At 41.0% G+C, this 122,388-nt stretch overlaps 1 protein-coding gene across 3 annotated transcripts; it reads left to right on the forward strand.

The window, feature by feature from the left end:
* Positions 1-10,592: 10,592 nt before the first annotated feature.
* LOC136865887 (low choriolytic enzyme) lies at positions 10,593-75,134 on the forward strand. Of its 3 annotated transcripts, none has more exons than XM_067142446.2 (6): positions 10,593-10,920; positions 41,294-41,419; positions 58,701-58,855; positions 59,598-59,742; positions 61,549-61,673; positions 74,996-75,134. In XM_067142446.2, exons 2-6 carry the CDS (start codon positions 41,392-41,394, stop codon positions 75,125-75,127), a joined length of 585 nt encoding a protein of 194 aa, XP_066998547.2. In that variant the 5' UTR covers positions 10,593-10,920; positions 41,294-41,391; the 3' UTR covers positions 75,128-75,134. The 3 variants fall into 3 exon arrangements, with proteins under 3 accessions (XP_066998547.2, XP_068082441.1, XP_068082443.1); XM_068226340.1 differs by lacking the exon at positions 10,593-10,920 and adding an exon at positions 33,593-33,740; XM_068226342.1 differs by lacking the exon at positions 10,593-10,920 and adding an exon at positions 33,598-33,730.
* The last annotated feature ends 47,254 nt before the right edge of the window (positions 75,135-122,388 follow it).

The following is a 122,388-nucleotide window of genomic DNA, read 5'->3' on the forward strand; positions in this document are numbered from 1 at the left end:
GAACCCATCAATTGGCCCGCCAGATCTCCAATGGATATTACGGAAGACTGGATTCGGAGAAGTGATTTTCTTTTGTTAGTTGCTTTACGTCGCACCAACACAGAGAGGTCTTATGGCGACAATCGGACAAGAAAGGCCTAGGAATGGTAAGAAAGTGGTCGTGGCCTTAATTAAGGTTCAACCCCCGCAATGCCTGGTGTGAACTTGGGAAACAACGGAAAACCATCTTCAGGGCTGCTGACATTGGGGTTCGAAGCCCCAATCTCCCGGATGCGAGCTCACAGCTGTGCGCTCCTAACCGCATGGCCAACTCGCCGGGTACGGAGAAGTGAAGTCTGCAGAATAGTCCAGGGAGGTCACTTGAACAATTGCTACGTGTTTCACATTGGTATGTCAGATGTTACACCATTTCTGCAGCGTATTGTGTTGGGAGTTCAGTTCTCAATCGATGTAGTATTTTGAGTCTCGATAGTTCGATATTCTCATAAATCCGAGCAGAAAAATTGAAGTACCGGTAACAAAAATTATAAATCTAGAGTTTCAGTTCGCGATTGCCTTGTACGTGGCGCAAGCTGAACACAACACACTGAAGACGTGCATGTTAAAACGCTAGATATTGACCTTGAATACAGCATGGCAGTTCTTCATTCTACACTGTACTGGTATGGGTACATTGCGTGTGTGTGTCTGTTGATGTGCATGTTTGATGTTTATACACAAAACCTGTTTGTCACACTTTGTGCTCTAGTGCTAACCACAATACGAAGATACACCTGACTCATCGCAAAGAGACCTGGTTCCGGTCTTACACATACTATCCTGTAGTAAACTACTGCGAGCGATGTAGGCACGGGTGAAGTACATTTCATCTTGTTTCCTCCTACACCACGCATATTTTACTATTTTCTTCCCTGCCTTTCAGCTCCTAATGACTTGTTAATAATAATACCGGTAATGTTATTTGCTTTACGTCCCACTAACTACTCTTACTGTTTCTGGAGGCGCTGAGGTGCTGTAATTTAGTCCCGCAGGAGTTCTTTTTACGCGCCAGTAAATCTACCGACACGAGGCTGACTTATTTGAGCATCTTCGAATACCATCGGACTGAGCCAAGATCGAGCCTGCCAAGTTGGGGTCAGAAGGCCAGCGCCTCAACCGTCTGAGCCACCCTGCCCGGCAGCAAAACATATTATTATTATTATTATTATTATTATTATTATTATTATTATTATTATTATTATTATTATTATTATTATTATTATTATTATTAATATTATTACCGGGCGAGTTGGCCGTGCGGTTAGAGACGCATGGCTGAGAGCTTGCATCCCGGAGATAATGGGTTCGAATCCCACTGTCGGCAGCCCTGAAGATGGTTATCCGTGGTTTCCCATTTTCACACCAGGCAAATGCTAGGGCTGTACCTTAATTAAGGCCACGGCCGCCTCCTTTCAACTCCTAGGCCTTTGCTATCCCATCGTCCTATAAGACCTATCTGTATCGGTGCGTCGCACCGACACAGATAGGTTTTATGGCGACAGATATAACTAAGGACTAGGATCGGGAAGGAAGCAACCGTGGTCTTAATTAAGGTACAGCCCTAGCATTTGCCTGGTGTGAACATGAAAAACCACGGAAAATCATCTTTAAAGCTGCCGACAGAGGGATTCGAAGCCAGTACATCCCGAATATTGGATACTGTTCGAAATTTAGCGACTGCTACTATCAAGCTCGGTGATGATATAAGAGTGGATTTCTGCAGCTGGTTAATTGATCAAGCACTCAATCCAGAATTTCTGTCAAATGTATTAGTGACACATGAGGCAATTTTTATAGAAGGAGTGTTTAATATTTAGTATACCAAGGCAACCTCTAGCACCGGCTCTCAATTAATATCTGGATGGATGCAGTGGGAAGTCTGTCTCTTTGACCAATCGTCTTTTTATTAGCGTTATTTTGCTTTACGTCCCACATACTATCTATACCGTTTTCTGAGACGCTGAGGTGACGAAATTTCATATCGCAGGAGTTCATTTACGTGCCAGTATTTCTACGACACGAGACTGACGTATGTGTGCCCCATCAAATATCATCAGACTGAGCCAAGATTGAACCTGCCAAGTTGGAGGTCGGAAGATAAGGACCTCAACGGTCTCAGACACTCAGACCGGTACCAATCACATTACTTGCATAAATTTGATCGGTGTAGCTTTCCTTATGGTGACGATGGGACGGGAAAGGGTTAGTATCGGAAAGGAAGCGATCGTGGCATTCATGACGTTACAGCCCCAGCATTTGCCTGGTGTGAACATGGAAAACCACGGTAAACCACCTTTAGGGCTGCCGACAGAGGGGTTGGAACAAACTATATCCCACTCATGAGCTGTGGAATAACCCATTCAATAGGACAAGGCTGTTTCCAGCACCGGTTCTAATTAATATCAGGATGGGTGTAGTTGGAGGTCGGTTACATCTTTTTATTAATGTTATCTTGCTCCTGTACAGTAGATACAGTACGTTACTGGAGCTTTCAGAGGACGTGTTGCTTCGACTACGCCGAACCACGTGGATTTTACACGATGGTGCAGACATTTCCTCAACGGTAGACAGGACGATGTGGAACTATCAATTGGCCAGCCCTCATTCCAGTGGATTGTTATGCCTGGGGGGACATGAGAAACAAAGTATACCGAACTGAGGTAACCACTTCGGATGACCTCCGTGAACGTATGTTTAAGCACCAGAGGATATTCTGAACCACAGTGGTGTCTTGGCTCGAATGACAAGTTGCATTACGTCGCACTGACACAGATAGGTATTATAGCGATGACGGGGCAGGTAAGGGTTAGGAGTGGGAAGGAAGCAACCATGGCCTTAATTAAGGTACAGCCCCAGCATTTGCCTCGTGTGAAAATGGGAAACCACGGAAAACCATCTTCAGGGCTACCGACAGTGGGGTACGAACCCACTATCTCCCGAATACTGGATAGTGGTAGCACTTAAGTGACTGCAGTTATCGAGCTCGGTGTACCAGTAAATATACCGACACGAGGCTGACGTATTTGAGCACCTTCAAATACCACTGCACGGGGCCAGGTTCGAACATGCGAAGTTGGAGTCAAAAGGCTGGCACCTCAACCGTTTTAGCCACTCAACCAGGCAGGAAGCACGAAATGTAGGTACGTTTAATTTACTTAGTTGTATAATATGTCCATTTTTCGTTTGAAACAAAACGTTCGATGTGCTTCGATAATTCAATTCTGATTCTACTCATATGGATATCCTATGCCATGCACTTGTTCGTTGGCGCAAGGAACTGTCTTCCTTCTTCTACCTTTACGCAATGCACAACGGGGATCGTACCGCATTTCACGTCCCGGCGTGCGTATCCCAACCAATAATTATATCACACGCTCGTACAGGTCGCGCACCGATACAGGTTTTCAGGTCATTTCCATACTCACTAGACCACAGGGCTGACGACCACAGATATCCCTATCCCCTAAAGGACGTAACAGCAAATGAACCAGTATTAACGCTGAGAATTCAATACATCTCCAGGGTCCGAAACCGATAACTAGTGTTGTCTGAAACCCCTGAGACGAAAACTAAATACTAACAACAACAAACCAGTCTGGCGGTAATGTAACGTAACATGTTGTAGACTGGTAGTCTTCAGCTGTTACCGTAGGTCAGTTGCTCGTAAACATAAAACCAGTTTGGCAAGTATATTACGTAACATGTCGTGGCATTGAATAGGGAGCGCTCAGCTGTCACAGTAGTAGATTTGCTCTTAAACATAAACAGAACAGAAACCAGTTTGGCAGGGATGGCGCGTGACTTCCCTGTTATCAAAGGAAAGCTATTCATTCTCAAGAACAGGGCATACTACCTATTCTAAAAACTTCGTACCCCTTTGCTCTCGAAAATAACTTCCGAGGATTACTAAAAGTTTGATGTATAGTGGTTCGTCACATCGTTCTCTATTGCTACAATAAATATCTGCACGTATACACCTAACACCTGTATATATACAGGGTGTTAGGTGTATACGTGCAGATATTAAGCTAGTCGGCTAAGAAAAATACATCTCATAATATATGCTATGTACTTTTTACCTTGTCCTATTAGTTTGCCCATAACTGAGCCAAATATTTCAGGACCTAATGTGTTTTGAACGGCCGTAGCAGGATACGCCGGTGATGTCATTCTGTCCACGCGTAGCGGAAGTACAGTAGCCGAGTATAGAGCTTGTTGAACCTGTTTCTTATCGCAGGCCAACACATGTTGTTGTGCACTTCCCCTGAAGGCTTGGCAAGTAGAAGAGGATGACTCACGTGCCAGGTCACTTGCTGTACTCGAAAACCGGTGTAGGGTACTCTGTGTGAAAAGTACACAGAATCCTTACAGTGACGTCGAAGATCCGTACAAGCACACGCGTGCGAATCAAGTGTTGTGTATTTGTGTGCGATTTTTTAACGTCAATGGCATTACTCAGTGATCCAAGCTGACAAAATGAAAGGAAATGGTTAATAAGTAAATGAAATATGGGCGCAACATTTCTGTGCTGTTATTGCGACAGTCTACGATGAATTTCTGACAATAGACAATGCGGGTTGTCGATGCTTATTCATAAACTTTTTAGGTCATTGAAAGGACGGTGGACACTGAAAGAAAAGGCTATAAGTATTCAGTGAAATTGTTATTAATGAGACAAATTTCAAAAACCGTACTTGCATCCATCGTGAACATTGCTCGAAGGAAAAAGACCTACTGTGGAATTGCCGCCGGGCATTTCTAATAGAAGGCTTATTCTTCTTTTTCCTAATCTGTTTACCCTCCAGGGTTGGTTTTTCATGGGACTCAGCAAGGGATCCCACCTCTACCGCCTCAAGGGTAGTGTCCTGGAGCGTGAGACATTGGATCGGGGATACAACTGGGGAGAATGACCAGTACCTCACCCAGGCGGCCTCACCTGCTATGCTGAACAGGGGCCTTGCGGGGGTATGGGAAGATTGGAAAGGATAGACAAGGAAGAGGGAAGGAAGCGGCCGTGGCCTTAAGTTAGGTACCATCCCGGCATTTGCCTGGAGAAGGGGGCAACTACGGGAAACAACTTTCAGGATGGCTGAGGTGGGAATCGGACCACCTCTACTCATTTCACCTCCCGAGGCTAAGTGGACCCCGTTCCAGCCCTCGTACCACTTTTCAAATTTCTTGTCAGAGCTGGAAATCGAACCCGAGCTTCGGGGGTGGCAGCTAATCACACTAACCACTGCACCACAGAGGCGGACGGAAGGCTTATTACTGAACAGCAAGTACCGATAGGTAAAATGATGACTGTAATGGACCCGTTTGATTAGAACTTCCGTAAAAATAATATTACTACTACTACTACTACTACTACTACTACTACTACTACTACTACTAATAATAATATCTTTACGTTCCACTAACTAATTTTCACGGTTTTCGGAGACGCTAAAATGCCAGAATTTTTTTATCGCAGTATCTTTTAATGCAAATAAATCTACAGACACGAGACTGACGTATTTGAGCACCTTCAAATACCACCGGAATGAGCCAAGACCAAGCCTCCCAAGTTGGGTTCAGAAGGCCAGCACTTTACGCAGTGCTGCACCAATCATCTTGCCGGGCTGAGTGGCTCAGACGGTTGAGGCACTGGCCTTCTGAGTCCAGACTTGAGAAGGTGCTCAAATACGTCAGCCGTGTGTCAGTAGATTTACTGGTACGTGAAGAACTCCTATGGTACTAAATTCCTGCAAATCCGCGTCTCCGAAAACCGTGAAAAGTAGTTAGTGGGACGTAAAGCCAATGGCATTATTATCATCATCTTACCTGCACAGTTCATAGGGGTATCTTACCTGGAGTTCCTCATAGGTACGTTATTAGAGCTTTCAGAGGACGCTCCGTTTCGACTACGCCGAAACATGTGGTTTTTACACGATGGTCCACCACCTGATATAAGCCGCTTACTGCGTGATCATTTGGATCAGTCCTTTGGTCTTTGGCGAATAGTACTACATGGACCCATCAAATGGCCCGCCAGATCTCCAATGGATATTACGGAAGACTGGATTCGGAGAAGTGATTTTCTTTTGTTAGTTGCTTTACGTCCCACCAACACAGAGAGGTCTTATGGCGACAATCGGACAAGAAAGGCCTAGGAATGGTAAGAAAGTGGTCGTGGCCTTAATGAAGGTTCAACCCCCGCAATGCCTGGTGTGAACTTGGGAAACCACGGAAAACCATCTTCACGGCTGCCGACATTGGGGTTCGAAGCCCCAATCTCCCGGATGCGAGCTCACAGCTGTGCGCTCCTAACCGCATGGCCAACTCGCCGGGTACGGAGAAGTGAAGCCTGCAGAGTAGTCCAGGGAGGTCACTTGAACAATTGCTACGTGTTTCACATTGGTATGTCAGATGATACACCATTTCTGCAGCGTATTGAGTTGGGAATTCAGTTCTCAATCGATGTAGTCTTTTGAGTCTCGATAGTTCGATATTCTCATAAATCCGAGCAGAAAAATTGAAGTACCGGTAACAAAAATTATAAATCTAGAGTGTCAGTTCGCGATTGCCTTGTACGTGGCGCAAGCTGAACACAACACACGGAAGACTTGCTTGTTAAAACGCTAGATATTGACCTTGAACACAGCATGGCAGTTCTTCATTCTACACTGTACTGGTTTGGGTACATTGCGTGTGTGTGTCTGTTGCTGTGCATGTTTGATGTTTATACACAAAACCTGTTTGTCACACTTTGTCCTCTAGTGCTAACCACAAAACGAAGATACACCTGACTCATCGCAAAGAGACCTGGTTCTTGTCTTACGCATACTATCCTGTAGTAAACTACTGCGAGCGATGTAGGCACGGGTGAAGTACATTTCATTTTGTTTCCTCGTACACCACGCATATTTTACTATTTTCTTCCCTGCCTTTCAGCTCCTAATGACCTGATAATAATAATACCGGTAATGTTATTTGCTTTACGTCCCACTAACTACTCTTACTGTTTCTGGAGGCGCTGAGGTGCTGTAATTTAGAATCGCAGGAGTTCTTTTTACGCGCCAGTAAATCTACCGACATGAGGCTGACTTATTTGAGCATCTTCGAATACCATCGGACTGAGCCAAGATCGAGCCTGCCAAGTTGGGGTCAGAAGGCCAGCGCCTCAACCGTCTGAGCCACTCTGCCCGGCAGCAAAAAATATTATTATTATTATTATTATTATTATTATTATTATTATTATTATTATTATTATTATTATTACCGTGCGAGTTGGCCGTGCGGTTAGAGAAGCATGGCTGAGAGCTTGCATCCCGGAGACGATGGGTTCGAATCCCACTGTCGGCAGCCCAGAAGATGGTTTTCCGTGGTTTTTCATGTTCACACCAGGCAAATGCTAGGGCTGTACCTTAATTAAGGCCACGGCCGCCTCCTTCCAACTCCTAGGCCTTTGCTATCCCATCGTCCTATAAGACCTATCTGTATCGGTGCGTCGCACCGACACAGATAGGTTTTATGGCGACAGATATAACTAAGGACTAGGATCGGGAAGGAAGCAACCGTGGTCTTAATTAAGGTACAGCCCAGCATTTGCTTGGTGTGAACATGAAAAACCACGGAAAATCATCTTTAAAGCTGCCGACAGAGGGATTCGAAGCCAGTACATCCCGAATATTGGATACTGTTCGAACTTTAGCGACTGCTACTATCAAGCTCGGTGATGATTTAAGATTGGATTTCTGCCGCTGGTTAATTGATCAAGCACTCAATCCAGAATTTCTGTCAAGTGTATTAGTGACACATGAGGCAATTTTTATAGAAGGAGTGTTTAATATTTAGTATACCAAGGCAACCTCTAGCACCGGCTCTCAATTAATATCTGGATGGATGCAGTGGGAAGTTTGTCTCTTTGACCAATCGTCTTTTTATTAGCGTTATTTTGCTTTACGTCCCACATACTATTTATACCGTTTTCTGAGACGCTGAGGTGACGAAATTTCATATCGCAGGAGTTCATTTACGTGCCAGTATTTCTACGACACGAGACTGACGTATGTGTGCCCCATCAAATATCATCAGACTGAGCCAAGATTGAACCTGCCAAGTTGGAGGTCGGAAGATAAGGACCTCAACGGTCTCAGACACTCAGACCGGTACTAATCACCTTACTTGCATAAATTTGATCGGTGTAGCTTTCCTTATGGTGACGATGGGACGGGAAAGGAAGTGATCGTGGCATTCATGACGTTACAGCCCCAGCATTTGCCTGGTGTGAACATGGAAAACCACGGTAAACCACCTTTAGGGCTGCCGACAGAGGGGTTGGAACCCACTATATTCCACTCATGAGCTGTGGAATATCCCCATTCAATAGGACAAGGCAGTTTCCAGCACCGGTTCTAATTAATATCAGGATGGGTGTAGTTGGAGGTCGGTTACATCTTTTTATTAATGTTATCTTGCTCCTGTACAGTAGATACAGTACGTTACTGGAGCTTTCAGAGGACGTGTCGCTTCGACTGCGCCGAACCACGTGGATTTTACACGATGGTGCAGACATTTCCTCAACGGTAGACAGGACGATGTGGAACTATCAATTGGCCAGCCCTTATTCCAGTGGATTGTTATACCTGGGGGGACATGAGAAACAAAGTATACCGAACTGAGGTAACCACTTCGGATGACCTCCGTGAACGTATGTTTAAGCACCAGAGGATATTCTGAACCACAGTGGTGTCTTGGCTCGAATGACAAGTTGCTTTACGTCGCACCGACACAGATAGGTATTATAGCGATGACGGGGCAGGTAAGGGTTAGGGGTGGGAAGGAAGCAACCATAGCCTTAATTAAGGTACAGCCCCAGCATTTGCCTCGTGTGAAAATGGGAAACCACGGAAAACTATCTTCAGGGCTACCGACAGTGGGGTACGAACCCACTATCTCCCGAATACTGGATACTGGTAGCACTTAAGCGACTGCAGCTATCGAGCTCGGTGTACCAGTAAATATACCGACACGAGGCTGACGTATTTGAGCACCTTCAAATACCACTGCACGGGGCCAGGTTCGAACATGCGAAGTTGGAGTCAAAAGGCTGGCACCTCAACCGTTTTAGCCACTCAACCAGGCAGGAAGCACGAAATGTAGGTACGTTTAATTTACTTAGTTGTATAATATGTCCATTTTTCGTTTGAAACAAAACGTTCGATGTGCTTCGATAATTCAATTCTGATTCTACTCATATGGATATCCTATGCCATGCATTTGTTCGTTGGCGCAAGGAACTGTCTTCCTTCTTCTACCTTTACGCAATGCACAACGGGGATCGTACCGCATTTCACGTCCCGGCGTGCGTATCCCAACCAATAATTATATCACACGCTCGTACAGGTCGCGCACCGACACAGGTTTTCAGGTCATTTCCATACTCACTAGATCACAGGGCTGACGACCACAGATATCCCTATCCCCTAAAGGACGTAACAGCAAATGAACCAGTATTAACGCTGAGAATTCAATACATCTCCAGGGTCCGAAACCGATAATTAGTGTTGTCTGAAACCCCTAAGACGAAAACTAAATACTAACAACAACAAACCAGTCTGGCGATAATGTAACGTAACATGTTGTAGACTGGTAGCCTTCAGCTGTTACCGTAGGTCAGTTGCTCGTAAACATAAAACCAGTTTGGCAAGTATATTACGTAACATCTCGTGGCATTGAATAGGGAGCGCTCAGCTGTCACAGCTCTTAAACATAAACAGAACAGAAACCAGTTTGGCAGGGATGGCGCGTGACTTGCCTGTTATCAAAGGAAAGCTATTCATTCACAAGAACAAGGCATACTACCTATTCTAAAAACATCGTACCCCTTTGCTCTCGAAAATAACTTCCGAGGATTACTAAAAGTTTGATATATAGTGGTTCGTCACATCGTTCTCTATTGCTACAATAAATATCTGCACGTATACACCTAACAACCTGTATATATATTTATATATATATATTAACAGCTGACAAATCCAAACCAGATTCGTAGCATAAATCCTACATAAATCAGTTAAGTGTCAACACTGGGCACTAACATTATATATCGGACATCCGAACAAATAAATCTAAAGTAAATAAAAAGAAGAAATAGAAAAAAACGAAAGTTCATTGAACTTGAACACGCGCGGCTAAACAGTAATGATCAATCGCCACGTGGTCACGTGGTTGACTTTCTTGACAGGGTTCGTTCTGTCTCATACCAAACAGTTCGTCAGTTGACCACACGATGCTGAGAAAATCCCATTCCAGCTCTCAGTCCAAAAATAAAATTCTTGGAGGAGCCGAAAATCGAACGCAAGGCCATTATGCCATACATTCTAAACCCCTGAGAGTATAATCCGCACGCAGGGTAATCATCTTCAGCGTTAGGACTCGAACCACAAACCACCGAGCGTTACAGCTCCCATCTTGGTGTGTGAAGCCCCGTGATACGAAGGCAAGTGGTAGATGCGTGTTGAAATAACAACAAGTGATTACGTTCAAACAGACAGCAGTGTATTGCTTTACTCAGCAACTTGGGTGTTGTCGATGTGCTCACTCGCTCGTGGGGCGGGATAAAGAAATGCTGAGCTGTTATTTTTCTACTGACACTCACTTTAAATGACTTTCTTATATCGCGATATTCGTAGACTCAAATAAAATGAGTGTTAGAAAATGTGCAAACGAAGAATGTGTATTAAAACTTTTTTGGATGGCAGAAAAGTTACAGAACTACTGTCTGGTAGAATTAGACGTAGCAAGACGTAGGGAGTGAATATCAATAAGTTCAAAAAACAGCACGCTGCAAAACGTACATATGGAAGACATGATTTTCATGAAAAAATCGTCAGTTTTGTGGTAAGTTTTAGTGTTTATCTTTGTAATGGTAGTCTTTAGATTCTTAGCTGTTTCAGAACAAACATTTCTAAGCATTCAAGGTGTTAATATCTCGAACTGTTTTGGACGTGAAAAGTCATTAAAAATAATATGTTTTTGTTACTTCTTTGAATAGAATACCTATGGTTTCTTGAATCCGAATATATATATAATTTTTGCAAAAAAAATATTTTAACAGGTTATTTAAACATGGCGACACCAGTGGCCCACCTCAGCTGTCAGCTAACATTAGGCCCACATTTCTGAAAATGACAATTTATATTTTAGGTACACTTTTCTCAGAAACAGTAAGAGTTAGAGCAATCGAATTCAGTATAATTCTTAATTGCCTATAAGATACAAGAAAAATTAACGAAATATGGCTGTATACGCTATTTTCCCATACAAAATTAGTATAGCTCTAGCTCCAAATATCTGAGTAAAAATACTTTTTGAAAGCCCATTTTAATAGATTAACATACTTTTTTGAATACACTTGTAAGTTTTCATTGTGAGTACTAGTGTTATTTTGTTCAACGTTACGGACATAAAGGAAAATTGATGTAAAATGAGTTCAGATCTCTTCCTAAGGTTTAACTATAATGCCTAAAAGAGTAATAGACAAAGCAACTGTAATGATAATTTTTAAATGCATCTATAAAATCAATTTGGATTTTAAAAAAACCCGAATAATTTGACCTCATTTTTCAGACGATCAGGAACTTGAAGATGGGAGTATTCTATTCTACTAGTGTTGTTAATTAGCGCAAAAATTATTCCTGGAATAATAATAATAATAATAATAATAATGATAATAATAATAATAATAATAATAATAATAATAATAATAATAATAATAATAATAATAATAATAATAATAATAATAATAATGTGGTCTCAGCGACCGTGTGAAGGTATAGTTGGGGACAAAACATGATGACCTCGCCTCACACCACTATCCTCCAGCGGCAGCCCGGTGTCTGTTAGGGGCTAATAGGATTTACTACGTCTGCCGTAGTCAGAGTTGCCTGTCCGGCTCCATGGCTAAATGCTTAGCGTGCTGGCCTTTGGCCACAGGGGTCCCGGGTTCGATTCCCGGCAGGGTTGGGAATTTTAACCATAATTGGTTAATTTCGCTGGCACGGGGGCTGGGTGTAGGCCTATGTGTTGTCTTCATCATCATTTCATCCTCATCACGATGCGCAGGTCGCCTACGGGAGTCAAATCAAAAGACCTGCATCTGGCCAGCCGAACTTGTCCTCGGACACTCCCGGCACTAAAAGCCATACGCCATTTCAGAGTTGCCAAATCGTCTACCTCCTTAACACCAAACGAGCCAGAGCAGGAATAAAACCATTTTATGGAATCTATTTGTCATTTCGATGTAAACTGAATTATTATTATTATTATTATTATTATTATTATTATTATTATTATTATTATTATTATTATTATTATTATTATTATTATTATTATTATTATTATTATTATTATTATTATTATGGCTCGGGAATTTAGACATGAAAAAATAATATTAATATAGCATTATGGCGATCTAAAGTAGGTTATGAGGTAACGAAGAGAGACCCCTGAATACTAAAACGCAGACTTAAACGACTCATAAAACTGGACTAGTTCAGTGCTAGTCCACCGGGCTAGTAACCCTAAGTCGGGAGGTGCCGTGGGTTCAAATCCCAGCGGTTGTTCTTGAAATTATTTCTGTAGTTTTCCATTTCACGTAAATGCCTGAACATTATAAGGCTGAAATGGCCACAATAATAATAATAATAATAATAATAATAATAATAATAATAATAATAATAATAACATAATTTCCTGCTGTTGTTGCTATTATCATATAATTGTTAACAGAATTAATGTTCAAATTACCCAATTTTATCCCACCAATAGACTGCACAGTTTGTAATGTAAACCATTTTGAAAAGTGAAAATGATAATGTATTCAAACTGAATGAAGAGACAACTGCATTATTATGAACTATTCATAATTAGTATAATTATTGGCTCCTCCGTGGCCCAGACGGTAGCCTCTGACGGTTAAGGGAAATCAATACACTTTAAGGAGTGAACTCCCACTTTAGAGTGTTATGCAAACCACAAAATGTTTCAAATAGGTTGGATTATTGTTATTTATTTACTTTTATTTTCATAAGTATTTCTAAAATGGAAACATACATTTAATTTGACGTGTAGGTCCCCAGAAAAACGAATTATTATTATTATTATTATTATTATTATTATTATTATTATTATTATTATTATTAACAAATATATCGCAATTGGGAACAGGTGGCATTAGTGTGATAATAAAGTAACACTCAAAAAATACTCAAAAACTGTTCGACAAAGCAGGTCCCGAGTGAAATCGTCTATTTGATCAAATTTAAATTTCTGCTTCCGAACTTTCTTCTTAGTGGGGGTTACATAGATGTTGACATCACTGATTTTAACTATTTTTTCACCGTAGTAACACAGATTCCTGTCACTTCCGATACTAAATTATTGAAATTTCTACCAATTATAACACCGCCATTTCCTAAAACACCTCGTAAGAAATTTTTAATGTTCCTCACAAAATCACGATTTGTTTTCGTAATGTAACACCTCTGCCAATCACATTTTTGTCACTTTTAATTGGAGTTCTTGGTGAGGAAGGAGAAGAAGAAGAAGGTCCAGGCAGCTGATTTAATTCCGCTTCGTTACACTGTGATTTGTGATTTACCCATGGCCGGAAGAATACCGACATATTATTGCTCTTGCGCTAAACTGATAAGTTATAAATATTAAAAATATCTGTTATTTCATATCTTACTATTAGTAATGCTCACTAGGTCACTGCACTGCACTCGGCATGAATAAAGAGTCAAGACCGAAGAGAGTGATTTGGCAACCTCTCCATACCAAGCAAGGATCACATGGAGCTCATTAACTCAGCAGGGTGCAGGGTAGATTTACAGCTGGCTTCCAACTCGCTTCCAAGAACTGAGGTCGTCATGTTTTGTCCCCAACTATACTTCAATTTGACGCCATCTGGCTGCCTGCTCATCAATTTCCACTTTACTGTAGGCCTACTAGTTGGCAGAGTAAAACGGAGTTCTCTTGGGTGTCTGTGGCTGAGTTTGAATGCATTTCGTCAGCTGAGGAATACGAACTCTAAAGGGATTCACATCAGTGTTAAGGCACCACCTCTGCGCTAATTTCACATAGATTTTTGGACGAACAAACTTCACTTCCATCTGAAGACTTCCTTACGTCTTTTCCGTTACAACAATACATTTTATTTTAAGGCAAATATTTGTTTTATGATATTTTTCGTAATTCCTGGAAACCTCACTAGTTTGGGTAAGAATGAAATGTTAATTTTTCTTTGCTGAAATGACTATTATAATTCGGCTGTCTAAAATATCTTGCATGTAACGCGTCTGAAAAATACTGTATGTATTACGCGTTCGAGGACTATCATCACTTCACGCGCCTAAACACTCACCTTTCTGTCTTTGTTACCCAACTAGCTATTAGACATGGTTTATGAGAAGTAAATGGAACCATTTTTGCGGCAAAAGGGCAGATAAGAACAAAATATGTTCCTCCCATCTGCCATCTAACGGGTTTGCGAAGAGAAACTGAAAATCGACGATATCGACTGGTGAGGTAGATCGATGCATTGAGTCCCACGTCATCTTCAGACCAATTCTGGTTAATGCTGGTGAAGGCTCATTAGACAAGTGAATTAATTCGTGAAAAGTCCATATAATACACATGTTCTCTCAAATATTTTATTATTCCCTATCAACTACTCGTATACCACAGGAAAGGCGTACCTCAGTCTGGGAACTATTTACAGTATGTAACCGATATGCATTGCCAATATAACAAAGAAAGATGAGATCTGGTTTTAAACTTAGGTTCAATATATTCACAGTGACATGAATTTCCATTGTTCCAGTATTTATAATGTCTGACTCATTAAGTCATCAGCCCTGAGGCTGGTTGCATCCTTAAACAACACGTTCAACTGTTATACAGTTATAGGGAAACCGAAAAAACTAATAGGAGCGCCATAGCGAGGCGTACTAGGCCAAATGAGGAGTGAAATAGTACCGGATGAGTTGGCCGTGCGGTCAGGGGCACGCTGCTGAGAGCTTGCATCCGGGATATAGTGTGTTCGAATCCCACTGTCGGCAGCCCTGAAGATTGTTTTCCGTGGTTTCCCATTTTCACACCGGGCAAATGCTAGGATTGTACCTTAACTAAGGCCACGGCCGCTTCCTTCCAACTCCTAGGCCTTCCCTATCCCATCGTCGCCATAAGACCTATCTGTGTCGGTGCGACGTAAAGCCACTAGCAAGAAGAGTGAAGTAGTCTGTCACTGTTTTCCTCGCTCAGCCAGAGAGGAGCATTGGAGCACGACTTGTCCTCAGCGTAACACCTTTCATAGAATCCAAACGCACCAGACGAGCTCTGAATGTAAGCATGACTCTTACCTCAGTAACTTTCATACCATAAATGAGGTTTAGACTTCTGAGGAACTAGGCCCACATTTTGTTCTTTGTCAAGGGACAGATGCAAACTAGTATATCGATCAAGAAATATCGACAGGCCGGTATAAGAGATATAGAGGGTATCCTTGAAAAAAATGCCAATATTTGCAGGTAAGGCAGCACGCAACAAACGAAGGATCAAGAGGTCCTATGAACATTGTTCGCAAACCCAATATTTTTGGAGTTAAGATCCTCTACCTCTATCATCACTGATCACGATATTTCAATAATTTATGTAGGGTCGTATGTAATAAAAGACGGAAATACGTTCCTACCTAAACATTGATCGTAAACCTACTAGCATGTTTTATCTTGTGTCTTACCGTATCATGATGGGGGCACCGGTCCATTTTCACCATAGTGTTAGGCGACCCTAAACACCATGAGCAATTGGTTGATCGGAGAGGGCCATACCTTGGCCTGCCCGTTTGCCTGACCTTAACCCATTAGATTTTTGACTTCGGAGCGTGTAAAGTCCATGGTGTATTCGATTCCGACCAATGAAGTAAATACATGCCTGTGATGCAATCCGGCTACAGCTAGGGCTGTTTCAACGAATGCGTGATTCCATGCGACGTAAGGTGGAAGGCTACATTGCAATGGATGGCGGTCACATGCTGTGAGAGTAGATGAAAGTCATAGTGATCATTGATGGGAGTAGCAGTGGACCGTAAACCCGAAGATATTGAGTTTGCGATCAATGTTTATAGAACCTCTTTTCCTTCGTTTGTTACGTGTTGCCTCCTTGTAAATATTGGAACATTTTTCAAGGACACCTGTATAATTTATATTTATAACATTGAATAAATTGAAAATGCCGCTCATAGGGTCAGTTGGTGAATGTATTTCAGTCGGATTGACAGGCTTATGTGCATGTAATAACAACTTCTGGCTCGGTGAGGAAAAGCAACGGGAAACTACCTCACTCATCATTTCCCCTGTAACCCTCTTCAGTGATGCCTAGGCAATCTATGACAGCAGAAGGTGGAGTTGTAGAAGATCCAACCAGCCTTCGGGCTGAGTACTCAGCATTCATGTAAAGCATCATGAGAGTTAGTACATTATTTTAACAATGATGAAACGAATTCGTGAAACACTTTCATCTATCTAAGGTTCAATAATTTAGTTAATACAATGTACAGATTTTTTTATTGGTATTTATCGTCAGTCAAGTAGTTGACATCATCTATGAACGAACCGATATTATTCATGAATCAGTTTCTTTTTATAAGTTGTTGTACGTCGCACCGACACACATAGGTCTTATGGCGACGATGGGACAGGAAAGGACTAGGAGTGGGAAGGAAGCGGCCGTGGCCTTAATTAAGGTACACACCGAGCTCGATAGCTGCAGTCGCTTAAGTGCGGCCAGTATCCAGTATTCGGCAGATAGTGGGTTCGATCCCCACTGTCGGCAGCCCTGAAGTTGGTTTTCAGTGCTTTCCCATTTTCACACCAGGCAAATGCGGGGTCTGTACCTTAATTAAGGCCACGGCCGCTTCCTGCCCACTCCTGGCCTTTTCCTGCCCCATCGTCGCCATAAGACCTATCTGTGTCGGTGCGACGTAAAGCAACTTGGAAGAAAATAAATAAAAAATAAGGTACAGCCCCAGCATTTGCTTGGTGTAAAAATGGGAAACCACGGAAAACCAGTTTCAGGGCTGCCGACAGTGGGGTTTGAACCCACTATCTCCCGAATACCGAATACTGGCCGCACTTAAGCGACTGCAGCTATCGAGCTCGGTCATGAGTAAGTCAATATGTATTTATTCGCCCAAATGTCACAGCGTAGCCATCTGGTAAGTATCTAAGTAACTGAGTTTACATGCACTGGAAAATGTCTATGATGGTATACTTTTATGTTGGTAGAAGTTGGGTGCATTACGTAAATACGGAGTCGTAAAGTTCCAGTTTCCATCATTTTTAGAAGAACGTAAATATATGAATGTCGACACAGTATGAAATGAACAGGTAGACAAAGTTTCACACCCCACTAACTACTTCTCGCAGACGCCGAGATGCCGGAAATTTTGTCCTACTGGAGTTTCTTTCCGTGCCGGTAAATCTACCTACACGAAATTGGCATACTTCAGCCCATTCGGATACCACGGGAATGAGCCGGAATAGAACCCGTCATCTAGGAGACATAGAACATCGCCTGAGCACGGTAAATAAACAAAGTAGTGATTTTCACTGATTACCACATACTTCCCAAAATAACTGAGTCATAAAGACGTGGTGCGTTTGTGACATTGCCTTGATCTTCGCTGAACTATTTTATCTATGTATGACGTTATTGACCTACACACAGACTTTAATTATAGCTGTACGATTCATATGTCTCAGACGATTCCTCGCACGCGTCTTGTTTATCGATCCTACTATTCTTTCATTTCTTAGCTCTCTTGAACAAGAACATCAGCGGTACTTAATATTGCACACGTCGCTACGAGACAAAATCGATATTTTAATAAGCTGAGCTATGTATGCAGAGTCAAGTGAACACGCCGTATGCCTTACTCAATCTCTACAGTATGTATACGTATAGTAATATTGAGTTCGTGTCCGCCTCTGTGGTGTAGTTGTTAGCGTGATTAGCTGCCACACCCAGAGGTCCGGGTTCGATTCCTGGCCCTGCCACGAAATTTAAAAAGCGGTACGAGGGCTGGAACGGGGTCCACTCAGCCTCGGGAGGTCAACTGAGTAGAGGTGGGTTCGATTCCCACCTCAGCCATCTTCGAAGTGGTTTTTCGTGGTTTCCCACTTCTCCTCCAGGCAAATGGTACCTAACTTCAGGCCACGGCCGCTTCCTTCCCTCTTCCTTACCTGTCCCATCCAATCTTCCCATCCCTCCACAAGGCCCCTGTTCAGCATAGCATGTGCGGCCGCCTGGGCGAGGTACTGGTCATTCTCCCCAGTTGTATCCCCCGACCCAAAAGTCTGAAGCTCCAGGACACTGCCCTTGAGGCGGTAAAAGTGGGATCCCTCACTGTGTCCGAGGGAAAAACCGACCCTGGAAGGTAAACAGATTAAGAAGAATAATAATATTGAGTTCGTGAAACATAACAATTGTTTTAATATAATTTTTTACTAACCTGGTTTTGTTCATTGGCCATGACTCGGAATCATAAATACCTTAAATTAAAATGCTTCTTTCTTTCTCACTGAAATAATAAAGCCGGACTGGGTGGCTCGGACGGTAGAACTCTGGCCTTCTGAGCCCAAGTTGGCAGGTTCGATCCTAGCTCGGTCCGGTGGTATTTGAAGATGCTCAAATACGTCAGACTCTTATCCACAGATTTTATGAATGAGAGCTCTACTTCTTCTTTATCTATTTACCCTCCGGGTTCGGTTTTTTCCTCGAACTGAGCGAGAGATCCCACCTGTATCACTTCAAGGACAGTGTTCTGGAGCTTCAGACTCTGGGTCGGGTGATACAACAGGGGAGGATGACCAGTACCTCGCCCAGGCGGCCTCATCTGCTATGCTGAACAGGGGCCTTGCGCGAGGGGGGGGGGAGGAGATTGGAAGGGATAGACAAGGAAAAGGGAAGGAAGCGGCCGTGGCCTTAAGTTAGGTACCATCCCGGCATTTGCCTGGATTAGAAGTGGGTAACCACGGAAAACCACTTGAGGATGGCTGAGGTGGGAATCGAACCCACCTCTACTCAGTGGACCTCCCGAGGCTGAGTGGACCCCGTTCCAGCCCTCGTACCACTTTTCAAATTTCGTGGCAGAGCCGAGAATCGAACCCGGATCTCCGGGTGTGGCAGCTAATTACACTCACCACTACACCACAGAGGCGGACGAATGAAAGCTCACAGCTACATAAACAATAGCTCATAAATTCGTCCAGCGATGTTTGCAGTTACTACTAACTGAATTTCGTACGAGGGAAGTGAATTCGTAAATCAAATAATCCGTACATAGCTCTGTTTTCAGGCCGCTTTGGAACAAAATTCTGGCACCTCGGCGTCTCCGAAAGCTGTAAAACAATTTAGTAATATTATCTCAGATATGCTAAAGGCGGCCAAATTTCCATTCTTCTGCAGCAAATTCGGTCTGAAAATAGACCGATGTAAGGATTATTTGATCATCGTTGGTAACAATGAAGATAGTTTTCCTTAAATTTTATTTCAGTAATCAGGGAAATGCCGGGGCTGTGCCTCAATTAAGGCCACGACCACTTCCTAAAAATCCTGGCCCTCTCTGTTCCATGTTCAATGGACATGTTAAATTGATTTGAAATGTTAAAGCAAGCACGCTTTTAGTTTTAAATGACAGTTTATATCGTGATTATAGATCCGTGTGCTTACCATTTCCTCTTATTTATGGCGGTAATCCATCATTAGTCACTTCCTTTTTTGAAAGAAACTTAAGAAACTACGGGGAGACGTAGCGAAAAGTTACCGCACTATGCAGGGACGTCGGGGGAACAGATTGCCCGCAATCCACTGCTAGAGTCACCGGTAAGAAGCAGCAGCAGCAGCGGTAAGAAGCAGCAGCAGCTGGGCGAGCAGGCGTTCATTTTCATTACAAACAAACAAACAAACAAACAAACAAAAATAAGGCTCAACAGCCCTGAAGGGCCACGGCCTACAGCCTACCAAGCTACTGCTGCTCAGCCCGAAGGCTTACAGATTACGAGGTGTCCTGTGGTCAGCACGACGAATCCTCTCGGTCCTTATTCTTGGCTTTCTAGACAGGGGCCGCCATCTCAACGTTAGTTAGATCCTCAAATGTAATCACGTAGGCTGAGTGGACCTTGAACCTGCCATCATATCCAGGTAAAAATCCGTGACCTGGCCGGGAATTGAACCCGTGACCTCCGGGTAAGAGGCAGGCACGCTACCCCTACACTGCGAGGCCCGCTCATTTTCATTACGGTAGGCCAAAATTATCAGTCAATGTAGATCTTTCCTTTCATCAAAGCAGCTGTTGAAAATGATATACATCGTTCTCAATACAAACGTTCCATCGACGTAAAAAATTCTGAATCACTCGTTGTATCTTTGCCTCTACAGTACAATTTCACGCATCAGTCGTCTGACTTCGTTCTCCAGGAATTCAAGAGTAAGAGGACTGTTATTGTACATTTTATGTTTTAACGTTCTCCACAAATAAAAATCACACACAGGGGAACGAGACATCCAAAGTCCACGACATGCTTCGCTCACCATCCCATTGATACCATACCACTCACCATTCTGATAGCTATCACAAATAGCGTTCAACAAGTGTAGGAACACAACAATAATAACGTGTGCTCAACAAGAATTCCACTGATAAACTAAACATTCATTCCGTACGCTTACCGCCAACCATGCTCGTTGCGGTGCCTGACTGCACATTCCATCGCCATCACTCGGAAGCAAAGTATTTCCCCAGTCCACCTGCGTGGCAACAACGTTCAATACATCAGCAACTTTTTACTGCCTCTCCCTGAACAGCCCACCGAGGACCTTAGAATACTAAGATAGCTGTTGCCCATCCAGATGGCCAGCAGATGTTGGAGTGCTACACAGTCAACATGACGACATCCTCAGACGTATTGTTTGGTTTCTGTAGCCGTGTCCACTGCTTCTCAAATCAGACTGTTCCACAGTTGGTCTCATGGGACTGAGTAAACCTCGTTCCAGTTGGCACTTCAGATTTAAAGTTCTTGGATTGGCCAGAAATCGAACCTGGGACCTACAGGTGAAAAGCAGGCAGTATACTCTTATATTACGGGGCTGGCAATTCTTCACACCCAGTTTTCTAATATCTTGGGTTACTCCGTTTTCCCATGTCAGATCCTTAAAGCGATTGCTATTTCGTGGTAATTTAACCTACCGAACTGTTTCTACTTCAGATTTCGTAACATTTCCTTTTACAAGTTGGGTTTGTTAGCCTCATGCTCACCCCACTACCAGGAGATAGCTTCGTCCTCGGACCTCCAGATACTCGTCCTCACTCATCTCCATAAGTTTAGTAGCGTAGAGCTTTTTCGGTGATTGTCAGAAGCATCTACTCCACACTAAGACTGAATAACTCCCACTATTTAGCCAGACTTGTTACCGGTACCGAGTTGAGCTGGCTTGCTCCTTCGATTGCTGGTGGTATCACGACTCAATGCAACATTTAACCGGTGTATGTATGTTGAGCGCCAGCGCGAAAGCCGGTTAAATCTCCACAGTTCAATAATCATCTATCATAAAATGTCTTTGCGTTCTTGGAGAGATTGGTTAATTGATTGATTCATGATTTATTTATCCTGGTAAGGATAACAGACGAAGTATCAGGTAAGACAGGTCGAAAACATATCCTGATGTTTTTATGATACAATCATTGTGTAAGAAGATCACGTGGGGAAAATCAGGCTCCAGATTTAACCACAAGCTCCGAGGTCATGTGGCGAATCTCTCATATAGATCAATAGGAGGTAGCGCGAGTATTCTACATGTACATGTTGGTTGGAGTGGACAACCCTGACGCCCCATGTGATAAGCAGAACCGCACGCGCTGGTAAGGTGTGGGGTGTTTCACTGCATACAGAAATAACATAATAGTTGATGCTTGTTTTAAAGAAAGCAAGACAGTGATATGAGTTCCTCGGAGAACGAAGTTTTAAATCCTACTAATGTAGCGAAGTTTGTAATGAGTTATTTCTGCGAAAGGGGCTATTGTTTTCCGGAGAAATTAGCTAGAAAGAAAAGGAAATGGGGCAATATCTGATTTATTTGATGGAAAATAATCGTAGGGGAGTGCAACTTATTGAGGAGGTTTCTCTTGGTGTATACAGTGGAGACAGTGAAAGCGACTCAAGTGATTCCGCTCGTCAAAATCTTCTGCCGACCACAAGTGAAGTTCCGGGTCCGAGTTCGAAACAAGAATGTGACTCCCCAGAATCTAGTCATTTTACGAGTCCGTCGCCATGCAAATCGTCCAGTTCTAGTTATGTACCTATTCCCGTATAAAGTGTGCGAGAAAACATCAGTATGGAGTATAAGAGGAAGGCTGTAAAATTCTGGCTTAACGAAGGTGGTAAAACGCAAATATCAATTTAACTTTAGTTTAGTGTAGTCGGAGTGATATCTTTACTTGTGGAAGAAACCAAACCAAACCTCTTGGCGCAACAGTCCCAAAGGGCCATAGCCTACCAAGCGACCGCTGCTCGGCCCGAAGGCCTGTAGATTATGGGGTGCCGTGTGGTCAGTACGACGAATCCTCTCGGCCGTTATTTTTGGCTCTCTAGACCGTACTTGTGGAAGAATCAGTTGGAAAATACGGGTATGTCGGCAAGTCCAATTGAACATTAAAAGAAAGCCTCTATTCCCCCTTCCAGGAGGCAAGAAGGGGGAGGCGAAATGTAAGCGTTGAAGATTTACGACTGTGGGCTTTTGAAATTGCACATGAACTATCTATTGGAAGTTATATCTTCGCCTCTCATGCCTGGATCAGCCGTTTCAAGAAACAACACAGATTTGGGAGTAGGAAAATCACAAAATTTGTATCCCGTTCGCATATTCATGACGAAATTCTAAAGCAGGGCCTCCGAGGGTGCATGCGCCAGTGCATTGCACGGCGCAAGGTGCAGGAGACGACTTCACTAGCTTGACCTGAGTGCAAACCCTCACTCCACCGTCTCATCCGATCGGCTTGTCTCCGCCTTCTTCACCTTCCCCGCTTTTCCTGTCACTGCGAAATGTTTATGTGCGGTGAGCGGAGACACTCTGTTGTATGGGGCGTTACCGGTATTAAAAATGCTTCTTTCAATTTGGTTTGAGCAATGTATCTTCCCTAGCTCTTCTTTTTCTTTTCTTTTGCAATTATACCAGTAATGTCTGGAACAAGAGATCAGAAATTATGAGAGCGTCCTTAAAATTACAATCAGAAATACTCGCACGCAATCTAGTTTTCGTACCAGTCAAAACAGGAGAAAAAACAATTTTCACATATGCATTTGGAACCAAACATACCGTACAGATAATCTTAGCTGCTTCTCGGTGCAGCTTAGGAAGATCTTCCTTCGACAAATTCTCGTACAATTCCAGTAGATAGATAGAACTTTTTGATGATCACGTAATTATTGTCCCACAGGTTAAGCATTTGGCTTTAATCGTCACGACTGAGAAAGAAATACGGAAGTTCCCAGTTCGATTGAAATGGAATTTCGGAAGTCTCTGCTTTCTTCGAAACAGGTCGCTCCATTATTATGTTGTTGTCTTGCGCTTATCTATTTCACTGATAAACAAGTCGTCTATCACCTCAGCACACTACACCATCCGAGTCAAGCCGAGTTGAGCCGAGTTGGACCGATGCACGGTGCACGGAGCTTCTGCGCCTCGGTTTGCACGCGTGGGAATTTGGGGCGTTTGAGAGGCCCGGTTCTAAAGAATAAGGCTACAGAAGAATTTCTGGTGAGGGCTCAAGAGCGATTTATCCATACACCCCGTCCTTTATTTACAATACTTATCAAAGCGGGTTCGAGCGCGGAATACGATCGGAAAAGGCTCTATCGTTTTTAGGTGAGAAACACACACGCGCGCGCGCACCCACCCACACAACAGTCAAATCGGTTAGTTCATTCATACACTGATACACCATACGGCCAACAGTATGGACGGTTCTTTGTTCACAAAATTATTTATTGTACTGCAGGAATCAACCGGAACCTTCGGACCTCTGGTTTCAACAAAAATGTTTAAAGCAGATATCGTCATTGTCACTGCCACAAAATCAGGAATACTAGGAAAAACAGAACTGAAAATATGGTTTAGAGAAGCCCTTTTCCCGTTATCTGAAGACAACTGTGCCCTATTTTTGATTCTTGGACCACATATAGTGATACAACTTATCTTGATCACATCCCTCCACGCAAAACAATAGAACTGCTTCAGATTCCTCCAGGTACCACGGGCATAATTTAACCGTTAGACAAATTCTTCTTCCGGCAGTGGAAAGCTTTCTACCGCCGATTAACAGAAATTCTAACTTCTCTTAATGTTAAAGTTGAGGTTTGTCACTGCCTTAAACTGCAGTCTTTTATACATCTTCAGTTATCATCTCCACGATTTCGGGATATGATAAAATATTCATGTTTACAACGAATTACACAAGAGAGCGAAGTCCCGAGTTCATAGGGCTCGCTAAGAAAGATACGTGTGAAGAACAGTGCGTCAATGAAGTTCTAGACATAATATAGGCATAAATGGTAACAATGGTAAGAATGTTCTAATTCGTTGTGCTCCGTGAACAAAAAACTTGTTATCATCATGTAATTTATACCAGTCATTTCTTCTAAATTTTTCAGTGACAGACAAGTGGGTGAAACAATATAGCTGTATGCATATGCGTCCCGCCACACCAGAATTCCGAGCTGGCTCAGGGATGCCCAGATGCGCCTCCCGTCATGCTTGCGTATCAGAATTCGAGGTACGATTTCGGTGCCTTGCAGTTAAATCTGGAGGCCGATTCTCCGCACACTATCCTCTTAGGACGTATTCACCAACTTCAGTTAAATTTGATGGCCCGCATCTCTTGGCCAGAGAGAGGGCGTAACCCTTTAGGGTGGGGAATGAAAGCATTTGATGATGAAATTTGCTGTTATCTTAGATTTCCAAAACTCAGATAATGCCATTTTCTCGGATAACGCTCACTTCTGTATTCACCACGGAATATAGGCTATTATCTCGGTTCACGAAAACTAAGTTTTCGTTTCATTCTGAATTAGAAACTTAGATTTTCATACCGGTCCGTCTGTGTGGTGTAGTGGTTAGTGTGATTAGCTGCCACCCCCGGAGGCCCGGGTTCGATTCCCGGCTCTGCCACGAAATTTGAAAAGTGGTACGAGGGCTGGAACGGGGTACACTCAGCCTCGGGAGATCAACTGAGTAGAGGGGGGTTCGATTCCCTCCTCAGCCATCCTGGAAGTGGTTTTCCGTGGTTTCCCACTTCTCCTCCAGGCAAATGCCGGGATGGTACCTAACTTAAGGCCACGGCCGCTTACTTCCCTCTTCCTTGTTTATCCCTTTCCAATCTTCCCATCCCTCGACAAGACCCCTGTTCAGAATAGCAGGTGAGGCCTCCTGGGCGAGATAATGATCATTCTCCCCAGTTGTATCCCCCGACCCAAAGTCTCACGCTCCAGGACACTGACCTTGAGATGTGGGATCCCTCGTGGAGTCCGAGGAAAAAACAACCCTGGAGGGTAAACAGATTAAGAAGAAGAAATTTTCTTACCGACGCACGGAAAACAAATGACTACGTGAGTTCATCACTATCGAAATTTAAACAAGTTTTTGACTGCATTCGGGGTTTGCAAATAATTTATCATAAATTATGTCTGCTATTGAGGAGAAGCGAAGAAAGAAGCCTAATATGACTTTCCAAAAGAATGAATTGTTATTATATTTGGTGGCAGAAAGTATTAACATCATAAGAAAACAAATAATAGCATACACATAGTATATTTCACTAAAAATAAGGCAGCATTCGTTAATTCTTCATTTAAAAATTCATGCAGTCGTGTACCGTACAAGATATAAGCTATAAACGAGAATTCATCTTAGACCTACATATGTGTTGGGAATTCCAGGTTATGTTCGATTATGGATAACACTAACAGTGTAGAAGCTTTAGATAACCTAAAGTGTGTCCCATTCCATAGCTACAGTAAATGGTTAGTGTACTGGCCTTTGGTCGGGAGGGTCCCGGGGTCGATTCCCGGCCCGGTCGAGGATTTTAACCTCAATTGGTTAATTCCAATGGCTCGGGAGCTGGGTGTGTGTGACGTATTTAGCATTCGAAATCATCCTAGGTAGGGTCCTCAACTTCACAGACTTGCAAGTCGCCTAATAGGCCGTCTACGAGAAAAAAACCCGCACCAGGCCTCTCCGGAGGCCATACCCCATTATTATTATTATCATCATCTAAAGTGTGTTTCAAAATCAGTGTCACCATAGTCCTCAAAGTATGTAGCGCGTTCTTTTTATCCACCTAGGGCGTTTTGTTGCATAATTTTGGTTATATCCTTCGTCGCTGAGAGTTTCTCTTTCACTTAAATATGCCAGCCGTCTACGAGCTGCCATCTTGAAAGAATATTATCTTAGATTTCCTGTTTTACCGGACCACCTTTCTGCGATAAAATTTTAAACCGAGATAACGCCCATTATTCGAGATAATGTTGTTGGTGAATACAAATGTAACTGTTGCCTCGATTTTCCTAGCTTTAAACCAAGATAAAAGCTTTTACTCACATTGGTGAATACGAGTCTTACAGTACAACGATTGTGTCAACAAAAAATTCAGAATAGGTTTCGACCTATCTTACCTGTTACTTTCCTTGTGAGAATAATTATGGTACTAATGCTTGTTTGTTTCCAAGACATGCAGGCAAAAATCTACTTCCATGGCCACAGTGGAATGCTTTCCTGTCGGGAAATGGGATATGTAGACGTATTCAATTGTTGTATTATTGTCTTCATTCGTGAGTTTATACAGTCACAACTAGATACGAGGATTATAGGCACTAAAAACAGTTTAAAATAGGCAGGCATATAGGCTCTTAAATCATCCAAAATAGGCATGTAAATAGGCACTAACCTATAAAATAGGCAAAAATAGGCATGAAAAATACTTGTAATTGAATAAAACACACAATTACTATAAAAGGGATTTACAACAAGCAACTTTTCAATGTTTTCCGGTAACAATCTTGTTCTCCTGTCGGGCAGAATGCTTTGTAGTGAGAGAAAGATCTCTCAACATCACAGGAAGTGATTGGACAAAACTTCAAATAAGCCATTTCATCTGGTTTTAGTTCATCTGCTTCATCTACCTCACCTCGTAACACCCTGGCTACTTTTACCGTCGCTTTCCATCATGGATTCTGCTGCAGGAACCTTATGGAAGTTTTTGCTGACAGCAGCTACCTTCACAGAGGTTCGGTCAAAACTTCTGACTTCTTCCGCAACCCTAAATGACTCCACCAGGGGAAAGCCCCTCTTCTCCAACTCGGTGATTGCTCCCGACAGCTTGTTGTTGAAGTGCGAAGATGCTCCAGATTATGCAGGGGGATATTAGCTCCCACCATTGCAGTGCACAGGTCTATAGAAAATTGTTGTTGGTCGCTGTTCACAGTGGACTGGTAGAAAAGCTGCGATGACAACGCTTTCTGTACTCGTGTCAAATGCATCGCAGTATTTCTGTGTTGATCTATATGGTATCTTTTCACATTTGATCTGAAAAATAATAAAATTGACTTAAATTACAATGTTCCTATATCTCAAATTTCTACAGCTGGGCTAATTGGCAATAATGATTAGTATAAACATGCATTTGTTTCATAAAAAAAGAGAAAGACTATTAGAGGTGATGTTTCTAGAATTACAAAAGAACAAGAGAATTCGTAATTTACATGGAAATATATCCTCAAAACTGTTCAGTTAAAATCTGGCAGTTTCCTGTCGAGTTCGCCGGGTGAAAAAAATTATAAAAATGACGTGAAACAATACCTGAGTAGCGTAGAGGAGAGATCCTTCCTATATGCTTACCAGAGACTCACCAAGCTGCCCCTAGCAGTATTCTTACTTATACAGACGAATTAAAACGGAGGCACTACAAATCTCAGATTTGTGAACATTTTATATGTTGCTATTCGCCGGCTTTGGTCAGCCGGGTCAGCTGTCATGAAGACTATTTTCTGTTGGTTGCAATAGATCCTGCATCACATGTACCTACAAGGCTGCCACCCTCGTTGAAAATTAGAAAACCGCGTGATTTGAAATTGTCGTGGAATGCGCCCATAACCTTACTTTTGTTACAATTTAGCAAGACTCTAGATGGGATGCTAGAACTTACGCACCCCAGACTCACTTTGGTTGCCCCCTCAGCGCAACGGTTACTAACCGAACCTCACCTATTCCGACCAACGGTCTATTCACTGGTCTGGTCTTGTAAAGATAGTCTTTGCAGCCTTGTAAAACACGCTGTGACATCGCCCAAGCCGCGCCATCTTGTATGTCTATCCTCTGTGACATCGTCCTAGCTGCACCACATTGAATCTTCAACCTATATTTCGCGAAGGCTTAGCGGGAGCGTAATAGAGTTCACTAGAACCTACAAATAGCGCTGATGAAATTTACTCACAATTTTTTACATTTCCGTTGTAGTCCGCTTCTGTGGTGTAGTAGTTAGCGTGATTAGCCGCCACCCACGGAGGGCAGGGTTCGATTCCTTGTTCTGCCACGAAATTTGAAAAGTGGCATGAGGGATGGAACGGGGTCCAGTCAGACTTAGGAGGTCAACTGAGTAGAGGTGGGTACGATTCCCTCCTCAGCCATCCTCGAAGTGGTTTTCTGTGGTTTCCCAATTCTCCTCCGGGAAAATGCCTTGATGGTACCTAACAGGACGCAGCCATTTCCTTCTCTCTTCTTTGCCTGTCCCTTCCAATCTTCCCATGCCTTTACAAGGCCCCTGTTCAGCACAGAAGGTGAACCTGTCTCGGTGAGGTACTAGTCCTCCTCCCCAGTTGTAACCCCCGACCCAAAGTCTCACGCTCCAGGACACTGCCCTTAAGACGGTAGAGATGGGATCCTTCGCTGAGTCCGAGGGGAAAACCTACCCCGGAGGGTAAACAGATTAAGAAAGGAAGAAAGAAAGAAAGCAAGAAAATATTTCAGTTGTAAATCTCCATTTTCACAGGAAATGAATCAGAGTTCAAAATACTGATTTTTAATTTTCATCTACTCTGTAACAAGAGACCACCGGCGTTCTAACTCCTCGTTCAGTAATTAAATAATTATTTACAGTTTAGCAATATAAATTATTGAAAGTTCACGACTAATACAGCATTGCAACAAAACAACTTTCCCCAATACGTAAATTAATAGGCCTGTAAAATGCTACAATCAAATGCGATCGTAGTTCAGTCACAATAAAAAAAAAAAAAAAGAAAAAAAAAAAAAAAACAAGAAGGAACAAACGAACTTATCTCCTTATAGCAAGCTTGGTAGAAGACTACCTTTCCATCCGTAGTGAAACTGGGATCCCCTGTGATCTACCGCTTCAGCCAGTAGGACGACGATTTTTCTTTGTAGTTACAATTTTTTTATACGTCGCGCCGACACAGATAGGTCTTATGGTGACGATGGGATGGGAAAGGCCTAGGAGTGGGAAGGAAGGGACCGTGGCCTTAATTAAGGTACAGCCCCAGCACTTGCCTAGTGTGAAACTGGGAAATCACTGAAAACCATCTTCAGGGCTGCCGACAGTGGGGCTCGAACCCTCTATCTCCCGGATGCAAGTTCACAGCTGCGCGCCCCTAAGCGCACAGCCAACTTGCTCGGTGATTTATCTTTGGGCATTGCCACAGACACACTTCTTCTTCACAATAAATCATAACACGTTCTGAAGATAAGGCGTACGCGTACAAGAGTTCAGATCGAGAAGGAGGTATAAGGGATATGGGTTGTGCAACGTAGTTCGACGTTGATTGGTTCTCGCATATGTCTTGGAAGGTTGGAGGGGTTGGAGGCTTCGAGGTCGAACTGTTCCTTGTTTGTCCTGATGGAAATGTTGCGAGAACTATTTCTGGTGACTTCCGAGAATTCCCATTTTTGTGTTGGGGTAAACAGATCTTGAGAAATTAGAAGACAATACTGTCGAGCACATCAGTTACATTATAATGCACTGGAAAAAATCGGCTTCTTTAAAATAGATTCAAAAGGCATCAAATAGGCAATTATACTCCAAAGGCACAAACCCCTGAAATAGGCATTTATAGGCACAATAAAACCAACGAAATCTAGCTTAAAGGACCCTAAAACGGATTTATATCTCAAAAGCCTACGTTTCTGAACACAGGAATAAATTAGGCAAATAGGCAAATTCCCGTCTCTAGTCATAACAATTCCAACATCGCTATTGAAAATGCCACATACATCATGTGTGAAACACCCGACGGCGTAAATAAATTGACACAGTCCACAACGGAAGAAGGGATAAATAATAATCTAAGTACTCAGTTTATGTCTGCGGTCGGTACTTAATGTGTTGTATGTAAATTAAAGTGGTGGTGATTGTTGTTTTAAGAGGAAGAAAAGAAAGACGTCCGACTTTTCGAAGAATGGAGGTATTGGTGAAAGAAAGGGAAGGAACATGAAGGGCGTGGAAATGAAAGGCCTCGCAAACCTGATACCGTCGGGATAGAAGAGAGGTCGGATAGAAGAGATGAAAGTGAGGCGTATGACACAAGTAACAGGAAGCAATGCTAACCTCAGCTAGGAGACCCATGGCCGCCAACCCACGCTCCCAAGTTGTGAGCTCCGAAGGGTAACTGAATTACACCCGCAAAATTAAAAACATTTTGACAGATGTTGCTGTAGGGAGAAGCATTGCACGGTGTTGCCACATTCCTGCATTCCTTTCTCCTTCCCTTCGCTTCGATTGTTCAAACCGCTGTGTGTTGTTATACGTCATAGAAAAACTCAGAAGTGAGAGATTTGACAACTCCAAGCAACACGAGCCGGGCAGCAGGCTTATCTCCATGGCAACCGCAGTGGATCCGCCCTCGTTTCCATGGTAACCATACCCCCTACTCCCTTCTCCTCACCGAGGCAGGCAGTAAACGGAGCTCTCTCTAAGAACTGTCATAACGCATCTTTCAATATAGTAATACATATATAAACAAGACGGGTATTGAGGTGTCTTTTCCTTACCTAACTAGAGTTGTCGTTACATATTAGTCTGTTGCCATTTCTTGATGCATGCGGTATTTTTGCATCTGTCTCTTGGCACAGGCCACAATAAAATGTTGCTTCCACCGAAGTCCCAGTCTCATCTATGGCTGTGACAGTAGGGCCTATGCACACTGCTGAGCACAACTAGAACGTCTCAAAAGTGATCCTCATGGGGTCAGTCGTGCTCAGTGAGGAAAGCAATAAGAAACTACATAGTTCCTCATCCTGCCTAGTATGTCTCATTTTGGCACCACCATCGATTTTTGCGGTTTCTCTATAACTTGACAACATTTGGTTGTGCTATTTGAAGATCCAACCACCCTTCTCACCATTCGTCACAGAGCAGGGATTGGTTGCGTAGGGAATGGTGTTACTATCGTCACTTAAATCTCACCTTAGATAGAGACCAGAGATGGTTTAAATAATAAGCAGCCCCGTGGTCTCCTCGCGAAAAATTAAAAATACTATATATCTAGCCTAATGTCATTCTGCATGGAAAATGATCAGCACGATTCTGCAGAATCAGTCGAAATAGGTTTGTTAATTTTGTTAATTTTTTACGTAGAGGAATGAATCGTCAGTTGATTGCATCTAGCAGCAGTTTATTGCATTGAGTGTAACACGCCACAGTGGTAAACAAATGCTTGCTCTTGGCCTCTCTCGGAACACGCTCACCAGAAATGACCTGCACCGAATTATTTAAAAATAATTACAGCAATGAAAACTGATGTCCGCCTCTGTGGTGTAGTAGTTAGTGTGATTAGCTGCCACTCCCGGAGGCCCGGGTTCAATTCCCGGCTCTGCCACGAAATTTGAAAAGTGGTACGAGGGCTGGAACGGCGTTCATTCAGCCTCGGGAGGTCAATTGAGTAGAAAGGGGGGGGGGGGGGTTCGATTCCCTCCTCAGCCATCCTGGAAGTGGTTTTCCGTGGTTTCCCACTTCTCCTCCAGGCAAATGCCGGGATGGTACCCAACTTAAGACTACGTCCACTTCCTTCCCTCTTCCTTGTCTGTCCCTTCCAAAATTTCCATCCCCCACCAAGGCCCCTGTCCAGCATTGCAGGTGAGGTCGCCTGGGCGAGGTACTAGCCATCCTTTCCAGTTGTATCCCCGACCAAGAGTCTGAAGCTCCAGGACACTCCATTGATGCGGTAGAGGTGGGATCCCTCGGTGAGTACGAGGGAAAAACCGACCCTAGAGGGTAAACAGATGAAGAAGTAGAAGAAGAATGAAAAATAAAAAATATCATGTTAGTTACAAAATGATACTTTCTTGCTGTGTAGTGCACCTGATATAATGTCATCCTCAAATTTTGAAAAAAACATTTTACTTTTGTCACACATTTATTCGACAACAGTGTGTAAGGAGAATAATAAAATTTTTAAAGTAACGATCAGTGAACTCAGTTTCGAACGATCTCTCTTTGCATGAAGTTAATAATAGGCTTGTCAGTTGTACGGTTTGATATTTTTCAAACTTTATTTGTACAGTTATTGATTTATTTTTCTTTGTACATTTGTCTGTGTTGTAACCGAATAATTATAACCGAGACTTCGGTATCGATTACAGAGTATAATTCTGAAGTTACTAAAAAATTAAACCAATTAAAGTTAAACACGAACATCTAAGTGGTGCATGGTTGGCAGTTCGCCAGCTTAGGCGTTAAACCACGGAGGCAGTCAAATAATACCTATTATACATTATTTAATACTAATTAATAATTTTAATGTTATTTTTAACGTCCCACTAACTACTTTTGATGGGTTTTCGGAGACGTCGAGGTGCTGGAATTTTGTCCCGCAGGAGTTCTTTTACGTGCCAGTAAATCTACCGACACGAGGCTGACGTATTTGAGCACCTTCAAATACCACTGGACTGAGCCAGGATCGAACCTGCCAAGTTGGGGTCAGAAGGCCAGCGCCTCAACCGTCTGAGCCACTCAGTCCGGCCTTATTTAATACTAATCTTACAATAACGAACACCACCTTTGTTCATATTAGTTGTAGGGGCCGATGACCTTCGATGGTAGGCCCCTTTTTAACAACAAGCATCATCATCATCATATTAGTTGACAATACATTGCATAACTTCTATCTGCTGTAATTATATTTGTATTAAGGTATTCATGGATTTTACATTTTATTTGAGGGGGCCCGAATTTTTATTTTGGCAGGCGGCCCGTATCACATTCGTTACACTGCTGATTGATGGGGATAAAAATAAGTTCTATGATTTTCTGCTCACATTTTCGTGGTGGTGGCAATGTTATGTGTCAAGGATGAGAAATCTTTAGAGTGACCCTGAGTAGTCAGCGTTTTGTGTTCCTGTTATAAAAGCAAATCGGAGATTAGAGATGACCCAGTGAATGGTCGGGATCATGGCCGCGATAGCGTGCCTCACAGCGGTGATAGGCCTAGGATCGATGTTCCTGCTGCCATATACTGGACCATGGGACGAACTTAATGCTAATGCAGAAACGAATGCAACAAACTTCGAGAATAACTTCTCTCAGGTAAAGAAAGGTTAGTGCTTGGAACGTCAAATACTAGTTCATGATAATAATTTTGTTTTAATTGTATTTTTAGAGTGGTACTGTATGCAGGGAAAAGTTCAGAGGGTCTGGGGTTCGATTCCCGGCAGGGTCGGGGTTTTTAATCGCTTTTGATTTCTTTTGGCTCGGGTAGTGGGTATTTGTGTCCGTCCCAACACTCTCCTCTTCATCGTCAGACAACATACCACACTACCAACCACCACAGAAACCCACTATAGTGATTACATCCCTCCATATAGGGTTGGCGTCAGGAAGGGCATCCGGCTGTAAAACATGGCCAAATCACAAGTGCGACGCAGTTCGCATCCGCGACCCCACAGATATGGAAGAAGCGGTAGGCATAGAAAAAGACTGTGTACAGAGGTAAAATGTTCAATAACTGGTGAAGAAAGGAATAGAAGCGTTCCAAATGTGACGTGATCTACGGATGTAGTGTGAAATGGGTTGCATGAATCACAACGAAAGAGATGGTTTAACTAAACAGCCAAATTCAGCAGATAAGAGTACACATGTATAAAGCTGCACGCAGCCAAGATAATTTTGCTACACAAATAACATCGTTACCATACATCTCAAATGCAGCGTAGATGTAGATAGTTGCAAATTTTGCGCTGGGAAGACTTGGGAGTAAGGAGACGAGATGCTCGACTGTGCGGTATGTTTCGAGCTGTCAGTGATGAGTTGGCGTGGAATGAGATTGAGCGGAGCTTTCAAAAGTAGGGGTGTATTCTTCCCGAAGGCATGTCCAAACCTCCACAGAGGTATGCCTGAGGCGGGGTTTGCGTACGTTCAAAAGTAGGAAAGATCATAATATGAAGATAAAAGCTGGAATTCAAGAGGACAGATTGGAGAGAATATTCATATATAGGACGAAAAGTAAGGGATTGGAAGTCCGGCCTCGTGGTGTAGGGGGCAACGCGTCCGACTGTCACACGGCCATTCCGGGTTTGATTCCCGGCCGCGTCAGGGGTTTTTAATTTTAAATGATTAATATCCCTAGCCTGGGGACTGGGTGTTCGTGCCGTCCTTAACATTCCTTTCCTCACATTCAGCACTACACCAGGGCCTTTCGCATGCACTGTGCACGGTGGAAAAGACGATTTCGCTTGGTTGACCAGAGTGCAGACCCCACTCCTCGATTGTAGCAATAGCGCTGTCTCTCTCTTTCCCCACGCCTATTTCGCTCGCTCCGCCTGTTTCTCTCTTCCTCACTTGCTCCGTAGCGCTCCAAATCCAAGCCGAGTTGAGCCGAGCTTAGCCGAGCAGCCCAGAGACGAAGCGTTGGTCCGAGCCAAGCCGATTGGTACCGATGCACTGTGCACAGGAACTCTGCGCCTCAGTTTGCAGCGTGAGATGTTGGGCGTTTGAGAGGCCCTGCTCTACACTTCCGCAATTCCAATTACATGCAGGTTCATATCATATGGTGCAAGTAGGGGCAAAAGATCTCTATAGGTCGACGCCCCCAAACAAATAATAATATATATTTTAAGGGATTGGAATAAATTATCAAGGGAAATGTTCGATAACACTTCCAAGTTCGTTGAAATTATTTAAGAAAAAGCTAGGTAAACAATTGTAAATAAATGTAAATATAAGGCAAACGACTGATAGGGAATCTGCCACCTGAGTGACAGCCCTAAATGTAGATCATGGGTGATTGTTTGAGTGATGGAGACAGTTATGTACAGACGAAGAATTAACACAGTAAGGCATGGCGTGGGAGGAGGGCTGCAAAATGCCAGTATATGGACGGATGACCCAACGAAATCACATCGTCATCAAATAATAATAATAATAATAATAATAATAATAATAATAATAATAATAATAATAATAATAATAATAATAATCTTAGGAATAATTGTTCAGTCATTCGTCCAGAGGCTCTTTATGCAGCAGAATGCCTTGTATTGAACAGGAAGGGTTTAATTGAAAAGTTAGAAGCCAAAGAAAGAAAAATCCAGAGAAAGAACCTAGGACCGATCAGAGAAAATGGTGAGTACAGCAGACGGCATAACAATGAACTGTACCTGCATGTGAAAAGGATAACGGACACAATTCGGAAACGGAGGATTAATTTGTATGGCCACATATCACGTATGAGCTCGCAGAGATTGACCAAGCGGATCTTATCCTACTTTGTAAACAAGAAAACCAAGGGACCCTGGTTCACCGAAGTTGAAACAGACTTTCGATGAATAGGGTTCACACATGAAGACATCGAGGAACGTGTTCCTCTTCAGAAGAAAGTTCGACCATACCAACGATTCCAAAAAAAGCCGAAGTTGAAAACAGGCAAGAAGTGGACTGATGAAAGAAAGGAAACTCACAGAAAGCGAGTGCGGGAATACTGGCAAAGAATTAAAGCTCAAGAATGCAAACGGTTGAAATGACGTGGTCCATAGCCAGTCGAAACGAATAATAATAATAATAATAATAATAATAATAATAATAATAATAATAATAATAATAATAATTATAATACCCGTGTGGGGATTTACCGGTTACCTCCATCGGGCGCGTCCCATTGGAATTGGGGAAGCTCGCTGGCTCTGCCGCCAGCAGAGTCAGAGGGTAGTAGGGAAATAAAATACCACCTTGAAAAAAAAACTGGTCCCTTGCCAGGGTTACGGCGAAGACTGGTAAATGACCAGAAGCCAGAAAACATCTTGAGGCAACCTCTAGGGCTAACAACCCTAGTTGTAAAAGGATGGGTACCCGTCCAAAGCAAAGTCAAGTCAAAAAGCATGATGGCACAACATTTCAAGAAACATACCCCAGGGGGTAAATCTTCGGATAAATCCCTCGTCGTGAACGCCACGGCGCACGAGTCTCGTTCGGATTCTGGGGGAGACTCGACATCATGCAAGAGACGAGTCGGAGCGTCTCGGTGTACCCCGAAGATTCAAAAACTCAGGCCAAAATCTAAAACCTTTCTAGCAACTTTCAACATTAATTCACTTACACAAACTGGCAAGCTGAAAACCCTCACCAAAGCTCTTCACGAAAATCAGATATCCATAATGGCCCTACAGGAAACAAGGTACCCAGATTAAGAGATTTTTGAATCCGAAGGCTACCGATTTTTCAAGAGCAAAGCGCAAAGAGGAATCCTCAATGGAGCTGTGGTGCTTGGAACCGCGTTTGCTGTTAGAACCAAGATCCTTAAATCGGTTTGCAAATTTCGAACCTGTGAATGACAGATTGTCTATACTCACAATTAAATGCGCGAACAAAACCTACGCCCTAGTTGACGCACATGCTCCTACAAGCGATAAGAACAAGTCTGATCCAGACGAAGTTGATAATTTCCTGGGACCTACTGGATGAAAAATTAAACAAAATCCCCAAACACCATGTCAAGCTTCTTTTGGGTGACTTCAATGCCCAACTAGGTCGTGAACAGAAGTATAAGAGAGTTATAGGAAATTACCCTGCTCACAAAAGAACCAATCCCAACGGCAAAAGACTGGTGTCCATTTGCGAAAATCACAACCTGCAGGTCATGTCGACCCACTTTCGCCATCTACCCAGAAAGCAAATGACTTGGCGTTCTCCCGTCCAAGCTCTCGGAGAGTTCCAAATTGATCATGTTGCAATCTCCAGGAGAAACAGCCCTGAGATTATGAATGTCAAGGTAAAGAAAGGCATCAATGTGGCCTCAGATCATTATATGTCTGTTATCAAATTCAAACCAATTCCCGCAAACACAAGGAAGACAACCAAACAGATCACACGCTTCGACAATGATAAACTTCGGCAAAGGGTCGAGGAGTTCCAGGAGAAGGCTAGACCAAATGACACTGACTTTAACAACGCCAAAAGTCTCCTTGTTGAGGCCGCCAAAGACATTGCAGAATTCAAGAGAGGCAAAAAGCATGCCTGGTGGAATGATACCTGCGAATCAGTCCTCCAAGAAAGACTCAATGCGTGGAAACAGTACTACTCTACGAAATCAGAAAATGATTGGGAAACCTACAAAACCCAACGTGCCCAAGCAGCTAGGGTGTTCAGAACTGAGAAACGTAAATACGAAAAATCTCTCATTGAAAAGATAGAACAAAACTTTAGGAAGAATGAAAGCAGAGAGTACTACAGAGCCTTCAAACGCAAACTCACTGGCTATAAACCATCATCTCTATGCTTTGAGCGAAAGGACGGCACACTGGCGACATCAAATGAAGAAAATTGCAGCATTCTGGCAGATTACTTCAAGAATTTACTTAATTGCTCTAAACCTCAAAGCGCCATTGAGACCAAGGAACCCTTACTCAGGTACCCAGATTCCAGACCACCCGACAGAGATGAAATCAAGCGCCACATTGCCCGTCTCAAAAATAACAAAGCGCCGGGGGAAGACTCAGTAGTAGCAGAACTATGGAAATATGCCCCACAGGAATCACTTGATATCTTGCAAAAGCAAATAGAAGAAATTTGGAACAAGGAGACCCTACTCGAGGATTGGAAAATAGCTTTGATCCATCCATTACACAAAAAAGGCAGCATGAAGAACATCAACAACTACAGAGGAATATTTTTGCTACCCGTGACTTACAAAATTCTATCACTTGCCATCCTGGAGTGTTTGGAAGCACAAGTCGAACATCAAATAGGTGAATACCAAGGAGGGTTCAGAAAAGGTCGCTCAACAGCTGAACAGATCCAAAATCTCAAAACGATCATCAGATATTGTACACTAAGGTCCAAGCAGTATGTGTCTGTCTTTGTGGACTTTAAGAAAGCGTACGACTCCATTGACCGGGAAGTTCTGCTAAACATCTTAAATGAATATGGAGTTGATTTGAAACTGCTGGCATTAATTAGAGCCACCCTGACCGATACAAAGTCCAAGGTGAAGTTCCACGGATGTCTCTCGCATTCCTTTGACATCAAAGCAGGAGTCCGACAAGGTGATGGGCTATCCCCGATACTCTTCAACTGTGTTGTTGAAAAGATCATCAGAACATGGCGGGTGAGATTACAGGAAACCAACTACAGTCCATTGAGAATAGGAACCAAATCCAAGGGGATCGCAACAGACTGCCTAGCATTTGCCGATGATATTGCTGTTCTCTCAAACGACATAGAAACCGCTAGAGCTCAAGTTGAAATTTTAAAGGAAATTGCCGAACAAACTGGTTTGCAGATATCGTTTGAGAAAACAGAAGTAATGACTAACATCAAAGAGGCTCCACCAAAACTCCATACAAAATACGGGGACATCACACGAGTAGACAAATTCAAATACCTGGGTGAGATCATCTTGAAAAATGGACTGGACAAAGAAGCATTTCAGGAGCGAGTACGCAAACTGGAAATAGCCTACCAAACATCCCGCACAATCTACAACAAAAAATGCCTTTCCCAAAACACCAAGATACGTCACTATGAAACAGTTCTGAAGCCAGTAGTTCTATATGCAGCCGAAACCCTGTATCTAAATGCCAACAAAGGACTCCTTGAAGAACTGGAGAAAAGAGAACGCAAAATTGTGAGGGGAATCTTGGGATCAAAGTACAGACATGGAATCCATCAAAAGAGATCCAACAAGGAAGTCTACAGCAAAATAGAGAAAATTACCAACACAATCAGAAAAAGACGGGCACGATTTTACGGTCATCTGAAAAGAATGGACGGAAGAAAGTTAACTAAAGAAATCTTTCACTTTTTTGATTCAAACCCCAAAACCACAATTCCCTGGTTTAGAAATACCAAAGAAGACCTGCAAATGCTACATATCTCAGCTGAAGACGCCCTTAACAGAGATCTATTCCGCAAGAAAATATTGACGAACGGGCTAAACCGAGACGAGCAGCCGGACAGAAGAGCGTAAGCAGGCCCACTCGCAAATAATGAGGGAAATTTGGGCTCTAAAGAAGGCCAAGTTCAGTGTCAAATGCAACAAGACTTAACGTGGTCCTTGATGGCCCCAGCGAATTATATAATAATAATAATAATAATAATAATAATAATAATAATAATAATAATAATAATAATAATAATAATAATAATAATAATAATAATTTTAGTGCAATACTAGTATTACTACTTCTCCTAATCATCATCATCATTGTCATCATCATTGCTACCGAGCATGATAGCTGCAGTCGCTTAAGTGCGGCCAGTATCCAGTAATCGGGAGAGAGTGGGTTCGATTCGCACTGTCGACAGCCCTGAAGATGGTTTTCCGTGGTTTCCCATTTTCACACCAGGGGCTGTATCTTAATTAAGGCCACGGCCGCTTCCTTCCCATTCCTAGGCCTTCCCCATCCCATCGTCGCCTTAAGACATATCTGTGTCGGTGCGACGTAAAGCAAATAGCAAAAAAGAAAAAAATCATCATTGCTGTACATCTGGACAACCACTCTGTCTCACTTTATATCAATGATGCAACCTTTTAATGAACGTTATTAGGTACGAAATGCATTGGCAGTCCCTTATTTTCTCACCATTAATTTTTCTGCCATTTTTCCTCTAAATAATAATGATGGCGTATGGCTTTTAGTGCCGGGCGTGTCCAAGGTCATGTTCGGCTCGCCACGTGCAGGTCTTCTGATTTGACTCCCGTAGGCTACCTGCGGGTCGTGATGATGAAATTATGCTGATGATGACACTTACACCCAGGCCCCGTGCCAGCGAAATTAACCAATGATGGTTAAAATTCTTGACCCTGCCGTGAATCGAACCCGGGACCCCTTTGACCAAAGGCCAGCACGCTAATCATTTAGCCATGGAGCCGGACATCTTTCGTTTGAAACAGTGATTACTATCACCACAAGTACAACCTCTTAATTACATTCCTCTGGTGTCTTAGATACTTGTTTTTTCTCTGCACCAAAAATGAATCTGCAGTCTTGTCACACCAGAGTGATTAAAGGTGATGTTCTCTCGGCGTTTTGGGAGCTTGTTCCGCAGCTACTAACGAGGAGAGTTCTTTCCCATCTTCCTGTTTGTTAACGATATTTTCATATCCACAGCTTAGGACGAGGCCAGACCACGTAAGTTTGTGTTCCTAGGAATCCTGCACCGACAATGGCTATTCTGAGTGTAGTTCCTTCCCGATATTCTGTACATCTACACCAGAAAAATGCCGGGATCAACCTATGACTAACCGCATTTTAGACCCAATAATTTAAAAAGTGTATGCACATTGCTGCGAATGCCGTACCATTCTATAGTAATTTCCCCTTCATGCATTTTGAACGTATGCTACACACTATAGTTAACAACATACAATTGATTAAAATTAGTTAGAGGTACAGTACGACTATGAGATAACAGGAACTGGACCCAAATTTGAGCCAAAAATTGAAATCGTTGGCTATATAGTTATTAGCAAAGCAGTTTCTGAGTTGTATGTCAGTTTAATTGACTAAACTTTCTGCAATTTACACTTTTCGTATAGAACACTATAAGGAAAGCAGTGTCATCTCTGTATAGCGTTGATATGATTAATGACTCATAGCAGCCCGTAAAATGGAGGATAAACATAGTTTAGTGACACAAGATTTTATTTCGTTTCAGAACAATCACTCAATCACAGTTGGCAGTACGAAGAAAGTTTGCAACGAAATCGTTCCCTATTTTCTGTGAAACAAGTCAGTCTCTGGCCAAATAAAACGATGCCTTACGTCATTGATGACTATTTCCGTAAGTACTATAGCCGTTCTGAATAGCATAACTAGTTAGTATCTGATAGTATACATATATGACATCCCTGTGTTATATTTATTATGACATCTATTCTGTATTAAGTTATCAATTTCATATGTTAAATGTAGAAATTGAAAAATTATCCATCCATAGTAGATAGTGTTTTTACTGTATATAGAGTCGGCTCGGCCCATAAAGTATTGGCACACCTACATTTTAGGGGCTGGTGGATCCAAAAAGCAAACAGATATGTCAGTAAACAACACACGTAATTGTTACACTGCAGAACATACATTCAGGCATTCCAAAGTACCTGCCCATTCCATCAAAATACAGAGTTACAAAGAATCACAACTGTATCTCTTTAGCAGACAAAGAAAAAGGTATTGGCACACGTACGACACTAATTGGCGTGTTCGTTTCTTTCGTGAAAATGCACAGCCTAATAACTTTGATAACAGCCTGTTAACGACTAGTATGCTGATTATTAAATTCCGGGTCGCGTGAGGGGTAATTTTTGACCATTCCTATTTCCATTTCCAAGTTCATTGAAGATATTTAAGGAGAAGCTAGGTAAAAAATTATAAATAAATGTGAATATGAGGCAAACAACTGATAGGGAATCTGCCACCTGAGTGACAGCCCTAAATGCAGATCATGGGTGATTGTTTGACTGATTGAAACAGTTATGTACAGACGAAGAATTAACACAAGAAGGAATGGCGTGGGTGGAGGGCTGCAAAATGCCAGTATATGGACTGATGACCCAACAAAATCGCATCGTCATCAAATAATAATAAGAAGAAGAAAAAAGAAAAGAATGAAAGCCTATTGGAACAACAAGAAGAACCCGCAGAAGTGCTGTTTTCCGGATGAGCGCCATTGTCTGACTTGTTTGTCCAGATGAGCCCACAGTTTCTCAACTGGGTTGAGGTCTGAACTGCGGTGGAGAAAGCACCCTTCGTGGAGCGTTATATACTAACCACTCCCGGGTTTTCATGTCAGTATGTTTTGGATCGTTGTCTTGCTGGACATTAAACACCTCATCCAGTCACAATTTCTGCACACTAGCGAGTAAATTACCTAGCAACACAACGATGTATTTCATATGATCCATTTTACCGTGGATTTCAGCTAGATTTCCAGCCCCGGACGCCGTCATACATCCTCACATCTCCGCGTGTTTGAACGTGGGAAGCATGTGTTTGACTTGGAGCTCTGTGTTGGGCTTGCACCACGCTTTCTTCCTTTCATACCGGGCGAGTTGGCTGTACGGTTAGGGGCACGCGGCAGTGAGCTTGCATCCGGGAGATAGTGGATTCGAATCCCACTGTCGGGAGCCCTGAAGATGGTTTTCCGTGGTTTCCCATTTTTACACCAGGCAAATGCTAGGGCTGTACCTTAATTATGGCCACGGCCGCTTCCTTCGAACTCCTAGGCCTTTCCTATCACATCGTCACCATAAGACCTATCTGTGTCGGTGCGACGTAAAGCAACTAGCAAAAAAAAAAAAAAAAAATCTTCCCTTCATCGGATACGAACATGTTGAACTTCGATTCATACGAAAATACAACCGTGTTCCAAAATTCGATCGGCTTGCTGCTGCATTCCTTCACAATCTGCAGGCGTTTCGTTCGGTTAATTTCCGAAATATATGGCTTCTTCCTGGGAGATCTACCATTCATATTAACCCCATACAAAACATTGCGTATAGTTTTAAGATTCACTCGCTTGCTGGTCGTTGTCTGAATATCCTGAGCAATAGTTCTTGCACTTGTAAACGGTTCGCTCTCAGCGAGACTAATGATCCGTTTAAGCTCTCGGATTGCAAGCACTTTCGGACGTCCAGATCGACACTTCTTTACTGTTGTACCGGTCTCCTTGTATTTATTAATGACGGCTCTTACTGTGGTGTAGCTAACAGAAAGTTCCTCACCAATCCGTCGATAGCTTTTGCCTTGTGAATGGAGCAACACTGCTCTATTACGTAACGACACTGCATGTTCCTTCGTCTTCAGATTCGTGGTGGCAACTGACGTATAATACCGCAGCAGACTAGAGAGTGATTGTCAATAACACGCAATGTGTATCACGTTAGCAGATTGTGTTGCTTGTACCACGTAAGCATCACTATTCACATATGCCGTTCTTTGAGGCAATACCTTTTTGTCTGCAAAAGAAACACATTTACACTGCATTTTGATGGTATGAGAAGTTACTTTGGACATTGTGGTACGTTATATTATTGAAGGTAGCACTTACATGTGGGTATAGGCTCGTATACCTACCAGCCACAAATTTGCCGATGTGCCAATCCTTTTTCGGCCGAATATATATATATCTATATATACATACGGTATTCGGAATAATCAAGGCTAACTAAAACCTGGAAAGTGGCATGAGTCATCCGGGAAAATACAATTGCTGGCCAAGCTTTGGGCGTAGCAAGTCTGTGGATGCTATTCTCGTAGAAAGCCATCTATAAGAGCAGAAGATCCGCGTCTCAGCTTTGGACAGCCATTACCTACGTTTTACTCGTCATGAAAAGTTGGAGGGGGAAGTTGAGATCCATATAAGCATGCGTTGGACGTGGGAATACATTTCTAGGTTGAACGCTGGACATGAGAGCAGGCAAACAGCCGGCACTCCAATGAGAACTTGTATATACATATGTTATTAATAATCTTAGTTTTAGATCTGCAGTGACAAGTGTGTTCAAACAACACCGCATAGAGGGACATCGACAGGAGGAAGAAGATAGCCCCTTGCATGCAAGGCTTGGCTCTAATTCCCCCCTCTCCAAAAGGAGACTTGGCACCAGGGACTGCTGGCTGCTGGACAATGGGACGAACCTGCGGCCCAAAGCCCAGACGCTAGCAGACCCGAGCCGACCCGGCAGTGACAAGAAGGACTGATCCCCATAATAACAAAAATTGCAAGGAAATGGTTATGAATGCATGACACCTATTCCTAACTAACACAACCTCTGGACTTTATCCAGCCCACATCCTTGCATGTGCTATCACAAGATGTCAGGTTTTACATGTAGGCTCTCTCTTCTTTCTGCCTATGTGGTTTTTCCCTGACCCTCCAATACCATACCTTAACACTATCCAACCAATACAAACTTTGCCGTGGTAGCGAGTCTGACTCGGAAACCGGCAGATACTCCTTGTATCACCTCCCACTCCTCCCTGCTATCTCTTTCTTCTTCTTAGAAATAATAGCATGTCGGAGGCCATGTAGATTGAGTCGATGGTCACGCGGGGGGAGCGGGCTTCGGGGCCCCCCCGAATAAAAAAAAAAAAGGGAATACATTCATTAAATACGGCATTCGAGACCGGTGCCGGTCAACAAGGTACAAGTTCACGGTCCTGTGGTTAACCCCAGAGTGCCGATGAAAAATGGTTGGGTGGTGGTTCAGTGTCTATTATCAAGTGTTATTTGTCCAGTGTGCTGAATCCATTTTCTGCTATGAACCGTTTTGCTAGGGTGGGGTTCGAACCCACTATCTCCGGAACAAGTTCACAGGTAACTCGCTCGGTAACAATATGATTATACTACTGTTAAAATCAGCGAGTGGATAAAAGGGTTATCAAAAATCAGGATACCACGTGCCTGTGGAACAATCTCTGAAAATGTTGTATGTTACAAAAAGTACTGAAGTGTATTGCTGTTGTCATTGTTCGGTGTTGCCTATACGATTACTACAAATAGGCCAAGTAGTAGATCGCAGCTATACTTCCCAAATATTTAGTTTTATGTTTATGTTAATGTCTTTTGATTGTTTATTTTTCAAGGATTATGTATATGTTTTAAGTATAGTTTATCCCAAGGCATTCCGGAGATTTTATTTAAGGTAAATAATGTTGGTGCAGTTTCTACCCGTTTAGTCGTTTTTTTATGATTATTTAAGGCCCGTTGTTGTCATGACATGCCTGCCCTTCAGTGCATGATAAACTCCTTAGTTCAGCACAGTGAAGAGTTTGGATTATATGTTAACCCCTCAAAGACGAAACTGATGGTGTTCTCTAAGAAGACAATTCGGACAAATCTCACAATAAAAGATAAAATAGTTGACCAAGTGTCTTCTCTCAAATATCTGGGTACCATCTTGGATGACCAATGTAACTACAAACGGGAGATAATATCTAGAATTGAGCAGGCCAGGAAACAATTAATTACCATGAAGAAATTCTTTGTGAGGTCAGATCTCATTCTCCAACTACGAATTCGTATGATCCGCTGCTATATATTTTCTGTTCTCCTATATGGATGTGAAAGCTGGACTCTGGATCCAATCATAAAAAAACGTATTGATGCCTTCGAAATGTTCCTGTATCGCCGTCTCTTGCGGTTATCCTGGGTAATGAAAATCTCAAATGCCGAGGTCCTTCGTCGGATGAAAAAGCAAAAAGAACTACTGCTCACCATAAAACAGAGGAAAACGCAATATCTAGGACATATCATGAGAGGTGAGAGGTATCAGTTATTACAGCTTATTATCGAAGGGACGATACAGGGGAAGAGATCTGTTGGGAGAAGAAGAAATTCATGGCTGAAAGACCTTCGAAGATGGCACTGCTGTACTTCAGAAATGGCATTCCATTCTGCGCTGTCAAGATCAGAGCTAGTTACGTGGATCGCCAACCTCCGCTCGGAGACGGCGTCTTAAAGAAGAAGAAGTGGATCTACCGATACACAGCCTCATGTAAACGCCCTAGGAGATAAGAGAAAATTTATCTTGCACTATATAAATTTGAGGGATCAATACTGGTGAACTCTGGTAACCAAATTATGGACATTTCATATTGTTATAATTATTGTATTAATTTCAAAGTTAAATACAGTTGTTACTAAAACATGACACCAATTTTTGGGGTAAGTAGTTACAAATGGAATATACAACTAATATACAACTGATGCTGAAGAATCTCTACAACGTAGTTTAAAAACATCTTATCTACTTGGCTGTGTTCTGTAACTGGCTTAAAAGGCAAACATATATAAGAGAAGGCTCGGCGGATGTAGTATGTTTGGCGACGCTCAGTGCCAGCCTCATTACTTCACACAACCTATAGTCTAGGTCTGGAATACGGGGTGTAAGCCAAACTTTCAGGACACACTCCTAACACATAGAAGAAGAAAATATGTTTTATGGATATGCGTCCAGAGTTTACCTTCACTTAAAACGTGTCTTTTCAGCTTCCTCTTTACATCGAAAACTGAACGTGTTGTACGTCTCAAAACGCAAGATTTTGTAGGAATGCTGGAGTTAGGATATTTACGAGCAAATCTCCGCACGCATTTTCTATAGCTATACTTTTGTAATAACATTCCACCAAATAAATTAACTGTTCAACCGAATAAATTTTCCAGTCAGTTACTTGATACACAGTTATATACGCAATAATACACAAAGAACAGTCGCACACGCGTTCCGGTAGAATTCTCAAAAGCAACTATATGTCTTTTCACGCGAGTTTAATCCTTATGTAAACGTGGTATGTCCACGCCTCCGCCAAAGAAAGAGTTGTGATTCGCTGAGCGTGTAGTATCGACCTCCATCCCGTCAACGGCTCGTGTTCGGATGTACAGGGCTCCGCATCGCATACGACAACAGTGCGAAGATCTGAACTTATGTATAAACGACTAAACCTGGATTCTGTTCACTTAGTTTATTGAACACATTCACACAGCACTGCATATGGTCACTTCTGAACAGTTTTCCCCTTTTGTGCTTCATTACACGCGATCGTCCTACCTCTTGCTCCATTTCTCTCATTATGAATACTGACACTGAAGCTGCTGCAAGATGCAACACCTTATCTCCTCGCTGTACAGCTTGGGACTTTCCCTCACTACGAGAAGACTCCCTGTATTACACCACGCCTTGTTCCTTCATTTCTCGTTATTTAATCACTATTTTATTAAAACAAAACCATATATATACCGGTATATATCACAACCATATTTTAATATATTTGATTACGTACTCTTCCAAACAGGAACTGCACCCAACTAAAGCAGTCCTTAACATCTATCTTCCTGGAGGAGTACGCAAGGGGCTGAGATCAGGTATTCTTGTGTCCAATAATAAGAAATATGTATATTTCTAAGAAAATTGTTTCTGTTTTTTATATTCCTGAGATTCTTGTAGCCTAAAATATTAAAAAATCGAATGATATGCTTTATTACTTCTTATATGATTTATGTTTTAACTTTATTGGAATTGGTATCTGTATTTTAATTTTAAGTTTAATTTTAAGTTTAATGTTTAATTTGATATTTTAATATTATAAAATGTAGTTAGTATATTCATAAACTTGTATTGTGTTATAAGTAGACGCTACATAAAGGGGCTTTTCAGCCTCAGTGGCATGTATATCATCATTATCAATAAATTCAATTCAATTCAAATATCAATAAATGTAATAAACTAAAATAAAACAAAATTAATGCGACGTACTACTTTCCTTCGAGCTCACATACAGTCGAGTGAATGCGACGATTGCTTCTCCAATCAGCTACGTCTATGTCCACATGCATAGGCAAGGTGCTCCGCCTATTTGTTTACATCAGGACTAAACTCTCGTGAAAAGCGATATAGCTTCCCATGCTGCGGTCCGGAGGGAACGGAAGTCGGTTGGTGACTGCATGATGCGCAAGATTCCTCGTAAAGCGTGAGCATTGTAGCATGTTTTAAAGATGACGATGATAGGGCCCATATTTGAGGGAAAAATGAAGAAATATTAGCTCTCTTATCCTCTTGAATGTGATCTGTGAACTGCCTAAAAACTAATTGTCTAATAGATTCGTAATAAAGCCCATTTCTTATACTTGTTTCCACTTGGCCCACAAATTTACGAACTTGCCATATTTGCTATGCCAGAGAGCCAGCCGCTGCCTGTTGGTATGCGACAGAGGAGTGAAGGGAGGGGAAGAGGGGGGAAGTGGGTTCTCTGGCATAGCAAATATGGTAAGTTCGACAATTATTTTTTGCTAGTGGCTTTACGTCGCACCGACACAGATAGGTCTTATGGCGACGATGGGATAGGAAAGGCCTAGGAGTTGGAAGGAAGCGGCCGTGGCCTTAATTAAGGTACAGCCCCAGCATTTGTCTGGTGTGAAAATGGGAAACCATGGAAAACCATCTTCAGGGCTGGCGACAGTGGGATTCGAACCTACTATCTCTCGGATGCAAGCTCACAGTCGCGCGCCCCTAACCGCCCGGCCAACTCGCCCGGTAGTTCGTCAATTTTAACCGCGCGCCCGGAAGTAACAAAGTAACCTGATTTTCTCAAAAAGAAACATTTTCTCCGCCAATCCGACTGCATCATCGTTCTTAACATAATACGAAGAGCATTCCTGATTTTTGTCGGTATAGTCCTGTTACACTCAGTATAAAAGCGAAAGCCCTGACTCACTCACTCATCACTAATTCTCACGCTTCTCATGAGACTATCACGCTGAACTTTGGTACAGGTGTTCCCTGTCTGGCAGTTAGGAAAATTAAATGTGTTTTATTCCAATATTTTGTGATAAAGGGAGTGAAATTGAGGTAAATACCCTAAACACAATATCACTAAATCGCAAACTTCCCACAAAGGTAGAGAGCTGAAATTTCTTATCAACTTATTGAGGAAAGTAATGTACCCGCTCAATGCCTGAGTCCCAACCAGCATTTATCTCAGGGAGTGTTACGGTCGCTTTGATCAGCTTATCATTTATATCTTCACAAGCCTCCAACCTGTGATCTAGACTTTCGATCCGGACTCCTGCATCCTCTAATTTGGTTGAAACAACACGATTATTTTTGAGGGATTCAAATTCTGACTCCAGAACCGAAACCTTCGCTTCCGTACGTTGGTGGTCAGTACGTAGCGTTTCCACGTTTTTCACTATCTCGTCAGATTTCCGTGCGGTTTGAATGATATGGCCTTGGATCTGAGACCTAATCTCCTCCCGTCCTAGCCGACACTCCTCTCGCATTTTGTCATTCTGCACCTTTGACTCATCACGATCAGCTGACATCTGGGTCGTGATTTCATTGAGTCCTGCCACGAGCCTTTCCCTGATTTCGTTACGATCCTCCAATGCTTCGGACCTAACTCGCTCTACCCTCTCGGTCACTCGGATCAGACTTGAATCGAAATGTTCTTTCATTTCCTCCTTCGTCTTATGACACGCCTCGCGTACCTGGTCTAGCCCTCGGGTAAACTCCCGTTCGCTATTTTGACACGCGGTCCGCACTTCACTTATTTGCTCCGCTAACTCCATCTTACTATTATCACAAGTGACCCGCATTTCTTCAAATTTCTGCTCCATAGACTTATTACTTTGTTCTATAGACCTATTAGTTTGTTTGATAGACTGTTTTAAGGAATCATTATTTTGCTCCATAGACTGTTTTAAAGAATTATTACTCTGTTCTATCGACCTATTAGTTTGTTCGTTAGACCTTTCTAACGACTTAAATTGAAGAGCCATAGCCTTCATCATATCCGCCATCGTAAGCGATTCTTCCTCTCCTACATGTCCATCCTGGGATATCTTCCCCTCTACATCAGACATTATGAATTTATATAATAACAAATTAGGGCCAAACGGCTCCTCGCCCTACAGCACTACGTTTAACAGTTGGTCAAGGTCCTATCATCTAACGGTTCATTTACTCGAATTAAATTTCTATTTTCTTACCACAATTTATATTCAATCACTCGTATCAAACAACGAGTAGAATAAGGACAACAAATCTTGCTTGGTTCCATCCAGAATAAATACGTGTCAGACACATATAGAAAATAATTTTGAAACTGTTCTGTCAAACACCACCTAAAAATTTTGACATAACACAGCCGTCTCGTAGCTTTAAATCTGAAATTAATATATTCTCGTCGACAGTTCCAGTTCTCATTCCTGTATTAACTTGGAGTTTGGTACCAAGTATAAATTTTACCATATTCTCCTTGTTCCTACAATATACTCATACTGCCCTTTGGTGACCAAAGTGTGGAGCTTCCACATTCGCAGATATAAAATCGCATCAGAAAATTTACAAAAAAAATTTTACTAACTGATGAGCCCAACAACCTACTTCTATCATCCTATAAAATGAGTCCCGTTCGGAAATTACTACTAGCCTATGCTATGTTAATAAATTTCTGAATACAATGACCGAATAAATAAATGAAAATCAAATGAAATGTAAACATCCAATTTAATAAACAAAGTATTATAATAATGGGGTCATCTCGTACACTAGATGATGCCATCATTATTTAGATTTACCTTCCTAGATCTGAATAAATGCTTCCCAACAACGCATAACCGTGATGCGGTCTATAATTAATTCAAATACCCCGATTGTGTTTAATCATAATATAATCAGCCTAAATGTTTAAGTCCCACGATTGGGTCTAACGATTATGGAATCCGTTTCTCCTTAGTTGTGTGACATGATGTCGTCGCTAATGCAACAAAGTTCCGTTTTTTTTCAAAAATTAAATTAAAGTCACACGTTGCTCAAGCATGATGCAATCAGCCCCCACGTTGGGCGCCATGATGTACCCGCTCAATGCCTGAGTCCCAACCAGCATTTATCTCAGGGAGTGTTACGGTCCGAATCCATCGCAACTAATACTCAATAAAAAAAATATTTTGAGATATAAGATCTCAAACTAAATGTAAGGGCGCCATCCAATCAGTACTACAGGGTTGAACGGGACACTCTAATCTTTAACTTTAAGGCTCATCATAAAACACACAAATTATATATATTCAGATCAAAGGGAAATCATGAAGGTTCCGTCCTAGGAATGGGGACAGATATTTAAACGGTCACCAAGGGTTTACTATTCTACAAGAACAAGAACCTGGAACTGTTTCCTTGCAAATGGTAAAGGAGCATTTATTTAAGTAAACAAATGAAGTTTTACACACAATCACAATCTGTTGACCCTTGATTTGCCGGTAATTTGGCAAAATATTCCTGAAAATGATTACATAATATTTGTCACTTTTGACCACCCTTCCATTTTGGTGGTAGAACCGTTGATATATGAAGGTATCAGATTTAGCTTCGTTAACACCATGACCATATTTGATCATGGACCAAATACCTGTTGGCTAAGTAGGCGCGATCACATGGACCATGTTATCGCCTCCACTTTGATTGAGATGAGACCAACCCGGGAAACTACAAACTCTCCCCGGGTTCCTAACCAAGATATGCTAATCGTTAGTTGAAGGAATACGACAAAGGGACTCTAACCTAATGGTCCAGATGTAGTGATTTGCCTTCATTGTACACATATTAACTTAACTTATTATTTACAACCAATTGACATAATTACGTTAATTCACCAGCTGACTTCCCTAGTATCATCCATCATCAGCATCCGAAATAATAAGAAAAATAAATAAAATAAAAAATATTTTATTAAATATTATTATTATTATTATTATTATCATCATCATCATCATGTTTTGTGGAGATCATGATTATCGTAACCCGTAATCATCCTCGGACTAATATTTCAACTTTTCGCGATTTTATTTTATTTTCATCTGAAATAAATAAAAGTACCTTCTTTGATTATTCTTCTTCTCCTTCTTCAAAATATTCTCATTTTTATTATTATTAGTTAAAAATCTCAAATTTTTCATTTCAACTCCCAACATCATTATTATGTCCAAAATATAAAAAAGGTAAACTCTTCTTCTTCTTCTTCTTCTTCTTCTTCTTCAAAAAAGTAGTTTTTCTTTATATTTATTATTATTATTATTATTATTAATTTAAAAAAATTAATTTCGCCTGTTATACGGTAGTCCACTCTCAATATGTTTAACGCATAACCCCTTTTACAATTCCTATTTATTTTGGCACTAATCAATCCAGATATGATTTACTTGGAATATTATTATTATTATTATTATTACTTCTTTCGAGAATCTTTATTTTTATTCCCCATCTTTATAATTTAGTCACATACGTTCTCTCCCAAACAGAAATCACCAAGATCCGAATTCACATCGGTCGGGACATACTAGTGTTCGAATCCGCCACCTTATTTTCGTACTGCCGTTAATTCATGGAGACCATATGCTCCTAAGACAATTCTCAAATCCCATAACACCTCGCAGTTGGGCAAATACCTCCAATCTCTGCAAGTGTTCAATTATTCCTTCCTTTTCCATTTTGAAGTCCATTTATCCATTGGAACTCTTCAAAACATTTTCACAAATTAACCCTCGGTGTGTGAACTCTATTCTGCCACTCAATACACCGGTATATAAATACAACCTCTATGTGGGCCTTAAGATCCATATATTTCTTCATCAACATCAGTACAATTCACTTTCATTTCGGGCCAGATTTCTGTCCCACAAAACTCCAAATCTCAACTTTTGGCTCAAATCCCTCTGGACCTCAAACATAGCGTGACCATATTATAAAAGTGCCTATCTCGTTTCTACCAAAATTATTTATGATTATTATGGAGTCCAAAAACGTTAAATCAACAATTAGTGTTAAAACCGGATTCACTGCACAAATTATAATTATTCACGGCACAAGTGATCTCCACATTTAAATTACTTTAATTTGCAATCATACTGTCCAACTAGGCCCGTGCCTTTATTCTCAAAAATTATTATTAAACACGCCTTTACACATTACCAAATTTTAATGTACCACGACACTTGTACAGATTATTATTATTTTGTCCACTGGCGAACTTCGCAATATTTACAAACAAATCAATGGACTTTATTCCGTCCCACAACAATTTAAATCACTTGGCAATTCTACCTCTCTGGATTATCTTAACAACATGCCTTAATATCTATAAAAGTTTCGATAACGGAAAAACACTTTGGAAGCACTTCTAAATGAATATTAACATTATCTCTACGTGAAACGTGCTCCATATCATATCAAAACTCAAGCACTTGAATGAACAACTCAACCCTACTATACTCTATTTAATAATCAAAATTATGATGAGTGCTCGATCTAATCTACATATTAATTTGTCCCTTTGTCTATCTATCTTTGAATTTATACGAGCCGTAACGGCTCGTTTCACAATCAAGTTACCATGATAAATTAATATGATTTCCTCCCCTAACGATAGCAATCTATAAATATATTAAAAGGTACTCAACTCTGCCATTGTAGTCTGCTAAAACCGGACGAGAAGCCATAGCCCCTCCGGTTTTTAGCAATGCATTCCACTGGTATTCATGCCAGCTTGAAGAATTAATCCTTGACCCTTTTCAACCTTACACATTTTGAATAAAAACAAATAAATTAGCTGTTGCACTTTGGAATAATTTCCACCCTAAATTCTATTCACAAATTTTACACTTAATGTAGATTTACATTCTTCATTCCTTTCCCGGACACTAGGAACATGGGATACCTCGGGTTTCCCTTTACAACGGCCCGTGCGCGCACTTGAATTTCCCGTCTCACGTTCGTGTAGCTGACCAGGTATCAGTTTAGAATCGACTGTTTACTAGGTGACATAAACACTCGTGACCGTTCTCATGTAACGCACTTCCTAATCGGTTGGTAGAATCTCACACTCCGTAAGTTATGCTTTACTGAGTCCTGTCTATTTGAAACACTTCATATTAGTAGACTGCTCAGGACTGTAATATGAGCTACATCACGTCATGAATCCCTGTACTATGTAACAATATAATACTTCGAATCCTACTCCACGAGTAAGTACACACTCGCACCCCTGGCGTAGTCACGGCTCGAACGCTTTGTCAAAAGTAGTTACGCACCACTGGCGTGGTGACCGCCCGAACACTTTATCAGAAGTACTTGCGAGTCCTTGCCTACGACCTCATATTTATACTTGTATCCCCTCTCTTCCGAGTTCAACGGAGGTCATCTTGGGATGCCCAGTCCCGATATCTTCATACGACAGTTTGCGGTTTGGCCCGTGGCTTTAATATATGATCCAATGATGTAATTATGTTCTCAAATGCTCTATACCAATTCTCAACTATTATCGTTCGCTGGTAATGGATATATTCGCGAATTTAGCTGCCGTATCCCGGCTCGGGATTTCGCGCTCTATTGTGGCGTCCTTTGCCTTCAGCCAATCAACGAATAGCGTCCATGAATTCTCAGAATTTCACCATGCAATCTCCCGTAATTATTAACTTTTTATAAGTTTTATGGTATAGTAAGGCTCCTAAATTCCACTTTATTCTGAATCGATACTCCACTTCCTTCTATCAGTTTAATCCACGGAGTTAGCCTCGCTAGTGCTTCTTACAATACGAAGTTGTCGCCTTGCTTTGGTCAAGTGAATTTTTCCATTGGTCCACCTTACCCACGTGACCGGGAAGGCTCATATTTTTTTCTTCCAGTGCCAACCCCGTGTTCCACTCCCGCTAGTTACATGGAGATACCTCGCCATCATTTCTCAGAAATTTGCACCCGGCTCCCTGCGCTGTTGCTACTACCAAGACTGCCCGGGGCTATGAAAACTTTGGCAACAAGTTATCCTCTCTCTTTCCTCGTTCCCACAAGTTCTGAGAAACCTAATTCTGTCCCTCATTGTGTTTGTTAATCTCACTGGAGACAACATTCTGTTGTATGGTGAAACCTGCCATCTCGGCCTGGCCTGTTCTTACTGTATGTACAGTAAGATACTATTTATTCTGAACATGAAATATATATTCCTCAATAATTCATCATAATTACAATTGCATGACGCTTATCACACCCCCACCAGGGTGCAGTAAGGATGTTGAAATTCCGATCTATTTTTATTAAGGGGGTGAAATAGTGTTAACTCCCCATGTTTCTCATAAGTTAGTCTAATTAGAAAACATGAAGATGATTAATTGCGATGTTTTATGAGCAAATGGGTAACCACCCTAATTACAATATCACGATTCCCATAAACCCAGAGGCCTGAAATTCGCTACACTAGCCAATTAGGAAAAATAAGGATTTTTTCTTCCCATGTTGCTTGATAAAAGAGGTGAAATTGTGGTAACTACACTAAACATAATATCACTAATTCTCAGAAATCCTACAATACTGGAAAGATATAATTTTACACAACTGTTCGTTATAAGCTAATTAAGGAAAGTAAAGATATTTTAGTCCGACGTTTTGCGGTAAGGGAGGGGAGGCGGCTGAAATCGGGGTAACTGCCCTAAACACAATGCGGATATTAATAAATCATGCACTTTCCAGAGGGGTGAAATTTTTCACTGGTGTTACTTATAAGCTGATAAAGAAGTGTAAGCATGCTTTATTCCGGTATTATGTGATTAAAGGAGTGAAATATGGTTAATTCCTCTATTTACAATATTTCATTCTCACACTTCTCTTCAAGCCACAGATCTGCAATTCGGCACAGATATTTTTCATAAGCTAATTAGGAAAAGCGAAGAGGTCTTATTCCGATGTTTTGTGATTAAAGGGGTGAAATTGGGTTACGTGCCCTCGTTACAATATCGTTAATTCTCTCACTTCTCATTAAAAGTTTGGCATAGGTGTTCCTTATAAGATAGTTAGGAGAAGTAGAGATGTATTGTGATAAACGAGGGGAAATGGATAACTTCCCTAAACACAATATCATTAAATACCTCTCTTCCCAAGCAGCTAGAGGGCTGAAATTCTTATTTCGATGTTTTATGGTAAAGAATTTTGAAATTTGAGTAACTACCATAAACAAAAATCACTAAATCACTCACTTCTCACGAAGGTAGAGAGCTGAAATTTGGAACAGATATTTCTCATAAGCTAAATGAGAAACCCGTAGATATTTCATTCCGATGTTTTGCGATAAAAGGAAGAAATTAGGGTAACTACCCTAATTCCAAGCGCGTTAAATATCACATTTCCATCGAAGCTATAGGGCTGAAATTTGGCAGGGTGGTCCTTATAAGCCAATTAGGATAATTAATGATGTTTGATTCCGATGTTCTATAAAAAACTGGGTGAAATTGGGGTAACTAACCTACACACAATATTAATAAATGATGCACTTCCCACAGAGGTGAAATTTGGCACAAGTGTTTGTTATAAGCTAATTGGGTTTTATTGCGATAATTTTCGATTAAGGGGTTGAAATTGGGGTAATTACCCGAAACACAATTTCGTATTCTTCACACAACGCTAAAGGGATAAAATTTGGCACAGTGGTTCGGATAAGCTATTAAGGGAAAGTAAAGGAGTTTTATTTTGACGTTTTGTGGGACCGATGACCTTAGATGTTAGGGCCCTTTAAACAACAAGCATCTCTTTATTATTTTTTTTGCTAGTTGCTTTACGTCGCACCAACACAGATAGGTCTTATGGCGACGATGGGACAGGAAAGGGCTAGGAGTGGGAAGGAAGCGGCCGTGGCCTTAATTAAGGTACAGCGCCAGCATTTGCCTGGTGTGAACATGGGAAACCACGGAAAACCATTTTCAGGGCTGCCGACAGTGGGGTTCGAACCTACTATCTCCCGAATACTGGATACTGGCCGCACTTAAGCGACTGCAGCTATCGAGCTCGGTACAACAAGCATCATCAGATGTTCTGTGGCAAGGGGGATTGAAACACAAAATCACTATATAACTCACATCCTACGAAGTTAGAGGGCTGAAACTTTGCACAAGTGTTTATTATAAGCCTACTAAAGAAAGTAAATATGTTTCTTCTTCAATGTGTTGTGATCAAAGGGGTGATATTGGAGTAACTTCCCTAAACACAAAATCACTCTCTTTCCACAAAGATGTGAATGTGAAGGTTGACACAAGTGTTTCTTATAAGCTATTTAAGCTACGTAAGGGTGTTTTGTTCACATATTTTGTGATTAATGGAGTGAAATAGTGATAACTCTCCTGATTACAATATTTATTTCTCACCCTTCCCACGAAGTTAGAGAGCTACAATTTGGCACAGGTTTTTCATAGACCAATGAAGAAAAGTAAATGTGTTTCATTCCGATGGTCAAACACAATATCACTAAATCGCAGACTTTGACATGCGGTAATTAAGAAAAGTATGATTGTTCTAATTCGATATTTTGTGATTAATAAATAAAATATAATCCAGTATCGAATGCGAAGAACGGGCGTTCAATTAGTTTATCATAAAAGTAAACTTACAATAATTACAAGAAACTATAGTCTTCACATGTGGTTGACAGCCCTCTAGTGTGAAAACCAGTTAAGCGAAGCTGATATAATTTGCTGTGGTTGTTATCATCAGTCGACCAGAGTGGAGTAGCCTACCTGTAATTATCTACTTGTTCCCAAGATGGCATGTTCTATCCGAGTTGAAGCCAGAGGTATTTGAAGGTGTTCAAATGCCGCAACTCCGAGTTTTGGGCTTCCGGTACATTAATTTATCGAAGATTAGCTCCTTAAACATTTCTAAAATAATATCAAGGTCTCACTTAGTACATTTATGAACGACCCACACAAAGTAAGATGTTCTGGTTATTAGTATTAAAAACGGAATTAGTGGTCGATTCGTCAACTTATCAACAGGTTGGCGTATTCATAGTACACAGGTGCATGTTCTATACTCAGCAGGACAAATGAAGTTGATATTCTCACGCATGCTTTCTTCAGTTTTTAATAAATGGTTGATGCTCATTGACCTAATAAAGAGAACCTGATACTAATAGAAATTAATACATTCTGTATCAGATGAATTACACTTTGCCCGTCTTAAGGTTTTATTTCACAACGGTCCATTTCACACAAGCTAAGGATATGACATTTCAAATTTATTTATATTTTCATATTTGTATAGTGGTATGCTTTTGCTAGAAAAAATATCGTGCCGGTAAAAGTAATTTGGACTTTAATGCATAAAGAAATCTTCTGACGTGAAGAAATTCTGACAACTTGGCGCCTTTTACAATTTGTAACAATTGAACGGACGATAAATAAATACCCTTATTATTTGTTATCATTATTCCATAATGGATGTATTCATTGAACTTATTGGGCAATCAGTTATGCTCTTGAGCCTGCACTAATTTTACAATGGTTTGCATAGTCAAGCGAAATTTTTCTTCAAAGAGGTTAGTTTTGATTCGGTTTGTTTAAAAAATCTGCTCTTTCAGGTATACAAATTTACTTATTTATAATTATTTGCAATTTTCAGATGACATGTCTGCCCAATATCAAGTGAGACTATGTATATTAACAACTGTTATAAAATCAAATGAATGTGTTATTTTATTCCCATATAGATGCTATTGTTTTTAAAAAATAATTCATACCAATTTGTGTACAGTACCTGAACAGAAGGAGATAATCCAAGACGTGATTGACGAATTTAACACAAAAAGCTGCGTCAGGATGCGGCCCTATCGTCACGGAGATCGGGACTATGTCTTAATACAAAGAAGTTTCTTAAAAAGTTCGTCTCAAATTGGACACAAGGGAGGAGTGAGTATATAAAAAACGACTTTCTTATTAATTTACAAAATCTTTTTCTTACATTCTTCTTGAAAAGTGGTATAGCGAGTTTGATATTAAAAACAGCATTTCCAAGACTAAAGTGATGTAAATAGGGAAGAAATATAAGAGCAATGTGTATTACCCGGGGATGGTAGTATACTAATAATTGTAAGTGAAATTGAATCAAGGCGCAGCAGAGCTACTGCAATGAGCTCCGAATTGGGATCAACGGTATTCTAGATGTGTTCTCAGACGAAGCTGTGTCGCTGCAGATGGACCAGCAGAGGGAAGAAGAGGAGCGGGGGAGTGTTACAGAGCAGGGGGAGGTAAGAGGAAAGGAACTATTAGGGAAGAGAAACATAGAATAGAGGATAAGAATAGGTGGAACAGGGTAAAATATCGGCGACTAGGAGAGGAGAGTATCTAATGTGGTGGATGGGGTTGAGACACTGGGTGGAGGGTGGGGACTCCATTGTTAGACACGTAGGGAAAAATGCATGGAGAAAAAGGAACCAAGATAGAGGTTAATGCAGGAATTAATTTAATGCAGATATTCAGGAAAGTAGAAGGGAAGACAAGGGTAAGGAAAATGTGGTAGTTTTTCACGTTGGCACTAATAGAAGGCATGCAGTAATAGACACCAAATAAATGATATATAATGCATGGTTCTAACAAAAGTCATCGCTTCCGTAATATACACTAACAATGAACTATTATTTTTCTCCCGCAGGCTCAGGTAGTGAACCTAATGAACTGCTGCGGAAAGAGAGGACAAATTAACCACGAGCTGCTGCACGCCTGGGGATTTCACCACCAGCACAGCGTGGTGGGCAGGGAAAAATACATTCGAATAAACTGGGAGAATATCATCGAGGGTATGTATAATATGTTAACTATTATAGTGACACCATCGTACTACAGCCTGCAACAGGCTAATCCTCTATAGAGATCTGAACAAACGTCTTAATAACAATGTTATTTTATTTTATTTCGTATGGCAAAATGATACATTGTTACAATAGTACAAATATGTGCAAATTAATACTGGGTTTAAATACGTATTTACAGAATAGAACTGATCGATGACTAACTACAGTACAACTAAAGCTGAATATCCAATTTTCTTAACCAGTTCATAGCTTCATCGGTGGTTTCGTGTATATCCTTCACCGTGCCATTAAATTTACGGAGTAGGCACTCCATGACGATGTAATTGGATGCTCCGAGGCACATCTGAACAGTTACAGTAAGGGTACTCAGTGATCGATAATTTGTGTTATTAACATTCCATTACCTTGTACCTTAAGTTGTTTTACTAATCATTTTTGCTTCATTGCCTCTTTCTTCCCTAGTATTGACCATTCTCTGGAACATGAGGTGGGATATCATTCCAAAATTTTCTTTAAAATTGTCAATAATGTGCATGGCGCTGTGCAACAGAACAAAGCAAAACGAAACGAAACGAAACGAAACAAAACAAAACAAAACAAAACAAAACAAAACAAAACAAAACAAAACAAAACAAAACAAAACAAAACAAAACAAAACAAAACAAAACAAAACAAAACAAAACAAAACAAAACAAAACAAAACAAAACAAAACAAAACAAAACAAAACAAAACAAAACAAAACAAAACAAAACAAAACAAAACAAAACAAAACAAAACAAAACGGAACGAAACGAAACGAAACGAAACGAAACGAAACGAAACGAAACGAAACGAAACGAAACGAAACAAAACAAAACAAAACAAAACAAAACAAAACAAAACAAAACAAAACAAAACAAAACAAAACAAAACAAAACAAAACGAGATGGGTTAGGAAAGGGCTAGGAGTGGGAAGGAAGGTGACCGTAGCCTTGATTGACTTACAGCCCCAGCTGGCGTGAAAATGGGAAAGCACGGAAAACCATCTTCAGGACTGCCGACAGTGGGGTTCGAATCCAGTATCTCCCGAATGGAAGCTGATAGCTACGTGACCCAAACCACGCGGACACTTGCTCGCTAGGTTAGTTTGTTTGGTAATGTTTGGCGACTTTAATATGTAATTAGTCAAGTTGACAGCAGTGATTATCCATTGTTAGGGAAGCCATATTTGCTTTTTAGGAACCATCTTACATGAATCCAGGTATACTTTATACAAAATGTAAGTCAAGAGTATATGTTCCATTGTAGATTTACTGTACTGAAAGGAGCATCAAGTTTGATTCAATATTTCATGTGCATACTTAACTTTCGATGGTCACTACCATCATCACGTCCAAGTAGTACCTGCTCTAAAATGTTATCAGATATTCTAGAGGAATGGGTTAATGAACCTGTCAAGTACAAGGGATTCGGTGTCGAATTTCCAGAGCAGTCCCTTTTATGCAATATGTAATAAAATTTTTCTCTTACCATCGATAATCATGCATTTTGACGACAGCTACTGGTTTTGAAAAGGGTGCTCGTTACTCAGTTTTGAGTTTTTATAACATTCTTCCTTGAAATAGGGAAACTTTGGATATTTATACAAAGAAATAATGTTAATCATTAGTGAATATTCCTGATTCTACGGAGTTGGAATATGAAAAGACAATTGCCAAGTATTTGTGTCTTAAATTCCGCTATCATATTGCAAAGGCTTCATGAGCTATAAACTGACAAGTCACGTTAAGTAAGGTTGCTATATGTTGCAGAAAACATCAAGAACTTCCTGAAGCAGGACAGTGACGACTTCGGTCTACCGTATGACTATGACAGCGTCATGCATTATGATCGCTTCGCTTTCAGCAAGAATAATAAGCCCACCATTGAGCCTTTGGTATGTACAAACTTGTGCCTATCAGTCTCATGTGTGTGTGAGTGATATGCTGTATGCTCATCACTGATACTGTGACGTGTGTGTGTGTGTGTATGATCCTCTAATTATTTACAGTTATAACTGACGAGGGAGTTAGCGCAAATTTCTACAACATATTACTATTGAGTTGCGGTTTATGTGGACGGGACTGACGTGTAAATTATTAATATGTACACATGCGAGAGATCATCAAAATATGCATCAACCAGTGTTGTGTTGCAGAGGGAGCCCATAATTCTGAAACAATATTGGGGAACATGCTGATCTCTGTATAGTTCCAATTTTAGTACACGAGGACTGTTAACAAAGTAGTAGCAATATTGATAGAATGCAATATTGAATGAACTAACAAGTACAATTGAATTACATTCCTTCATTGTAATGAACCGCAAAGTCTATTACCTTTTGCTAAATGTCGGGAAGCTTTGGAGACCACTGGCACGGTGTTTTCTGTTGATGACAGCGACGGAGCCCCTTACTGCGCCGAGTACAGATGCCGCATCAGGAAATAAACGAAATAACACAGCTAGTAGCAATAAAGGATTAGCAAGGCACATACATAATTGACAGAGACTTTCAAACGGAACGCTGAAAGACGTAACCGTCAATAATGAATATGTATGTATGTATGTATGTATGTATGTATGTATGTATGTATGTATGTATGTATGTATGTATGTATGTACGTAACGGGTGAGTTGGCCGTGCGGTTAGGGGCGCGCAGCTGTGATCTTGTATCCGGGATATAGTGGGTTCGAACCCTATTGTCGGCAGGCCAGAAGATGGTTTCCGTGGCTCTGCCACGAAATTTGAAAAGTGGTACGAGGGCTGGAACGGGATCCACTCAGCCTCGGGAGGTCAACTGAGTAGAGGTGGGTTCGATTCCCACCTAAGCCCCCCTCGAAGTGTCCGTGGTTTTTCACTTCTCCTCTAGGATATGCTGGGATGGTCACGGTCGCTTCCTTCCCTCTCCCTTGTCTATCCCTTCCAATCTTCCCATCCCACCACAAGGCCCCTGTTCGGCATAGCAGGTGAGGCCGCCTGGACTAGGTACTGGTCCTCCTTCCCAGTTTTATCCCCGACCCAAAGTCTCACGCTCCAGGACATGCCCTTGAGGTGGTAGAGGTGGAATCCCTAGCTAAGTCGGAGGGGAAACCAACCCTGCAGGTTAAACGGATTTAAGAAAGAAAGAAAGAAAGAAAGAAAGAAAGAAAGAAAGAAAGAAAGAAAGAAAGAAAAGAAATATTACTACTACTGATACTACTACTACTACTACTACTAATGTTTTTGCTAGTGGTTTAACATGGCACTAACACATGGAAGGTTTTCGGCGACGCAAGCATGAGAAAGGGCTAGGATTGGGGAGGTAGCGGCAGTGGCCCTCATTTGGGCCTTAATTTTTCCTGGTGTGAAAATGGGAAACCATATAAAAACATCTCCAGGGCTTTCCACAGTGGGATTCGATCCACTATCTCGCGAATGCTAACTCATAGCTACGCGACCCTAACCGTATGGCCAACTCGCTTGGTAATTTCTCTATTTCAAGACTACCTATCGTACGGTTTATGTGGTGCGATGGGGAACATTTGTGTCATTAAATTGCTTCCTGGTCTGTCCGGCTCCATGGCTAAATGGTTAGCGTGCTGGCCTTTGGTTACAGGGGTCCCGGGGTCGATTCCCGGCAGGGTCGGGAATTTTAACCATCATTGGTTAATTTCGCTGGCACGGGGGCTGAGTGTGTGTGTCGTCTTCATCATCATTTCATCCTCATCATGACGCGCAGGTCGCCTACGGTTTGTCAAATCAAAAGAGCTGCACCTGACGACCCGAAAACGTCCTCGGACACTCCCGACACTAAAAGCCATAGCAAAGCAAAGTCATCTCCGCACAGGCCATGAAGGCCCTTGGAGGAGTGGAAGGTAAAGGCTTCTACCATTGTTAACCTCGGCACGTGATGGGGTAGAGTGGTTAGCTCTACGCTCGGCCGCCTTGGCCCCTAGGAATTAACTTGGTACTCTTTTTTGGTGTAGGCTGAGTGAACCTCAGGACCATATGCCCCTCCGGAAGTGGAAATCTCGTTTCTTAAATTTTACGACTTCCTGACGGGGATTCGAACCCACGTCCTTCCGGGCAAACCGAGCACGCCTTTACCGCCTCTGCCAGGCGGCCCCTCTAAAAGCCATACATTTCATTTTTTCATTTTTTCTGGTCTTAAATCAGGTACTATCGCGACCTTTACCTGGAACAGAAGTAGAAAACTACGGAAAATAATTTCGAGGAGTTTCAGGAATTCAAAAGAGTCCCGTCGATTCATAAATATATCGCAAGTTCTAAAACAGTGCTGGTCTGCTCATTAACATTTTCACAGCGGCCGTGTGGAATACATAAGGTACGAGTTCCTTGGTGCAGAAAAGGACATACTCATTGTTTTGGAGCTGGGCATGCTTAATCCTGACTACATCTGAAGAGGAGGGATTAAACCTTCGCCAAAGCAGCAGATCGAAAGAGGTGTGATCGGTTAGGATTTTGAAGGAGATGGCCGTGGTACCACCCTGCCAGTAGACTGGAACTGAAGTGGAAAGGTATGGAAAATAACAGCTAGACTACCGGGCGAGTTGGCCGTGCGCGTAGAGGCGCGCGGCTGTGAGCTTGCATCCGGGAGATAGTAGGTTCGAATCCCACTATCGGCAGCCCTGAAGATGGTTTTCCGTGGTTTCCCATTTTCACACCAGGCAAATGCTGGGGCTGTACCTTAATTAAGGCCACGGCCGCTTCCTTCCAACTCCTAGACCTTTCCTATCCTATCGTCGCCATAAGACCTATCTGTGTCGGTGCGACGTAAAGCCCCTAGCAAAAAAACAAAAAAAACAAAAACAAAAAAAAACAGCTATACTGGCCGATGATTGGGATTTCAATCATTTCTACTCAAAATTCCTGACGAGGCTGAGTTCACCCCGTGTTTCGATTCGATTCCTGACTCTGCCAAGAAATTTAAAAAGTGGTACGAGGGCTACAACACCTCGTTGTAGCGTCCGTCTTTGTAGCGTAAGGGTTAGCGCTATTAGGTGGCATCGTCGGAGCTCCGAGTTCGATTGCTGGTACGCACAGGTATTTAAGAATAGCGGGAGGTCTGGTAAGCGATTAAAATGGTACATGCAGCTCACCTCTATTGGGGATGTGCATAGAAAGAGCTGAGCCACCCGAGTTCGATTTTTGGTACTGCCAGAGATTTAAGAATGACCAGAGGATATTATGTGGTTAAGAAGATGCACGCTGCTCACTTCCGATGGGAGTGTGTCTAAGAATAACTGCACCATCTCGAGGAATACGACGACACTTTACCCATTGTAGCACTCACACCAGGTTTTAAATCTCAGGACGGGAGTCTTAATGTGTACTCCGAGACCATGAAGAGAGAAAGAGCGTAGTGATTTTTATTAAATTGCTGTAGAAGGCGATCTGAGAAATTCACACCTCGGTTTTGCAGCTTAGAAAAGGCTGGTGGTTATGAAGACGGTAATGATGTCATTGAAGTAAACTTTGGGGCCAATCAATAAATTGACGGAGTGAGAGTTCATAAATACCCTGAAGAACTTCGAAGTACTGCTCACGTGAATTAAATCTAGTGAAACTTGGGTACAGTTCGTGTTGTGATTTTTTGGGTATCATATGATCTGTGCCAGCCTGTGTGATTCAGACGGTAGATATCTGCCCTTCTGAGCTGGAAGTTGGAAGGTTGGATGTGAGCTCACTCCGGTAGTGTTTGTAGGTGTTCAAATACACCAGCCTTGTGTCGGTAGATTTACTGGCACATACGAGAACATCTCGGTGACTCCGAAAACTATAAAATAAAATAAACCAAACCAAACCAAACCAAACCCCATGGCACTACAGCCCTTGAAGGGCCTTGGCCTACCAAGCGACCGCTGCTCAGCCCGAAGGCCTGCAGATTACGAGGTGTCGTGTGGTCAGCACGACGAATCCTCTCGGCCGTTATTCTTGGCTTCCTAGGTCCAGGTAAAAATCCCTGACCTGGCCGGGAATCGAACCCGGGGCCTCCGGGTGAGAGGCAAGCACGCTACCCCTACTCCACGAAAACTATAAAATAGTAAATAGAATATAAAACCAATGTTCCATTAAGTCAATGCGAGGCCATCACCATCAGTCATTACATTCACTTTATAAACCGAATATTGGGCCATTTAACTGAAAAAATGATAATTTTCTGAGGATTTTTTTGAGAAGGAAATATTTTGGCAATATCGAAACTCTCTCCAAACGCACGATATTAATTCCTTACCCTTCAAGGCAGTCCATTTGCTTGAGGAGACAATTTTAAAATTGCCCTATGTCATGATACATTATAATTATATGGTTTTTACGTCCCAGAAACTACGTTTTGACGGTTTCCGGAGACGCCGAGGTGCTGGAATTTTGTGCCGCAGGAGTTTTTTTAACGTTACAGTAAGTCTACCAACACGAGGCTGACGTATTAATAAATAATAATAATGTTATTTGCTTTACGTCCCACTAACTACTTTTTAAGGTCTTCGGAGACGCCGAGGTGCCGGAATTTAGTCCCGCAGGAGTTCTTTTACGTGCCAGTAAATCTACCGACACGGGGCTGTCGTATTTGAGCACCTTCAAATACCATCGGACTGAGCCAGGATCGAACCTGCCAAGTTGGGGTTAGAAGGCCAGCGCCTTAACCGTCTGAGCCACTCAACCCGACGCTGACGTATTTGAGCACCTTCAAATACCACCGGACTGAGCCAGGAACGAACCTGCCAAGTTCGGGTCAGAAGGCCAGCGCCTGAACGGTCTGAGCCATTCACACCGAATTTCATGATAAACATGAAGAAGATTGTTAGATTATTTTCTTTAAAGGCAACACATTTCTTCCACTTTAATTCGAGAAAACGTTCAGGTAATTTACTAACAGCTCTATACAGGAGCGATACATTTACTATTTAAGATGATAAACGAAAATGTTGCCATGATGTGAGAATACTGTTTCCTGTAGCCTGATATAAGCCAACAAGGTGATAGTGTCATCCCATTGAACTCCACGATTAGAAGTCTCAACAGGTGGATAATTCTACTGTTTAAAAATAAATAATCAAATAAAATAAAATAGAAAAAACGCAAGCTTGTACGCTTAGGTGAATCAATGAATATTCAAGATAAACTTAAATATTATAACTAAGCGGTCCGCCTATTCAATACAATATATAATTTATTATATCTAGTACATGTTTCGTCCCCTAGGGGACATCATCAGCTAATAATAAATTAACATTAATATATCAGAAATAAGTATTAAAATTGGAAAGACACCTTAAAATTTTTGACATTTAAAATAAGATCATCGAAATTTTGTTAAAATTGTAAGTAATAACAAAATTTTGTTAAAATTGTAAGTAATAACAAAATTTTGAAGATCTTATTTTAAATGTCAAAAATTTTAAGGTGTCTTTCCAATTTTAATACTTATTTCTGTTATATTAATGTTAATTTATTATTAGCTGATGATGTCCCTTATGGGACGAAACATGTACTAGATATATTAAATTATATATTATATTGAACAGGCGGACCGCTTAATTATAATATTTAAGTTTATCCTGAATATTCATTGAATGATTATAGTCAATACGGGATTAGTATTACTTAAAATGAAGCTGTTAAAGCGTATCACTTGCACTTAGGTGAACGTTGATAGAATCGCAATCACGGGACTCCAGTTGTGCGTGGAATTAGAACTAAAGGGACATAAATTTTCATTTTAAGAATCTCATACGCAATGTTCAAGATTCAAACCGCGGCTGCCTTGATGAGAAGTCAGTTACTATGCCAATCGGCTATCACGTCCCATTCCCCTAAGTAAAACAGAAGTTCACTATTCTAAATATATCCTGTAGAATGTGAGAAATGGAATTCACTCGATAATAGTGTGTGTATGCTTGCACAATGGCAACATAAACTTTCTCAAAGTAAGAGATGCGCCGGCAATATTGTGTTCATAAAATGAACTCCAATGAGCCATGTGAGTGAACTTATGTTGTCAGTAAACACCAGATAAGAACATACCTAAATGATTTATTACAACTAAACATATATCTTAGCCAAGATTTGTCGTATAAAGTCATCACTGCCGGCTTTCTTCTAATTTTCAGAGGCTTGCCTGATCGAAGCTTCAAAACCTCCATCACGTTTACACAAATATGTTATTTGTAATAAAACATGGTCAGTTTTCTTATATTATTTATCATGATAAATTACGTCTCTCCACACAATTCATTCATTTAGGACTGACTGCAGATAACATCCTTGAATACATTTTGTTCAACAAATGTTAAGACTGCTGTTAAGTACTGTAGACTTAACACATAATTTAACAAAAATGACCGTATCATCAAGAATTGTTAACACTAACAAATTATTAATACGTGTGTCAAACTAACATTCAATTAATTAATCAATACTGATCTGCATTTAGGGCAGTCGCCCAGGTGGCAGATTCCCTATCTGTTGTTTTCCTAGCCTTTTCTTAAATGATTTCAAAGAAATTGGTTATTTATTGAACATCTCCTTTGGTAAGTTATTCCAATCCCTTCTTATAAATGAATATTTGCCCCAATTTGTCCTCTTGAATTCCAACTTTATCTTCATATTGTGATCTTTCCTACTTTTATAGACGCCACTCAAACTTATTCGTCTACTAATGTCATTCCACGCCATCTCTCCGCTGACAGTTAGGCACATACCACTTAGTCGAGCAGCTCGTCTTTTTTCTCTTCAATTCTTCCCAACCCAAACTTTGCAACATTTTTTGTAACGCTACTCTTTTGTCGAAAATCACCCAGAACAAATCGAGCTGCTATTCTTTGAATTTTTCCAGTTCTTGAATCAGGTAATCCTGGTGAGGGTCCCATACACTGGAACCATACTCTAGTCGGGGTCTTACCAAAGACTTATATGCCCTCTCCTTTACATCCTTACTACAACCCCTAAATACCCTCATAGCCATGTGCAGAGATCTGTACCCTTTATTTACAATCCCATTTATGTGATTACCCCAATGAAGATCTTTCCTTATATTAACACCTAGAACCTAGATACTTACAATCATCCCCAAAAAGAATTTTCACCCCATCAACGCAGTAATTAAAACTGAGAGGCCTTTTCCTATTTGTGAAACTCACAACCTGACTTTTAACCCCGTTTATCATCATACCATTGCCTGCTGTCCATCTCAGAACATTATCGAGATCACGTTGCAGTTGCTCACAATCTTGTAACTTATTTATTACTCTATACAGAATAACATCATCAGCAAAAAGCCTTACCTCTGATTCCACTTCTTTACTCATATCATTTATATATATAAGAAAACATAAAGGTCCAATAATACTGCCTTGAGGAATTCCCCTCTTAATTATTACTCTAATTCTCTGAGATCTATTTTCTAGAAATATAGAAACCCATTCAGTCACTCTTTGGTCTAGTCCAATTGCACTCATTTTTGACAGTAGTCTCCCATGATCCACCCTATCAAATGCTTTAGACAGGTCAATCGCGATACAGTCCATTTGACCTCCTGAATCCAAGATATCTGCTATATCTTGCTGGAATCCTACAAGTTGAGCTTCAGTGGAATAACCTTTCCTAAAACCGAACTACCTTCTATCGAACCAGTTATTAATTTCGCAAAGTCCGACTCGTTGGCTGAATGGTCAGCGTACTAGCCTTCGGCTCAGAGGGTTCCGGGTTCGATTCCCGGGCGGGTCGGGGATTTTAACCTTCATTGGTTAATTCCTATGGCTCGGGGGCTGGGTGTTTGTGCTGTCCCCAACATCCCTGCAACTCACACACCACACATAACACTATCCTCCACCACAATAACACGCAGTTACCCACACATGGCAGATGCCGCCCACCCTCATCGGAGGGTCTGCCTTACAAGGGCTGCACTCGGCTAGAAATAGCCACACGAAATTAATTAATTAAATTTCGCAAACATGTCTAATATAATCAGAAAGAATGCTTTCCAAAAGCTTACATGCAACGCTTGTCAAACTTACTGGCCCGTAATTTTCAGCTTTATGTCTGCCACCCTTTCCTTTATACACAGGGGCTACTATAGCATGGCACCAGTCGTATGTTAAACCGCTTAACAGCTACTAACATTTCAAAATACTGTAGTAGCGCCTATACATTTTTGAGCCTTAGAGGTCGTCGCTAACCATAACTCATAATAATATCTATCATGCGTGACAAAATACAATTCCAGCATACCATTCTGAGCGCTTTATGCAAATAGACAAAAGACGGTCACCGCCAAACGCGTTCAGAAATCTCACGAAAACGTATTAATTAGTCTTTAACAATTTGTTTCGTAAGAAATGTTGGAAATGTGTTCGTGAAACAGGGGACCTTTAGCGGAAGTGATAAATTAATAACAATTGTTAATCAACATTTATAAAGTAAAATATAACACAGAGTTGAAGAAACCGGTCATTAGTTAAATTAAAAATAACTTAGTTGGATAAGACAGGAACCAATGGTTGAATAGTCTTGAAGAACCGGCAGTTAGTCAGAATACTTGGTTGTTACAGCCGAGCGGCATAATCACTGTTTTTTTTTTGCTAGTTGCTATACGTCGCACCGACGCAGATAGGTCTTATGGCGACGATGGGACAGGGAAGGGCTAGGAGTGGGGAGGAAGCAGCCATGGCCTTAATTAAGGTACAGCCCCAGCATTTTCCTGGTGTGAAAATGGGAAACCACGGAAAACCATTTTCAGGACTGCCGACAGTGGGGTTCGAACCTACTATCCCCCGAAAACTGGATACTGGCCGCACTTAAGCGACTGCAGCTATCGAGCTCGGTAATCACTGGTTTCTCACCCAGGAGAGCGCGATTCAAATCCCGGCCAATACATAGGAAATGAAGAGTAAAACTGGACGTCATTTGGTTATGATCACGAGATCAACAGTGGCGTGAAACTTATCAGGAAACGAACTTGCCACGTGTCCTTGTTTACATCAGACTTCAGCTTCTAACGAACAAACTTAAGGTTTACATTTTGTTAAGGATAATCATGTGATATTCTTGACAGCAAACACCTATACTGTTCTGTCTGAGAAGGGAGTGCCTCCCAAATGATATGAAATGTCGTATGGCTTTTAGTGCCGGGATATCCCAGGACGGGTTCGGCTCGCCAAGGTGCAGGTCTTTCTATTTGACTCCCGTAGGCGACCTGCGCGTCGTGATGAGGATGATATGATGATGAAGACAACTCATACGCCCAGCCCCCGTGCCGTAGGAATTAACCAATTAAGGTTAAAATCCCCGACCCGGCCGGGAATCGAACCCGAGACCCTCTGCGACGAAGGTCAGTACGCTGACCGTTCAGCCAACGATTCGGACGCCTCCCAAATAAAAGAAATATAATAAAAATAATCATGTTTCAGAGAAAATTTCTTTAATACCGGTGTACTAGTTTTTGAAATATTTTACGTCGCCCCTACGTAGATAGGACAGGGCTGGGAAGGAAGCAGCGTGGCTTTAATTAAGGTACAGCGGCATTTATCTGCTGAAAATAGGAAACCACGGAAAACAATTTTCAGGCCTACCGACAGCAGGGCTCGATCCACGTGTTTTTGTTTACATCAGGCTTCAGCTTGTAGCAAACAAACTATACCAAGCTACGTGACCGAAACCGTGTAGTCAACTTACTCGGTGCAGTTGTTTCCCTACGAACCATAGGTCTATATAATTTATTCCACTCCTCCAGCCAACCTAGGCAAAATGTCGGGAAACTGGACAATGCCCAACACAGACCAGGTCAAATGGGGAGTGAAAGAGAAGTACGTTTAACACATATTAAAAAAGAAAGCAAAAACATAAAACAAGAGAGTTTTCATCTGGCTTGGATAATAGCAGCCCCACAAGGGCCGCCGCTAGGGAACGGTAAAGCTGCTGCCTTACACTAAGGCGTGGGGTTGCCAAAGGCTAGACGAATAATAATAATAATAATAATAATAATAATAATAATAATAATAATAATAATAATAATAATAATAATAATAATACCGCCTCTGTGATGTAGGGGTTAGTATGACTAGCTGCCACCCCCGAAAGTCCGACTTCGATTCCCGGCTCTGCCATGAAATTTGCAAGGTGGTACGAGGGCTGGAACGGGGTCCACTCAGCCTCGGGAGGTCAACTGAGTAAAGAGTGTTCAACTTCCATCACAGCCATCCTCGAAATGGTTTTCCGTGGTTTCCCACTTCTACTCCAGGCAAATATTGGCACGGTACCTAAATGCAGATCAGTAGAAATTGATTGATTGATTGTTTGATTAAGGCCACGGTCGCTTCCTTCCCTCTTCATTGTCCATGTCTTCCAATCTTCACATCCCTCACAAGGCCCCTGCTTCGCATAGCAGGTGAGGCCCCCCCTGGGCTTGATACTGGTCCTCCTCACCAGTTGTATCTCCTATACCCAAAGTCTCCCGCTCCAGGACACTGCCCTTGAGGCGGTAGAGGTGACATCCCTGAGCAACGTAATAGAGAAGTTAAGATTGAGGTGGTTCACCGTTTCTTTCTTCATCCAATCACGAGGCACTATTACATACAGCATTAGTGCCAAGCTCAATAAAATGTATATTGAAAAGAAAACCAGGATGAATAGCTCAGACTACAGAACATTGGCATTCTGAACCCAAGTTGACGGGTTTAATCGCGGCTCATTCCGATAGTATTTGAAAGTGCTGAAATACACCAGTCTCGTGTCAGTGGATGTACTGGTACAGTACGTGAAAGAATTCCTGTGGGACAAAAACTTTGACACTTCGGTGTTTCCGAAAAATCAACACTTTGGTATTTCTGAAAGCTGCAAAATGGGACGTACAACTATTATTATTATTATTATTATTATTATTATTATTATTATTATTATTATTATTATTACCGAGTGAGTTGACTATGCGATTAGGGTCGCGCAGCTGTGAGCTTGCATTTGAGAGATACTGGGTTCGAACCCCATTGTCGGGGCAGCTCTGAAGATGGTTTACTGTGTTTTCCCATTTTTCACACCAGGCAAATGCCGGGGGCTGTACCTTAATTAAGGCCATGGCCACTTACTTCTCTTTCCTATCCCATCGTCGCCATAAGACTTATCTGTATCGGTGTGACGTAAAACAAATTGTAAAAAAATGAATCAATATTATTCATAAATTGGTCATACACAAGAAATATTCAATTGTTGTGGGAAGCCGGTATACTTTGCTTTACAGGTGAAAAATTTACTGCGGTGCATAGATATAATTTAGTTTATTAATGCACATCATTATATTGTTACAGATTTTCTTCGGTATCTACGCCTATATGAGATAGCATATTTCTAATTAATTTGTATTGTATTTTCATCATCATCATCATCTGTTTACCCTCCGGTTCGGTTTTTCCCTCGGACTTAGTGAGGGATCCCACATCTACCGCCTCAAGGGCAGTGTCCTGGAGCTTCAGACTCTTGGTCGGGGGATACTACTGGGGAGTATGACCAGTACCTCGCCCAGGCGGCCTCACCTGCTATGCTGAACAGGGGCCTTGTGGAGGGATGGGAAGATTGGAAGGGATAGGCAAGAAAGAGGGAAGGAAGCGGCCGTGGCCTTAAGTTAGGTACCATCCCGGCATTCGCCTGGAGGAGAAGTGGTAAACCACGGAAAACCACTTCGAGGATTGCTGAGGTGGGAATCGAACCCGCCTCTACTCAGTTGACCTCCCGAGGCTGAGTGGACCCCGTTCCAGCCCTCGTGCCACTTTTCAAATTTCGTGGCAGAGCCGGGAATCGAACCCGGGCCTCCGGGGGTGGCACCTAACCACGCTAACCCCTACACCACAGAAGCGGACTGTATTGTATTTTAATATTTGTAAAATCGTTTTTTAAATTTCTAATTATTTCATTTTCATTTATTTTCTAGAAGTCTATTTGGATGCATGTATTTTCTTTTTTCTATTTTTGCGTTTTACTTTAAAATTCTTTGTATGTGTAAAATTTTTGTAAGTCTATTTTAATTGGAGATATACTCTGTTACAAATAAATAAATAAATAAATAAATAAATAAATAAATAAATAAATAAATAAATAAATAAATAAATAAATAAATAAATAAATAAATAAATAAATAATTAATTAAATAAATAAATAAATAAATAAATAAATAAATAAATAACGGACGGTGAATGGAGGAATGGTATGAGTCTAAGTACACCCAGGTGGCATCCTCACTCGAATTACAGTATGAAGTAATTACTATTGAATAATTATTATTTTAGGGTCCGAAGTATTATACATGCATTCTAAACATTTAAATCCTGTCACTTGACCATTACTGGCTTCATAATCTTCTTATACACAATCACTTATTTACATAATCAGATATTCACGGATATGTTGTACTTTCTGCTAACTCATTAGCCCAGAAGCTGGTTGGATCCTCAAAAAAGCACACCAGAGGTTATGTGTTCATGGGGAAACCGCAAAAACCGATGGTGGCACCAAAATGAGGCGTAATAGGTAAGCTGAGGAGGGAGATAGTTTGCCATTGCTTTCCTCACTGGACCAGAAAAGACTATTGCAGCACGGCTGACGATATGATTAACACTTTTCATAACACTGAGACGTACTAATCGTGCTCTAAATGTCATTATTGTTACTCAGCACCACCCATACCTCACCAGCTTCCAACTTCCTATTTTGACACCAGGCGCCAAAACACCTGACGAGGTGCGATGTAAAAACAATTGTGAAATAGATATACAGTTTTCATTTTCTGCAATGTCAGAATCATTTTGCTTTGCGTTATGGTTTCGTATGAATAACTCTCTTGTGTTATGGCCTTGTGTTATGGACTATATTACCGAGCAAGTGACCGTGCGGTTAGGGGCATACAGCTGTGAGCTTGCATTCGGGAGATAGTGGGTTCGAACTCCACAGTCGTCAGCCCTGAAGATGGTTTCCCATTTTCACACCAGGCAAATGCTGGGGCTGTACCTCAATTAAAGTCACGGCTCTTTCCTTCCCACTCCTAGCCCTTTCCTATCCCATCGTCGCCATAAGACCTATCTGTGTCGGTGTAACGTACATCACATTGTAAAGAAAAGGGCTATATTTGTTGTTACTTTCATATGCTATCTTAACTTCATAATTATTCTTAGTGTATAAATATTTATTTGAAGTGGGTAGCAATTAATTCCTAAATACTTCTTTTTCAGGTAGAAGGTGTGGAGATTGGCCAGAGAGAGGGGTTCAGTGAAATGGACATTATCAAACTGAATATGTTGTACGACTGTCCGTTCGTATTTAAAAATAGTACAAATAGTGAAATAAAACGAACTGATCGTTGAAGCTGAAGTATGTGCACGGAATCTGTGAAGTATAGTCCTGCATGACATCACTCGGGAATGGGCGGAGCCTTGAGCCTAGCGTCCCCTTAACATTCTCCTAGATCAGGGCCTCTCAGGGTGCATGCGCGTGGTGCATGCACTGTGCACGGTGCAAAAGACGACTTGGCTTGGTTGACCAGAGTGCGGACCCCCCACTCCTCGATTTGGAGCAATAGCGCTTACTCTCTCTTTCCTCACGCCTGTCTCGCTCGCTCCGCCTGTCTCCCTCTGCCCCACTTGCGCCGTAGCGCTCCAAATCCGGGCTGACTTGAGCCGAGTGTAGGCGAGTTGAGCCGAGCTTAGCCGAGTAGCCCAGAGACGAAGCCTTGATCCGAGCCATGCCGAGCGGCAGCGATGCACAGTGCACGGAGCTCTTGCGCCTCTATCTGCACGCGTGAGATTTTGGGCGTTTGAGAGGCCCTGTCCTAGATGGAAGAAAACCGGCGCGTCAACATCGCTGTGAGGGGTCCCACATACTGTACATTTTCGTGCATAACACGTGCCAAAACTCTGTTGTGATGCATCTGACTTCTCTTAGGCTATCATTAAGTTCAACATCTTAGTATGGAGCTTCTTACTTTCATTATATGAACAGTGGCGGCTTGTGAAATTTGGTGACGTGGGTTCACTTATTTAATATTAAAAAGATTAATATACATGTTTCGCATTGCTATTAACTTGGTCCAAGATTTTTAAAAACCCAATATACATCAGATTATAAGGATTAGAAAGACACTCACTAACAGAAATGTGGAAATTGATGAGAACTTGTTAGCCCGTCGACCGATACTGGTATTGAGCGCTATGTCAGTAATGTCTAATGGGGTTAGGGTGAGAATCGAGACAATATTTGGTCAGAGTATGGCCGGGCGCGTGAGCGCTGTGTTAGTGAAGTGTAGAGTAATGGCGCTAGGCACTTGGAAGGGAAAGTAAGGGTACGAACATACCGAAGATGCATCGCAGCTTGCGGTCACGATTTACATCGCGGTCGATGCCTCGATGTCACCTCCTGTTAACACAAACACACAGTTTTAAATGGAACAGTTCATGTCCATTCACCATCGCGATTTACCAGGAGGTCTAGCGCGATGACAAGAAAGTTTGTGTTCTCATCACTGTAGAACGTGTGGCATCGACGTAGCTTGCTCCTGATTGGCTTATCCGGATTGAGATCACGTGATATATCCCCCCCGTTCTACTGCGCCGTTGATCCGGGTGTTCACAGAGCCCGCGTGTGTATTCGTGTGGTAGTTATTGTACTTCACAGTATCAATTTTTGATTCCACATTGTTGTATATGTATTGGAACGTCTCAAGGGACATTCTCATGTATGAATGGAATCTGTCCGCGTGGTGTTTCAGTTCTTCAAATAAGTTGTGATATTCCCCCAGCGCCTGCCTTCTTTTATTTATAGGATGAGCATTCCACTGGCGGGTTTACCGATTTGAAAGTAGCCACCATCGTGTGTTTATGGACAATGAATCACTATCTCCACTTTCACTTGAATATGTACTCTATACTTGTAAAAGCTCAGTAGTAGAGGATAAATTATCTTTAACTTGAACGCGGAGATCTAAACATAAGGTCCACTCACTGTAAACACATCTCAGAACACTGAAAGGTAAACCTCCCCGGTATGTTCACCCTCCATCGACCGCGACGTAAACCGTGACCGCGACCGCGAGCTGCGATGCATCTTCGGTATGTTCGTACCCAAGATGCGCTAGGTGCGCGGAGAAGTTTACGTTATGAGCACCCGCGGTCTCTTGTGCCTGAGGCCGCGAGTCTCATAGGAGCCTAAATTGTGAATGAGGGGGTTACCACTTAGTGGGGCTCTCCTGTAAATTGTCTTAGCTAGATTAATCATTCTCACCCTAACAGTGTCTATCTGACACAGGTCGTGGAGGTGGGTGATACGTGTGTACCGATCGCAACCCGTTATAAGCAGCAGGGCCCGGTTCTGAACGGACTGCAGCCTACGCAGGTGGCAATCGGCGGCCACGCCCCATATAGGACAGGCATACTCAAGTAGCGGCCTAACCATCGTCGTGTACAGGAGGAGCCTGTTTTCTTGTGTGAGGCTGTTTTCAGCGTAGATCATAGGGAATAATTTAGATACCCTTGCGTGGGCGGAGCCTGAAATATTAGTTACATGCTGACGGTAGGTCAGTCCGCGGTCTAGGGTGACCCCCAGGTACTTGGCACTGTCGGACCATCTGATAATTTCACCAAAGAAGTTCAGACCGCCCGACAGTCTGCCGCGTCTCTTCGTAAAGAGCGTAGCCTGGCATTTACCTACAGTGATTTTGATGCTCCACTTCTCGATCGCGGTCAGCGCTGTCTGAAGGTGGTGTTCGACTCTCGGGGCCTGCCACGAGACCGCGGACAGAGCTGTGTCGTCAGCATACAAATAAAGTTTGGTGTTCGCAGGTTTTGGCATGTCGGGGGTATACATTTTGAATAGCACGGAGGAAATTACCCCACCCTGCGGTATTCCGGCTGTGATGGGGCGTGCTGTCGATAGCTCCTTGTTTACGGAGATATGGAAGCTACGGTCGCTGAGGTAACTTGCGATTAATGCTGTAAGATACCCAGGGAAGCCAAGGGTTCTTAGCTTGTATACTAGTCCGTCATGCCAGAACTTGTCGAAAACAGATTCCAGCGCGGCATGCGCATGTTCATATGCGAGCGCAGTCTAGCTTAAGCCAGTAAGGAGGACGGATGTATCGTGTGGCGTGCGCCTGTTGAGTGGAGTGGAGTAGGAGTGGGGAAGCGGTATGGTCAAGCGGCCGGCAAGTAGATAGATAGGATGAGTTGGGTAGACGTAGAGGCTATGAGGAAAGTAGTAAAAGAAATAATACAGGAGGTATGTCCGTTTGAGCAATTAAAGAAGATGCTTCAAGAACAAGTCCAGGAGCAAAAAAAGACGAGACAGTGGATCCAGGATTATATGAAAAATACGAAGGCGATGATAGAAGGCAGCGAGAAAGAACTGGTGTCACTAAGAGAGAAAATAAAAAATATGGAAGAAGAGATGGTAAACCTGAAGAAAGAAATTGAAGTCTGCAGACAGGAGCGTAAGAAGAAATCCATATTTAGTTATGGGGTGGATGAAGAAAAGGCAGAATCTAAAGTGGACATTATTTACAAAGTGGTAGATGTCATACAAAAGAAAATTAAAATAAATTTCAGTGAGGTAGATATAGACAATGTGGAGAGAGTTGGCAAGGTGGGAGGGCACAGGCCCATAAAAGTGTCGCTGCTGTCTTCATTGATGGCAGATATAGTGACAAGGAACGCTGGTAATCTACAGTGTGAGAACATTAGAGTTAAGAGAGATTTCGGAAAAGAAGAGAGTAGGAATTTTAAAATCCTTAAGAAACATTTAGTGAAAGCAAAAATTCAGGGATTTAGAGCGTATATTAGTGGTCAGATACTTGTGGTGAGCGACAGGAATTGGACCCGAAAGTGGACAATATCGAAACTGAAATCAATGGATGAGAGTTTGAGGCAAGAAGAAACTAGAAGGGCTGAGAGTTCGAGGCAAGAGAGTTTGAGGCAAGAAGAAAAAAAGCAGGGCTGAAAGCTTGAGGCAAGAAGAAACTACCAGGGATGATGTGAGGCAAGGAGAAAAAAGCAGGGCTGAGCGTTCGAGGCAAGAAGAAACTACCAGGGCTGATGTACATACTGTAAAGGGAGGAACACTGAGTAGATGGGGTTCCTGGGAAGCGATCGTAAAAAGAGCTGAAGAAAAAGGAGATGCAAGGAGGATGGAAGTAGCCAGGAAATTAATGAACGAACTAGTGTCGGAGGTCTGCGCGAGGGAAGAAAGCAGGATGTAGGAAGAGATGATGGAAGAAGAATCACAGGGGAAGACAAGTGGACAGAATCGGATCGAGAATGATGGTTTGAGGGAGGAAGCAGAAGTAAGAAGTGCCGTGATTAAAGGGAGAAGCTTGAGTTTGAAGGAGCTATGGGGTAAAAAGGGAAAAATGGAAGAAGGAGTAATTACGAGAAGTAAAAAGTCAAGTAACAGTAGTAAGTAACATGGTTTGCCAATGGATGGATGATAAGAGAGGTAGCGAAGTTTGAGTTCGATGGATGGAAATGAGGAGAGGTAACGAAGTTTAAATGGTATTTATTCAAATGGTGGTGTCTGTATGTGTATTGTAATTGTTGAAGTAAATGTGGCCTAGAATGAGAGAGGTAGCGAAGTTTAGATGGTATTTACTGAAGTAATGGTGTCTGCATGTGTAGTATAATTGTTATTGAAGTGGTATTTATTCAAATGGTGGTGTCTGTATGTGTATTGTAATTGTTGAAGCAAATGTGGCCTAGAATGAGAGAGGCAGCGAAGTTCAGATGGTATTTACTCAAGTAATGGTGCCTGTATGTGTAGTATAATTGTTATTGAAGTGATGGTGTCTTTAGGTATAAGATGGATGGATTATGGATGGATGATAAGAGAGGTAGCGAAATTTGAGTTCGATGGATGGAAATGAGGAGAAGTAACGAAGTTTAAATGGTATTTATTCAAATGGTGGTGTCCATATGTGTATTGTAATTGTTGAAGTAAATGTAGCCTGGAATAAGATGGATGGATTGTGGAGTTCGAGGGATGGATGATAAGAGAAGTAGCGAAGTTTAGATGATTGTAATGGTAAAGTAAACGAGGACTGGAATTGAAGTGTTAAGTATGAAGAGGTGGTGATGATGGATTGATGTTAAGAGAGGTAGCGAAGTTTAAATGATATTGGTGATAAGAGAGGTAGCGAAGTTCAGATGGTATTTATTCAAGTGATGGCGTCTGTATGTGTATTGTAATAGTTAAGGAATGGTGTCTGTATGCGTATTGTATATGGTATTTATTCAAGTGGTGGTGTCTGTATGTGTATTCTAATTGCTAAAGTAAATGTGGCCTAGAATAAAATGGATAGTTTGTGGAGTTCGATAGATGGATGATAAGAGAGGTAGTGAAGTTTAGATGGCATTTATTGAAGTGAAAGTATCTTAATGTGTATTAAAAATGTAAAGTAATTGAAGACTGGAATTGAGTGTTAAGTATGAAAGGTGATGAAGGATGGATGATAAGAGAGGCAGCGAAGTTTAAATGGTATTGGTAAGTGGTTTATTAGTTAATGGTAGATCGGTAGGCAAAGTTGGTTGTAGATGATTATTTGTGTTTTTAGATATAAGATGGCTGGATTGTGGAGTTCGATGGATGGATGATAAGAGAGGTAGCGAAGTTTAGATGACAAGAGAGGTAGTGAAGCTCAAAAGAATGAAAGGTGATGATGAGGGATGGATGATAAGAAAAGTACCAAAGTTTAAATGGTACTGATGATGGATGAAGGATAAGAGAAGTAACGAGGTGATAAGGTGTTTCTAAGTGTATCGTAAATGTATGGTATTTATTCAAGTGATGGTGTCTATGATTATTTAAATTAGACTAAGCATGGTTGAATAAGACGAGCAGGATCAGATAAGTAGTGCAATGATAAAGTTGCAACGTGAGCAGAGTACGTAGTAACAGAATGTGAGTGCAACGGAAGTATGGAATCAGCAACCCAGAGGGAGTCAAGTACAGGAAATGTAGGAGGAATGGAATGTGCAAAGGTGTGCGTGTTTACTCAGCAGGGGCATGAAGGTCTGTGACATTCATAATACAGCTTAAATTGCATATTCTGGGTAAACAATAGTAATATTCAGGAGAGAAGTTGGACGTGACGTGGAGAGGCCGAGGATGACTACCGTGGTGACCCTCATTTGGGGCGTCACGTTTCCGGGGTATCCGAGGAAATTCATGCCATGTCCAAGAAGTATCATTATTTTACTAAATCGTTCTATTCATTTCCTATTCATTTTGTGTATTTTCTTTTTTTCTTTTTTTTCTGTACAATACATAGAGTGTGAATTTTTTCTTAGGTTGGACATTGTTATTTTTCTCTTAACGGATCAAATCGGTATTCTTACTGTAGATCTGGAGAAAAATAATCAATCAATCAATCAATCAATCAATCAATCAATCAATCAATCAATCAATCAATCAATCAATCAATCAATCAATCAATCAATCAATCAATCAATCAATCAATCAATCAATCAATCAATCAATCAATCAATATGCGAGCGCGGGAAACACTCTTCAAAATATTCTGACCAACAGCCACACAAACAGAGTCCTGTATTTATAAAAAGTAGGAGACCTTATTTTTGGGATTATTCTTGTAGTTAAGAAATGATGATAGAACACAATGAAGGTGCTTGTGAGTGTGTAGTGTGGGCATGCGTGTCTTTATGGTGCAAGTTGATAGGTTATTATGTTAATATTCAGATTGCAGTACATTACAAAATCTTACAATAAAATACAAACGAGAACAATGCGATCAAGATAAACAGTTTTACGGTGAATGGTATGTTCAGATTACAATCTAAAATCCAACTTTCGAGGCTTCTTAGAAAAATAGATTCAACAGCTCTGTTAGTTTTACAATGATATCTCTGAATATTCAAAAGAGCCCACCCTCTGAGTCGACTTTCACTTGTTTATGGTCAGTTTCCGTTCATTTTATTTTGTAAAACTTCTATGGGAGGTTCTAAACCTCAGAACTCCCCACCACCCATTTGGCTACGCCCCTGAGTCTTAGAAATATTGAAAGTCCATATATCTCTGTGGTGTAGTGGTTAGCATGATTAGCTGCCAACCCCGGAGGCCCGGGTTCGATTTCCGGCTCTGCCACGAAATTCGAAAAGTGGTACTAAGGCTGGAATGGGGTCCACTCAGCCTCGGGAGGTCAACTGAATAGCGGAGGGTTCAATTTCCGCCTCAGCCATCCTCGAAGTGGTTTTTCGTGGTTTCCCACTTCTCCTCCAGGCAAACGCCGGGATGGTGCCTAACTTAAGGCCACGGCCACTTCCTTCTTGACTTTCATATTTTCCGTGTAGCGGAGAAAATTTCTTCCTGGTTTTTGTTTTTCATCGGCACGGAGCTGTAATTCATGCACAATATTCACTTCATAAGGTTTCAGTTTAACCATTTTGGTAGCCGTATGGACTGGGACAGCTCAAATACCCAAATTCCTGTGCAAGACGTCGCGGAGATTTACGGCATTTGGACAGCTTCCAAACGATGCACCGATTTTGCCAGTTTTTCCTCCCTCAGAACTCTTTGTTTCGGCTTGGGAATTTTAACGCTAAACGATCCCATTATTCTTAATTGGTAGTTTAGTAGCAATAAGCGTAACAGGTTTTTTAGTGTACCCATACTGGGTAATTTAGGGCAACTATTACATAATTCGGTTTCACAAACAGATGTATAGATGGAATTTGTTGGATGAGAACCTCCAGAAGTCACTTACCAGGCTTGAAGTCTCGTCCTCCCTACTTTCATTACGTCACCGGCTGAGCTCATAAAGTATACGGGCAATGGAATGTTCGAAAAAGAAAATAGGCACTGCATAAAGTATAACGAAAGTAGGATTCTCTGTAATGTGAGAGGAATACACTAATATTATTTAATGAGAAGAATCTTCGTTGAAATATATTTGCTAAACATTTTATTATAGTGATAAAATCACACAAGGTGGTGCCATACTACAACATATAAACAAAGAAACAATCAAGACTAATGCAAAAATTATATATATAGTATGCCTTAACGTCCTTTCAGTTTATTCACAGTTGTAGTTGGTCCTTGGCATACCTCAAATCATTTGATTAATACACACTGATACGTGGATTTATTTATCTGTAACAGTGATACTAAATGGCATGTATTACTTTAATAAGCTGATCAAAAATGGACATTAAATGGCATCCATCCTGTTGATTAATTAATTATCATTAGTCATCATTAATCATGTCTTTAATTAATTATCATTAGTCATGATTTGGAATGGATTCGTATCACAAGTACATCTACTTTACACACGAGATTGCATTGCCGCATATCAAACACATGGTCTATTTGACCAATTACAATTATATATTACACTGAACACATACGTGTATCCTGGGTTTACCTAACAAATTATATTCAAAGAAAAATCAACTAACGCTGGTATCGAACCCATCACCATAAACACTTTGGGGATAATAAAACATGTAAACACATTACGTAGGAAAAACATCAAACATATAGCACACAATACATCTTGAAGGTATGGCTTAATCAAGCAATAGTATCAGGTTAAATTCTTCGTTCCAACATGTGTTGAACTCAGGTACTCCAGCTTCCAAGGTAAAAAATCTGAAACTCCTATCACGAGCTAATTTAATGCGTAAAAATGGAAAGGGGTTTATCCTTCGCAAAATCAGAAAATTATCCGCGTTACTCATAACGTATCATTAGAATGGAATTAATAATAATGTTATTTGCTTTACGTCCCACTAACTACTTTTTAAGGTCTTCGGAGACGCCTAGAATGGAATTGAGACTGCATTGGCAAATGAAAGGTGTCCTGCAGGTAAACATTAAGCATGTTGGGAATAATCTCCCTTAGACCCTACAAGTGCTCACGTCGTAAATCTGCCCATTATGACAATAGCTGTGTGTCCAGCTCTGTGGCTACAAAAACACATTGAACTCGTCATTTCTTTCTTTCTTTCTTTCTTTCTTTCTTTCTTTCTTTCTTTCTTTCTTTCTTTCTTTCTTTCTTTCTTCTTTCTTTTATATATCATCTCGGCTTGTTCTCAAGTACGCATTCATTTGAGAGCCATCACTTATTATTCATTATCTGGCTATATATTCAGCCTAATTCAATATATCACAACAGCCATAATTATTATAATCTTTTATCATTCCAACATCTCAAACATGTCACAAGCTACACCTTCCCATATCATACCACAGCATCTTAAATCCGTTCTTTTAATTTACAGAGAAGACTCCATTCTTACAGGTTATTTAATTCTTCTCGCATATCTATATAATTCACATAATACCTCGGCTTGGGACATCTTCAATGATCATCTATTATCACACGGGATTTATAAATACCTGAATCACCTTGAAGCAAACATCTAGTTTATATTCAAACTACTATGAAAATCTTTACCAGTTAGTAACATTACGAAGAAGTTATAAATTGAGCTAAATCGCTATTCTTCTTAAAATATGTGCTTCATATACACTAAGAATTTATTGGATCTATATAATAATTCATGAAAATAAGCCTGCTAAATATCAATTATTATTCTTAAATCACTTGAAAACCCTAATTAAAATAATAAATAATCTTTTCCCAGTCACACGCGTATAGTGTTTCATACATTTAATATGATTAATTATAACATTCTAATATTTACAAAATAAAAATTGCTACTGGCATGCAAATCTCGTGGTTTAATGTATTCAAATTAAATGTACTTATCAAATGCTGGATATGGTTTGCCGTCATCTCGAGGTACACCTTAGATTTTTACACCATCATGATGAGTGATCTTCTCTTTGATAGTCCTTGGTTCCTCTTCATACTAACACGATCCATGTCTCGAACTGTGGTCTTCTTAGTTGAGTCTCTGGAAGTTCCCTGTAGAAATGACTGCAGGTACTTAGGCGCCATTCTTGTAGGCTCCAGATCTCGGGGTTTGACGACCACTCACGAACATACAGGCAAAATGGGAAATAAGTTAGTAAACACTGTTTATGTACTTTGAAAGGGATCTACTGGTGATAAGATCCACTAATAACTTTAAATAGATTAATGCGAATAATGGCAAGTTTGTAGAAATCACTGTTCATTTCCCCATCAATCACACATTCTATCACCACGAGTGTCATGGAGGATGCAAACGCTAATTTTATCAGGGATAATTCTTTAATTTTACTGAACGTCACTCACTCTTAAAATGCTTTAGATCGGTCACTATTAATTACTGAACGTAATTAGCTATCTCACTACCTATAAATAACCTGATGCGTTTGCCCTTTCACGAATGATTGCATCATGAGCCTTACCAAGGGAGATGTTCAGTAAATTTCCAAATTCTTTGCAATCATTTAAGAAAATGCTAGGAAAACAACAGATATGGAATCTGCCACCTGGGCGACCACGCTAAATACAGATCAGTAGCGATTGATTGATATTAACTGATTGCTTCCTTACCGCAGGCAACTCCAGTAGTTAGGTCGATGGATGCAGAGTGGGTCTTGCCCCCACATGTGGCCGCGGCTGGTCCGTGGTCGACCAGGTCTGCACTCCGACCGGCCCACCGAGCAGAGGAGGGGTGGCCATAGCTCTACCGTGGCTCTACGCCTCTGCATTCGGAAGACAGGAAATGGTTGGGCCTCACGGCTGGCCTCACCGTCGGATGTCCTGATAGCTACCGCTTAGCATGTATCCTCTGTTCCGGCCCAAGGCTGAGCTAACCGCTCTGTGCGTGGCAACTCAACAGCATATTTTAAAACTCGTCTTTCCAATACGTCGTAATACTTGTACCCCACCTAGGGCTATTTTAGAAGCTTTCGCTTGTTCGCTCGGAAAAATGAACCACTCGGCTGGGCTGGCTATAGCTTCCTAATGCTCTATGCCAAGAAAACCGAATAACCTGCTGTATCTTTCCCGATTCTAGCACTAGGAAAATAGGTGACCTCTTAGTAACTGTGAATCAATAAACGTAATGAGAAGCCACGTCCAAGTATGAAATATATTTCTATATTTTGATGACGTGTTCTCTGACTGATGACCAACAGCGAAACGTGTAGCGTCAACATGTTTGTTCCCTCTCCCATTATATTCCTTTTGTACTGACAACACTTTAGAACAGTCATCTATGACAGCTTGCGCAGAGGTTTTGATTTCTCACCGCTTCATCACCGATTCCGTGTACTATATTTTTCATTGTTAATTGCAGAATAATCAATTCTTGGTTGCGCTTCTAAACATAATGTTTAAGTGAGTTTTTTCATTAGATTTATCTTATTTTAGAGGTCCTTCTTCTAGCCTTGCAAAGGTTATTTTATCAGTAATGTACTGTACTGTTCATTGCTGAGAAAGGTAGCTTACCTTACAAGGGATGAAAGTGAGGTTTTACCTATGAGTTATGTTCGAAAGGAATAGTGAAATATGGACCCTGTAATGGACAATATTTCATTTTACACTATGTTGAATTAATTTAATTGTATTTAAATAATTAAGATGAACAGATTATTCTTCAAACAGTCGACAGCATTCACGATATAATTCAAGAATCAGTCAGCAGGTGTATTAACTCGTCCACATGACGCAGTATAGCCATCTGGTATCTAAGTAACAATTTTTGGTACCTTAACAAGGGCTCTTGATGGTACGTTTTCCTATTAGTAGAAGTTGAGTGAGTAAGGAGCTACAGTACCTTAAAATACCACTTACCACATTATTTTGAGGAATGTAAACATTTGCATACTGATGTTTGAAGAATGTGATCAGCGACCTGGCACGCACTGCTAGCTTCAGTAGCACCAAATTACGACTGCTCTTCTAAGTGTATGATGCCAAATGGTCACTGCCAGGGAAATTATGTTCTTGTTGTCATGGGGAATCAGAAGAGATGAAAAATAATGTCCAAAATGGGCGAGATTATGGATGTGTGTGTGTATGTTCCAACATAGCCCTCAACCATATGATTTACTATCTGGAAAAAATATATTGTGGGTGATAAGACACCTTCTAGGGGAGGGGGTGACATGCAAACATTATCGATAAACGACCGATATTAGTGTCGAACTCATAGTGTTCGGGGTTGCTAGCCTGATTGATACCAGTCCCAGTTACAATTGGACTCGTGTACATCATATCTGTAGCGCGATGCGTAAATGCACACAGTTACAGTATAACTTACTTTTCTTTTTTCGTGGAGGCCCCTTGGACCACGTGGTTCCTAACTCTGAGCCCAGTATTCCTTCATCCTTGCACTGTGGGTTGCTTTCCTAACTCCACTTCACCCCACTCCAGGACGCAATGTTTTAGCTGTTAGTGACTGGAGGGTGTCGGATGTTCTGATCAGCATTCTAAATTTATCTCTATTGAATATATATTTGGGTCCGCCTCTGTGGTGTAGTGGTTAGCGTGATTAGCTGCCACCCCCGGAGGCCCGGGTTCGACTCCCGGCTCTGCCACGAAATTTAAAAAGTGGTACGAGGGCTGGAACGGGGTCCACTCAGCCTCGGGAGGTCAACTGAGTAGAGGTGGGTTCGATTCCCACCTCAGCCATCCTGGAAGTGGTTTTCCGTGGTTTCCCACTTCTCCTCCAGGCGAATGCCGGGATGGTACCTAACTTAAGGCCACGGCCGCTTCCTTCCCTCTTCCTTGCCTATCCCTTCCAATCTCCCCAACCCTCCACAAGGCCCCTGTTCAGCATAGCAGGTGAGGCCGCCTGGGCGAGCTACTGGTCATACTCCCCAGTTGTATCCCCCGACCAAGAGTCTGAAGCTCCAGGACACTGCCCTTGAGGCGGTAGAGGTGGGATCCCTCGCTAAGTCCGAGGGAAAAACCGAACCTGGAGCGTAAACAGATGATGATGATGATGATGATGAATATATATTTGGGATCATTTTTTAAAAATTCTAGGTATTTTCGAACCAGTTTCGTTCATTTAGTATTTGTCCCCTTCCCTCTAGAAATGGTGCTGAATATTCTTGAAGCCAGTCTCGTGTTGTCCATACTGAACCTGTGGCCGTAGAAGATAAGTCTCCTCTTTCTCATGGCTGATGTTATGCTCTTTAAATGTTCGTAAAGCTCGTTATTATGCCTGATTCTCTATTCACCTCCCTTATTAATGGAGCCTATGGTTTTTCTCACGATCTTTCGTTCTTTAAGTTCCAAATTATTGAGTTGTCCCTTTTTGACCAACTTAAAGCATTCAATCATACTACGGTTTCATAGTGTTGAAGTTTGAGGCGAAGGGAAAGGTATTTCGTCTTGTAAACATTCTTACAAAGATGGAAACCTCTCTCCAATTTGGTGCAGCTGACCTACATGGCCAAATACTCACCTACGTTTGAGGTTATCCATTCTCCGAGGTGTAGGTGTTAGTGTTCTTTATTACTGAATCTCCATGTGGACTGAGTTGGCTGCAATACTGATGTTGGTGATGAAGTCCGTTTTGTTAACGGCAGTCCTCAACGCTACTTTAGCTGCTATTAGACTGAAGGAGGAGAGTTGGCGTTTATTTATCTAAAACGAACAACTACTTCCTAGATAATCTGGGCTCCAAAAGGAAAACGTTTAACGCAAAACGAAATAATCTCAAACTACTGTAAAAGAACTAAGAAAAACAATTTCAGATTAAACATATAAGAATAACTCTAAATCTAAAAAAGGAGTTCATACAATATCAATCAAATTTACTATAAAGAAATCTAAACAAAATCACTCTAAACAGATAATGCACATCCTAAAAAGAAACTATAACTAGTAACAAATAATAACCTAATATGTTTTTCTTACACATACAATGAAACCTTATTTTGTAGGTCCCACTGCATGCTCTTCTAAATCTAAATCTAGCCTTCGAAATCCCATAAGGGCAATGGTCTCTTGCTAAGCGTGGCTTTGCTCGGATAAACTGGTTACGTGAGCGGTCCTAAAGAGTATGAAAGCATCATGTGGTGCACTTTTCTTGCCTTTTAGTGACATATATTTCTAACCTAAAAATCTTGTCTGCTATGTATTCTTGTTTATATATCCAAGCACATACAAAATTTTAATTTACATTTATACACTTAGGGGAATTCTTCAAGGGTCTTCCATTCTCTTCTGCCTCTTGCTCTTCTTGTCCACTGTGCACCAGCCATTTTCTTGAACGATTCAGACCATCGGATGCATGCTCTTAAAACGATCTAAATAATAATCAGGCTTTTATACATCCTTCGACAGTGGAAACCAGCTCCGATAACACATAACACTTAACGGTAAGCTAACGAATTTCGAATCGGAAGTCATGGCTGCGCACAGGATGTTTAATTTTCAGAAATAAACTTCTGAGAGTGCTGATTCTGATTTTGGTTTCTACAACCATATCCCAATCTTGAGTTGGCCAGTATCATTGAAATGTGATACCGTTTCGATGGTGATTACGTAGAGGGTGACGACTGTGTTGATGATTTTCTTCTTACTGATCACTAGGGTTCTGAAGTTTATGATCTAAAGAAGAACAAAATATGCAAGCAAGTATGCCCTAAAATCTAGCGAAAATGACCGAAAAAGGTAAAAATATGACTTATGGAATTTAGTGATAGGTAGCAAATATGAGAATATTAAGTACTAAAGAGTGAATAGTGCCGAGGGAGTTAGCCGTGTGGTTAAGGGCACACAGCTGTGAGCTTGCATTCAGGAGATATGGGGTTTGAATCCCACTGTTGGCAGCCCTGAGGATGGTTTTCGGTTTTCCGTGGTTTCCCATTTTAACACCAGGCTGTACCTCAATTAAGGCCATGGCCGCTTCCTTCCCACTCCTAGCCCTTTCCAATCCCATCGTCGCCATAAGACCTATCTGTGTCGGTGTGACGTAAAGCAGTTGTAAAAAAGTGATTAGAATAACGCAGGAGGCAGATTAAATAGTGCAAACTAACAGAGTTACAGCACATTAAAAATTTCAATATACAATCACATTAAATCGCTTTACTGCCACTACCTTTACTTCAAATGCTTTATAATATAATAATTTTATTTACTTTACCTGCCACTAACCACTTTTACGGTTTTCGGGGACGCCAAGGTACCGGAATTTAGTCCCGCAGGAGTTCTTTTACGTGCCAGTAAATCTACCGACACGAAGCTGACGTATTTGAGCACCTTCAAATACCACCGGACTGAGCCAGGATGGAACCTGCCAAGTGGGAGTCAGAAGGCCAGCGCCTCAACCGTCTGAGCCACTGAGCCCGGCTTCAAATGCTTTACCAAAGAGAATTGTTTCGTCAGTAGGCCTACTGATTAGTGATAATACAGTAGATAGATTAAATAATTCAAAATAACAGAGTTACAGTGCATTAAAAATTTCAATATACAATCTCTCTAAATCGCGTTACTGCTGCTACCTTCACTTCAGATGCTTTACCAAAGAGAATTGTTACGTCAGTAGGCCTACTGACGATCTTTTCACCTAACTCTTTCACACAATTTCTTAACTTTACATCCTATCTGCACTTTACTTTAAGAATGATAGGATTCACGGTAGTACTAGAAGTGTGACCAATCTGATGAAATTCGTTGGTGATGAAAGGGGAAGAGGGCTGTAAAATGGAAGAACTGGAAAAATATTCAAAGAAAATCAGCTCGATTTGTTCTGGGCGATTTCCGACAAAAGAGTAGCGTTACAAAAATGTTGCAAAGTTTGGGGTGGGAAGACTTGGGAGAGAGGAGACGAGCTGCTCGACTAAATGGTATATTCCGAGCTGTCAGTGGAGAGATGGCGTTGAATAGTATTAGTAGACGAATAAGTTTGAGTGGTGTTTTTAAAAGTAGGAAAGATCACAATATGAAGAAAAAGTTGGAATTCAAGGGAAGAAATTGGGGAAAATATTCGTTTTTAGGAAGGAGATTTAGGGATTGGAATAACTTACCAAGGGAGATGTTCAATAAATTTCCAATTTCTTTGAAATTATTTAAGAAAAGGCTAGAAAAACAACAGATAGGGAATCTGCCACCTGGGCGACTGCCCAAAATGCAGATCAGTAGTGACTGATTTCATTGATACATACCCATCAAGGATCAACTGGGCCAGAGAAAATATGGAATTTCCTTGTTTTCCAATTGATTCTCAGCCAAATGTCCGGCTTCATGGCTAAATGGTTAGCGTGCTCGCCTTTGGTCACAGTGGTCCCGGTTTCGATTCCCGGCATGGTGGGGAATTTTAACCACCATTGGTTAATTTCGCTGGCACGGGGTCTGGATGTATGTGTCGTCTTTATAATCACTTCATCCTCATCACGATGCGCAGGTCGTCTACGGGCGCCAAATCAAAAGACCTGCAACTGGTGAACCGAACTTGTCCTTGGGCACTCCTGACACTAAAAGCCATACGCCATTTCCTTTTTTTTTCTCAGCTAAATATATCTGCTGAAGTGACATCCTCCTCAATGCGACGTGTCCAAAGCAGCCCTTATTCCAGAAAAATAAAGAAAAAACATTCATGAGCGTAGGTTTTCATGACTCATTGTATTAAAATAAAGACTTAAATATGCTAACTGGATTAAAGCTACTTATATATATATAATCAACGAAGCCGAGCCTTCCGCCAAATTAGGCTGGCCTTCATCAGGGCATGTGAAGGTCTGCCTCCGACAGTAAGCAAATACATTCTTCGAAGGAACGTGGAAGTCACGACCATACTATCCACGACCGCTGCACTAACTGGAATCAGGGATCATCGCGCTGTACTGTGGTGGTTAGGAGGGAAGTTACTGATTCACCGCCCTCTGTCGACAGTTTCTTGAGTGCGTCGTGCTGTGTCATGGTGGTGTTATGCATGTATTTCTGGAGTATGTATTTGTATTTGATAACTTGAAGCCGTCTTACCTGTTGATGTTAATTGGGCTTCCCTTGCAATTCGAGCATAGCCGTCTTTTACAGGCCTGGTCAAAGAGGATTTCATGGTCTGCAGTGTAGAAATGTTCTGCTATGGCAGACTGGCTTATAGAATTTACCGTGGAGGATGAAAGATTGATCCTCCTGACTGACCTGGTGTGTTCTTTCACCCTGGTGCTATGATGCCTTTTTGTCATGTCAATATGTGAGCAACCACAACCACATGGAACTTCACGACGCCCGGTGTTTCAAGAGCTGGTTTTTCTTTGACTGGTCGAAACAGGGATTTGAGCTTCCGGTCCATGGTGAAAGCTAGAATTATATTGTACTTCCTAAGAATGCGCCCTATTCTGTCAGTTATACCTGCCACGTTAGGAAGGAATACTTTGTCCTTTTTTCTGTAGTCCTGGTTTCTACTATCCCTGTTAGGCTCCTTGATGTTCAAAGCCCATGGTGTGTCTCCTGACGTATAGCAGTTTTTCATCATGGATCTTGTCAGTTCTCTTAATGCACTCGGCTTTGTTATATATATATATATTTACTACAGTATTTGGAAATCCTGTGTTCGAAACTCGACACACATAACACGAAACTTCTTAAAAACAATTTTAATTTTAAGCAAAAATCCTCAAAATATAACCAAATATGACCTTATATAGTTTAAATGAGCAAAATATGACCGAAATAATCAAACCGGCCGAATTTGCATAACATATAATTGTTTTGAATGAGGTCAGGGAATCCATCATTCAAACTTATTTTTACAGATTTCTGATAAAATAAGCTCAGGAAAGATATATGACTTTTCCTTAATATCTGAACCTTACTAATTACCATTAATGTTGTTTCTTGAATGTAAATGTCAAGGCCAACATCTTGCTTACTTCATTCATACTTTTAAAAATAGAATTGAAGATCTTATAAATTGTCAACTAGTATCAGTGTCATCTGCACAGAGGATCGTGTTTTTCACTTCCCGTTGATTTTGATTCCATTAATATAATACTACTTGGATTTAAATAATATTTGATCGATTTTCGGTAATAACAAGTGAAACAAGGGCATGGAATAGAAGAATATAATGTTGGAGGTTGCAATGCAGAACATGTCTGTCAGACGCAGTTTGAAACCATTTTAAACCCAGTAATTAAACGAGAATATTATATAGTTACGAACTAATTTAATCTAGAATCGGTACACACACAATTATACTCGACAATGAATGATATTGTTTCGCTAATCACTGGCTATTTACAAAAGTGTCCGACTCGTTGGCTGAATGGTCAGCGTACTGGCCTTCGGTTCAGAGGGTCCCGGGTTCGATTCCCGGCCGGGTCGGGGATTTTAACCTTAATTGGTTAATTCCAATGGCCCAGGGGCTGGGTGTTTGTGCTGTCTCCAACATTCCTGCAACTCACACACCACACATAACACTATCCTCCACCACAATAACACGCAGTTACCTACACATGGCAGATGCCGCCCACCCTCATCGGAGGGTCTGCCTTACAAGGGCTGCACTCGGCTAGAAATAGCCACACGAAATTATTATTACTATTTACAAAAGTCATTTTTTTTCTCAACAGGCAGACTTCACCCGGAACAGTGACCCTTCGTAACGTTCACTGACACGTTTTACCTCTCACTTTGCTGTGGACGCACCACAGTCACTTCACACAGCAGTTCAATGCAGTCAGGCTCGAACACGTCCGTTAGTTAATATAACGCACGACTTCTGTACGCGTAGTTCGACTCTTGATACGACCGGTAACTTGCACACTCAACTTACGTGACCGCTTCACACACACTGAAGTCTTAGCTCACGACTTGTAACTCACTACTCAGCACATAACACTCCCTCTTCTTTGAGGCGAGCCTGATTTTGCTTGCTTTTATATATTGTACTTGGTGATGAAATTCTAGTATTTTCTGGGTACGGCCAGAATACGAGTGTTCTAGTTTCGCCTTCCAGAAAATTCATTGAGACACCAGGGACAACAAAATCAGAGACAGTAACGCGCCCGCAGGAACTACCGCAGGGAGCTTCAAGAGAGCTGACCGTCACACGACGTAACAATGTACACCGAGTGGCCCACCAGTGCCTTACTTTCTACTTATACGTGTCCCGCATGCAATAGTGATGAATGGGATATCTAATAACTGAGTTTCACAGGGGCATTACTGCCTGCAGACAGGTTACGCCAAAATACGACGACATAACAACCTGACAGCCGTTCGCTGCACGTTCCTCAGCGCTACCCGTCTAATTCGTACACTTGCGTTAGTAAGCCTCGTTTTTGAACGCATAGTAGTAGGCTGGTACATGTTAGAGCAGCACTAGAGTTGCTGTCAACATATCGACATTGACTGGTGTATTCAGCAACGACGGATACACAGACATAATTTTAATCCGTGAAAATCTGGTTGGAATGCTGCCGAAGCTCGCAAACGATATGCGAAGGAGTTTACAAATAGCCGCCTGCCTTCTATACACTTATTTCGCCAAACAGTTGCAATTACGAGCTAATGTATCGTTCAAGACACATACCACAATCAAATAACTGATTGGTAGAGCGGAATATCTGTACGTTTTTAAATTAATGAGTTATTCAACTTGATTTTCCACATCTTATAAATGCACTCTGTCACAGAACGCATCTAGTAAAATGACTGCTGTTTAATTTACATTCGAAATATAGCACGTTGTAGTGCTCCTTTGTAAGCCAGCGATTCGGCATCCCATTCATCATTAGTATATGTGGGCCACGTATACGTAGAACGTACGGGGCTGGAGGAACACCTGGTATACAGATAAGATACCATATGCCGTAACTCCTGGAAAGGGATTGCAATGAGGCACACATGGAATACCGACCAAAAATACATATAAATTATATGTTCTCAAATGACCTGAAACACAAAATTTATCTTTTAAAACAATATTACAATTGGTTTCACGTCGCATCGATACAGATGGACCCTATGGTGACGATCGGATAACAATGGGTTAGGAGTGGGGAAGTAAGTGGCCATGGTCTTAATTAAGGTACAGCCCCAGGATTTACTTGGTGTGAAAACTGGGAACCAAAAAATTAGCTTCTAACATAAACTATTTCGTTTCTTTTACAACAAGCAAATCAGTGGAAGAAATATCAATCTTCTCCACGTTTCCCTTGATATAAAGCCAGATTAGCTCAGTTCCATTAGTTCGCAATGGCCAACTGAAAGCCAAATGAGACGGACAACAGGTCTAAATTGTTTTCTTAGTATTTCAAGTTTCCTTTCCGGTGATCCAAAATGCGGTGTTGCGTGAACTAGAGTCCGGATTATTAGGTACTGATACGTTAGAATGCAAACTTACTTAAAGCCAGTAACAAGTATACCCTACACTGTACAACGGTTATGCTATGAGATTTGCATAGGTATAAGGGGTACAGCCTATAGAGCTCCTTGAATTTATGCTACTCTTCCTACACTCTAGCATAACGGGTTGCATGACACTTTCTACAAACCAAATTACTTTGCATTCTAACCTATTACCACCTATAAATCCGAGGTATAGTGATCACTTATGATTTCGTAAGTTCGTCGTATCGTTCAATGGAGGTGCGTTACTCTTTTTTCGTAAGCTAAGGTATACTATCCGGATTTCCGCACCATTTACTCGGATTTTTCGTGTAAGATTCTATCACGTAGTATGGTAAGGGGCCTGGTCAGTAACGCCAGCTCATTTATGCGGAAAAGTAGGCCTACTTAACACTTGGCGAAACCGTTCTTCGAAATGAATTAAGTTAATTTCATTGTGGTGGTCACTAATTCTTCCCAACAAAACACAGTTCTGCCCCAGGTCAGAAGCCATTTTCGCTTCTAATTTGTAATATTATGATACATTTTCCGGCCCTAGATGATATTTCGAAGCCTTCTCGGCACACACAATCTTTTTCACTGAGCATTCTGTATTGATCGTAGTTGTTGAAGACAGCAGCGATATTTTCCCACTATTCGTAAGACATTGTATGATTCTGAACACACCAAGTCTCATAAGTATAATAAACTGCATATCCTTGGGAGCGAAGGACTCTAAGTCTCCTAAAAAATGTATGTCGAGAGACAGCATTAAGTCCATGAATACGGACTTCGTGCTGAAGCTTACATTTTCTAAAATTCTCTTAAGAGTCTCCTAAAAAATGTATGTCGAGAGACAGCATTAAGTCCATGAATACAGACTTCGTGCTGAAGCTTACATTTTCTAAAATTCTCTTAAGAGTGGACTTGGACATTTCTGAGTAATCAATAACGCCTATAATAACCGTTTTTGAAGATTTTCAATTTTAAGAAAAATCTCATTTAAAAACAAATCATAATCCTATACTTCTCCTAATCTGTGCATGAGTAAACTCATCTAAGGCGGCTCTAGGGAACCCCTCTGTAAAACACAGTCTTTCCCAGGTACAAGTGCTTGGTTTTCTTTGCGACTTATAGCCCGGTGAGGAAAGCAACGGGAAACTACCTCACGCCTCATTCCCCTAGTATACATCTTCGGTGACGCCTAGGCCATCTATGACGGCTGGTGGCGGAGCTGTTTGGGGATCGGACCGGCCTTCGGGCAAAATACTCAACACATACATAAGCTGTTGCTCTGTTCTTTGCAGAACCGTACGAGATTCCCAGATATTCTAAAACCGTATGGCAATATTTTAGCTTAGAACTTTGTCCGTTCTCCATAATCAATGTGCTGCGGGTCAATATTTCTGAAAAAATGTTATCACATGCAGGTTTTCGCAGGCGCAATGACGATATCTCTTATTATTTGCTTTAAAAATTTCACATTTAAAGGCATAAATTGCGCTCAAAATGATCGCCATTTCTCCTTCTGATAACGGCGACCCCGGTGGCATCTGGACTACGCGCGAACTGGTGCGAACACATTAGTACCAGACATCCACATTCTGCTCACGTAGACACATTCATAAAACATTACTGCAGGTGTCCAGGCAGGCGGCTGGTAATTGACGCTACTATTCTGATATAATGTAATCTCTAAACGATAAATTCTAAATTAATCAGGTTCCGTGAAGGTTGAGGAAAAATGGCGTTTGGCCTCCGGAGAGGCCTGGTACGGGTCTCTTTCTCGTAGACGGGCTATTAGGCGACCTGAATGTCTGTGAAGATGAGGGCCCTACCTAGGGTGATTTCTAATGCTGAATACGCTACACACACCCAGCCCACAAGCCATTTGATTTAACCAATTAAGGTTAAAATCCCCTATCCGGCCGGGAATCGAACCCGGGACCTTCTGAACCGAAGGCCAGTACGCTGACAATTTGGCCAATGAGTCGGACAAGACTGAGGTAATGGCTATGTAATAGTTCGAAACAGAAGCTATATTTTAGCCTAAACATAATCATGGTAGCCGAAAATTCTGCATTTTACCCGCCGTTACATTAAATTGTTGAGATTTCATTCAAGTGTAATAAAAATTTCTGAATAAAAGTATTTATCTATTTCTGCCATCTACTGCTATTTCTTGATGGATGCAGTGTAATTTCTTATTCTAGGAGAAACCACCAAAATGTAGACCCAAATTGGTCATATCTGAGAAGGAAAGAAGATTAGAACTGAAAGAATGAAGAGGTTCTGGGAGTAGAAGAAGAAGAAGAAGAAGAAGAAGGAGGAGGAGAAGAAGAAGAAGAAGAGAAAGCCTTAGGTTCAATGCGGTCCATAGGCGGCCAAATTTGGAAACAAGAAGAGTAAGAAGAGCAAATACTAGCCACGAATTCAAGGACATGACGGGAGGCTTGATCCGCTCTGTCGAAATTCCAGCCCAACACCAATATAGCACGATTAAATCTGACATGATATAATCAATTACACATTTAGATCTCAAGGAGTCAAATAGTTCAATGGTAAACCAGTTTATTCTAGAAAGGGTTATAACAATAACAAGGCGAGGATTTTAACTCTGGTAGTTTAATAGTTAAAGTTTTAATACGCCTACGCTTAAGTGTCAAAATTAGGAACTGATAATATATTAACAGGGCGGACCAAACCATCACCCGTAGTATGTATATAAACATACATACAAAATGTTGGTATTGGGCCCAGTTATCACAGAAATACATTAGGAAAAAGCTTGATCTCGGTCAAAATAATCTAGACGCAGACTCTCTGATTGGTTGGTTGGAATGTCAGCGTAGTAGCCTTCGCTTCATATGGTGCGGGGTTCGATCCCTGGCTGGGTCACGGATTTTACCCACACTGAGTTAATTCATCTAGTTCGGAGCTGGGTGCAGTGTATGTGTTCTATCCAAATCTCGAACTGAGCTGGTTGGATCACGATTACAGCAATAGAATGTACTGGACAAGGATGCAAGTGGTAGCATATCTTGGCATCGTAAAGATTAAGTTCATGCAGTATTTTTCAAACAAATAAAGCCTCAGATATTGCAACAATGTAAATTATAATGCAAATTTTGCAGTAATTCATGATACGGGTAAATAGTGACTGTTCATAGATTCGTGGAAGTAAGTTTGAAAACAGTTTTACCATACAATGGTAACAACCCTCCAATTGGACAAACTGATACAATTTCAGGAATCTTCCGAAATCATATAATACTTATTAAATAGCATCACATACAAGTATTTCAACTGGAGGACATGTGGGGATCTAAAAGTGATTACTATTATTTAAGGAATGCAAATGGAATACAACACATACTGTTGATTTTTGTGTCAATGGGGCAGTCGAGCCAGATATAAACATTACATTTTTAATTGGCCTGTAAGGCAACTTAAGGCAGGCCAAAAATGTGTTGCCCCATTATTTACCTTCCATCCTTACACATCAAGCTAAGACTAATGAAAAACCTTGTCAGGGGTATGAACAGGAATGGCGGAATGTTTCAGTACGTAAAACTTTTTGAAAAAGTTTGAAAGTAAAAGGAAACGATGCCTAGGAATGCTTTAAGGAAATCACAAAGTATTTATTATAGTACAAGAAATCCAAAGACTACAGACATGACGTGGAAAGAAACTTGATGGTCAGTCTTAAGATTGGTTGCAACCTGTCTTTGAAACTTTAATTTTTGCAGCTCCACTGGTATTACTTTCCGGACACTTCAACAGATGTCAGTGACGAACACGGAGAGCCTACCTACTGTACCTTCCCCTGTCCATGCTTGGACGCGGCAACACCGCGCCCGTTTTCACCACCCAGCCTGCTGTTAATCGCACGGTCCGGCGTACACAAAACCTCCTTTCAATATTACTCTTCATAAATTCGGTACCAAACTGTACGGTTACAGTTGTTGTAGTTTCTGATAACCATGACCGAATGCTTCAAAACAAGCCCAACTTTGCTGTTGTACGTTTATCCTGGGCTGAGAAAGAGTTGCTTTAGAAAAATGATAAGAACTTTTTTCGGGATGGTTGAAAAAAATTGTAACTTGAGTATTACACTGCAAATACATGTGGTTATAACATATAAAAATTTCATTACCATCAGACAAGTAGTTTTCCTTGTATATATTCCTAAGTGAGCGCTTCCTAGAGAAGAAGCCAAAAACCCGGGCAGTATTTATTACAACCACAAATAAAAAATATTTAATGAACGTCGAAAACAATGTGTCTTATATACGCTAATGTAGAATTAAACAAGGAAAATATTGGTATAACTCGTATTGCAATAGGCCTATTGGTTCGTTTGTAATTAAAGCCTAAACTCGAGTGTCCATAATAAAAAATCCGACAGTTGTTCAGCGTAGACGCCACGCTGCGTCCGAATAGAAAAGTATGGGCCAAATAGATTATCTAAAATTGACTTAAAATCATAGGACAGGTTCTAGAGTACATACTTGTAAATGAGAACTCGAAGAAAATAAATGGGGGAAAAGTTTATTGACCAATAAAACATGTGGTTAGAGTAGTAGTCTTCCCAAAATAAATCGACAGAATTACGAATATATTGCTGTCACTGGTTCAAATGTTTACACGGTTCTCGAACCCAGTTACAAAGTCACTGTGTGGAATACGGTGGGGTTATTGAGTTTCGATGGAGGTTCAAATAAGTTAAACTGCGCATGGCACGTAGCCTCGAACTGAATCGTCTCTTAGCATGAAATCATAATTATAGATTCGCACATCTTGGCCAGATTAAACAAATCCGAGCTAGTCGGTAAACAAATGAAATAAACACTTGCTTGGGACTGGTATTTACCCTTCGAAAAGACACTGAGATTAAAACACGGGTCCGCACCCGGAACAAACTGAAGAGGAACAGAACCTCACAATTCAAAATCAGCACGTGTTGTGGTCCCCTTAATCAACGACACAAATAACAACAACAGACAATAACACACATAGGACAAAATACGCACAAGGTATATAAACACAGCCTGAAAGAGGAAACAAATATGTACACTTGATGTCATCGTCTGGGTCTGGTCTCAACTCCAAGACCTCTAAGGCTCTGGACGTCAACTGCCGTGTATACGCACAGCGGAGTGTTGTAAGTTAAAATGAGCAACTCCTGGTGAGCTTGGAGAGAAAGTCAATAACAAAATATTTTACACGCGAATAAACCAACATTCCATGGACCGGATAACGGTTCTCGTGTGTACAGCAAGTTCATTCATTTGAGGCTCTGTCCCCCCTCGCAAAGAGTCTTTGACTGCGTAAATACGTCACTTGATTAACAACCTATTTATCTTCGGGGTTTTCAGAAACAAGTCTCGCCTTTCAAATACATGGTCAGGCAGGAAGCTCACTGACACAAAGTCTCTCATGAGTCTCGTCACGGTACACCAAATTGTGCCCCACATTATTCCGAATCTAGGCTACTCATCGGCCTGTTCTCAAATATATATCTCATATATCATGAAGATAGCGTATCCTTTTTAAGGCTCTTCACGGCTCGCATCTAAAATATCCAAGTTCGCATCCAGGCTCTTACTCGGCCTGTTCTCACATCTAAGCCTCCTCGGCCGATTTTCACAAATATTTCACTGCGATAATACACTCTCATTGCGGCACTTCACGGCCTTCCATCTAACCTATCCAGGTTCTCATCCCACATACGGCTATGGCTTAGTCTTTCGCGATCTTACTATATATGAAAATGGATGTATGTGTGTGTAAATGACATATCTCCCCCTTCACCTCTGGAACAATTTAAAACAAACTTGGTACACTTATGACCAACTATCTGGAGACGAGCACTGTGGGGGTAAGCCATCCTTACAACCCTTAGGGGTGGGGTTCGGGGGTTAGGTATAAAAATAATAGAAAATTGTGTTGAATCCATTGTTTTCTGGGTCGCCGAGATGAATAGTGTCACTCTAGATTTTTTTAAAGTACTCATAGAATTTCAGTCCCCTTTTACCTGGGAGCGAGGGGGTTTAGGTATAAAAATAACAAAACATAGTGTCGAATCCATAGTTTTCGGGGTTGCTGAGATGAACAGTAACATACCGAAAGTTTTTAAAGTCCAATTCAGCCCCCTTTTGGGTGGTGGGAGAGGAGGGAGTGAGATATTAAAATAATCGAAAATAGAATCGAATCCATAGTTTTCGGGGTCGCTGAGATGAATAGTAACACTCCGGATTTTTAATGTCCAAGTTCAGCCCCCTTTGGCATAGGGGTGAGAAAATGTGAAACAATAAAATGACCAAGATTACTGAGATGATGAATGTATGTGTGTATTTTCCAGAGAACTTATCAACCAAAATTGATACAAGTATGACTTACTATCTGGAAAATATACTCTGGGGGTAAGACATCCCTAGAACCACTAGGCGATGGGGTGAAATATAAATATAACTAAAACCCATCAATAAAATTGTCGAATCCATACTTTTTGGGACTACTGAAGCGATTTCAACCAAATTTGGTACACTTATGACTACTATCAGGAGATAAACTGCGTGGGGGTATGGCAATTCCTTGGGGTAGGGGTTCGAGAGGATGAGATATAAAAATAATCGAAAATAGCGTCGAATTTATAGTTTTCGGGATCGCTGAAATGAACAGTGAAACTCTGACTGTCGTTTAAGTCCAAGTTGATCCCTAATCCGCAGGGGGTGAGAAGAGGTGAAGAAAATAAAATGTCCAAAGTGGCCGAGCTGTCAACTGAACTTTGCTCAAATATTACCTACTATCTGGAAAAAAATATGTGTGGGCAAGACAACTCTAAAACCCCTAGGGAAGGGGGTGAAATATAACTAAAAACGATCTATATTAGCATGGACTCCATAGTTTTCGGGACTATGGGAGTGATTTTTACCAAACTTGGTCCACTTAAAACTTACTATCAGGAGACAAACTGCGTGGACGTATGACAACCCTAGCAAGCGTGGGGTTCAGAGAGGGTGAGATATAAAAATAATAGAAAATAATGCCTAATCTATACCTTTTAGGGTCACTGAGATTAGTAATGGCACTCAGGAATGTTTCTGTCCATGTTCAGCCTCCTTTCGCATACGGGGTGAGAAAAGAGGAAAAGGAAAATATCTAAAATGTCCGAGAGTAGAAGTGAAATGTAAAAGGAACCAAAAATGACCGATATTTGTGTCGAATCCATAGTCGCTGAGATGAACTTTGACACCCCGGATGCCGTTTAAGAAAAAGTTCAGTCAAAATCGGCAAGGGAATGAGAACGGGTGAAGAAAAGAAAATGTCCAAAGTGATCGAGTTGTAGGACGTATGAACCTGCATGTATTTGGATATTGCGGAAGTGTAAAGTGTTGAATGTGAGGAAAGGAACGTTAAGGACGACACAAACACCCAGTCTCCAGGCCAGAGATATCAATGATGACAATTGAAAACCCCTGAGCCGGCCGGGAGTCGAAAGCGGGGCCGCCGGGCGACAGGCGGACGCGTTGCCCCTACACCGTGGGGCCAGACAACAGTTTCTGTTACTTTGCTTCTAAATGTTATGTTACAAGCTGTATGAAAACATTAAGTATTAACATTAACTTAATGTTACTCGGGGCTTACTGAACTTATTTATCCTTAGGGTCGTTATTATTGAGAACTACATGTGAATAGGTTCTATGATTACCTGTAAAACTTTTTGGGGAGCACATTGGCTCTATAGCTATTTCACTTTCAGTTAAAAGAAATCGTCGCGCAATTTTAAGAACAGCACAGTAACACAAGTTATCAGACATATTCACAGACGAAATGAATAAACGAAGCCCTTAAATACGGTGACGAGTTATATAGAATATGGCCGTTTTAAGAACGTTCGTCGGACCCGTGGTGTAGGGCGTGCCTGCCTATTACCCGGAGGTCCCGGGTTCGTTCCCGGCAAGGTCAAGAATTTTTACCTGTATCTGAGGTCTGGTTCGAGGTCCACTCAGCCTACGTGATTACAATTGAGGAACTATCTGACGGTAAAATGGCGACCACGGTCTAAAGAAGTCAAGAATAACGGCCGAGAGGATTCGTCGTGCTGACCACACGGCACCTCATAATCTGCAGGCCTTCAGGCTGAGCAGCGGTCGCTAGATAGACCATGGCCCTTCGGGGCTGTTGCGCCATGGAGTTTGGGGTTTAAGAATGTTAATTTCTTGTCCCCTGTTGCGTGGTCGTGTTAAGCGATCAGACCACTCACCGAGAGATTATATGGCATACATCATTTATAAGCAGCAGGTGGGGCCTTTGAAAGTATGATATATTTGTTTGTTCACTTCTCTTATGTTATGTCATTAGTTGTCAGACAAGCACCGCATGTTCCAACAAATGGAACGATGTGCGTGACCACAAGACATAAACAATAGTAAGTGAATACTGACTCAGTTATTCTGCCCTTGACTCTTCGAAGTACAAGTTCCTAGTCAGTGGGTTCCGAAATTTACTACTACTACTACTACTGCTGCTGCAGCTGCTGCTGCTTTAAGCCCCACTAACTATTTTTACGTTTTTCGGAGACGCTGAGTCCCTGAATTTCTTTTTCTGCCGGTAAATATGATGTCACGAGGCTGGCGAATTTGAGCGCCAATACCACTGATCTGAGCCGAGATAGAATTCGCCAACTTGGGATCAGAAGGCCAGCTCTGTACGGTCAGAACCACTTAATCCATCTCTAAGAATAAATGGGGGGTGTCAAATACACGACCCTACGACGCGCGGAAACGACACCTATAGTTGGGCCGGCACAAGGTTGCACTTGACAGTTGTAAGTCATGTTGGCACCACTACAAAAATGAAATGAAGAACGTCACCCGTCAATCAGAATCACCAACCTACTACTTTTTATGTCAGGTACAGTTACGCATTTTATTCATGTTAATTCGTACTTAATTTCGTATAGTGCTTATAATCTTTTAGTTGCTTACACAAATATGAGCATTTAAAAATAGTATAAGGTTTAAGCGAACCACAAAATAAATATGAACTATTTTCAGTTGATTGTTGTTGGCAATATGGGTAGTCTAGTGGTGCCATCTATATCTAGCTTGACTACCGTATTGAAGTGTTGCCGTTAAGTCTGTCGCCGCTAGCACGTGGTCAGGTGTGATTCGCGCGTTTATGAAAGTTATGTTTTCTTTGTGAGATAATTGTGTGCAGTGCGATGTCACGGAAACGACAACATAGTCATGAACCGCGAAGTAATAATCCTTTACGCCGTGGACTGGTGCTTAATAGTCACGCATTAGAATTAGTGCGGAGAACTCGTGAGTTTTACGAGAGGGAGAGGATATTCGTACGCTTGGATAGCCGTCTCTCTGTTCCTGCAGAGCATGTTGTAGAACGCATGTCAAACATTAGGGCTTGCAAAGCGTTCTGTTATTCGGACAGGTGTTAGCCTCCAAGAAAAGAAGGAAAAAGAGACTGGGGTACATAGCAGTAGCGGAAACGGGGCTGAAAGTAGGGACTTGTTTCACAGCACTCCGGGAAAAAAACGAATTAAGCTATCTCCTGTAACAGGAATTAATTCTTTCCAGGCTGATGCAATACGAAGACACGGTACGATGATTACAGCTCAGTCACTTCTGTCATTGTAATGGACAATGTACCTTACCACTCCGTAATAATGAATAAGACCCCTACTTCGAGCGCCCGTAAAGAACTGTTTAGTGGAATGGCTGCAGTAAAGAAATATCCCAGCGCATATGTGTATGACTAAGTCGACGAGGTAGCGAAGGAACAAGGTTACGAGGTTATTGGATTGCCGCCGTACCACTGTCACTTCGACCTCATTGAGGTGGTGCGGTATGGGGTGAAGTAAAACATTACGTACGCACTAATAACAAGTCCTTCACAATTACGGAAGTGGAAGGACTGTTCCGGGAGAGTATTGCTCGAATGGATGCGGCTTTGTGGAGGAAGAAAGTTAGCCATGTCGCAATATTCATTAACTCGGCAATGACAATACATGGCATCATCAGTGACTGTCAGGAGTTGATGATCTGCCTAGACGACGATGACAATGACAACAAAGGCGACGGTAGTGATCTGGAGGGTGAATCGGATATGAAACAAAGGTTTCTGAATTTTCGTAAATTGTATAGATTTTACCTGAAACCTTTTGTGTTAGCAACGGTGTATATTATTCTAAAATTTATTGGTGTATTTACAGTAAGATTCTTATGGGCCGATTTCTTCCGTATTTTCTAAAATCGCGATAATAAGAACTTCACAGTATATTTATCTTGTATCATTTTGTGTGATGAAATATTTTATTGTATTATTAATTGGTGTGTTGAAAGTTCGATTTTTGTCGGCCGATTTCATTTGTATTGTGTACCATCGCGATGACATTAAAAGCATTTCCCCCATGTTTTTTAAAAACTCACGTGTCGTGCAATCAGCTGTTCTATCGGCGGCAACATCGCTTCGTGCGCCAATGCAGTGTGTCCAACATTGCGCGCAGCTGTCATGTGCAACCTTACGCCGGGCCACCTATATATACATGAAATGGTGGTGGTTTTATGTCTGTCTGTCTATCTGTCCGATTCCTGTCTGTTCCCATGGTTAACTGGTTAGCATACCATTGTTCCAGGGGGTCGCGTGTTCGATTACCAGCCCTGTTGGGGATCTTAACATCCCTTGGTTGATTTGTCTGGATCGGAAACTGCGTGCATGTGCCGTCTTCAAAATTAGATTAATGTTTATTTTAGGCAAAAGAGGGACAAATTTATTAATTATAAAATAAAAGAAAGTACTTAGAAATATTATTGGTCTATAAATTAAAAATGAATGGAGATATAAGAACAATAAAGAACTTTATTAGAAATAAATAAAAGCTTTCATGCAGTAGCAGAAAAAGGATGATTTCTTTTTATGGCTGCATCGGCCGGATGAATTTACAGAGACTAACGAATAGAATATTTGATCATTTCGATAAAAATCCCATACACAAATCCGATGGTTATCGAAATTAAATGGTATATAACTGAGCTGGGCATCATCAGTGGAAGAACGTCTTTGCTCTGCAAATTTACACTTTAGGAGACTATTCTCCAGAATTACAAGTTCCAGGCCCAACAAAGGCACAGTCTCCATTTAACAAACAAACAGTGTTCGCTGTCTTATCAGCTCAACAGGACAGAGCCATTTTCAAAGAAGAAAGGACAAAAGAGTTGTGGAGTTCAAGGAGAAAGAAGCAAAGGAAATCTGTGTGAATGGAGGAAAGCAGGAGGGAACATAGTGAAAGAATGAAGAAATCCTGGAAAGTCAGGAAGGCAAGGTGAGGAAGAAAATCATGAAGTTACTTCACGAGGTTCACAGCTAGCCAAGATCGAAATAATAATAATAATAATAATAATAATAATAATAATAATAATAATAATAATAATAATAGTTCCCGGGATATCGTGCAACGCAGAGGTGAAGGAAGGTGCGGGCATGAATGGGTGTATATAGAAAAGGCTGAAGATTAATTTAAAACTTTAAAATTTGAGCTATATTTCTATCTCTTCTTTTTATCCTTTCTAATTTGAACTTTACACTTTGCTAAGCAAAGAAAAAATCAGGTACAGAACTAGCTCGTGAGCTTGGGTAACAATGTTAGAAAAATCACAATAATTAACTAATTAACAACCTGAGCTTGAAGCTCCCTAATTACAAATTTTACATGAGCGCTACTGCTCCTTTCAACCACCAGTTAAGGAGACGGATCTCCCAATGTTTATTCCAGTGGAAGAGCTTCTATGCTCTACAAATTTACACTTTAGAAGACTACTCTCCAGAATTACAAGTTCCAGGCCTATCAAAGGCACAAGCTACATTTAACAAACAAACAGGATTCACTGTCTTAACAGCACAACAGTCTAATTGCCTTACAATGAAATGAATGAAATTGAGTTTAACAGGGGTAACAAGTACCCATACTGCGTAGCATTTGGTAAAAACGAAAGATTAAATTTACTGGCTGAAAATCACAAGGTTAGGAGGCGAACTCTTGCACTCTTTGAAATTCACATAATAATACTTAAAACCCTATGTGGGCTTATGGCCCGACGTTACTGAGACTGAGCCTATAACTACGGAGGTGACTAGATGGAGAGAAAGTCTAAAAATTGAGAGATAGATAGAGATAGATTTAGAGGTTAGAAAATCATAGTCACCTCAATATCAAGTTGAGAGGGAATTCAAGAGGTTTCCTCACTCCTTATTCCCTGCGTTCGAGTAACTTCCTTGGACTAGTGTGAAATTTACATTAAGAAATAAAAGTTACATTGCAAAATAAATTTGAGACCTTCCCCTCGAGCTAGCTTTCAAAGATTATTTCGTTGTTAAGAAGAATTCTCCATTACCTTGAGCTGGTGGACCTGCCGAAGATGGACGAGGGAGCCCTTTCCCCCTGCCTCCGTTGCAAACGCACTCTAGACGGGAGCGATCACAAAGACAACAAGGCCCAAAATGTGCCTGCTTTTATAGCGGAGAGGAAGGTTCCAGATTTTTCTGGGTCGAAACCCTGACACATTGACCTATTTGTAATCTCTACTCCCTCATTTAATTTGTCTATAATTTCTTGTTCTCTTTTTTCTTGAAAATTGATCTTCAATGATTCGATATTTTAGTTAGCCTCTTAATCTCTTCTTCCTTCAGATTCTGGATATAATTTCGATTCTCTGACAATTCTTCTCCAACTTTATTGATTTCTTCATAAATCTCTTAATTTTTATTCTCCATTATCTCAATCGTTTCGCTGCGTAGGTTTATTATATCAGTCTTGATCTCCGTGATTTCTGATCAGATTTTACCGACTTCCGTTTTCGCAATTTCTTTTTGTCTTTCTTCCATGTTTCTATCTCTTCCATCTGTTTTTGTTGAAATTCTTCTTGCTTCTGTTGTCCTTTTCTCATGTTTCTAATTTCTATCATCTGCTTTCTTTGAAATTCTTCTTTCTTCTGTTGTCTTCTCATGTTTCTTATTTCTTCCATAATTTCCTGTTGTTTCTCGTCCTGGTTTCTTATCATTTCCTGTTGTTTTTCATCTTATTTTTTATCATTTCCTGTTGTTTTTCATCTTGTTTTCTTATCATTTTCTTCAAGATTTTCAATATTTTCCCTTGTTCTTCCTTCGTATTCTCGATCTCTTCTTGGTTACTCTTTATAGCTTCGTCCTTTTTCTGTAATTTCTCTTCTTGCTCTTTTTGGTACTCTTGAAATTGTATCCTCATCTGACTTAGGTTTGCCATTTTTAACTTCCCAATTCTCTAATTGTTTTTGGATACTGGTACTCTAGAATTCCTATATTTGTTCTAAGATCTTAAACTTACATCTATGTATATATCTTAACTATTGAATATTGTTTATTGATCTATATTTCTTATATTCTTGTCCCTTGTTGTCTTTTTTCGAGCCCCAAGTTCTGGAGCCAATTTTCTTTATATCTCCATGTTATCTTTCGCTCAAACATTTGTTTCAAATTTTCCTTTATCCCCTTTTTCTCTTTCCCGTTGGGCGTTAATTTTTCTTTCAAACTTCTCCATGTTATCTTTTGCTCCACTGTTGGGCGCCAATTTTCTTTTTACGCCCTTCCTGCGTCCACGTTGGGTCACGTAAAACAAATCCCGATCAGTCTCTCAGGGTTCATAATATATTTTTACGTGGGATACGCTAACATTTTATCTGTCATTAAACATGGCGGACGTCTCCATCCGATATATCGTTGGGCTGCAAGAAAACTGATAATCCAACGCCTCGATTCTATTTTACCTTTGCTATAGAAATTATAAATAACATCCCATATACATCTTATCTGCTATCGTCCGACTCGTTGGCTGAATGGTCAGCGTACTGGCCTTCGGTTCAGAGGGTCCCGAGTTCGATTCCCGGACGGGTGGGGGATTTTAATCGCTTCTGATTAATGCTTCTGGCTCGGGGACTGGGTGTATATGTCCGTCCCAACACTCTCCTCATCATATTCACACAACATACTACACTACCAACCACCACAGAAACACGCAATAGTGCTTACATCCCTCCATAGAGGGTTGGCGTCAGGAAGGGCATCCGGCCGTAAAAACAGGGCTATATCCACATGTGCGACGCAGATCGCACCCGCGACCCCACAGGTGTGGGAAAAGCGGCAGGAAAAGAAGAAGATACATCTTATCTGCTATCATTTATTCAAATAATATAACAATATGGATAAAGGAAAATGATATTATGAAATGATATTAATGATCATTGTTATATTCGTCGCATATATAAAAACGTATCACAACCGAAATTAACTATTATCTTACTTTCATACAATATTCATAAAAGAAACTGATAAAATAAACGCACATCTGCATGGGAAATTAATGGTTAAGTTAAGGTAATACAATTATTTATGTACGTTAGTTTTTGTCAATGTCATTATTCTTTTAGTTCTTCTTAGGACAAGATCTATATATCTTCTTTCGGAGTATCACAAGTTAAGCTACTGGAAAACGATAAGTGTCTTATTCAGTAGCAAACACGTGCTGCTATTCATTTGAAATTATAATATTGACCAATTTCATGTCATATATTAACTTTTTCTAACTTAAATCAGTCATTGAATATAACCTACCATCTAGTTTCTCAAGTGTGTCCAAAATCAGTATGTGACCTCAAGCAAATTAATGAAATATGTAGGGAATATCTTTCTCAAAGATATTATGTTATATCAATTCATTTATATTCTATATAGAAAGTAATAATAACTATCCATGTTGACTTACGTACGCCATAAACAATTTTTAGGAAGATCGATTTTACAGTGGAAATACCGAGTCAAAATGATCAAGTTAATGAACAACTTATTTCATAAGGATTTCTTTTGATGATCTTATCCTGTCATAATAGTTTTTAAATGTTGCAATATGTTATCACTATTATAGGATATGAATTCTCGACCAAGAAAACAATGTAATTGCATCATAAACATATACGATCCTAGTTTGTGTCAATAATCTCATCTTTCTGTTTAAATGTTCCATTACATCTATTATGTCATCGTTGCAATATATATTCCTTCAATTCATTAATCATTACATTCATATAACATCATAACATCTTCTTCATTTCCCATTTCCTATCATATCTCTTCCTATTCTTTCAAATATTCCGCACATATAACTTATTTTGACGCATAAATCATTTTATTCTCGACTATTCATGTCATTGGACAACTATCTTCTTAACTAACATTAACATGTCTCCTGTCTGCCGTCATATTCATATCTAACATTATTCTAACTCCGTATGATAACGTATAACCTCCACATATTAACACTTCGGCATTTTATCTAAGATCCTAAAATATTCCACTCATAATCACTTCATATACGACATGGCATAACATGTTGGGATTGTTTGATTTCATTGAAATAACATTATCACAATATTATATCGCATTACCTAACTGGAGTTAGTATTGTTTCTTAGGAAGACTACCTATTTCCTCATATCGACGCAATAAATAAATCACTCGAGAGAATCTAACACAATTTAGGTAATTCTGAAGACAATAACGATATATCACCTAAAGTTTCACTACGAATGAGCTATACTTCTCTCTACCTAGGAATTATATACATTTATTTTAAGGAACGTATCTTTTTCCTTCGCTTCCGGAATGATATAATCTTTTGTTCATCCTCCGCAACTCTGGGTGATGGCCATTTTATTCCGCTGGTCATCGAGATGTTGTCTGGGTTCCAGGTTCCTTTCCGCCGTGTTAGTTCAGCTCGGTGTCATCCGGATAGTCTGCCTCACGTCGTCTTAGAGAGCCATGGCGATCTTGAATTGCTCAAATGAAAAGATAAAACACATTGGTGAAATCAGCTGGAACATATTGACATTATCAAAGCCTTCAAACATAATTTTACAATGAGATTCAGTTTCAGATTGCTTTATGTAGACTTAATTGCTATCTAATACGTCTGTTATTATTTTAGTTTTTAGGTCGTAAAGAATTGTTTTATGGATGATTATGTGTTGACGTTGCGTTATATCGAATTATTTCCTCTCTGGTCAAGATCTTGTTCTTGCCGTCTTCAATACTGCTGCTAATCAATCCTTGCTAATTAATTATATAACGCGTATATTAAATTAATCTTATATTTATGAATTATTTTGTTATCTAAATGCTATAAATATTCTTTCTTTCCTTCTTTCTTTCTTTCTTTCTTTCTTTCTTTCTTTCTTTCTTTCTTGTATTTACTTATTTTTCAATAGCTTTATGAGACTTAATTAGTTCGTCGATCGTAACGCGTCTGCTCCCTATGATTGCTTCTTCATTTGTGTGTTTTTAATAGTGTTGGTTTTAACAATTCGAATTATTATTTTACCACTGCCATTATGACCTTGAACATTTCGACTTCGCGTTATACATTCGTTGACATTTTATTGAGTTCACGCATTGTGTTTAACTTCGTTATCGGTAATAGCGTTCATCCCAATACGATTGAGTTTTATTTCTGGAACAGTGGAATGGCACAGACACTGAGCCTGGGGAGCCATGGTTGCCAACCCACGCTGTCAAGTTGAAAGCCCCTGATCGTACCTTTTACTTGCCTCTCACGACATGCAGAAGATACCGTAGATATATTCTATCTCCCCCACCTACAAGAAAAACTGGTGTGTGGCAGCCGTCATGATATTAGATATAAAGAAACAAGCATCGTCATGTTACCTCGCCTGCTTCCAATCTCCACAACAAGGAAGTTTGCATTAAGAATGTTCAAAATTATTTCACAGCAAAGTATCCTATCCTGGAAATAGTAGGATTTTAGGTCGTGGGTGTAATTTTCTTGTTCCAAATTCTTTGCAAATTGTCATGAAAGTGAAAGGTGTGAATCAAATTTTCTCCACTGGTATCCCAAGCAAAACAATCTAATCTCCGTGCAGATCAATGAATGCTTACACTATCTATAAAAGTGGGATAGAATTAACGGCAAGCTCCATGCCCGCTTCGCGGTTTGGATTGCGTAGCTGTCAGCTTGCATGTGGGAGATAGTGGGTTCGAACCCCACTGTCGGTAGCCCTGAAGATACTTCCGTGTTTCCGCACTTTCACATCAAGCAAATTCCGAGCCTGTACATTAATTAAGATCAGGGCCGTTTCTTTCCCACTCCTTATCTTTTCCTTTACTATCGTTACCAACACTTGCCTATGTTGGTGCGATGAAAAACAATTGAGGCATTGACATGGGAAAAGTAGTACGGTACGTCATAAAAAAGTGAATTTTACAGGAGAAGAACAAAATAGATTTTTCAACATTCTGAAGGAGATGTTACTGAAAACAAATCATATAAAATTAAGGAATAATCCATTTATCAGTTAAACACACAAATTTATGCTAATCATGTTTCAGGCACTAATTGTGCGATAAAATACGCTGTGAAAAATCACTGTCTAATCAGTTTGTCAGCTGACGTGTATGTTTCAAGCGCAACTTTCACTATAAAATGTTTTCCAGCCAAGAAATTCAGCGTAGCCAATAAGTCCTCCTTTTTTCTGTCCGTTGTTGGTTGTCTCCTTCCAAGTGGTTCTGAGCATCGCGTGATAGGACCGCCCTCTTTTGAGGATGTTGTGCCCCTTCCACGGTTCTAACTCGTTGAATGATTGCCTTGTCTTAACCGAGGGAAATTCAGCTCTTGAAATTCTTATCCAACTCACAGTGCTAATATTAAGGTGATGAGTATTTAAATATCTATTGCTATCCATGGCGGAGTCACAAAAATCCCCAGGCGTCATCATAATTACATAAAATGGTCGAAAATGTTTAGCCTCTCTGACTCTAGAATGAACGTCATGTGAAGATGCTGGCAATAATGACTTATCATTTTCAATGGAATAGGTTTCGGAGGCATTCTGGCAACTGAAATATCACTATGACCAACTATAATAGCTATAAACAAGGTTTACACGCAGTTGCCTGTCAACAAATGGCAATGTTGATACCTAATTCCACCAGAGGCACGGGCTGACTTACTAGCTACTTCATGCCAAACCTCATGGACTTAAGGTTCCATCTTGCATCCCTCGTAGAAGCAAATCTACTCTACCAGTTGGCTTACTATCTTTTCCATGCCGTTGGTATGCCCATTTTATTAATTTCTCGATGGAAAAAATAGTTTTTTAAAATTACTACTTTTCCCATGTCAACGCCTTAATCAGCTCCTTGCCCGCAGGAATTCACCTGGTGTTCATTTCTTCTGTAGGCTGAGCGAACCGTAAGACTATGTGCCACGAATCGGAAGTCTCGTTTCTAAATTTGTCGTCTCCCTGATGAGGAATCGAACACACATCCTTCCGAATTAATCAAGCACACCTTTACTCCTTCCTCTAAGTGGTTGTAACCAGAAAACATGTTGAGGAAACTGAGCATAATTAGACGTGTTTTCTTCGTAGCGGAGTATTTGAATTGATGCATGGCGATGATTCGATATTCCGATTCGTACTAATGTAGCGACTTCTTCTGTTTCGTTGACTATCTGGCTCTTAGTGTCAAGAAGAAATCTTGAAGTGAAATAAATGTGGACTAGTATTAATAGATAATTTTTTTAAAAATCCTCTTTGTGTTAACCACTCTATAGATTCAGCAAATGTAGTCAGCGTGTTGAACCTAACGTAGAAGACAAGCTTGGAGAACATTTATGTCACTGGCATGAGAAAAAAATTACAACTATTTATCGTAATATTCAATGTTCATTAAAGCAAAGGAAAACACACTGATTTTTCTTCGAAAAAAGACAATTTTGAGATTTCCTTAAAAACCAACATATCGAGCCATTATTAACACAGGTGAAAAGGACTGGGAAGGTAGTAGCCGCATCCTGGTTAAGGTAGAGAGAGCCCTGCTTTTTGCTTGGCTTGAGAATTAAAACCCACGGAAATTGTACGTAAATTGTAAGCGAGAATCGGGATAAATTTTCTTTTGGTAAGAACAATTACAATCAACAGACGGAGAATACATTCATTTAAAAAATGTCTCTTATTGAGTAAGTTTAAACTTGCCACTGAACGTTCCGAGGGCAATAATTAATTGGTTAAACGTGGTGACACCCAGGCAATGAACTGAAGTCAACATAGAGCAACGCCTGAACGAATAAAACTCACTACACTCTGGGTAACCAGGAACAAGATGAGGTGAAGAGATAATAGTAGCTCTGTCCTTCATGCTGACTGAGTCTTCGAAACAATGATATCTTTTATATTAATTGTATTCGATCGTATTCATGTTATCACAACCAATTTTAGGACTATATTCCGGAACGTGAAATAAACCACCACTCAGTGTCTCTCTTGACAAAATAAGGAAAATACTCGGAGAAAACTACCTGACTAGGACAACGTATCATTTCAAAATACAGCGTGTTTCTAAGCGATTGCGAGAATGTTGAGATCGTAACTTAGCCTACCTGTTTTTCAAGTCTGTGTGTACATAATTCATCTTTGTTCCAGGTAATTATATAAACTTCCTCGTGCAAACAAAACGACAAAGATTACAAGATACTTTCATACTCTCTTATACTCTCGTGATGATGATGATGATAATAATAATAATAATAATAATAATAATAATAATAATAATAATAATAATAATAATAATAATAATAATAATAATATCACCTTGGGAGTTGTGACCCCATTGTACTAATAGTCTATATATGGTTCATTGATTTCATCCCCGACCCAGTCAAAGACTGGAAAACAGGTGGTAGGTTTTCATTTTCAATAATAATGAAATAATTCAAAATCTACAGTCCTAAAGTCCACACTACTCTTAACCATTACTGTCGATGCTGCTTCTGGCATACATTTACCGCCCAGTGAACGACTGTTAATGTTGTTAACAAACGTTCGCGAGTCCAAATTTGTTCAGAATGAGCTCGTTATTCGTAATGTATCATGTTTTACAAGAATAATAGTCAGTAGTAATTTACTTAAATGAATGAAAAATATACGTGCGACTGGAGACGAGAGAATGTTATTCCTGTTCGTTACAGTATATCGGAATACTTCCTTTTCTTAGCTCCTACCATATTCCAGTATTGTAAGTCCTGAATATAACCTATTGAGCTAAAATATGTGATGTTGTCCAATGATGGTTGTTTGCTGCGTTCTCAGAACGGGTAAGGTGATGTATGTTATTTGTGCTTGCTAAAGCAATGTGGAAATTCCTAGATTTCGGAAGCAAGAACGTAATCTGCATACTCCATTGATGTGAGTGACATATTCTCCGGATATCATCCTTGCAAGGTGATCTCAGTTAATTGAGATATATCAATCAACAATAGTCGTATGAATATACGGACCACGTTTTGCCACACCCTTAAAGTTTCTCGTGCGTCACGTGCAGTACATTACTCTTCTTGCCCTTGATGCCTTTAGCTCCCTGTTGACTAAAGTACATAGGCCTATCCCTTTCAATTTGCTTTAGGTCGCACCGACACAGATAGGTCTTATGGCTGTGGCCTTAATTAAGGTATAGCTCCAGCATTTGTCTGGTGTGAAAATGGGGAGCCACGGAAAATCTCTTTAGGGCTGCCGACAATAGGGTTCGAACCCACTATATCCCGAATGCAGATGACGTATAGTACATATCAATTAATCAATCAATTAATCAATAAAACACTGATCTACATTCAGGGCAGTCACCCAGGTGGCAGATTCCCTATCTGTTTTTACCTAGACTTTTCATTAAAAATGCAAAGAATTTCTGCCTATGTGGTTTTCCCTGACCCTTAATACCACGCCTTAACACCACCTTACGAACACAAACCTTGCCTGGTAACGCGTCTAACGTGCCAACCAGCAGGTACCCCTGTAGTACATTTCCCACTCTTCCCTGCTATCCCTTTCCTTCTTAGAAATTAATAGCATGTCGGAGGCAATGTAGATTGCGTCGATTGCCACGCTGGGGGAGCGGGCTTCGCCTCCCCCCCCCCCCCCGCTGAAAAAAAAGCTGCGAGGCATTGCCGTACACTGACCTGCGTGCACCTTACTCCAGCCACGTGGGGTACCCCTATTGAAAATGTGGTCTGGACAGGTGGACCGACACAAGACGTAAGGTTTCACCCTTGCACGCGCAATCAGCCATTTCCTTTGTCCCTCTCACTGTAGTCTTCTTTGTCTCCAGCATACTCGTGACATATTCTATTATACAGAAAGACCTTATTCCTTACTTTTGATTTCCTGTGCTTTAAGATCGGGCTTCCCTTAATGTTTGTGTTCTGATAACTAGAATATTATTGTGACATAAAGCACACTCAGGAACTGACAGCAATCATTCCCACTAATAAGCATCATTGTAAATAATGCACATAGTTAATCTTTATGGTCACTAGCGAGAAAAACCTTTACTTTCAGTGCTATTTAAAGAGAATGAATGCGTGTAAATTGGTGAATCAATACAATTAAGTTCGTGTTTGTACATGTGTTTGCTTTTGTACACAACACTTCTTGTAACAGGCAGCTTCTCAGGTGGTTTCTCGAGGCTACGTGATCCCTGCTCCAGCCCTAAGTCAAGAATTGAAATCGCCAAGCTCGGTGGGAATCAAACCCGGGTCCTCCGCGTAAGAGACAGACACGCCACCCATTTTACATGCTGACATCGTACAACATGGATGGACTCATTTCCACTCTTCAAACATCCGACTACTTCTGACGGGTTCGAAATCACGATCTTGGGATACAAGGGTGAACACACCATGGGGCTCGCACAGACGATCCACAGTAAAATTCCCGGTAGATCCCAAAATGTGTTGGGGAGGCTCCAGAAGTAACTGGAATAACTTGAAGACGCTTCGAAGTAACAATATATTTTACTCAGATATATTGTTATTTTTTAATGGGAGCAATTTGAGGGATGGAAATCACGAGTTAACATTTCGAAGGAGCATTATTTTCTTGTTGGTTTACGTCTCAGCGGCACAGACAGGTCTTACGACGACAGAGTGATAGGGCAGGGCTAGGACTGGGAAGGAAGAAGCCGTGGCTTTAATCACTGTAAAGCCCCAGCATTTGCATGATTTGAAAATGGGAGACCAAGGAAAACCATCTTCAGGCTGTCATCCGAACCGTGTAGCCAGCTCCTCGATGCGAATAAGGCGGCCGTGACCTTATTTCCGACTGCCTCGAATTGAACCACTTCGAGGTTGGTTGAGGATTGGAATTTCAACTTAGCTTAGCTTGGCGCGTAGGGGTTGGTCGTCCGAGGCGATAAAGGCGTGCTCGGTTCACCCGGAAAGACGTGGGTTCGATTGACCATCAGGAAGTCGAAAAATATAAGAAACGAGGTTTCCACTTCAGGAGGTGCACATAGCCCTAAGGTTCACTCATCCTACACCAAAAATGAGTACTAGGGTGCGCCCTTCATGACCTGTACGGAGATGACTTAGCATGCTACATGTCGCGTACTGCGAGCTATAATCTAAGGTATTCGTTGTAGTTGTTATTGTTCTTGTTTGCGTCATCAGTCCACAGACTAGTTTGATGCAGCCCTTCATGCCACCCTACTTTGTAGTAGCCTTTTCATTTATATGATTACTGCATCGTACATGTACTCTAATCTGTTTGTCTGTTCTACCTCTGCCCCTTATGTTTCTCTCAAAAACTAACTGAACAGGTGTTTCAAGATCCATCCTATCCGTTTGTATCTTCTTCTCATTAATTTCACCAAATCACTCTCCTCTCACCAACTCGATTCAGTATCTCTTTATTTGTGATTCGGTCTGCCCATCTCACCTTCAGCAGTTTTCTGTAACACCACATTTGAAAAGCAAATATTTCTTTCTTTCTTTCTTTCTTTCTTTATCTGCTAGATATGGTCCACGCTTCACTTCCATACAATGCCACGCTCAAATGAATGTTTAAAAACACCTTTATAATATGATATAGTACATTAGTCATTTCTTTGCGCCACTCAGGGATGACTTTGTCGAAGACAGAGTTGAAGAGTAGGGGTGAAAACCTATCTCTTTGCCTTAATTCCTATCCTGATCTCGAAGGCACCTGAAATCTCTCCCCTAAGCTTTACTTTAGAGGTGGTGTCGATGAGACTTTGCTGGATGATTGCTCTTGTTTTGTTGTGTAAGCCAAATTCTTTTAGGATTTGGATTACGGTGGAATGAACACTAGAGTCATTTCGAAGTCTGTGAAGTTCACCACAAATTCTTGTTCCTGAGCTTCAGATAAGAAAGGATGGATTGCAGGTTCAAGCTGCCTATGCCTTAACATTACGTCACATTCACTCTTCCAACATGTATATTTCCTAATTTAGAAAGTGGGAATGTCTCCTTAGCTGTTACCACCAGGGCCTTCTGTAGTTTTTCCCAGTTATCGGGATCCAAGATTTCTAACTTTTGTGTGAACTCTCCGTTGGATCTTAGCTTTTCTCTACATTTTTCTCGCATGCTCCTTTTTTGTGTGTGTGCTTCTCGGAAGCAGCTTAACTTTACTCTTGGGCAGGTAATGATCTGTATCCAGGTTAGCGCTCCCCAAAACCTTCGCACTGGATCTCTCCTTGAGCTCTCCAAGCGATGGTGAAGGGGTCGATTTGGAACTCTCTAAGGTGGTGATTTTTATATGCCCAAGTCTTTTGTTTCCTTGGCAAATACCTGAAGTCAGTTGATTTCCAAGAACAGATCGAATGCCATACACAGCTCTACGAGTCTTTCTCCATTGCGGGTGCTTCTCCGGCGAGTAGAATAATTTCCAACAAGGTTTTGGAATTTCTTTTCTTTGCCGAGCTGAGCAGTGAAATACCCAAGCAGATGGTTGTTTGTCAAGAACATTAGAGGGGAGATTTTCGAGTTCTTCCCAGAACTGATCTGTTCCTTCCAGATCTTTGTTGTTTGCCTGCTTGACTGGTGCATGTACGGCCACGATGGTGTAGACTTAGGTCGTGCCTCAGAAGAAAAGAGCCGAATGATCGAACCTAGAAATCTTCTAACTGGAGATAAATATTGTGCCCAGGTGAAGAACAATTTTTATTACACGTTTGTCAGCATTGCCTCGAACTTGATCTTCAGAAGAGAGTTTGCGTTAAAGGTCGAAAAGAAGTTTCACTGTTTGTGTTTGATCTTGTTCGTAGGAGTCTCCGATACCTCTAAATATGTTGATAGAGGCTCCCCAGAATCCGATGGCCTGCATGCGTCACTCAAGGTGACGGTAGATTGGTTACCACCTCAGATTGTAGTTTTTGCTGTATTTTCCGCTATTCTTTTGAAAGCTGAAAGACTGTTGATTGGGGCCGGCAATTTTTCGCTCCGACCTAGTCACTACCAAGATTTGAACCTTGGAGACATCTTGACGTTCACTTCAGACAGGTATTTCTTCCATACCTCACGCTTTGGTTTTCCCGCCTGTACTCGGATGGCTGATTGCAGTGGTTGTCCACTGACAATGGATGCTCCATGTCCCTAGGCCATTATTTTTCTACATCGTTATGCCCTACTCAGGAGCATGGTTGAACTTGCTTAGCTGATGTGTTGGCTTTCTTTTCCCCCCAAAATCTCTTCATCCTCTCGCTGAGCTTCTTCCTTCGTTCTTCTGTCCAAGTTATAGTAGCACCGAGCTCGATAGCTGCAGTCGCTTAAGTGCGGCCAGTATCCAGTATTCGGGAGATAGTAGGTTCGAACCCCACTGTCGGCAGCCCTGAAAATGGTTTTCCGTGGTTTCCCATTTTCACACCAGGCAAATGCTGGAGCTGTACCTTAATTAAGGCCACGGCCGCTTCCTTCCCACTCCTAGCCCTTTCATGTCCCATCGTCGCCATAAGACCTATCTGTGTCGGTGCGACGTAAAGCAACTAGCAAAAAAAAAGATAGTAGCTCTGGTGTTGGGTTTGTCTTCAAAGTGGTGATTGTCGATTTTGGTTCTGAATTTACATCTGTCCTGTACAATGTCTTCTAAGATGTTGATTTCCTGGAGATCTGTTTCAATTTCACGAAGCCAGCTGTTCTTGGTTTTAGACGAAAGGGCTAGGTTGAAAATTCTTTTAGTTAGCCTGTTAGTGTTCATTCTGATAATGTGTCCATAAAATTTCAATCGTCTTTTCCGTAAAGTGTGATAATTTTTTTTCATAATGACAATATATCTCCTGGGAAGATGTTTTTCTCCATATTCCATCTATACAAACTGGGCCAAACATTTTTCGTAAAATTTTCCTTTCTTGTTTCTCAATGTCTTTGGTTAAAGATCCACCACCAACGATTAAGGTTTCTGAGGCATATAACGCTTCAGGTTTGATCACTGTATTATAGTGTCTAAGTTTTGCATTCCGAGATACTGATTTTTTATTATACCTGTTCCAAGTGATCCTGTATGCTTTCTGTAATTTAGAAATTCTTTCTTTATTTGCTTCGCGGTTTAAACCAGAGGGCTGAATAATTTCTCCCAAATATTTAAATTGGTTCACTTGGACAATTTTGCCAAATTTAGTTATCATAGGTTGTCCATCTAAGTATCGTGAGGCTCCTTCCATGTACTGATTTTTCTCATATGAAATCTGAAGTCCCGTTTTGACGGCAATTTCACGCAGTTTTTCAATGGAATGAATTGCTTCATGCCTATTATTGGAAAGGATTGATATGTCATCAGCAAAGGACAGACATTGCACGTGAATTCTGTCTTTACGTAGTCTTCCAAGGGTTATTCCTTTAGTTTCCTTTTCCCAGGTCCTGATTACTTTCTCAAGTACCAAGTTAAACAGTAACGGCGATAAACCATCCCCTTGACGGACCCCGGTGTTAACAGGAAAAGGCTTAGATATTTCGCCTAGGAATTTAACTTTTGAAGTTGTGCCAGTTAATGTTTGATTAATTCTCTTGTTTTTTTATCCACTTGAAATTCTTCTAGAGTATTGAAAAGTGTTTGACGGTCTATAGAGTCATATGCGTTTCTGAAATCTACAAAAGTAATGACTGTTTGTCTGGTTTTGCGCATTTGGAGGATAGTTTTGAGATCAGGGATTTGTTCTGTACAAGATCTTCCTTTTCGGAAACCTGCCTGGTATTCACCAATTAGATGGTCTGTTTGTTTCTCAAGTCTAGTGAGCAAGGCTTTGGAAAACTTTTTGTAAGCAACTGGTATCAAGCTAATTCCTCTATAATTATTGATGTTCGTTTTATCCCCTTTCTTATGTAGTGGATGGATTAGCGCACATTTCCAATCTTCCGGAATTTCTTCAGTGATCCAGATGTTCTCAAGAATCGAGTGGATTTTCCTGGCTACGCTGTCACCTCCTATCTTCAGCATTTCGGCAATTATACCATCTTCCCCCGGGGCTTTATTATTTTTGAGTCCATGGATTATTTCTTTGACTTCTTCCAGTGTTGGGGGTTCTGAATCTTGATTAGATAAGGGTTTTTCAAAGGTGAGTTGTTCTTTAGGGGATTCACAGTTTAAAAGATCCTGGAAATAAGCTGCTAGAAGTTTGCAGTTCTCTTGACTATTCGTTTCCTATTATTATTATTATTATTATTATTATTATTATTATTATTATTATTATTATTATTATTATTATTATTACTATCCATTCGGCCAGCTACGGACCACATCATTTCAACTGTTCTCTTCCATGATCTTTATCCTTTGCCCAGTATTATGCATTAGAATTCGGTGCGCTTCCTTATTCTCTTCAGTCCACAGTTTTCTTAGGCTTTTCCTGGACACCACGGTGTGTTCCAAGGTTCTTCCGAAGGTGATCACGTTTCAGGATGTCATCACGTGTGATCTCCACTTCTTGTTAGTTCTTTTCCACTTCGGTACACCAAACTACTGTGGTCTTTATATCCAGGAAGTAGGCAAAGATCCGATTAGACAATCTGCCCGAACTTATTAGCGTCAGCTGACAGTAGAAAGCGATCCTCCTTTTTTGAATGGCGATCGTTTTATTTTCCACCTGTGAATATTGCAAATGATTTTTTTTTTTTGCTAGTGGCTTTACGTCGCACCGACACAGATAGGTCTTATGGCGACGATGAGATAGGAAAGTCGTAGGAGTGGGAAGGAAGCGGGCGTGGCCTTAATTGAAGTACAGCCCCAGCATTTGCCGGGTATGAAAATGGGAAACCACGGAAAACCATTTTCAGGCTGCCGAGAGTGGGATTCAAACCGACTATCTCCCGGATGCAAGCTTACAGCCATGCACCTCTAACAGCACGATTTATTATTATTATTATTATTATTATTATTATTATTATTATTATTATTATTATTATTATTATCTTCGGAGACGTCTAAGTGCTGGAAATACTTTCCCGCAGATCTTTCACGTGCCGAT

This window comes from Anabrus simplex, chromosome 1 (genome assembly GCF_040414725.1).
Source record: "Anabrus simplex isolate iqAnaSimp1 chromosome 1, ASM4041472v1, whole genome shotgun sequence".
In the NCBI taxonomy this organism is placed as follows: Eukaryota; Metazoa; Arthropoda; class Insecta; order Orthoptera; family Tettigoniidae; genus Anabrus; species Anabrus simplex.

Bases quoted from the DNA above. Each gene is read 5' to 3' on its own strand.
- LOC136865887 (XM_068226340.1), top strand. From the start codon at position 33,596: ATGGCCGCGATAGCGTGCCTCACAGCGGTGATAGGCCTAGGATCGATG. The intron at 58,856-59,597 runs GTGAGTATATAA...TTTCTCCCGCAG, and splicing joins AAATTGGACACAAGGGAGGA to GCTCAGGTAGTGAACCTAAT. The intron at 61,674-74,995 runs GTATGTACAAAC...CTTCTTTTTCAG, and splicing joins AGCCCACCATTGAGCCTTTG to GTAGAAGGTGTGGAGATTGG.